Genomic DNA, 143,353 nt, shown 5'->3' on the forward strand with positions numbered 1-143,353 from the left:
TTTGGCTGGAAACGCCACTGGCCAGATTGGAGAGGTTCTGTCTGCGGGAACAGGTTGACTTTGTCAAACGGTTTGCCTGAGAGCGAGGTTTCCCAGGGAAATGTGCCAGCTCATCTTTCATGTCAAAAGGTCAGAAACCCACTTCCAGCGAATTTGGACATTTTGAGGTTTCACTCAGAAGTGGAATGAATTATTTTTATTAGAAGTGGGTTTTTCAAAGAGAGGGAATATCTCTCCTTAGACTAACTAGGAGACTAAGAAAAACAAATCCACTTTGGGGCTCAGCAGCCTTTCTTGGGGTCTGAAATGAGAGTGCACCATTTTCAGCTGCACACAGGTGGGAAACACTTGTTCTCCACTTACTGTCTCCATGTCAGCTGTTTAGGCAATTTGAGGAAAGAGCTATCAGCCTCTGGGGGACAAGGGGAAGAGAGATTAGTGAAGAGAGGGGGGCCAAAGAAATAGTGTGAGACAAAGAGAGGTACAGGTAGATGAAGATGTGTGTCTCTGTCAAATCCATAGTTTTTCTCTCCAATTTTAGTATACTTTTTTTTTTTTTGTATTTTTAATTATTCTTTTGATCTGCTATAGTTCTAGAACATTACTGGGCGTGGAAATCCTGGTCTGTAGCTCCTAATCTACACTGGGATTAGAAAGCAACAAGTCTGCTGCTCTGGGAGAAGGCAGGAAAATGCTGTCATAAGAACAGACAGTAGACAATATTTTTTTCTTCTTTTTCTAAAGGCCCAAGAAGCCAGTATGGACCCCACAAGAGGTGTTAAAGCAACTAGAACTGCCCTCAGTTTTATCCCAGCAGCAGTTTGCTTTTGGTCATTGTATTAAACTGAATTAGGTGGTACATGGAAATATCTTGACCCTAAATCTTCTCCATTCCCAGCCCTTTCATTACCTTCTGTGGGAGTTTGGTGTCAGGGCAAAGATGAATTTAGCTCTGTTGTAACATCACTTCAACAATTTCTGTGGTAAAGGGAAAAAGAACTGTTCATTTGGTTTAGTTCTGCTGCTGATGGTGCACAGAGGAAAAGGGCATTTGTATTTGAAAAGAATGGGAGCTGAATACCTGGCAAGAGCAGGAAAAGAAAAACCCTGTTTTCTGTCATGTGTTTGGGTCCCCAGGCAATTCTGGACTCTGAGCTCACTCCTGAATTCCAAGGAGTAGATGGGCTAATGTAGTCACCAGATCTCTGATTATTTTATTGAGAGAACTCATGAGAACAATCCATGGATTACAGACCTGTTCTTGGCATTTTTGCAGGTGTGTGGGCAGCTGAGGACAGGACAAAGGAGAAAGGAATAGTGCATGGTTGTGGAAGACCAGATCTCAAATAGCAGGGTCAGTCTGGGGAAGTTCAAAGGAGCTGCTTGGAATATTTTACATTATATACATTTCCCATGAGAAGTTCTTTTGACACTGAATGCTGAGGATGCCAGAAGCAGGGAAGAGGATGATTCACTGAGGCTGGTGCCTATTAAACACCAAGGTCTATAGGGCAGCCTTCTCAGCTAGTACTTTGAGGAACTCATTAATAGGAACTGGGAGGTCCCAACTGCAGGATGGTTAGCACCGTAACTTTCTTATATTATTTCCCCAGGCAATTTGCCAGTGACCATGGAAGAAGAGCCTGCTCAGCTGGGTGGACATTTGACAAAATGCTTAGGAATTCACTGGCTTGCCACTGACACCGGCAAATGGGGAAGCAAAATGACTGTCGGGGGTTATACTCAGCCAAGGGGACATTTTCTGCAGTGCTCTTTCAGAAACAAATTCATCAAAATGAGAACTAAAACACTGGGGAAATTCAAGCTGGACTCCTCCACTGCTGTCTGACCCTGATGAGCTCACAGTAGAGAGATTTCACTACTGAGAACAGGAGACAGTGAGTGACAGGTCTCACAAAGAGCAGTTTTAAATTCTCTCCTAGGGAGTAAATATCATGTTTACCAGAGCTGTCAGCACCCACTGCCCAGCTTTGCACACCTGCAGATGACTTCCTCCTGAATTTGATTCCTGTCCTTCTCTCTTTCTGTAGATGAGCAAGGTAGGAAGGGTGTAATTTATTGTATCTATTTATGTATTTATCTATTTATTTGGCATACTGCACGTAAATCAATTCCTCCTTTGCCGTCCTGGCAGGGTTTCAGGGAGGGAGCAGGAGGATGCGTGGGAGCGGAGGCTCCTGAATGGTTGCACACAACTCCCCGACTCTTTCCTGGCACGGAAAAACGGTTTCCCAGCACTGGGTTTCCATATTGCTCTGCTGGAAGAAACAGAGCCAGGCATGCTCTCTCTAGGCCTGATCTTATCTGCGATCGCTCCCATCGCTGCACTGCGCAGATACGGGACGGCTGTGGAGAGCCCGGCTTTGGCAGCCTTCAGCAAGATGCATGGGAGCCCTGATTTTCACATACCCTGCAGCACCTTTTGTCTCCTTCACATCTTTTTTCCTCCCTTTGATCCAAGAGAGACAGAGCTTCTGCCTTTATTCCCTTGCTAGGTTTCAGGCCCTGAAGGATTTATGATCATTGAGTCATGATCATACAGAATTTGATTCAAAGTCAGAGACCTCTTCTTCTGTCTGCCCTCTTCAAGAAATAAGTTTCCAACCTGAACCTGACCCAGGAGAGGAAAAATGATACAACCAGTATCAGGGCAGAATCTGAAATTGCCTGGCAGGGAAAAAGGTAATTTGTGTGAGAATAACATAATGGCATCTAAGCCCAACAGGCAATTACCCACCAGTGGTACTCATGGTGGACCAGAGCTAGAGTGTGGACTCAGAGTTGGATCAGAACTCACCTCTTCCTTCACTAAAGTGAAACCACTGATTATTCTATAGCTGGGCCCCCACTAGCAGCGAGCCTGTGTCAGTTTTGCAGTAGTGTTCAACCTGGGAAACATTTATCCAGAGCCATAAACTTAATTTTTGAGATCAAGCAATTAGGATGTGTCAGTTAAGAATGGATTTACCCTGCTCTCTTTTGTCTCTGCATGTCAAGAGGCAGGTGCCAGCAGCACCACCCAGGAAAGCCACTGGTCCAGGAGAGACAGAAGAGTGGAAAAAAGCTGGCTGGGATACATGTTCTTTGTGTATGTGCTCCTTTTGTGGTTCCCTTAATCCAGACTTTTTCTGTTCCTTCAGCAGTTTTCCTGCCATCCTCACACTCAAGCTTCATCACTGAGCCATTGGTTTGGTGGCCCAGAGAGGAATCCACAGGGCACACTCCAGCAGGGCTTTCTGATCAGCTGCAGGGAGCATGGCAGGATTTTCCCCACATCCTTTTATACAGTGCTTTAGAGCAGCCAAGCAGCAGAGCAGAGCTGTAGCATCCAGCAAGGCAGTGCTGGCTCAGCCAGGAAATCTCTGGTCTTTTCTGAATAAGGGTCTTGTGGCTTAGCTGAGGCAACGACAGGTTTCAGCCATGATCCTGCCCCTTCCTAGCAAACCTACCTTCTGAACAGCAAATTGGCAGATCTGCCAGGTTGGCTGGACCCCAGGCCTTCCTGGATCCCTTCCCTGACTTCTCATCATGCGTGTTTTAAATTACTGTTTAAATCAAAGATGTCAGTGATTCAGGCCAAAGGGCTTTGCTGAGAGGTAATCTCATACTTTTTTTCTGGCATCCTTCCTTGTGCTGATCCCAGCACTGAAGGCTTGGGGATCATGAAGGGGCTGGAGGGGCTGGCTCTCCATGCTGCAGAGAGCACACAGCCCACTTCTTTGGAGGACCAGAACATTTTTCTAACATTTCTTGCTATAGGAAGGACATGAGACAAACATTCCATGCCAGATATTTCCTGGATTTTGACACCTTGCAAGTTGTAGCTTTTAGGCTTGTTTGCTTGTTTTTTTGTTTGTTTGTTCTTCTCCAAAAGAGTTCCAGGGGCTTGGGTTCAGGGTGGGTGTATGCAAATGTGTGGATGCTGTATGGACTATGAGAGCAAATTTAGTTTTGCAGTATTTGGCTTCAGTGACCCAGCTGCTCTGCTGTCCTCTCCCTGGGAATGAGGTCACCTCCTGGTGCTGTGGCTGCACCCATGCCCCACCATCAGTCCCAGTGTGAGCTGAATGACACTTTCAAACTCACTGCAGACTAGAAGGAGCCTTTTAGAGCACTGCCCAGTTCCTCTAAACTTGGACTGTAGGACCTCAAAATGAGGGAGAAGGAATCTAATATCTGCTGCCAAACTCTGCAGGAGAGGGAAACTCCCTTCTAAGCACAGTGGATATTAATGTTTACTCCCTTCCCTATGACAGCATATCCCTCTTAGGGACACTACCTATACCACTGGTTATATCTGAATGGCCTCTCCTGTTATAGCCTCTCCTGTTCTGGAAGGTATTTCAGTAATTATCTGCAGTACTGAATTCCCTAGGTTGGACAGAAAGGGAAATGTTTCCTTCTCTGTCACCTTTAATTGCATTGCACCTCCCCTTCATTTCTCATCCACAGCAATGCTAATGGGATGCCTCTGGTGGGATGCTTGGCATAGTGGATTGGTATTGCATTCTGCTCCAGGTTCAAGCAGGGGCTAGCTGAGTATGATTTGGGGGAGGGGAGTGTAGAGTGTTAATCAAGCTGTACATTTGCCTTTAGTTTATGGATTAATTTAAAGTGTATAAATCAATACTTGCTCTGGCTCAGCTCTGCCCCATATTCAGCTTTGTCTAAGAAGTTTCCTATCAGGGCTTATTTCTGCTTTACCCTCCTCTCGAGTTCCTCCTCTTGCCTCTGCCTTATTGCATGTCTCTATCTCAGCCTCTTCAGTTCTGCTGGAATTTTGTTAGACTTAAGAGTCTTTTTTACAAAAGTCCAATAAAATATGATCACGGCTTTATAAAGTGCATGAACATGAAAAAGTCAAAGCTGTAAATGCCATGTCCATCTGAAAAAACTCAGCCCACAGACCAATACTCTCAGGCATGAGTGAAGCTCCTGGAGTTAGTCTGAGGGGCACAAACAACTTTTATTTCCACTCCTGGCAAAATCTTCAATCTCAGCATCTCAGTAGCAATCTCTGTATCCCTTCTGCAGGGAATGTTTCTCCCAACCCCCAACTTGGCTATAACACAGCACTCTTACTCTCCAGATTTCTATCCTCACCAGTCCCTGCCAGGGATTTGTGTCCAGATCAATCTTTTCTTGCACTTTTTTTTCTGTCCTAAGGCTTGAACAGCTGCATCTCATTCTGAGAAGCAGAAAAGTCCCCAGTGGGTGGGAAGGATGTCTCTTCATTGTGATCTAACTTACTGTTGTCTTTTGACACCTGATTGCTTCTCTTCCACTTTCTAAATGCTGAATCCCAATGGATCTAGCCCTGTACTGCCAGTCATGTCCTGTTCTTGCATTGTTTCACAGACTGTACAACAATGACCTAAAATTTATAATCCTGCATTAAAAAAAAATTAAAATAACTAATTAAATATAGATATGTCAGTATAGGTCTCAGTTGGTTCCTTAATACTTTTTCTATGAAAAAATAATATAAACATTGTCAAGCACTTGTCTCATACCTGTTTTCAGTGGTCAGCCTATGCTTTCTGTGACTTCCTAGGAACTTCCATGGTAATATTCTGGTTAATATCAACACCTCACTGGTTCTATGAGATTTCTGTGGATAGATACTGTCCAAGGTTTCTTCCAAGTCTGCTTTTTAATGACATCTACTCAGACATGCATCTGGGACATCAGCAATATTAAAAAACAATCTAGGATTCTCTCTTTCAGCTAGAAATGCAATGGGAGGGGATGTTTATGTCACAGGGATATCTGCCTTTCCTGAACTTCTAAATCAGTTACTCCCATCAAAAATTAAATCACAGCCACCCCCAGTCTCCAACAAAGATTTAGTAACAAAGAACTGTTAGACAGATGTAGTAATAGGACAAATCCTATTACTAAGGATTTATCTGTGTACCAAAACAGGCATTACCCATTATTCTCTGGAATCTATTAAAATTAAACGTTAGATCCAACTTGACATAACTTTTGCAGATTTCAAGTTTGGAGCCAGAGAGCTAAGAAAAACTAGAGCACAAAGCCCAAACACTGTCCAATTTGAGAGAAGGCTGGAAAGAGGTAGGAACCCACAGTCACACATGATTTTTAATCAATTTTTCCTAGGTAAGGACATATTCTCCTTTGTGAAGAAGACTCTGAGAGATGTGGGAGACCAATTCAAGTTTATCCACTATTTTTCTTATTTAGTCTACAATGCTTCTGAGATTAGGTAGTTGGGACTTTCTTCTTTCAAGAGCTAGGGTATCCATGCACACACCTAGATCTTACATGTAGAAGGGAAGAGCCTGGTTCCAGTTTTATGCTCAGAAGAAAGGCAGAGTACCAAACAAATTCAATGATGGTGAGAAAATGTTGTTTTTTATATCTGACACCTGACTGAAGCACACCAGGGGGATTTTGTTCCTTTACCAGGTCTTTGTCCTATCAGTGTTTCTCAGTTTCTTGGAATGGGCAATTCTGGTATTTGAGAGCAGTACACACTCCCCATTTAGTTCTCTTCATCTCTACTGGGTTGGCCCTTTAGTGCCAATGGGCAAAGGGATATGCTCCATTTCTGTTCCCCTGGGATATCCATTCTCCAAGAGAACAGACCTGGCCAAGAGAAAACTGTGGACACTCTGAGCAGGCCAGAGCTTTATTTCTGGGGTTCACTGCAACTCAGTCAGCTGCACTGTGAACTCTGTCTGGGAGGAGATCCCTGGAGAATGTCTTTATACATGGACAGAAACTGTAAATGTTTACAGTTTCTGTCTGACACCCTTTTTCCCGGATGACCAGGCACCTCCAGCTCCTCATGCATCAGTCTTTGGACCCTCTTCATATCTCTTTCCTGAATGAAAGAAGCAAACTAATAATCTATAACTTAAGAAACCACAGGTGATCATTAATGAAAGAGCAGAAATTAAATCTGTTTGAGGCAGGGGCAACTTCATGTAATGCAGGTCTAAGGGATGATCAGCTCCACAGTCCAGAGGTGACCTCAGAGCTTCTGCAACAACTTTCCTCCAAAATAAAAGACTTGAAAACTACACTATATTAGCAGGGGTTAGTCCTTATTTTAAGGTGCTTCCTCTCCCTTCAAAAACACAAACAACCCACACCTTCATAACTTGAAGAGTTGAGTTTGTGGAGGAGAAGTTCAGGTTTTATTTTGTCCCACCTCTATTTGAAGGGTTCAGCCATGGGTTAACCTCCATGCCCTGTAACATTTCAGAGCAATCAGGGAAGACAGACAGATGGAAACACCGGGGGATGGAGGGAAGCTGATTTATATGCAGCTGAAACACAGCCGTGGGGCTGCTGCCAAGCCATATAGATGTGGTGGCAACACAAACAGAGACACGCAGAACAGCCTGTGCAAATATAAACACTGCCACACGTGATGAGGGTTCACCAAGTTCATGCAAACACCAGGGAAGGAAAAGAAAAAAGATACTTAACTGGGGAGGCAAGTGTAAAGATTATGTCAGGCACAGGAGCTCTGTTAAACAAGAAAACAAAAAGAAAGTGCCTCTTTTCTTGTTCTAAAGAAAATCACGCTTAGATAATAGGAATTTGCAACAGATTTAAAGGACACAGGCTGTCTTCTTGTGTCATCAGGAGATATTCTTAACACTCCTGTCAATAAAAGTTGTTATCAGTGATCAGTTTTCCTCTCCTGTCTAGATCTGGTGGCCTGGTAGTTCTTTAAATCATATGTCTCAGATCGATCATTATGTTTGTTACTCTGTCACTTCAGGATTGTTTCCAAATGTTGGAGGCTCATTACCAAAAGCTGGCCTGGCACTTTCAGTGTCACTCCAGTGAACTGGCATTTCTTCTCCAGCTTTCCCACGTGAATCTACACCAAGCTCAGCAGAGAGTAGAAATCATCATCCTGCTACAAGGGGCCTGCATGGAAGAAATTTGTGGAGCTGAGTATAGTGCCTAGAGGTTATGAATTGCAGGGTAGAAACCACTAAAGTAATTATTGCTGACTGCTATCCTAGGACAGAAGGGACATGGAAACTAAATACTCAGCCATAGCTGAGGACGTCTCCTCCACCACCACGAATCCTCCTGGCCACACATGTAATAACAAACCGTGTTCTTGCTTTGGGCTATCGTGTTGCAGAGATGCCAGTGCAGCATTTTTTAGCAGCACCAAACTATAGAAAATATTGTATTCCAGATAATTTGTTTTCCAAGATAGTATGGCTTTCTTTCACAGAAAAAGCAAATCTTCTGCGCATACCCCCTCTTCTCATATCCCAATGTCCCTCTAACGCCTGCCTCTTTGCTGCCATCCTTTGGCAGCCTCCAGGTAGAAAAAGGGCAGAGAATCACAGACTGCCATCTGTGAAACCTTCAAATATCCCCATCAAAAGCTAAGCACTCAACAAACAAAGCTGTGGTGTCTTACCAAGGGCCCAAAGGGACACCGCAATTTCCTCTGGGCTGAGAGATTAGATGGTTAGAGTGCAGGACTGCAAGCCAGAGGGCTTCCATCCAAGCCCAGCCACTGACTCAAAGTCCATAACCACCTACAGGCCTTTGCCAAATACAGCTGTAAGCAGAAAGTTATATCCATGAGACTGATGAGACACAGTGTCCTCTTGTTTATTGCTGTCCATAATATTGACCTGAACAGACCACACTGGTTACTTGAAACTGGTTGAGATATCCTTGAACAAGGGGCCCTCCCATCACACCCATAGCTGCAGAGACACTCTTGGCTGTTGGCACCCTCTGTTCACCCACAGAAGTCAGCTCCAAGGATGCTGAGAATATTCCAGCGTTTTAGTGATCCTTGCCCTTTCCATGGAGTGAATCTCCTCTGGAAAAAAAAAAAAAGGGTCATGAGATTATTATGCTGAAATTCCACCTTTTTTTGTATCCTATAGATTCTTGTTTCAATGGAATGTTTATATCCATATGGGGTTAGTTGGATACTCACCATTTGCATTCTCTTTTCCAGATGGATGAGGCTGTGCTGGAATCTCTCATGTGCTAATCAACCCACCTGCAATAATATATAAACACACACTATTTCAAGATCTCGATCTATCATGGTGCTTTCCTTCAGACTCTTACTTTCTTGATAGTTCTTTCCCTTTTCTTTGGTGTCTTAATCTCTCCAAGCCTTTCCCAACAGTTGTTAGACACCGTTGTTAACTCATCTACAAGATGACTGTGCCTTTTGCTCTCCAGACAGATTGAGAAATGGAAATGAAGTGACTATTGCTTTTTGCATCATATTTTTGATAAGGAGATAGAGTGAACTCTAAAATATAGCAGCATGAAAGTCATTTTTCTTTTCAAAAATGCATCAAAATGTCTCCACATCTGTTTACATTCTCCAGTTCTACATCTCATCTCCATAGGGACTGAACAACTCTGTTTGGTCTCACATTGAAGTCTGGATATTTGTTCTGACTCCTTGTGAAGGCTGTACAACCCAAAGCACAGTCCTTTTGGATGCCTCCCTATTCCAGCAAGATCACATTTCACTTTTTTTTTTTTTTTTTTTTTTTTTTTGCATGTATTAAGTACTCTCCATAGTGTGAAGAAGGTTCAGTTGACAGCCCTGGAAATGGAGTTTCTCTGCTTGGATGTAGTAGATGCAATATATATGTATCACCACTCCACCCACTGGAAATGAGACTTCATCTTGAAACCTCAGCAAAAAGAAGAAGAAATTAAGTTCACTCTCCATGACCAAAAGTTAGCTCTTCTGCTGTTGCAATACATAAAAGTGGCAGTTTTGAAGAAAAGGCAGATCTGGGCAAGTCTTACTTACCCTCTTTGGATTAGATCACAGAATCATAGAATCATTTCAGTTAGAAAAGACTTTTAGATCCTTGCTAACTTCTGTGCAAAGATCCTTCTACCCCTTTGAGACAGGTGTACCTTGGGTGTTGCCAGCAGCCTGATGTCATGTAAACTGACCCACTATCAAAAAAACCAAAATGCTGCTGGTGACACCAGCTCAGAGCCAGATATTGATCTGCCGGGCTCTTCCAGTTTCTTTCCTCATCATTGCCTCCAAGTAGAAGGATCAAGAACACTAGTTGCACTCCTGATCTCTTAACAAGTCATCCCAAGATCCTGAAGTATCTCTTACTATCACCTATTCTACCTCTTCCATTAACAATCAGTCAAAAACTCACATTTCATCAACTTTCCTTGGTTCCAGACAGAAACCCTGTCAGCAATGAATCAGATTTACTTCCAAATTAGTCGCCAGCATCAACCTCAGCCCATGCAGTACTTTGAAGATCTGGAAGGCCAACATGAATCCACATTTCTCCTGGTTGCCTTATGCATACTGTTCAGTTCTTAAAATTCCCCAGCTCAGCTGGAATTCACAGCCAAGCCAAGACTGCCAGGGTGCACTGGGCACATGGGAGGGCCAGCAGTGAGCCTGGCAGCAACCATGGCCTCAAATAATTTAATTTTTTTTAAATAAATAAATTATGAAAGAGGATCAACTGCTGTATAAAGCTTTTTCACATTTTCAGCCATCTCCTTTCATATTTTGCTCCCACATACATTTAAGGAGTCCATGATGAAAATACAAATTGGTGGTGTTATCCTCCTTGAAATCTATCTTCAAAGCTTGCTTCTTTATGACATGGAAGGCAGTCTCAGCACTTGTTAGATCTCTGAAATCCTGATAGTTACATTTCACAGTTCTCACTGCTCAGTATCTCTATCTCATTTTTTCTGTCCCTTCTCTTTATAAGGGTTATTGTTTTGCTTATGAAGTTTATTGAATAGTCTAATGTTAACTTAGGAAAGAACTTCATGAATGCCAATTTGTATAAATAAACCCATCCATTTTAAACATGATGCACTTATTCTCTGTCTCACTTTCAAAGACAGAAGATCCATTCTGTGCAAAAGGTAAGGCTGGGAAATGTCTTTTAAGGAATAAGAAGGGCAGATCAGGCTGGGAAACAGCTACAAGTGATTCCCTCTTTCCTGGAAATGGCCTCTAAAAGGCACTAGTGTTACCACTGATGCTACAGTTCAATAAAAGGAGGCCTTTGCCCACATCACTTCTCTTTTTTTTTAAGAATTGTGTCTCACACATAAACTGTAGAACAAAATAAAAGCTGAAGGAGGACTCTGAGCTGTCCTAACTTCTGAAATCCATTGGATCTACTTCTCTCTCCCTCCCAGAATCATTGTTTCAGTAATCAGAAAAGAGTGAGGATGGCTGTGTGGTATTTACAGCTGTCAGTGATTTCACAAGCTGTTGTAAACATCCCTGCCACTTAAAGCATGTTGGGAAGCGTGTTGAGAATATATACTTTTTATATATATAATATATTATATATATATATATAAAGTGTCTTGAGAATATATTGACCGTATACTGTCATGGTCAGTGCCATTTTAATAGAAATGAAATTGTAGTTAAGACCCCATGGCTGACTGTGAGAGATTGGTTTCCATCATAAAAACTGAAATGCTTTATTGATAACATGTTTTATGAGCCTAGCTGTTAGCCTTGGGGGTGTCATCACACTGTAACCTTCCAGCTCTTTCCCTCTGGAATGAATTGAAGGCGGCTGGAGCACTAATTTATTACAAAGACAGGTGCTGCAGCAACAGGAAAGAAGGCAAGACAGCAAGAAAGCAAGGAAGAAAGGAAGAAAGAAAGCACAAGCAAAATGGAGAGACTGACAAACTTAACTACAAGACAGTATTTGCCTGGGCTGTAATTTGTTTACATGCCAGATGTCCACATGGTTCAGGCTGACAGCCTTGCAGAGGGTGGGAAGTCCAACACTGCCCAAAGCCAAAAAGAAGAAAATTTAAAAACATAAAACCAAAATTACTTTGCTGTTTATTTCCTTCACCAGTGAAAACTGTGTCCCTCCAGATCATAGCTGACCATCCCATGCACTAACACTTTCCCCTGCAAACATGTGATTGGAGTCCTCTTCTTTAGCCAGACCAGCTGAAAAAATGGATTTTAATGTAGTATGGTGAGGAAATTGTAAAATACACTTCTCTAATTAGTTTATGAGTTTGAGGGTGAAGGACTTGGGTGAAGAAATGTCATGATGTCACTTCTATGATATTTGAACAGGCTTATTTATATTCCTCACCTTAGATCTTTTCCTCTTGCACCCATCTTCCTTTCTTCACCTCTCACTCCCCCCCACCACCTCTGTTTCTTCCTTGCTTCTTGCCAAGTCCATCACATACCCGGGGTCAAACAGACAGTTCTGCAGATGGGTTGATGATACTGCAAAACACTCAGGGTGAGATGTTTCTGTCTGGCCTACAGATGGGAGACTCATAAACACTTGATACACCCAGTCCCCCATTACTGGTTTAACAGCTTTTCTACTGGAAAGCCAAGAGCTTCCCCAGGCAATGCAGGGAGTTGCCATATGTTCAGAATACTAATAATTCCTCTAAAAGCTCATGTGTTTTCAGGCTAACAGAAGAACTGAAATTCTTTTCTTCTTAGTATGTTTGCAGTCGTTGCAAAAGGATCCATCTGGATGGGCTCTTGTGTGGGTATTGGCAGGCCCTGTCAGTTGGATGTGTGTGAGTGTGAATGATGCTTTTTGTCTTAAGTCATAGAGATTGATTGCATTTAAAATATTCTTCATCAGGATCTTCTGTCCCTGATGATACCATGCCACAGCTCACCAGAGACACCACCACTTCATCTGCCTGATTCTGAACACTGTGTTTCTGAGAGGTGCATGTATCCCTGCAAACACCAAGTGGGAAAAAGAGGCCGTTCCATACCTCCAGAGTGCTACTCCATCCTGCACTGAGCAATGGACCTCTTTGAAACCAGAATGCCCTGGAGCAGGACATAATTAGGAGCTTCCTTTTTTTACTGTGAGATTCCAAGTTTGATCTTCAGGCATCCACATCTGTCGGAAAGTCGCAGGAGATTCTTCCTGTGTGAGGCCTAAAAGTGTTTGAGTATCCTAGCTGAAGAATCAGTCTTGAATTCCTTTGGCTAACCTGAAATGGAGATGGTCAAACAGTGACCAGGTGCCATGAGGAGCAGTGAACATGATAAAATACTCCTTTACCTGTCCTACTTTTTCATGAAGTGCTAGGAAGAGAACACCCTGCCTCTGTCTGATAGCACCCCAAGGACTGAGGGCTTAAGTGAAGACCACATCAGTCTGCGACAGTGAAGGATTCCAGTCTGCATTTAGTAGGAAAACGCTCATTAGCCTTGCTTGTCTGGCTGAGTTACTGAGAAAAGAAATTGCATTCTTCTTCCTGAATCCCTTTTGTGGTTTGAGATTGACAGAGCATCCTTCTTTCCACACCAGAAATACATAAGTAGTGTTGTTCTGTACCACCTCCTGTCCTAGCTACAGTCATATTTTTTGTATATTATATATGTAAATCCCTAAGGAAACTGTAAAAAGTTCAGCAGACCTTGGTGAAAGCAAACTGGCTTCTCATTGAGACAGAAATGAGGTGTGCTGAGAAAAGAACACCTCTAAAGGGAAATTCAGAGAGTTGTTCCCTGAGTCTTGTGCCAAATTCCCTTGTAACCTCAAGGTCTTGGTGTCCAACAGAGACTACATCACTCTTAGGAAGAGGCTAGAAAACATAACTGAAAGTGCTAAAATGCCATTGTGTACACAGCCTCTCTCCCTGACCTCAAACATAGTTTGAATCACCAGCTCTCAGAAGATGTATAACACAAACAAGAAAGATCTAGAGCTGAAACATAGAAGGATTTCCTCATAGAAAACACTTAGAAAAAAACCCTCTGATTTAGATCACTGTCAAATAAAGTAAAAGAAAGGAATATAAAACTATGACTGAAATGTACCTAATGCCCTCATCACACTCCTAGAATGAGGGATTTTCACCTCTTTCTGCAGCACATGTTTAGCTTGAAATATGCAAGCTGCTCTTGTCACATCTTCATGCGAACACCTTGGATTACTCATAAGGTTTAAATTTTGGCACCCTGCCTCAGTAAGTTCCTGAGTCAATTCCCCAGTGTGAAGAACTGCGAGAGGACAGGACTGCCCTGTTCAAGGCAGTGAGGCTCTGTGGAGAGCAAAGCAGCTGTTGTGATATCCAATCTCATCAACTCACTCATCCTACCTTCATTCTTAGAGCCATAGTTAGTTCAAAGCAGAGAGTGTTACTCCTCCAGCTGAATTCAATCCCTGTGACATTGGATCCAGTCCATGTATGCTGGGGATGCCTCTCTGTCCTTCCCTCAAGAGCCTTTTAGACAAAGAATAAAGTTCTCTCTAGCTGTGCTACATTAAGCAAACTAACAGCCCTCAGTTGCTCCAGACCCCACAGTGATCCCCATCACTGACATGAACATTTCCAGAGAAAATGAGGGTTTTATTCAGAAGAAACTGATATTTGCTGTAGAACTTATACAAAAGCCATTTGTGGTGAGATATTTGTATATTGAAGCTGCCTTTAAAAATTCTAGTTTCATAAAAGGCTTTGTCATCTCCAAAAAAAATACTGACACATTTACATTAAAACCAGAATTCTTGGAAAACTGTTTCGTCTTCTGTTAGCTGCAAATGAATGAAGAAAAAGTCCACATTGGTAATTCTTTTGTCAACAATACAGCACAAAGGCCTTGGTGTCTTCTGAAGTCTTTTCAAGTACTTACTGTTACTCACATGGTGGAAAACAACTTTTTTATCTTCTTTAATGGAGTACAGAAGAATATTTATGTAATGAATCAGATGGAGAAGGCTGAAAGGGCTCATTCTTATCTACACTGATGTTCATCCCACCAACTTTTGCCATTTGTAAATTAGATGCTTAAATTCAATACCTGTCTAGATTATTCTGTTCATGAAGAAAGGTAGACATTTTCAAGCAGGAATAGCCTCCATCTTTGGGACAGGCTGGGATATTCCTTAGAGGCACACATTTTTCCCCAGTGCCTAAACTGCGATCTATATAGAGTGCTATAGCAAATGCCTAAACACTAGACAGTTTAAATCTAGAGGAGATAAACCACATCTTGAGACTGCCCTCCAATATAACATTAACCAGACCACTCACTGGGTGACCTCCTTCATTTTATCCTGTTTTTTAATCTTCTGGGTCCTTTTCTCTCTGGTAAAGCTGTACCAGACACTTATGGGACAGCCGAGGGATTTTGCCAGCCTATCACTGTGTTGATAGATCTTGCTGTTTCAAGTCACCACAAGAGCAGTCTTCTCCCCTTTCTACATCTGTCCCTTTTGCACTCTGGTTGAGTTCTGGGGACTTTCCCATCCTGTGTCACTTCATCTGGTCACAAAACCACAACCCTGCCACAGCCTCGTTTGCCAAATATGTTGCATAAGGTTCAACTTTGTGGGTTTCCTCCAGAACAAGAATACAAAGATCTTCTGTGGCAGCAGAAACAATTTTCTCTCTCAGGGTGCACTAGACATGGGCTTTGGCCTCTTTATTTCCAAGTGAAAAGAGAGTTTAAACTTGAGCAGGATCCTGGAACAGGAGAAAGGTGCTCAGAAATGCCTGAAAGTACTAAAAGGAGATTATTTTAGCACTAAGTTCTGAGCTAAGAACCAGGGTATGCCTGGAGAGACTGCCAGCAGTCTCTTCTAGCTGCCACTCCAATAATATCCCAGATGAGGGGCTCCTGACCCTTGCTTGGTGCAGGTCACATTTGCCATCACCCAGCACCTAAAATCCCTGCTGTGTCCCCACTGTTCTCCCTGTACCTTTGGCAATCCCAGTGGTGCCTCTGCATGGCAGTGACAGGTCCAATAAATGAGCCAGGGTAACTTACTCATTTGTGTCTTGCTCCACACCTACTGTGAAGCAGGAGGCTCTGGATTAGACACAGCTGTCTGGACAATGGACACATCTAGTCTGGTGGGAGCAAACTACTAAAAAGGTACTGAGGCTGTGCAGTCACAGCATGCCATGTAGCCTGTAGCAGGAAACAGCCTTTAACTGTACACACTTAGCACATGAGGAACCAAGGGAGAGCATTTAGCTCTCATGGTTAGCTGTGTTCCCCCAGTGTGTTTAAGAAACAATGTTTTGTGGACAACATCTTGGCTTATCACTGAGCAACATTTCTCCCCCTCATTCTGTTAATGGCAACCAAGAGGGAAATATTCGGTATTCTCCATGAGCAATCATGGCAGTTCCAAGAAGGGCATACTTAAGGTCTGTGGCCTACCCCAGGCATTGTTCAGCTTAAGGCAGCTGCCAATGAGCTAGAAGATTGTGTGAGAACACTTGGCAGCTGGGCTGGGTCTGAACACATCTGGCCCAGCAACCTGGAGAAAGTAAGAACAGGATAAGTGAATATGCTGTTTCCCCCATGTTATCCAAACATGTTATCCTCTGCAAATTTATTAATCTCTAGGGAATTTCTTCTTCATTAACTCATCCAGAGTTCCCTGGAAGCTCATCTCCATCCGTGTCCATCTGACAGATCAACTACATGCCACAGGAGGAACTGCCTACTTTGTCTGATTCTGACATGGCCCTCCCAGCTCCATTTGGTGTGCACCTCACAGGTGCCTTCCTCTGTCCTCCTGCATCCTCATGGATAGCTCTGCATCCCCCTGCACCAGTACCACTCTCATATGGTACCTGTGACCAGTGAGCAGGGGCCTGTGCAGTGAAAGAGTTAAAGTTCAGCTCCTTGTCCATCCTGCTCCAGTGCTCCAGCCCCTCTTTTGCAGAGTTAATACTCCACACATGGTCTGTACCAGACAGGTATTTGAGACAAGATAGCGATCAGCTGACGCATTTGGAAGCCGCAAACTGGCCAGGAGTGCTGTTCCCTGAGCTCCCCTCCAGTGCACCAGGAGGAAAGGCACTGAGCAAACTGGCCAGGAGTGCTGTTCCCTGAGCTCCCCTCCAGTGCACCAGGAGGAAAGGCACTGAGCAAACTGGCCAGGAGTGCTGTTCCCTGAGCTCCCCTCCAGTGCACCAGGAGGAAAGGCACTGAGCAAACTGGCCAGGAGTGCTGTTCCCTGAGTCCCCTCCAGTGCACCAGGAGGAAAGGCACGGAGCGTGAAGGAAGGAGACGGCTCAGCATGTTGGAGCATGACGTCTGCTCCTGCTTCTCCTTGGCACCACTCAGGAGGAAGTAGGAAAGCTTTCTTCAGGCTTTCCTAAATCAAAAGTGTGTGAATAGCTGAGGCTAGGGAAGAACTTGTCCCCTGCCAACAAATACTTACATACACGATCGTTTCTTCCATCCATATCTCCTCGGGGCAACTGAGTTTCTGGTTGAGCCCAGTGCTGAGTCACTGAGGTATAAATTCAATGAATATAAAAACCTTCCTCTGTGACAGCAATCCAAGAAAGCACAAATGAGCAGAAGAGATGGAAAGAAATAAGAAAGCTAAGAATGTATCAGGGCTGACAGCCCCAGAGAAAGTCCTACAGAAGATATCTCAGCACCCTCTCTCTGCAACAGCTTCCCCAGCAGCTCAGAGCCATCCCTTTCCTGAAATATCCACAAAAACAAATCCAAAACATTAATACATGTTCCAGGGTGGTGCCAAGGAGCCCTCCTACTTATATCAGGAGACTGCAGAGAGCTTTGCACCTGGCAGGATGAGATCTTTCGGGTCTTGGAGGGGAGATCCCACTTTATGGCTGGAGGTGAATGACAGCCATCTGAGCCCTTGTCCCACGCTGTGAAGGGTGGTAGGGCTGCTGTCTGAGCTGCTCTGGCCAATTTTTACAATGGTACCATTATCCATCAGCCATCTGGCAGGCGTAGCCTTTATTTTTTCTGCATCCAGCCCTGTGTTGGCAGATGTTAGGTGGAAAGGAAGGTTGGCAGGGGGAGATTTGACATCTTGTCCCTTCTCCCCTTTGCTAACATTCCTTTGGCTTGTAAGTCTGATAAACCAGTGATGGGAGAAGATTGTTATTAGATAAGTTCTTTGCAAGGGCACAGTTTTTCATTTCTTTTAAGATTTCAATGGCAACATAAAGCACATTTCCCAGGAACCAGGAAGGAAAAGTCTGACTGGAAAAGCAACTAGGGAAAACCCTGGGTTTAGGATTTTTGTTCATTAGTAGGTAAGAAGGTCACATCCTCCAAAATATCCTTGAGGGTCACTGATGTTCTTGGTTATTAAAAAACCTCTCACAAGTGTCAAGGGCAATGCAGGGGGTGTAGTGCAGAGGGAGGGTGAAGGTCTTCAACAAGTTACTGTCACACAGGTTTCACAACCAGTGTGCTGACAGGGGCTAACCTGCTCCACAGACTCATTTCCTGGAAGACAAGAGTGCATCCTCCCCAAATATGGCTTGACTGCCTCAGCTGAAGATGCTGTTATTCATTACTTCAAGACCCAAAGCAGGGACTGAGGTCCCATTGTTCTCGGCACTGTATTAGCAGAACGAGGATGAGACGGGCTCTGGTAACCAAACCCAGCAGGAGAGGGGCTCCATCACACCCAGCCCCACCACTGGGTGGTCTCAGCAGAGCTTGTGCTCTTCTGGGGAGACTGGACTTGAGTGGCCCACATTTCTCTGAGTGGCTCAGTACTAAAACTGAAGACAGAAGTAAAAACCAGCAGGCAGAGGAGCTGCCCAAGGCACTTGCCTGCACCACAGAGCAGTGCTCCTCTCCAAACGGGCCCAGTGGCTTCTGCCAAGGGCAGACTCATCGAGAAACTTGTCCAAAGACAGCGTGTCTCACTCTCTGAGCTTAACGTGATGCCTTTTGGTCTCTGCAATTCCCCTAGCACCTCTCAAAGGCGAATGGATTTGATTTTGGCAGCTGTTCAGTGGGCCACATGTTCAGCTGATCTGGATGATGTGATTGTTTTTGGGAGGACTTTCCAGGAACATTAAAATTGCCTGGAGGATGTGTGTAGCTGGCTGGAGCAGGCTGGTCTGAAAGCAGGAACCCATCCAACTGTGACGAGTTACGGTCCCAGGTGCGGTCGGTTGGTCCTATCGCATCTTCAGCAGGGTGTGCCTCCACCTCCAGCCAGGACAGACACCCTGGACACACACGGCCCCTGGGAATGGCAGCTGAAAGGAGACACTCTGGCCCTGCAAGAGCTCTGTGAGTCCTGACTTTGCTCCACATTAACGAGTGAAAGAGAAGGAGCAGGGCTCGGCTTTCAGATGTGGGAAGGAAAGGCAGGCTGTGTCCCTGCTGGGCAAATGTCAGAGAGGTGGCACAGAGCTGCACATCCAGCACTCAAAAGAGCCCAGAGGAACAAAACATGAGGATTTTTTTTTGAGTTAGCTGATGGTGAGGAAAATAAAACATTGCTCTTTGGAGTGAGATGCAGGGCACTTTTCCAGCAGAAGGATTTTGAGCCTGAACCTCAGCCCAAGGATCTGTCATGAGTAATGGCTGGGTGTCACACTGGCTACCGGCAACCAGAGGCACTGAGACCCCTGGTCTGGCAGGAGCACATTCAGATCAGACTCTGCTCCTTGCAGCAGAGACTAAAGTGGATAATGCAACATAGAGATTTCCACTGTCATATTTATCTGATAACACACCAAAAATAGGTCTCCCTGTCAGGATATCTTTTTGTCCTCAAAAAAATAAAAAGTGGAAAGTACTACACTGGCTTCTCTAGACAGTATGGAAAAACAAATTTTAAAACCTTCACGTTTGACTTAGGAGATTTAAAATGACCAGCAAGTGGAGAATATCTAAGTAAGGACATCTGAGTAAAATGAACACAGTCCCAACCGCCTGATCCTTCATCTCACAGTCAAGTCCTTCCATCTGAAGATTTTTTCTCAGAAAGCTCCCTCCTGTCCATCTCTCAGCACCCACCTACAGAACTGTTCAACTGGCCACCTCACAGGAGAGGCACAGACAGACCTCTCAGTGGAGGGATACTGAGCTCACAGGAGGATACCTGTTAGTCTTTAGTAATGCAAACCTTCTCACACAAACACTCAACACTTCCTTGCAGCCTCGTCACATTTCTTCCTTATTTGTAATGGGCTTCAGCAAAACTCATTGTCCATCAAATCCATGTGTCCAAGATCATGTAGTAGGAATCCCGGAGTGTGTGTGTGTGTGTGTGTGAAAGCAATTGCATTTTGCTGCTGGATGTCTTAGCTAAAATGCAAATTAGCTGTCACTCTTCAGTAAATTATGTGGTACTAGGCTTTGCTCTGCTTCCCTTTTTTCCCTTGTGTTACAAATAAACACGAGGGAAGGATGGCCTCTCCTACACATCTAGAGATGCTGATAGCTCCGTCAGGCAGCAAGATTTGGCTGGGCCTTTCTGTTTATAATAGCTTACAAATCTTGCAGCTTAAAAACTACAAACCACATGAACATGCAGCTTAATCACTCAGCTCCACATGATTAAGGGAACCCAACAAACCTAAGCACAGCAGAGAAACCCAACAGGAAATGGACATCAGGTGGGACACAAAAAGAGAACTGACAGTCTGGGGGGAGCTGACCCCTCTACAGCTAGAAATCTATTCAAAACTGCCTCAGCTAGGATCCATAGCCCATTTCCTCAAAAGTCTTTGCTAGAGAGATGTCAACTCTCATCTTTCTTTGTTATCATGTGCTGGATTTAGCACCCCCAAGTCCAGGGGCACTTGAATCTCAAATACTATGTTCTTCTCTGATGGGTTGCCACAACTGCTACAAAGACTGCTTGCATCTTGCCCTGTGACCTTCTGATGAGTGGAAATAATGTTTTACTACCAGCAATTACAGCAAGAGAAAACGAATTACTCGTCACAAGTTTGAACTACAATAAAGCAGTTGATGCTGGGTCTCTTGAGACAATTAATACAGCTCAGCTTGGAGAACAACATGACTGTGAGAGCTCAAAACCAGCTGGAAGACTGCAAACAGACTAGCAAAATGGCAAAGTCAGCAGTTACTACCTTTTCCTGGCTAGTTGTGTATCTCATGCCAAAGAGAGGTGACAACCTGCGGTCACTTTACGGGCTTTAATCACAAACAGTGCTCTCAGCAAGAGAACCCAACATCCCACAGCTTCCCTGCTGCAGTCCCATAAAGCACCAACCCAGCACGGACAGCCTGCCAGCACCCCGGCTGCACTAAGTGGGTGTATCAAAAATCAGCTCCACACTGTTTCTGTGCACAACAGGACATTTGTTCCTAGGTTCAGTCACCTCTATAGCTTGATCCAGCCTTTGAAAAACATGTGAATGTGGTATTATCACTTGGGCTTGAGCACGACCTCAGGCATGAGGGAATCTGACTGCTGGAAGGAAGACCTGGAGCCAGCACCAAAATCAGTGAGTGCAAATGGCTGCAATAGGCCAAAACTCCAGAGAGACACTGGAAACAAAAAGTATCAAAATCTCGGGCTGTCTCATGAAAATCAGCCAGCAATTGTTGGGCAAAGCACCATTTTCCAAGGCTGCTGCTCCCTCTCTTTGGCCCTCTGTCTAAGTGTGACTAAGTGCTTGCTGAGGAGCTCTGCTCCTGGGGTCAAAACCTGAGATATAATGCAAGGCAGAAACATAACACACGGCACGACTGTCTACCAGGCACATCTGGATGCAGTGTAAACCTCACCTCTTTGTCATTTATTGCTCCCTCTGGGAAGTTCAGATCTGTGCAACAACAACAAAAACCAAAACAAAATTGTGATTAGTGATGTGGAAATGTTGCTGCAGGTTGAGACCCTGCAAAATGTGGACTGGTTTAGATAAAGCAGGTGAAATGCCCAACTCTCTCCAAAACAGAAGACCTCTTCAAGCATGTTTTCCTTCCTCCAGGGGAAGGAAAAGAGATGCAATGAACTGTGAGACTTTTCTCAATGGAGATTACCCCACCTGCTCCCTCCTGGATAAAACCCTGCAAGTTACTGTCTTCTATAGTTTCAATGGACTTCCCATTCTCCTCTCTCCCATCCTTGTCACCTGTGATGCAACAACTGTGACAGCTCCTCAGGTCTCAGCTTAGCAAATATTACATATCCCCACCAATACACCTTCTAAATTTCCCCACTGTGTCCTTTCCCAGCTGTTTTGCTGTACATGATGTCACTCACATGACACTGTCCACTCTCACCCTCCCATAAGCATCCCAAAAGTTTATCCTGCTGTGCTGCCATCACAGTAGGTTTCACAAGAAGCTGACACCAGGCTCTCCTCTCCTCAAGTGGCCCATATCTAGCAGATTATGTATAAGCACAGATGGCTCTGCACTGGCTGTTAATTAGGGATTGTTCCTTTTCATCTGGTCACTGGGGCTTGTCATGGGCAGGGGCTGCCTGACTCCTTCCTCTTTGATTTCAGAGGGTTTTGTAAAAAGTAACCAGGCAGAACTGATGGTGGATGAGGTTTTCAGGAATACCTCAATTTACATGGCCTGCAGGGTGATCTGTAGCTGTGCAAACACACCCATCACTCTTCAAGGATCTTGTCCTATTCACACCAGGCAGCAGGGCTAAGCAGAATGTACAGAAATGTGACCCAAGTCTCCAATCCCCAGGACAAGGATGGAAGTGGATTTAGAGTAGGGATGGCTATGTTCCTCCTACCAACTCACTGGCTCTGTCAAGTCCCTGAGTACAGCAAGTGAATAAGCTCAGCATGTGACACCAGCCAGAGCATAATTAGCCATTTTTATGACCCCCTTCTCAGAGGTACATAACATGCAGGCACCACCCTGCCCTGCTGGGGATGATGTACAGGAAAAGTTCAGCACAGAGCAGCTTATGCCTCCATATAGGCACTTTCTCCATCACTGCCTGCCTGTGGCTGTAGAGCATGGGCCAGAATGGTGCACACAGATCCCTTCTGGATGCCTTTGAACAGCCTTTCCAAGCCACTACAACTTCTGTCTCACTGCTCTGCTTCCCTCCTTCCCCCACTCAGCCTCTGTGGCTGAGCTAGCCTCGGCCACAGAGATGGGGCAAACAGCGGGCAGCAGGAAAACCTAAAGGACACCATCTAAATGGGCAGAATGCCAAGAGCGGACACTGCACTAGAAAAGCTTTCTCAGAAGTGTGGGGAGAGCAAAGAGAGTGCCCCAAAAGCCATCAGTGTCACAGTGATGGAGCAGTGCCTCCCACAGCAGTGGAGATGGGAGGAGGAGATGATTTCAAAGCAACATCACGCTCCAGCTCCACAGGAGGAACAGCTACAGGATGAGCAGTCTCCTCATGCACGTTAACCCTGTAGCAAAGAACAGGATTCACAAACTCCTCAGCACATCTGGTCACACTCTGTAATCTAGCAGGGCTCATCCCAGTCCCCCCATTCCCCTTGAGAACGTGGTCTGCCGGCAGCTTATGGGAGGGCTGAGCTGATGGTGTGATTCTTTCCTTAGCCTTTAAGGGGGAAAATAACCCTCAACTAGGACATCCAACACCTAATAAAAATTACCTTAAAGAAACTTCTGACAATATTCCTTAGACCTTACATTTTAGTTACATGTTTAGTTATTTCTGGTGGCAGGGGTAATTCCTGTGCAAGTGAGGCATTTTCCAATGTGGAAACACCTCTGTGAGGAGAGGAATGAACTGTCTGGTTGCAATATCTCACGCACATATTCCTTAGATGGCCATGACCAAGCCCCTGCCGACTTGGAATAAGTGAGACAAGCAAACAGACCTTTAACTGTGCTGTGGAATAGCATCTCAGCAGGCGAGTGCTCCTTTGCCCTTCCCGTGAGCATCCTGGCATCATCAGCATCCCTGGCATGCAGAAATTCTTCCTCATCAAGAACATGACCGCATTGTTTCAGTGGTTGCACAAATGCAGCAAGGAGATGGCCTCTGCCCCCAGAGAGTCTATAATCATGTGTAAAATGCTGGACAGGGAACACAGTTTGATTGAAAGAGAGTGTGAAGGAATAATAAGATAATACTGTAATATGTCCTTGGCCTGACTCCATTTCCTCAGTGAGTTACTCTCTCAACCCTGATGATGTGGTGTCTCATTTACAATTCTGGAAATGCAGGCCATATATATCCTTGTGACTAAAAGATCAAGGACCATACTCCAAAGTCTGCCTGGCACAAGTCAGTTCAGCTTGGCTTATAAATAAATTCTCTTCCCTCCTCCATCCTGTGGTAGTCACCTCCAGAATCCTTACGGGAATCAGACATGCTATTCCCCAGGCCAAGCTTCAGAAACAGAGGTATGAGCTGGCCAAGTAAAAAGGCATGTTTATCATGCCTAGTGTCTAAGACTAAGAAGTTGAAGCTAACACTTGTCTATGACTGTGGGGAAAGTCAGTGTTACAGACTAGGCTTTCCTGTCCAGGGACCACGCCAGGAGATAAAAAGAAGTGTTTTTTCAGGTTAGGATTAGTCCTTATTGTATACCTGTTAGGTTTTTTAGCACATCATTCAGAATTAGTTGTCACCTAAGGCTCAGCTTTGTGAGAGTGTGCAGGCACATACATAATAATGTCCTGTGCTGTGTGCACTTGTGAGTCTTGACGAGGTGTGAGGCGTGTTGGCTGCACATGCAAAGAGCCACCGTCACGCACAGGGGAAGCCTTTCCAACAAACATAAATGTTCTTTTTCAACCAGTGCATGGCTGGTGCTGCATACAGTGTCCTGGCAAAGATGACCAGTAGAAAATCACTGCAGTGTTCAGCAGAGGGCCTCTGGCACTGCGTGCTTGAGGAGGATCAAGCTGGCTCCCGTTGAGCCACAGACATTCAGCCACAGCTTCTGATCCTACACTCACTACCAAGCTGGAGAGAAGTTGATATCAAATCTTCACCAGTGGTGTCTTTGACCACTTTTGAGTTCCAGCTTGAAGTTAATCCACTGGAGGCCTTTATCGTCAGTTTCGTGGCTTGTAGTCTGAGGAACTTGGATCTGGGAGGCCCGGGTAGCCCAGAGTTCCTGTGAGTCACTACTCCTCTGAATTAGGAGGTAGCAATTATAATTAGCAACTTCCAGTTACATGATCACATTGCCCAGACGTGTCTTTACTGTGTGTGGCTGCAATGGCAGAAATGTCACGTTTGTTTGCTTGCGCTTCTGTCCTTCCCCTCTGCTGCCGTGGGGTGTCTGCAGTGAGAGCAGGGAAGGGGGTTTATTTTTTTTGGGTGATATTAAGTGAGTGGGGAACAATGAGACCAGAACTACAGATTTGACCTTGAGTGCTGGGAGAAAACATAACACACAGTCTGTATAAAGTTTCCTCTTGAAGAAAAATAATAATAATAATAAAAATCTTTTTGTTCCTCCACCAGAGAAGACTGTAAAAATTTGCTCCTGCAAAGCTGAAGTGGATTTCACAGCCAGAGCCAGGTCATTCAGAAACTGTTGCCAGGTCAAGTTTTCACTTTGAACATTTTCACAGTTAAAGGAGGATCCGGAGCGTGTGAGAAAACACAGCCCCAGATTTTCAACTTTAAACTGCTTGCTGCTTTAACTATAAGATGCAAGGAAGAGAGAAGGACTGGGGACACTGGAGTGGCAGGGCTTGGGTGATTTGTTTATCTAGAAAATTTGTGCATCTGCTCTTTTGAGTGAAGTTCTCATTGGCTTTTTTTTTCTTTACTCAATTTTCCAGCTGTGTAGCACAAAGCACGAGCAGGTCAACAGCTTTGCCGAAGATCATAGAGTGAGTCAGTGGCTCTGGAGAGATCAGAGCCAGGACCCCACTGTGTGCCAGCTCTTTGTGCTTCCCTCTGCTTTTAAAATTCATTTCAACCCCAGGTGCTAAAACAAGGTGAAACAGGACAAATTCCAGACTCTGACTTTGGCAGAAGCTTATGAAGGACACAGTGAAAATGCCACCACAATGCTGTGACACCAGACACCACAGACTGAATGGTGCACAGCCATATTTATGCTTAAGGGTATGGGCACTTCCATGTCCCCATGACTTTACAGTAGCTTTTCAACCCACTGGCCCATTTCAACTCAATCTGACAGCACTGCAGGGTGCTCCAAGACGCAACATTTCTACACTTTTCCTGAAAACTGGCAACCAGATAAAGAAGAGAGCTGGAGATTAACTACCAGCTATAGGAAAAAGTTACTCATTCACAGCATTGGCCACCAGCAAACCATCCCAGAAAGAGCAGGGAGGGTGCAGGGGGCATAAGCCAGAGGTTTGTGACTGCACTTGCACAAGGAAGCTAAAGAGGGCTGGGGCGCAAGCACTGGCATGGAACTGTGAGCACACTCCCCAGCACAGCTGTCACAGCATCTCCTAAGCCTTTGGATAGGGACCTCAGGCAAGAGACAGGCCCAGGCACAAGAGGGGTTACATCCTCATCTTCTGGGGTGGGGACACACACTCTGCAGTTCCATAGATATGATCTGTGACTTGGATCCTCCAGACTGACACTGAGTGTTCCTTCTTTTTCCTGACTGGACAATTAACCAATTAAAAGTCATCTCTGCCTTTTCCTCCAAATTACTATTTCTTTGTGCTCAGGTTAAACCTTTTAATTTCTGAAATGGATAGGGAAAAAATTTATTTAGAGAGCTGTTTTGAGGTATTTGGGGGAAAAAAAAAAAAAAGCCAAGCTTGACTATTTTGCCAGCAGTGGATCTCGATTTGTTATTGTAGGGTCACTCGAAAGTAATGGCTGGCAAGGGTGAAAGTAATTTGCAAGCCCAGAGCTGCGCTGATTAATTGTGGCCAAGCTGCGCAGCAATAGTAGGGTCTTTTATTGGGAGGTCACCAAAGGGTACAGGGCTGAACAGAACGGATCATTACTGGAGGGCTGCTGGTTAATAGGAACTATAGAGCTGTTTATGAACAGGGGGCTCGGCTGGTCTGAACAGGATATTCATGAAGACTGTGCTACAAAATGCTTCGTTGTTGTGGTCATGCGCCCTGGGCTGCTCACATTCGTGGGTGCACTTGTGTGGGCATGTTCGGTTTATTTAGAAAATAAGGGCATTGAAGCACTTGTTTTCTGAGGAGGAAAAAAAAAAAAGTACAGAGTAAGAATTACTCCAACTGTGCAAATATTGAAGAGAAAGAAAGGAGAATGTCTCATTGTCCTTTTTACAAGTCTTTAAATGACAAAGCAAAGATGTGAAACACTGGGCAGAGCTGTGCTTGCCATCGCCTGGGGTCCCCAGCACAGCAGAAGGCTGCTAAACCAATAATCTTGCTTTCCTGACCTTGCAGCCTTCTAACAAATCTTTTCTACTTTAGCAGAATTGGTTTCAGAGAACTAGGCTGTGTCATCTGGTACTCTGGTAATATCCCCATTTAACAGATGCAAGGCCAAATCCCGCTCATGCCTTCACTGGCAGAGTCCTATCACTTTTGGTGAGACTGCTCTGGCTGAGAGCAGACCATGACACTTTTCCCATTAATTTCATTCCTCCTTCCTACTGTGTCTGATTTTACGGTGCCCTGGAAACTGAGAAACCTGTATGTCCTCAGACATTTGATGTACAGGAAATGTACTCTCTTAACTAATCTTTTCCCTCAACAGAGAGGTTTTTTCGGGTGGTTTGTTTTGTTGAGGTTTTTTGGTAGATCTTGCCTTTCAGTGCTCATGGAAACTGATTATGGCAGAGAGGAAAAAGACTAGTGATTGTAATGCAGCAGCCACACATCATGCTTGGTTAAAACTGTTGCCAGGCAGCTCCAGGAACAGAATTCCCAAGTCCAAACTTTATCTAAGGCCACTCTCCAGCAACCTCTTCAGGCAGAAGTGGCCCTTCTGGTTCATCACCAGCTGGAACAGATGCAGGCATGACTGAGCCTAAGACATCCCGTGCAGGCTGCAGCTGTACCAGGGTGACTGCAGCCACCCGCTCCTGCCTGGGCCCTGGAAGCTGAGCAGCCATCAGCCAAAGGCTCACAAGCCTGCTGGAAAAGCTGTGGACTCCAAGGCACAAAAACCAGACTGTTTTAGAGGAACACTGCCAACACTGAAGAAGTCACCACTTGGTCAACTGACCCTGGAAAGGACAGGATTTCTCAACACCCACCAAAACTCTCTCTGACCTGGGAACATCTCAGATCTTCTACACCTAACTTCAACCATGAAATAGCTCCACAACTGCTTTCAAATGGACGGCCAACTTTTAAATGTATAAGGACTTTTAAACGTATAAGATGGGATGGAGTCTGCAAGGACAGGCTATTGCATTCATATTTTTCATTTCTTCACGACAAGGGTGGTAAGGCACTGGAACAGGTTGTCCAGAAAAGTGGTGGCTACCTCATCCCTGGAAGTGTTCAAGGCCAGGATGGGGCTTTGAGCAACCTGGTCTAGTGGAAGATATCCCTGCCCATGGCAGGAGGTTGGAATGAGATAACCTTTAATGCCTCTTTCAACCCCAACAATTTTACTGTGCTATGACTCTATGAGTGTCAGTAAAGTTGAGGGTGAGGTGATGGTCTTATACGACTCTGTGATCTCCAAAATCTTCCACCATTAGACTTGAAATATGTTTGGATTTTGGAAGGTTTCAGCAGAGAGTGTGGCATACAAGATCTGAAAATCTGGCCATGCTTTGGAAAGATGAGATTTTAAGAGGCAGACAACAAGGACATCAAGAAATAGATGGGAAATCAGGCAATGTGCTATTCACAGACTGGAAGACCTCAGAAAAGCATCAAGGATCTGGCAACAAGTAATGACTTCAAGCAGAGCTAGAGCACAGAGAATAGCTACAGGAGCCAGTCACCTGGGAAAGCTGCTACAGTAAAGTTTATGTTGGATCAGACTGTCCTCAGGGATTTCTGCAGGAAGATTGAAGAGGCTGCTGAAAACTCCGGAAAAAGAGTGCAAATGGGCCATAAAAATGAAGACACGTGGGAGGAATGATTTTTTTCCTTTGGCCGAAACTTACGCAGAAACTTTTGTTCACAGATAAAGTTCTTGTCCTGAGGAAAAATCCATCACTCTGGTATATGAATGCTGGCAGAGATGGCATCATTGCCAGAATGCTTGTTAACTGTGGTCCTTCCAAATGTGACCAAGAAAGGGTTCTCCAGCTTCCTTGTGTGACAGGAGAGGGAGATCCCTGATCCTCTTCCTAACTGTTGTAAATTGCCTGCTCTTCATGGCACTGTCCTCTGAGTCTACCCTGTCAAGCTGGTCTACATTTGACTTGAGTCCTCAACCACCTGTTGCCCATTTTGCACTCATTGGTTCAATCTCAGGTTCCCATCTGAAATGTGAAAATTAACTGCCCTAGAGGAAGGCAAATATCTTAAGGCATCATTTATACCAGACTTGCTTCAGACAGAGGGATGGTGACCAAAGGTCCATGGATCTCAGAGGAATGTGCAGCCCACAGCTATGGAGCAGCTCTCCCAGAATTTTCTTTTGTAAGAGGGCTGTGCTTTCTTGCCCTGTTGCCATCACTGTCCTCTTGCCAAAGAGCACAGAGTTGGCTGGCATTTCCCTGGGACCATTGCAAGAAGAGCCCTCAAAGACGCGATGTCACGTGTGCTGGAGCACGCCTTCGGTCTGAGCGAGTTCCTGTCAGCCTGATATGCAGGGGAAATGCTGAATTAATTCCTGATGCCAACACATGCATCCCAACGCAAAGATGTCACCCACTGGCACAAGTGTGTTGAGTCACAGCATTTCCCCAGGCTGCAAAAGCACAACACTCATATGCTCATATGCTGTTTACCAGCAAAGATCCATGAGGGTGCTGGCTCCTGCTGTGAGACCCATGTGCTTCACTCAACCTCACAGTGACTCTTCTGAGGAGTTAGCACCAATTCAAGGCATAAGTGGCCCTGACTTTCCCTCTCCCTCTCTCTTAGCCTACCTGTGCTTCTTAGCACAGCTGTGAAGAAAAATAGGAAGACTGCAGAGAAAGCTAACACATGCCCCAGGTTGTGAAACTTGGTTCACAGGAGGCTGTGGAGATTCCCTCCTCAAGAAAAGAAAAAGGGAGGAGTGCAGGGGGGAAAGAATAGAAATGATGGCTTGGACCAAGTTCAGGCCTTTGATGTGTGCTCTGAGTCTGGGAGCCCAAGAGATACTTGAACCTTGAAGGCCTCACTATTTCTGTGCTGGGCACAGACTCTGCTTTCCCTCAACTCCTTCCTGGATTGCTGCATCTGCTCTAATTTCAACTGTCTTTTTTAGGCATGTGCTCTAATACTACTTTTTATGCATCTAATTTAATACCACTTATTATTTCCTTTAACATTGGGTGAAACAATCCTTAGGGCCAGTCTCAAGCCCATGGACCAGTGTGTCCCACGGCTGTTCATCAGATGGTGGCAGGAACTCTTGCTGGGGTATCCATGAGCAATGCCAGACAGCAAGCAGGGCAGAAAAGGGAGTCGGGATGCTTACTAGGGAAAACAAGGGGAAAGGATGTGTTGCTCAAAGGGTGAAAATGCCTCCCCTCACCAAGGAGGTAAGGGAGTTAAGGGTGGCAGGCTGGCAGTGAGGCCCTTCAGCTTTTGCTCTGTGTACTTTTGCAATTACTGCACAAGTGAGAGAACAGGGGGACCACCGCTGCAAGCCATCTGTCAGGAGTGCCAGGGAGATCTGTCCCTGGCTCACAAACACCACCTGTGTCTCTCTGCTGTGATGGCCATGCCTGTCTATCTTAAGGGAGCCAGCAACTGGAAAGCAGAGGAGGAAGATGGAAAAGGGGAGGTAAAAAAGCTGCTGGTTCTGGATGAACGGATGGACAGAAAATTATTGCCTTTAGAATCCTGGGGGACAGGTAAATTTCAGGGGAAGCTATAATATACCATAAAATTAATATCTCTAGCTGAGGCTGTGATTTGACACAGGCAGGAGAGTTATGAATTTTAGTTCAAGAGTCAGTATTATTTTAGTTGACCCTTGAGGATCAGGATTCACAGGCAGGAGGCAAAGTGGATGTTGTATAAAAACGTTTCCCCACTAGTAAGAGGGTGTTTCTGTTCTTCACTGAGGGGCCTGTGTAATACACAGTTTTAGGAAGGGCATTTGGTAGAAGACATAAAATGTATCACATTACAGGTGAGAATATGTGGGATCCAAAGTTTTGATGTGTCTGAAGTAAGACGGCTCTGAAAACTAAGATAACTGGGTCAATGAAAAAATGTGTTTAATGCCTTTGAGGTTTTGCTTCTGATGAGTATTTGGGTCCTCACCCCTCTGGATAGGAGAGGGGGTGTCAAGCAGAAAATGTCAAGCAAAGGCAATGAGAGCAGAGAATAACCTCAGCTGCAGTGCAAGGGAGACGCTTGTCAGGGATTTCAGCACTGCAGGAGACTGGGGAGGACAATGGCCTCAGAAAGAGGCACCAGAAGAAGGAACTGGTTGGAGAAAAGCCAAGTGCCTTTTGACATCTCTGTTCTCTTCCCTAATTGCTAAACCCCTTTACATAAATAAATAAATATCCCCTGACACATGAGGAACAGTCTGACTTGTGAGAGCTACTCCAAATTGCTCTGTTTATCCACTAGATCCACCCGAGCAAGAGCATGCTCCCAGGAGATCAGAAGGAGACACAGCTCAGTCCAGAGCCACGAGAAAGCACCTCTTAATGCTTCTTTGCCTTGAGCAACAGCTTTAGACAATTACCCCCAGTCCTGCATTCTGCACCCCACCTCTGCTGTGCTCCAGACCATCAGGATTAACAAAACAAGGCACTGAAATTCAGCCTCAGAGGAGGTGGCAAATTGGCAAGCCAAGCTGGGACCTGCTTGTGGGAGCAAGCTCTGTCATTGAGGGAGTGAAGCCATCCACTCTCCCTGCACATGGTCCTCTCCATCACACTGAGGACAGAGGTGTCCCAGCAGCAGCTGCAAGTCACAAAGGATTTGTTGTAGAGAAAAAGCAAAGGCCAAAATACACACACAGGTTGTCCTGCAAGAGCTGATCCTCCTACTTGTCAGCAGTGTAACCGTCTGGAAAAGTATAATTATTATAAATGTAATTAATAGTGATCTGGGAAGATTATAACTTTCCCTATTCTTCTTTCTCCCTCCCCACCCCCCCTTCCAAACTTTCTGGTTGTGCTTATTTTGGCAACTCTAAAATAGTAATTTGATGCAAACTCTGGCCACAAATCCAATGGAGCTTGATAGGCTTTAAACGAGGGGAGGGGGGATAGGCAGGGGTGATGGCTTTAATAACTGTTCTTGGAGAAAGGCCATTGATGTGTTTCCATTACTCGGAAGAAAAAGAAAGCCAGAAAGAAAACAAGTGGTAGGACAGGCATTAGAAAATAACTATGAATAATTATAGAGCAGGGGTAAGGAGAAGTCCAGGGAATTACTTCAGGGATATAATCATGAGCCCACATCCAGGCCAGTTACTGGTGGCTGAGAAGAGGATGTATCCAAGCAGGGTTTGAGGGCCTCTCTGGTTTGGGACCATCTCCATCCAGTCTTGCATGAGCCCGCACACCCATCACAGAACCTGCTGTCCCCAGAGTCTCAGCAGGACCCTGAAATGCTTCATGCATTTCTGATCTTACAGTACTCTGCAGACCTTGAGGGATGAGGCTCCATGCATGTGTCTGGGATGGGACAGAGACAGGATATTTTCCTTGCCCATTGGGGAAACTGAGGCTCTAAGCTGCAGCCTAGATTAATTTGCTGAGGACCTTAATTGTCCTTTAAATAATACAACTGCTCACTATGGGTATTTAATGAAGGCAGCTGCACACAGGCATCCCACCAGCAAAAAGCTCTGCAGGAACTCAAGGTGTGATAGTCACAGGCAGGAGAGTTCTCCCTATTTAAAAGGACTATAAATGGTAACAGCCAGCACTTGCTACCCACAGATCCCAGAGTAGTTTGGATGTTTCTGGAAACTTCTGCAGCACCTCAGCAGAAGGGACAGGAGAATTTCTGAGAACTCTTCAGGCTATAGGGATTATGTTTCCTCATCCCTAGAAAGCCTCCTAACCATCCGTACCCACTCCTGTCAATGGTGCAGCCATGGTGTCAGCAGAAGATGCCATAAAGACAGACCTTGTGAAAAGCATGGAGAGAGCACAGACCAGGGGTCATCTGCAACTCCATCCCAACTGCTGGCCTCATACCCATCCATGAGACTCTCCATGATAATTACATGTCCCTGGACAGGGGTTTTGGTGTGTTCCTGGTGGTAACACTGATTCAGACAAGAACATTTTCAGGCACATGGCATCACAAAAAGAGATGAAAAGCCTATATCCATCTTGGCTCATGCACAGAGCAGAAGGGAATCCAGAGTGGTTGAAAGATGAAAAAAGAAAAAATGAAATCAGCAGGGCTCCAAGAGGGTATTTTCATGCCAGCTCCTCCGGCACTATGCAAAGGTTCAGGAATGAACGTGCACAGAGCAGGCTTGGAGGGAGGTCACAGTCAGGAGTCATCTCCTCGAGATAAAGTACTGCTCACTGCTGTTCATGGGGCCAGCAGCAGGTACATGACCACAGAGGCAAAGGACATCCCACCTCCACCCAACACACCCTGTAAGGGACTTCAAGATTCTCAGTCAACTCCAAACACATTTTCTACCTTGAATCATTATCCAAGTACTCAGAACATGTAAAACCTTACACAGGCAGAAAGAGTATCCTTCTTAGGACAACTCCTTCTTCTAGGAGATGTCCCTCTCCTGCCACAGCAACAATCTATTGTATTTCTGTGTCACCTATCACCATGGCACCCACGTGCACAGCAAGGTTTCTAGAGCACCTGAGTCTATGCTAGAGAGAGAAGGCAAGCCCCTGTATTTTATTTCACTACAAGGTAAATAATTAGCCAATACCTCCAGAAGACAGCAGGCTAGGGCATCTGTTCAAGTTTCCCAGAGACCATCTGAATTTATACTCTTTCTTTATTTACACTACTTTTTCTCCTGGTTATTGATGATGTTTCTCATTTGTTTTTATTAGATGCAGGTGTTTTCTGCACTTCAGCTGGGAGCACTTTCCCTTTTCAGCCAATTTCAGATCTACTTTGTGTCTCAGTCACCTTTTGACTGTGATACTGGAGAGGCAGAAAAAGAGAGAAGGAGATACTGAGTTTTGCTGCCTCAGCAGATGTGTGTTAAAGTGTTTTAGTGATTCAGCCAGTGTCTGCCTGAGGCCAAAGGAGAGGCATTGTCTGAATCTAAAACAATTAATAACAAAAAAACAATGTGGGCAGCATGAAGCGGGGGAAGGTGGAGGTGGAAAGCGAGTGAATCACATGGATATTTCCAGCTTGCAGAGCACCTTGACAAGATCTCCAGCCACTTACAAAGACAGTCCTTTAAGTTCATCCTGTCCCCTCTGAGACACAAAAGCCTCAGCAGTCCTGTTGCACAGATAAGGGAAATTGAAGCTTCTTTTGCAACTCATCCCCAGTCATGGAGCACCTCTCCCCAGAGCCAGACTGCACTTTTCCAATGCCCCAGGGAAGTAGGTACATATGTGGCACCATGGCCATGGCACACATGGCCAGTGGGGCAGGAGACTCACAGCCCCACTTGTTGCTGGGCCATGCACGGTGCTGCAAGGGGCACTGAACTGCTCACCCCACACCCAGGCCCTTGAGAGAGCCATCAGCAACACAATGACCTCTGCTCTGGCCAAAAGGTGCAAAAGGGAACCTGTGTTGTCTGTTCATGATGAAACATCTGTCTTTTCCCTGTTAGCAGAAGAAATTAATTTTGTCCGTTCTCAGGCAAGAGGAATTTGTCCCCTGAGCTATTTCTGCCTCTATCATTTAAACATCCAGTATAGCCTTTATGCTTCAGTCCTTGTGAAAGTCTCTGAGGAAGGACCCCCTGATGCCCAGGACCTGATGTCCCTCTCTTACTGAATCCCCCCACTTTGCACCCCAAGCTGGCCGGTGTGGGCCACTGGGAGGTGGAGGCACCCCAGTCACCCGTCACCACTGGAAATCTTGGCAGCTGAGCCCTGATAATGTGAAACAGAGCCAACACGGCCCCGCAGAACACCCAGGCGCTGATCTGGTGGGGGGAGACTCCATTTCTACATGCGGTTAAAAATTGATACCCCCATGAGGCATGTTAGAAAGCAAAACATTGATGCTGTCTTCACTGGAAGCATCGGTTGCTTTGTTTTTTTAATGACACAGAAAGCTGCCTGCAAAGAGATAATTTCATTCAGCCTAGCCCTTGCTGGATGTGGAAGGAAGTCCTTAGAGGTGACTCTCCAACGTATCCAGTATGCCACCTAGCCCTCGCTAGCTCTACTACATCCACTGCTGCGGGATGGGCTGCGGGATCCTGCTGGGAAGGGGCTCCCTGCACCGAGCCGCGAACACTTGTTGGGGTTATCATCGCAAGCAAGAAGGCACTGTCCAAGGGAAGAACAAATATCTTGGGAAGAAATCACATTTTACTTTTGACACACAACACAGTCTCCATGCAAAGTGAAATACTGTGCTGATATCTGCACCTCCTGCTGGTGTTCATCTCTCCTTTCCGCACTTCTGTCTCAGACTTGTCCCATCAGTTCTACTTCTGTTGCTTGTCGTTCTTCCCTCCAAGCTTTGCAGAAGTACTGGCTTTTTCTTTTTTTTCAGAATGATGCTTCAGGCTCCTGATTTCACAACTATTCTGTGTTTTTTAATGCTTGCTCATGAAAAAAAAAAAATATATATATACATTCTCCTCTATAAGCATTATTTTGCTAATGAGTTTCAGATCTAGAAAAATCAGACAGTGGTTCTGGAGGGAGAAGAAAAAAGTATCTTAGTTTTGTATGTCATTCAGCTCCTAATCTTTATTTTTTTATGTTCTTCAGTTCATTCAGCCTGAACTTCTTTTTTTATGTTCTAAGTGCTTCCAAAACACACAGATTAGCCCAAACTGATTAAAGTATGTGTTCCATCCTCTTTATCATACCCAGGAAAGTCAGTGCTTTTGCATATTACTGAGATTATCATAATGAAGTGTAACATATCTGATATGTTAAGAACTAACTGCTTTCCAAATAATTATTTCTCTTTTTGCAGCAGAGCTATATGTAACCCATGAGCCTATAGCAATGAAATACACTAGAAGACACTAACAGAAACGTTGGTTTCCTCTGAACGCTCTCTGTTCACTCCCTCGAAATAAGAGAGCATGTCTTATAAACATAAGACATGATTGTGATCTCCCCTGGAAGAGCACAAGCCAGGAGAAATGTGATCTTTGTTAGCTGCAGGCTCTCCTACAGCTCACAGCCAGCCATACGCTGCACACTGTCCTGTGGCTGTCTTATGTTGCCAGGGTAGTAGTGGGCGTTTTTTGGTGTCAGCAGAAGATGCCATAAAGACAGACCTTGTGAAAAGCATGGAGAGAGCACAGACCAGGGGTCATCTGCAACTCCATCCCAACTGCTGGCCTCAGTGGTTCAGTACAGGTGGCAGCCCTAAGATCCCCATAGCTGAGACGACTTTCATAAAATGGGGGGATACCTGCCAAGAGGGCACTTCTCATGGCTAAAATATTATCATCTTCTGCCTGAGGATACAACTCAGTTTCCAGGCAAGCTTTTGTGGATGAGTGTCCTCGCAGGACGGCACGGGAGTGAAATGAGGGTGGCTGCAAGACAACTTCACCTGACCTGGGTTTTGGCCCAAGAGAAATTTCCCGGGCAGCCCTAAGTTAGAGCAGCTTCCCCTGGGATCCCTCGCAGGATCTCTGCCCCGTGGCAATCCAGCCGTGCCCAAGCCTCCCATGCCAGGGCTTGCAGCTGGGCTTGATGGAGGCAGTTCTCTACATGCCTCACCATTTTGTGTCTCGCAGGTAGGAGTGGGAGTAAAACCTCTCCTCCACCCCTCACACACTCTCACTGTCTCTGCACCAGGTACTAATCAACGGGGCACTCTGTTTCTTACAGGGCAGATGGGAGAATGAGGAAAGCCACTTTTCTCCTGCCCTAAGCCCTCTCACAAAGTGTTTCCAGATCTCCAGGTGAGCAGTGCTCCCTTTCTGCCTGGTGGTATTTTCTGCAAAGCACCCATTCAGACCAGTGGCAGATTCTCATAAAAAACAGTGGCAGGATGCAATTAATATGCTGTAAAAGCCCTAAGTGTCAACTGGAGAAACCATTTTAAAGCACTTCAAGATAAAACCCCTGAGGAGTGCTTTTCTTACCTTAAAGGTGCCTTTTTTTCTTTTCTTTTTTTTTTTTCTTTTTCAGTTAACTGTGATCGAAGCAGAGATTCAGGTAGTAATAAATAAAACCTCTGGAAAAAAACTCTTGGTAGAAAGAAAAGCAAAAAACCACCCAACCAAGCTTAGCAATGTTGTTTTCTTTTTTGGAGGGCAAGGGGTAAGAACAGGAGGAATTTGATCTTTACTACTGAGTCTGCATGGGGTAGAAAGGCAGTAAAACAAGGAACACCTGAGAGGTGCAAAGAAAGCCTTAAGCTGGAAATTTTGGAGAAGAAGGAGTTAATGCTTTTAAGCAACCATCCGTCCTCTTACCATAGATAAGGGTGCATTCTAGTGGCAAAATCCATGCAATGCAGCTGCACAGATGACTGATCTAAAAAGAAACCTGGGCAATATGAAGCTTTGGAGGAGTGTGTGCCTGTGTGGAAGGGGGGTTGACTTGAATCGCACATAAACCTCACTCAGAATTAGCTGATCCCTTTGAATTTCCCATTGCCCTGGTAGACGCCCCCGTGCTTGAGCTTCTGAGCAGACTCCCACCCTTGGTTCTGCTCACCCCCTGCTCCAGGTGTAACCCCTGAGCACAGCTGCGGGGGCTGCACACCCCGGGTTTGGAGATTCCCTCTCCTACGCTTCCAGCTTCCTTGCTCCTCGAGATGAATGAGAACTGAGGGAGGCAAGTGAGAAGGACCAGGGCCGGGAGAACTGTAACCCTGAGGAATGCAGCGGTGGAACAAAAGACAACAAACCCCAAGCTGCCCAGGACAGGGGATGAGCACTGCAAAGCGCTTTTTTTTTTTTTTTCCCTTTCTTCTCCCTCCCCATTTTGTGCAGGGCAAGAGACAGAAGAATGAGCTAAAACGTGCAAATTGGACTTCACATGGCAAAATTCCTCTTCTTTTCTGGCATGCCCTAAGCAACAGCGAACTTTTCCAAAGAGGAATCTAACACAGTGCTTACAAGCAGCCCAGCCCTCCCTCTGCTCACTGTCCGGCCGTGTTAACCCTTGCTGTTTGGGGGTGTCAGGGGCGCACCCCGGCACACGGCAAAGCCTCGCTGCGGTTTTAAACCTCGCCCGGGGGCAGAGGGAACGCGAGAGGAGGGCTGGGCACCCTGCACACACAAAGGCTCCTTCCTGGGCCGGGGCGGGCGACAGTAGCTCCCTGGCAGGCACCCAGCCATCTCCTCCTGCTCACCTTTGGAGCGCACGGTGCTGCGCGGCTCCCAGCCCGCCGTGGGCTCCGCACCCACCAGCACAGCGCACAGCACCTACCATCAGCCCCTGCTAACCCAACCTCCCTCTTCCTCCCCAAACTCAGAGCCCTGACCTCTCCCATCCAGACTCCCTGCAGCCCAAGCTGCCCTGCAACCCAACGGCAACCACTTTGCTGCTTTTTTTTTTTTCTTAAACCGTGAAGATCTGAACTTCCCCCCCCCCCCCACCCCCCGCCTTCCAGTCCTCGGCTTCCCCTTCCCCCTCCTCCTCCCCTTGTCTCTCCTCATAATATTATCCTTGATCACTGCCCGGGGTTTGAAGCCCAGAAGTCAGGAGCTGCGCACCCCACCCCCACGGCCCGAGCGCGCACTGATAGGGCCCTCGCTGCTGGCACCTAGTCAAGCTGAGGTGTCATTGGGATCTCAAATTGCAGCGAGGGGCTGGCAGGCAGCCAGAGGCAGTCTATTTAAAAGACAGCCTGTTCTGCAGTATTCAGTCTCTTTAGAAACTTCTCCAGGGGAAAAGTGTTGGGAGATCTACAAAGTGGATTTTTTTTTCCTCTTTTTTTTTTCCTTTCCCCCTGATTTTTTACCGCTCCTCTGCCGACTTTGCAACAAAACACTCCAACTTTGCAGAAAACTTTTTTTTTTTTACTCTTTTGGTCTTTTTTTTTTCTTTGCAAATCTTGGAAGAGGAAAGCGGGAGAGTTGAACAGAGCCGATCGAAACACAACTTTGCTTCATACCAAGCTTCCCAGCAGCTCGCTGCGTCGGGAGAGACTTTTCCTCCTGCAGAAGAAGAGGGAGGGGAGGGGAGCTTTGCATCCCCTCTTCCTTCTCCTGCGTTTTCTTTTTTTTTTTTTTTTTTTCCTTCTCCTCTTGACTGCTTTGATGCATTATTAGCAGGACACTGGTTTTCAAGGAACTTTGCTCCCTTCCCAACCTGCCTCCTCCCAGCCCTTTGGGAAGAGTGTGTGTGTGCGCGTGAGTGAGCGACTGTGTGAAATCGCCGTCCCACCTCCCCAAACACCCCTGCTCCCCCACGCCTCCCCCCTGCAACCTGTAGGCTGTGCAACCCCTGCAGGCTTCGCTCCCTTTCCCCCCGTCCTTCCCTCCCTCTTTTTTGCGCTCCCGCGGATCGCGGTGCGAATTCCCCCTTTCGAGGCGAGAAAAAGCTGAAAGGATAAACGGGGGGGAGAAAAAAAAAAGACAAAAAAAGGAATTTTAGACGTCCCCCCTCTCCCAGCGCCAAAAGAAAAGCAGGAGGGTCTCGCACCCCAAGAATACCCCCCAGAGTGGGGCGCCTGCAAGCAGGGGCTGCGCTTTCCTTTTTGAATTTTATTTTTTAAAATTCTTTAATTTTTTCTTATAATTTTTTTTCCTTTTTTTTTTTCCTTTTTTTTTCTTTTGGCCCCCGAAGGGGCAAGCGGAAAGCCAGCGCCGCCCGCTCCCGGCAGCCCCCCGCGCCCCGTCCCGCAGCATCCCCGCCGCGATGCTGCTGCGGCTCCTGGTGCTGCTGGGCGCCTGCCCGGGGCTGTCGCGGTGCCTGGGCTCCTTCGTGCAGTGCGAGCCCTGCGACGCCAAGGCGCTGTCGCTCTGCCCGCCGTCGCCGCTGGGCTGCGAGCTGGTGAAGGAGCCGGGCTGCGGCTGCTGCCTCACCTGCGCCCTGCCCGCCGGGCAGCCCTGCGGCGTCTACACCGAGCGCTGCGCCCGCGGGCTGCGCTGCCTCCCGCGCCAGGGCGAGGAGAAGCCGCTGCACGCCCTGCTCCACGGCACCGCCGTCTGCCTCAGCGAGAAGAGCTACCGCGAGCAAGCCAAGGCCGGTGAGTGACCCCGATCCTCCATCCGCAGCTCTCCCGGATGCTTATCCGCCCTGCCGGCTCCTTTTCCATCTTTCCGCCTGCTTTTTCCACCCCACCGCCAGCTCCCGGCTGCGTTTTCCCTCGTTCCGGGTGCTCTTCCATGACCCTCCGCTTGCTTTTCCGTCTTTCCGGCTCCCTTTCCATCTTTCCGCTTGCTTTTCTGCTCCCTCCCACTGGCTGCTCTTCCCTGCCCCCGCCGCTGCTTTCCCATCCCGCCGGCTGCTTTTCCATCTTCCCAGGTGCTTTTCCATGCTCCCACTTACTTTGCCGCCTTCCCGGCTACTTTTCCATCTTTCCGCCCGGTTTTCCATCCCCCCCTCCCCCCCCTCCCCCGCCGTGTGCTTTTTCGCCTTCCCGGCTCCTCCATTCCCCTGCACCACCAGCAGCTGCTTTTCCATCTTTGTGGCTACTTTTCTGCCTTTCTGCCTGACTTTTCTCTTTCACACAATTACACACCCTGGCTGCTGTTCCATCTTTCTAGCTATTTCCCCATTCTCTCTCCTCCCCACCCCCTCCACGAACTTTTCCAAGCCCCCGGTTGCTTTTCCATCATTTCTGTCTGCTTCACCACCACCACCACTCCTCCCGCTGCTCTTTCACCCCTCCTATTGCTTTTCCACCTTTCCAGCTACTTTCACATCTTTCTAGATGTTCTTCCACCCACACCCACAGTTGCTTTTCCATCTTTGTGGGTACTTTGCCACCCCCCTAGCTGTTCTTCCATGCCCCCTGCCACTTTTCCCATCCTTCCTTCCATCTGTGCTCTGGTCAAACCTCCTGTTGCATCATCTCACAGCCCCCACCCTGCCTTCCATCACTGCCTCTTGATTGTCCCATCTCCAGTGGAAGGATTTTCTTTCCCCACTTCCCAGATGCACCCTTTTAGTCACAACTGCATCCCAGTCCTTCCCCAGTTGCATCCTTTGCATCTTTCCTGCATACCTGTCTTCAACCCTCTCTCTGACAACTTTCTATCACCATATCCTCCACCTTGCTCTGGGGCCCAAGCTGATCTCTGCAGATTGAAGTACAGAGGAGAGCAGGGCATCTCCTTTCAACCAGCAGCCCGTTCCCAAAGTCCTCAGCCACCCCCAGGTTTGTTGCTCTGCCTCACACTTCCTCCTTGGAATCACTACAGCCTGCTCTTTCTGTCTGCCAGCTGCTAGACATCTTTGTTGGGCAATGGCCTTTAAATCAGGGAGATGAAGAGAGCAGGTGCATTAGGGACAGGATATGCGTTTGCAGAAAATAATGCTGGTGTGGTTAATAATGGGCAAGAACAGGTTAAAAGCAACCATGAAGGTGAGCGTGGCAGCACCAGTGCAAGGCCAAGCTTCTGAAATGTTTGTACCTTGCACATGACAAAAGCATGAAAGAAAATGCTCCTTCATTTTGACACTCATTTCACTCCCATTTCTGGATCCTGTAGCTCATGTGAGGACAGATTCCCTGTATTCCTCCAAATACATCCGTATTTCTGCCACAGTGTGAAGGGAGGTAGGGAGGGTGTCTGCATGTCCAGGAGACCACTTGGCAAAAAAAAAAAACAAACCAGAAACCCTCACTTTTTCTGGTCCATGAAACGGTCATTTCTACTTGTCAGCAAGCGTCTGCTTATACCCATGCAACGGGAATCCGTTTTTCCTTTCTAGCACCTAATAAATTGTGATGCTTTTATTATTTTTCCCCTTTGCTGCTTGCAGGCAGTGGTTGCGTTGCTACGCACCATCCTTCAGAGCAAAACCAAATTCTGTGTGTAATAACTTCCCCCCTCCCTCGAATGACATCAGATGTCCAAACTCCCTTTAATCAGCTAGAAACAGCAAAGCTGAGCTTGGTTTTTTGAAGAGCAGCTGTAAGATAGGAGGGTTGGGAGCTGACCTGCACAGGGAGCAGAGGGTGAGGCCAGGAGCCACGTTCCTGCTGGGGAGCCCAGGAAGCTGGGCAGTAACCGCTGTCAGCAGAGATAGGCCAAGTATCCCGGAGTGCGTCATCCTGGTGTTTATTTACTCTGCACGTGTGTGTGCGTGGCCGGGGGCAGGCAGTGTGGCTGGGAAGGCAAAGCCATGCCGCTGAAACCCAGCGGGAGAGCAGCAAGGCCCATTCCCCGTGCCTGTGCTGAGGGTGCCCCAGTCAGGCACCTGAAGAAGCTTTGGCGCTCGGCTCCCAGCATGAATATCCTTCCGTTTCACCTGCCTCGCACTTCCCAAGGAAACTGGTCCTTTAGCAGGTGCTTTGTGTGAAAACTTTTAACCCTTGTAATTCCACTCCTTTTGATTTTCTTGGGATTCAACACCCATTGAATGAGCAAGGAGAGGGACAGGAAAGCGGTGGCAGGTTTGTCGTGCAAACCAACCCTGTGGCACTACCTGCACTTCCAGTTTGGACTCCCCAAGTGCCGCAGGGGCCTCTTTTCGACAGGCTTTGTTTGCAGACAGCAGATGAGCCTGCATTGGAAAGGCTGCTGCAAGAAGCCACAGGAGACCAGAAGGCTCCTCTTGAGATTTATGCAATTGCAAATAGAAATAAAAAATAAATCAGGAATTCCTGAGGATGGGAGAGGGGAAAAAAAAAGTCACTTGGCATTCGACTGGTAGTGTGTGAGAACAAAGTATATTTTCATAGGCATGTTTCTAAGCAACAGGGCAAGAAAAGAAATTAAGTTTGACTTGAACTTTCTGGCCTCTGCCAGTTTGGCCAGCAGCACAGGGACCGTGCACTGGGAAAGCTGGCCTGGCCCTCCCATCTATCAATGACCAAAATTGGCCCTGAGCTGCGAACTGCTGAGAAAAAATCAGCACTCTGCAAAATAAACTATGTGACAGTGGTGAGGACTAGATCAAACTACATTTCTATCTATTTCTGCCCTCGTGCTGGCCAAGTTTAAAATTGCAGATGCTTTCCTCCTTATGGACAAGGTAGAAATGCATTGAGCAGCACTGCAAGAGCCAGAGCCTGGGAGGCCAGGCTTAGCTCTCCTGTAGAGCAGATGTCTTGCCTGGGGACATGATGCTTGCAGGTAGCATGCCTCAGTTTCTTCATATGTATGCTGGGCAGTGGTACTGAGGAATGCCAGAGGTAATGAGCAGAATGTCCTCCTGGTTTGTTCAGAAGTCTGAAATGAAAGCAAGTGTGGGATTAAAGAGCCTTAGTAGGACTTGTTTTAAGTAGATGGATATTTAGGTATTGACAGGATGGTCCCTGTAGTCCTTCCTCCCACAACAGTCAGACACTGTCCTTTACTTAAAGCCAAACATCACGTCTGCAATTGACTGTTCCTGGTAAAAAAAACATGAATGAGCTTCATTTATGGCACAGGCTGCAGGATTCTGGGTTTTCTCTGTTTTGTTTAGGTTTCCTTTGAAATATACCATGTCTTTCCATTTTTCTCCCCTGTGCTCCTGCCAGACTTCCTCCTGCTGAGACAGCAAGGTCAGGCTGAGCACCAGGGAGCGGAGGGCACAGATTGGAGCCTGCTGCCCTAAAAACGCTCATGGAAAAACAAAGGTTGTCAAATATTTCCTTCTCTCTCATTCCTGCCCTCTTTCTAGAAAGCGAGCAAGACTTGGCAAGTTTCCTTATGAAACCGTGAGCCAACGATAACCAGGAGGGGAAAGGGGAGGGTTTGCAGAATTAGCCCTAAGAAAATCATCTTTGCAGCGTCAGCTGAAAGGTGGAGGAGGAGGAGTGCTGCCGAGCACAGATTTCCTGCAGCAGCTTGTGTTTGGTGCTGTCCTTTGTTGCTCCCCAGCACATTTTCCCCCACCCCATTCCCCCTTCCCATACTCGCCTGCTCCGCATTTGGGGATGCGGGGCTTCAGGGGTGAGCAGAGGGGATGTGGGGAGGCAGGTGGGCAGCTCCATGCCGAGCTCCGGGGTGAGGGTGAGGGCAGGGGTCATGGGAGCAGGGATGCGCTGGCTTGTGCACATGTCACTGCGGGAGGGACCCGGCTGGTGCGAGCCGCACGTCCATTGTGCAAAGCAGCTCCGAGCTGTCAAGGTGAAAGCTAGTATCAACAGGCCTGCCAAACCTCAGACAACAAACAGGAAAATCTCCATTTTTTCTTTTGATCTGGAGTTTCAATAACAATATATTTAAAAAAAAAATAGACGGAGAGTGAAATCCATCAGGTGCCAGCAAGAGAGCTGGGTTTCTGCGGTGTGTGTGTGTACGGGGGAGGAAGGGATAGGGTGGTTCAAACAGGAAAGGAGGGGCCTTGGCTGGAAGGATTTTTCGGCAGCCTGGTTTCTAAGGAAGGAGAGAGAATATTAAATAGTTGATCCAAATGAAATTCCTGCCGAGTGCCAGCAGAGATCACCGGAGAAAAGACGTGGCTCTGTGCGTGCGTGCGTGCGTGCATGAGTGATAGAGCTGGCCCCGAGCTTCCACACAGCCCTGGACCCGCTCCAGGTGAGTGCAGGGAGCCCCTCCAGAGCTTGCACCACCACAGCGGAGAGCAGGGGCTGCTCTCAAACGGGGGCCTCTGCAAACTTGAGGGATGCTGGAGGAGGCCATTGTGCCTCCTTGTGTCACACTTAAGCAGCAGCAGCAGCAGCATCCTGAGCCCAGATGATCGTCGCGGCTTTGGCACGTCAGTGACTTGAGCACAGTCATGTGCGACTGGAAGCCTTTGCTTCACTGCGGGGTGTCCCCTCCGGCTGGACAAAAGGGGGCAGGAAAGACTGGGTAGCTTCTGTGCCAGCTTCAGGACATCCCCCAGGGTCTCCTGTGTCTTAGTTGGTCACACGTGTCGGGGCAGAGGGGGAGGAAGAGGAGGAGAGGCGGCACCCGGCGCTGCCGCACACGGAGCGCGGTGCTCTGCTTCCTCCTAACGACGGCTGGAAGCGCTGCTCGCCCGGGCCCGGGAGCCGCAGATGCAGCAGCAGCAGCGCTTCCCTAAACTCTTCATGCAGACTGAAAATCCTGGGAGCAGCCTGGGAAGGGTGGCGGGAACCTCATCCCCTCCGGGGCTTGCCGTCCTCCTCTCAGCTGGGTGAGCCGCTAAGAACAGTTTCAGCTCGTTTCCCTGTGCTAACTCACAGGACAGATAAAAGCGCCCATGGCACAGCAAACCCTGCCCCCTTTTAATTTTTTTTTTTTGTTGGTTTTTTTTTTTTGTTTTGACCCAAGCACTTAGTAGTGCAAATTCAAGGCCAGACGTTAAGTGGAGAATTTGTCTGGAGCACACCTGCCCCTCGATGTGGGCTGCAGAGCAGCAGTATTAATATGCACAGGGAAGATATGCGTGTGAGCATATGCACACACGTACCCGTGTTCACACGCCCACACACGCCTGCATAAACATTTAATGTGTGCAAGCACACACACGGAGCATTCTTGTCTCTGGAGGCAGAATGGTTTCCAGGCAGCACACACAAACCTCTCTTAGATGCAGGGGTTCTGGTTATGACTGGCACATCATATTTTGCCATGAAGATCAGATACTGGCATACAGATCAGCCTATCCTCTCCTCCCACTGAGGGCTCAGAAATGAGATGCACCAGGTGAGCATATCAAACAATGGGAGGTGAGGAAGGAGATAGATGCAAGATCTGTCCTCCTCTCAGCCAGCTGTGTGGATCCAAACTCACCCCCTCTGTTTGGAGGTGGCTTGTGTTTTCTGGCTAGACTAAGATAAGACACTGAGAGATTTCTTGAGGGCAAATTTTCCCATGTCAAACAAGCAAATTCTTCCCAGCGAAGGTGTGAATTTTTGCCTTGCAAATGACAACCAGTCCACCTGCCAGGGCAGTGGTCGCTGGTGTCATAGGTGGAAGGAGATGGCGCCAGGGGCACTGAAGTCTCTGTGATCCTGCAAACTTCTGCATGCCAGGGAGCAACAACTGGCATTCAGGAAAGTGTGAAAGAAGAACTGAATTGGGAAAAAATGGCACATTTGCTGAAATGCAGCAACTGAGGGCAGGAGAAACAGCCTCCAGCACTGAGCAGAGGAAGCTACAGGACCCAAAGACATGATGCATGCAGAGGTCAGAGATGATCCAAAGATCATCTTTAGCCTGTGTGAACTCACTGGCAGTCAGCCTGATAACCACCTAGTTGTTTATAAGGAGGCTTTTTACAGGGAAAAAGTAGATACTGTCTGTTTATCATCAGGACTGGAATAGCCAAAAGTCTGAGGAGGCTCTGCTGGTGAGAAGGAGAGGGATACCTGACTCCCCATGCTGGAATCCCCTAAGACCTGGCCCACTGGGTCCAGTGAGCATGAGCCTCCACACTGGGTCTCCCCAGGGTGATACACAGGGCAAGGACAGGGAGTGGGGGAACAGCTGTGCCAGCATTCCTGGATCCTGGGGCTGCCCATTTAAGATCACTGGGTACAGTTCATGATTCATGCCTCAGGTCATCCTGGAAGGGTCCCATCATATCTGGTGACATCCCCCATCCCCTTACCATTCAACCCCCACAAGACACTGTGTTCCTTCAGCTGTGTAGCCAAGGCAACTCTCAGCAAGATGTTGTTTTTGAGGTGGCTCTTTGATGCTAGTGATCTGAGAGGACCCCTTAGTGTTCATGTCAATCCACTGCTTGAAGTTCATCTCAGCAGGAGCCAGCATAATGTGTTTGCAGAAATTTGGGGCTCTTGGTGATTTGCTGTGAGCAAATTTGCTCTCAAGGAATCCATTTCTCAGCATGTTTTGGTAAGTCTTCTGTCTGATGTTTCCAGGACATGTGTGAGAGAGACACTCTGGTCAACAGATTAAACTTTGAGAAGGCATATTAAATATATTTAGGCATATTTATATTTAGGCATACTTATCCTTGTGAAGTCAGTGGGCATTTCTTGTTTGCATGTGCACAAGGCCTTGCTCTCACTATTGTCCTTATTCTCCAGACCCCTCTGATATTCCCAGCATTTTTCATTGTACCTCCACCTCGGTGGTACTGTCTCTTCTATGCAGAATGTGGGAATGAGGGGTCAGTATCTCCCCCAGAAAACTGGCACACTGTTCCCTGTTAGCCTGGCAGACCTTGATCCTGGAGGATGCTGAGCACCTTTCCTCTAGGGCCAAAGAATCAAAGGCTTTTGGACACCTCTCCCCTCGGTGGGAACCAGCTGCCTCAGTCCTCGAAGGACTGTGGGGCCAGAGCAAAGGCTGTTGGCTCTGGTAGGGCTGGAGAGCTCTTGGCAGCTTTGAGCCTGGAGGGGTGTTGTTGCAGTTTGGTTTGTTTGCTTGTTGGATGGACACAGCTGGCTTGATGATGGAGATAATTGTTATGTTGATGGAGATGAGTTGTCTGGTTGCTATTTAAGGGCAAGAAAGATATCCTGACAGATACTTAGGGAAATGATTGCCTAGCTAAACAGAAGAAGGAATGTTTCTTAAAGGTAACTTTGGGGGCAAAGTTGGCTAATATTCATAATTCTTTTTTGTAGAAAAACAGTAGAAATATTTTATTTTTCTAAATACAGATGGGATTCATCAGAGGACAATTAAATCAACAGAGTAATTTATTATTCATGCTTAAGAAATCAGATGTTATGTGTTAGACTAATGATGAAAATCTGTAATTAAATAAGCCAGTGAAAACTATGGAACCTGGCTTTCACTTCCTAATTTAAAGAACATGCTGGAAAAGAAGAAAAGTTTTACTAGGAAAGAATTGCAGAAGAATTGTCTTATGCCTGTCCTATAGCTGTCCAGCAGTCACTTATGCTGCTGCCACAACTACATGTCTTAAGATATTATTACATTTCTTAAGGTATTATTACATGTCGTAAGATATTTTATCTAAATACAAAGTCACATACAGTCATACTCTTACTTGTGTGTCCTTCTTTCCTGATGAAATAGTAGCTGTGGGTGAAATTTTACTGCATCATTTCATAACTATTTCAGTGGCCAGTTATTTGATTTTGTAAAAGCAGCAGTGGCCTGAGGTTGCAGGAGAAACAACAAAGTGCAACAAGGATTTTACCATTCCAGAAAGGCTCTAGGTCTGTGACAAGGGGTGGTCAGTTGTCTTTCATGGAATTTCAGACCCCAAAATGAAGGTCTGTACCCTTTTGTCCATCAAGATGCCCACGGGGATTTTTTAGCATTCAGAAGCATCTTTGCATTGTGTTGGACCAAAAGAAATTGCTAATGTATGCAGCGGTACAGGGTGGAAAATGGCTAAGAGAGGCAAGAGTCACCCATTAGGATCAAGCTTGGGCAAATTTCTCCTTATCAATATTGTCTGAGTGTGAATGTCAAGCTTCTGGTACTTTTTTGTGGTCCTACTTAGGTGGACTGAGAGATTAAATAACATCCAGGCCTACTGCAGGCAAAGGCTTTCTGAGAGAGGGAGCCATTAAGAAAGGAGTCCTGAGGGCAGAGGTTGGAAATTTCATCCCTCAGAGGTGGTAATAGTCAGGATGGACGGTACATGTGATGATGTGTCATCTGGTGCTGACACAGAGATGAGCAATGGATGATCTCACACAGCTTTTCCATCTGGTTTAAGGCAAAACTGTGAAAGTGAGGCTGAAGGCCTAGAAGTTAATCCAGGCTAGGCTGGAACTCGCAATCACAGCTGCGCACCTGAAATACTTTTGGTGTTGTAACAGTTCTTGTCCAACACCTCACACAGGTGCATCTCCACGCTCCACCTTGATGGGCCTTTTCCTGTCTCTTTGTGGTGAGCAAGGGACAAGCATCCTGGCAGCACCTGCTTTTAAGTCCAGATTTCTTTATGTCTCATGTATATTGGTACCACTCTTCACCTGAGTTTTAAAGATAACCCCCACGGAGTCCAGGAGGGCAAATTACTTATTCCTTCTCCCTGGTTACACTTCCTCCACTGCTGATGCTGAGCTACCTGCATCCAAAAAGTCCCCCTGCCTCCTTGTTTTTCATGCAATAATGACAGCTGATGGACACATCACACCTCCTTCATTTCTGTGGGCACAGGAAGATATTTTCCACGTCATCTCAGGTGGTCAGATGATCAAACAACTTCTTGTTTTCATTCAGAAAACCTTAAAGCATGTGTGTTCTCATCTTTTTGTCACAAATAAGCCCTCTGGAGAAACTGCTGGTAAACAATTCAGTGATGCCTTGCAGGAGGTAAACCAGATTTTTCTCACCCTTAGTTAGGCAGAGACTGTCATGCAGTCTCCTCTGAGTTTTGCTTTTTTAATCTTTCCTGCTCTTAGTTTCTTGGCAGCTTGGTATGGGTTTTGCCTCCTTTATTGCAACCAATGAAATCTGCTGCTCGGGTGGATTTATTGGAAAAGATGCGAGACTAAGAAAGTCTGAATTACTTCATCCTTTCCAGGAAGGAAGAATATGTCTTGGTCACTCTGATATTGAAAGATGATTTATTTTGATTTCTGTGGGTCATAAATCAGCTCTCAGCTTCTTCTGCAGTTTCAACATATGGAATGGTGAACATCTGCAGTCTCCAGATGATGTGAAGGAAATACGTTTTATCTTCCTATCATCAGTGCATCAGCAACAGGAGCTTCTTGATATAAATCTAGTCCTGCAATACTTCCTTCCCCTCCACTTGCCAGTTCAGTTCTCTGGAAGATAACTTTGTTCAGGAAATGTCAGGCTGATATAAACAGCTATCTAGCAACAGAGTGTCTGCAATTTTGCAAGATGGTGCACATCAGCATCGTTTAATTGAAATGGATGGACGTTTGCTCATCATCTTACTGGAGGGTGAAACTCTGGAAAGTTTCCCAATTCTTTTATTGGTTAGACATTTTGGGCTCTCTCTTGGACAGAAATCATCGTCATGAGAACCCAGAGTCTCTGGCTATGCTGCCTGTTGACTCAGACCATCACCAGGTCTTGGTGTGTCTTGGATGTGCATTGCAAACTCCCACACCTGCATGGAGAACTGATTGTAAACAGATTTGGGAAGTCCTTGGAAAGAGACAAAGACAACACCTGTTCAGCCACAGTCTTTATTGTTACATCTCAAGGCAGCATCAGTCTAGCCCACCAGCTGGTGCCCAGCTTGGCTCTTCCAGCCCAGCATGGGTGCTTGGAGACTGCTGAACTAACAGCTAGCAATGTGTAGGGAAGGAGCTTCCATCATGAAGCTCCCCATATCCAAACCTGCTTTTCTCCTTGCTCTACAGAGTTACTCTCAGAGAGTTTTATTTGTGACTGCAGTAAAGAAGGGCAGCTCAGGAAAGTACCATGTGCACATAGCAACACAGATCCTTCCTTAAGCTTCCAGTTCCCATAGCTGTACCTCTCCCACCTCCGTGGCATTTGCTGGCACTGCGAAGTCATGCTGACCCAGAGATCCACTCCTACAGATAGCTCCTGCACTTCCAGAGCAGACCAAAACATGAGCTGGTTCCCTTGAGAGCTCCTTTCCCACATGCTGAGCTGCATTTCTCCCCCATCCGGCTCTGTATGAGGACACAGAGGTCATCAGGATGATGATCTTCCTTTCCCATGAATCCTGTGTGAACCTGGGGGCAGCCCAAGCACCTGATATTCACGCTCTGCAGGTGAGCCCTGGCTGATACAGCAGAATCTGTATCCACAGGTTTCTGCTGAGGAGACATTAATCACCTGAGAAAGAGCTGGTCTTCCAGGCTAGTTCAGCAAAGCCCAAACAATTACTTTAAAAAAAATTTAAAATGTCATGGAATAGCACATCCCTCTGCCATCAGTGCTTGTTCTCTGAGGCTCTTCCGGTATTCTTGAGCAGTTCCCAAGCATCCTCCTGGCTCTTGGCTTAGGGAAATGAAGATAAGTCCTAGCCTTCCAAGCCAACTCTCTGAAGCTTTTCCATCTCTTCTCTGAGTTTGGCCTTACTGATCCATATCCTTCCCTTAAACGGTGTCTCAGTGGAACAAGGCAGTGAGGTTTCATCAACTTCCACCATGTTGTTACAGGGGTATAGGATACTGGAATACCCTGGGGCCCCTCTTCCAAAAGCTTGTGTGGCTTTTGAGCCATGGACTGATTGGATTCTGATCATCTGTCTTTGGTAGGTGACTGGGTGTGGTGGGGCAGAGTGGGTGTTTCTGGGAGCACTTCAGAGTGCTTTGACTGCTAAATACTTCCTTCCACACTCTGCAAATCACAAAAGTGTTTTGCTGCCTTTGGCAGGTATTGAAGTTTCTAATTCAGGCATGAAATAGGGTCTGTGTTTTCTTACTACTGCTCCTGTATCTGTAAAACAGCATGGCCCATGGGAACTACATCACAGGCTTCAAGGGGACCAAGACTGAAGAGGTGGTGGAGTTACCTTTCTTAACTTCAGACCTTTGGAGGCCTAAGTGTGATCACTGGAGTCACAGTAGGGGAGACTGGACTTTAGTTCCACCCTAAAATCGTAACCCAAGCCAGATGATGGGGCTGGTCACAATTTGGAGGGTGCAGCATCTCTGCAATGACTTACACATGGAGTTTGGCCATTCAGAACACCTCAGTGTTAGCATTTGGGTGTTATGTGACATAGATTTAAGTGTCCGTTGCACGTTGCTGAGACTTGTGAGAGGTGGGGTGGCAGTCCCAGCAGAGCTGCTGTTATTCTGTCCTTCTTGGTGTGTGGTGTCTCATTTGAGACTCTCATCACCTGCAAGCATTACCAGCACGCTCCCTCGCCAGTCCCTGCCAGACAGACTGCACCGGCTTGATGCCAAGACCCCACCAAAGCACAAAAGTTCGTTCAAAGTCCAAGGCACATTGCAGCTGGCTCTCCAGCAGACAACACCCTGGGCTAGTGAAGGAGCTGGCTGGAGCCTCCATCCTCAGCCCTGGCTGCTCTGGCTCCAGTGGGTGCCAGATGGCCTCGGGCTGGGCTGCCTGAGCTCACTGCCTGACCTCAGCTGGGCGGTGGTCTCAGCAGTGACCCCAGCACAGGCACAGCGCCTGGGCCGCTCACTGACCACCCCAGCAGGGCTGGGGGCCGTCACCACCACACTGGGGGCTGTGCCTGCGACGGGAATGTCAGCGAGCTGTTCTTCATTAGGCGGGTGAGAGCTCCTGGGCTTCTGCCTGGGCTGAGTCTGGTGGCCTCTGGGGAGCTCAGGAATGCTTTTGCTCAGTTGTACTCTCCAGCTGCCAAAGGGTGCAAGATGAGATGACTCTCCTCTCTTTGCATCTCTTCCCTGCCTGCATTATCCCTTCCCTGCCTGCATCTTGAGAATGCAAACACAGTGGCTGTCTCTGTGTGCTGACCAGGAAGGAGGAATTTTTATTTTCCCATCATGGCCACAGGTGCAAGTCCAGGTCAGGGATGAATTTGCCTGCCAGTACCAGGAAGTTTTGATGTAGGTCAAGCATGTCCCCTCCTCCGGAGTGGGCAACAAATGGGGAGGGCAGCTGGGGAAAATACTCAGGGTTTTTTCCAGCCAGGTACCTAAGAATGGAATTCCTGTATAAGCCCCATATGCAATGAGCATCTCTGAACAGGGATGGCTGAGTTTGGGGCAGAGGAAGGACTGGACAAATTCTCAGAGTCTCCACAAGTGACATTTTTGTTGTTCCTGTGCTGAGGAACAGCATTTTTGTTGTTCCTGTGCTGAGGTTTAACTGAGATCCCCATTAAGTCTTTCTTCAACACCTTCCTGCTTAAGTGGTGTATTATGTTAGTGCCTATGCTGTAAATAATAATGATCATGATAATAATCAAGAGGGCTGTTTAGCAGAGTTGTGCTGTGGTTGTGCATGTACTGCTTCAGTGCATGTGGCTTTTGGGGATGGTGTTGAACAGGACAGCAAGTCCTCTAGCAGTGGGCTGTGGCTGTAACGAGCACGGTTCATTAAGAGCAGCAGTCAATAGATCCTTTCTGCCAGAAACCAATGAAAATGTGTTACAAAAATTTGAGCCTCCCAGCCATTTGGAAAAAGTTTTGTGTTCCACTCTGTAATGTCAGCAGGCAGAGATGCACTGTTCCCACACACTCTGCTCCCCCATGTGAGCGCACCCACCACCTTATGGGTCACATGGGTCCAAAGCATCTGAAGCCAGGAGCACCAGGCTGGGTTTTGATGCGGGGCAGAATGATGTGTAGTCTGCTCTGGGTGGTATCTCTTAAGGACAGCAGGCAGCCAGACAGGAGCAATTTGTGGCTTCCCAGAAACAGTGCCTGGTATTTTGCTACTCCCCTTCCCTTCTGCAGGGAATGGTTGGAAATTATTCCTGTTAGGGAGTTTCCACTGGCTAGCCTGGCATGGGGAGAAGACACTGTGCCTCAGCCCAGGGCATAGGACATCCCATGCTCTGCTGTGGGTATTTTCTACGTCCCAGGGCTCATCAACAGCACAGTCATTTTGGCCTGGCTTGGGTCAAGAGCCTTTCCAGATGCTTGCCCGTCTTTCCCTGGGCAAGAGTGGATCAGACCATACATGAAGCCATGGAGTGGCTCTGAGCTGAGTTCAGTCTCCTGCCTTGGCTGTAGGGTCAACATCCCTTTGAGGTGGCTTCAGTCCATGTATCACCTCCAAGCTAGCCAAGCATCCTTGGCTTGGCTAGCGATGTCATTCTTTTGTGTCATTTTTCTGTGCCAGTAAGCTTGGGACCTCTAGTGAGAGGTGGTCCCCTCCTGTGTTGTGGGGAGAAGGAATGGAGCTATGCAAGCCACCCACCTTCTGTTTCCCACTGTCCCTCATCTGGGGACACCATGAGTAGGGCCTGCCTGGCCATGCCCTAAGCCCACAGAGGTGCAGCGTGCTTTGCCCATGCCCTGTGTCCCCAGACAGGCAGCTGTGCCTCTGCAGGTGCCACCAGGCTGGCAGGCAGATGGGAGTAGGCGGGAAGGGGCTGTGTGGCAGGCCAGAACCTGACAGTGAGGGAGGAGGGAACTCCAGCCTGAACTCCTTCCTGAGTCTTCCACACGAGTTGGGCTCATTTGGTGAAACTGGGCGTTGATCCTGCCAGCATCTCCTCAGGCATGGAGGCACAGCGGTGCCAAATGCTGCCTGCCATGAGCCAGCCTGGGGGCAGACAGAGGGTAATGAATGAGCTGGTGGGTGAGGATGGGCAGGTGGGTGCAGGAGCTCTGGGGATGCTGATGTGAGTGTCTGGTCTGGCAGCAGTGGCCAGCTGCAGGTTAAGGTGGATGGTCCAGCCAGGAAGAAGGAGAGGAGCTGCATGGGTACTGCATGCCCCAGCTCTGCCTTTCCCTCTCCTCTTGGCACTGGGAGGGCCCTTTACCAGCTGCCCAGAGCTTCTCAGGAGTTTCTGTGAGAGTCCTCTGCCCTTCAATTTGCCAAAATTGGCTTGTTAGAAGTAGGGGTTGCATCAGCCTTCTTGTTGAAGGAAATTAGGCTATAAAAAACATAAGAGGATGGAGGAAAGGGATCCCTTCAAGGCATCCATGGAGTTATCACTGGGATATAAAAACCCAAACTAGACACCACTGCTGAGTCACAGATGAAGGAGTCCCATCACTTCTAATCCTTGTTGTATGACATCCCAAGCATATGTTCCTACTTGAGGGGGAGCACATGCATGCCAGGGAGAGTGAAGGGGGTCAGTTCCAGGTGCTTTTCCAGCCCTGCAGAAGGCACCAGACTTGGGTTGGGATCTGGGCAGCTTTTAGTGCACATCAGTTATCTCCAGGAGCACAGGGCTCCTGTGAATCCCATCTATCCTTGCTGAAAGGGCTCCACACTAGTCCCCAGCTCACTCTGGCTTGCCGGCAGCTTGCCGGGAGAGGAGGGATAAGGTGCTTGCAAGAGGGTAAAGCTGCTGACCATGTGAGCAGTCTGAGCTGCTGCAGACACCCATTGCATGCTGAGTGCTGGGGACTGGACACCCTGTACTGTTTTTCAGACTGAATCCTCACTGCCTTGTATCCTTTATTTGTTAGGATTGCCCTAAGAAGCTGTGCCTCAGTTATTTGTTATTGCGGAGGTAATGAGTTGTGCCTCTCCTGTGTTACTGGGGGTTTGCCAGCACCAATGTGAAACTTCCCTTTATTACTGTAGGGCAGCCCAGGGAGGTACTCTGGCAGCACCTTCTCCAGCCCTGGATGTGGGTGCCAGAGGGGATTCCTGGGACAGAACACTGCGTGTTTCACTGCTATGAGAAGGGCTTAGTCACTGCAGATGCCTCTGTTCTTCTTTCAGACCTTGAGTTGCCAGAATATCTTTTGAGGCAAAGGATGTACTTCACCTGCACCTTGTATTGTTTCACTCTCTGGGGAGTAATTTCCAGTTTACTCATTTCTTCTCTATCCCTTGTCCGTCATCCTTTTAGAGTCGAGGAGCCCTGATCTGTGCAGGCAGTTGAGTCCTGCAACAAGGAATAAAACCCCAAGCATATAAGCATCATGGGGTAAAATGGCAAAATTATCCCATCCTGGGGAGCCACATGAGTCCTGGGGATGGTACAGGGGATTTTTTATGTTGCTCTTGGCAGTTAGGAGGGTGTAGAGTTGGGGATGCTCATCCAGTGCTGTTCTTGTGGAAACAAAAAAACAAAGGGCCACTTTAATAAATAAGTGGCCATGAGAAACTTTCAGATTTTTGCTGAGAGAGTGCAAGGTCCCCTTGGCAAGGAGGAATAGGAGACTTCTATCTGTGGTTGGCTTGGGCACCCAGTGACACTCGGTCACCTCCAAACCCCTCAGCTGAGGTGTGTGTGACAGTCTGGCACTGCCATCTGCCACTAAGCATCTCGTCTGTCCCCCCCACTGGGCATCCTCAGACATCCCTGGGCAGCAGTGGCATCCACTTCACCTTTGTCCCTCCTGGTGCTGCATCTGGGCTCCACAGGGAGCAGTCAGTCTGCAGAAAGAATCCTGCTTGCCTTGTTGGGGGCGTATATCTGCTTTTATTTTAATCCTGAGCCTTTTTCCCTCCTGTAGGAGGGGGTGATCTGGGTTCACTGGCATAGAAATTGCAAGAGATGCTGTTCAGGGACAGATTTCAGCTACTCTGATGCTTTCCTTCTGCTGCAGTGAGTTTCCTCACGGTCACTTGCTGGTCCCAGCACGGACTTGTCATCAACAACACCAGACAGCTGGGGACCCGGGGGTCAGGAAACCAGGAACCTCAGGACCTTTAAACTGTATTCAAATTTAGTCAAGAAATAACCCTTTTTCACTCTGGTGGTTGTACTAAATGTCACAAGTCATCTAAGTTTAGACTGTCGCCAGCTTGCTCCTATATATAACTGCTCAGGGCTCCTGACTGCATCTTGCCAGCAGAGGTTGTGCTGGGGGGTCTACAGGAAGGTGGGTGCCATGGACAGAACCTAAACATGTTCCCCTTTTGCTATCAGTACCATCAATGTCAGTCAGGCAGCATTACTTGGCAGTGTTACCCTTGGCTTTGCTGGCTGCTGGATGTGTGTCAGCAGATGGGAGCTGGTTTGATCCCATGAGTGGGGCTGCAAGCTGAGGACCCTGGAGATCCAGCATTTGTCAGCCGCATCTTTGGTATCACTGCTGAAATGTCTGCCCAGCCACGTGGTGGCTGTGCTGTGTGATTGACCTTGGCCTTGGAATTGTCTCATCTTCAAGCATTCCTGGCTTGTGCTCTTGCCTTCTTAAGGCAGGGTGAAGTATGAACGCGTCACTTAATCCTCTCAGCATGGATAAACAGAGGCTTCTCTGTCTCATTTATGTGTCACCTAGCCCTGGAGGTAGGATGACCCTCATACTGGTCTTTTTCCACAAAAAAACAATGATGGCCCTTGTATGTAGAAATGCATCCTAGACCTCTGACTCCTCCTAGACAGCTTCCTGTCCCGAGCTCAGAGGTCACACCAAAACCTTGTGAAGTCCCACACAGTGGGATAAAGGCAGGGCTGTAGGCAGCAGATGAGAAAGGGATTCCTTCAGTTATTTGTTCTCATCCTGCCTGGTCCAAAGCTCTTTCTGAGGTTGGGCAGGAGGGTCTCTGTACAAAAGCAAGCCCAATTCATCTCACAGAGACATGACAGTTTGGTACCCCATTCCTTGCAGAACGGGAGTCCCGGGAGCATGAGGAGCCGACCACATCGGAGATGACAGAGGAGACCTACCCGCCCAAGGCCTACCGGCCCAAGCACGGGCGCCTCTCTGAGCTCAAGGCTGAAGCCCTGAAGAAGGACCGCCGGAAGAAGCTGACCCTGGCAAAGTTTGTGGGCATGGCTGAGAACACGGCTCACCCTCGTGTGGTTATCCCCGAGCTCCGGCAGGAGTTTGAGCTGGTGGGTGCCTTCACCTTCCCTCCGTGAGGCTCCCATGGGAAGGTGACTGTGGAGGGCTTTTACCCCTAGGAAATGGGTCCTAGTTGTGGGGGGACCTGGGGGCTTTTGTTGTGTGAGGTGCTCCCCTTCTCACATTTATCTCCCTGCGCGCAGGGCCCGTGCCGCAGGCACATGGAGGCGTCCCTGCAGGAGCTGAAGAGTAGCCAGCGGATGGTCCCCCGTGCTGTCCACCTCCCCAACTGTGACCGCAAGGGCTTCTACAAGAGGAAGCAGGTAAGATGTTCCCCACTCAGGAAGGCTTTTCTCTGCCACTGCCCTGGGTGGGAAGGATGGAGGTTTTTCCTTTGCTGGGTTAGTCTGGGTGTTGCTGCAAGCATCTCCAGACACATTTGGTGGTGGGTGGCCTTGCTGATGGTTCCAAGTGCCATCTGGCTTGAAGCAAGCATCCTGAAGGAGCTGGTCAGGGAGGGGGAAAAGTCAGAGAGCCCTGGGCTGGGGGAGTGCTGAAAGCAGAGACCAGGAGATGGGGATTGCATTGCTGGTGTGAAAGGGCCGAGGCCTGGTCCCCAGGGAGGGAGCTACACAGCGTCTGGTGGCTCATTTCTGATCTCTGCCCTTGGGTGTCTCCCTAGTGCAAGCCCTCCCGGGGCCGGAAGCGTGGGTTGTGTTGGTGTGTGGACAAGTATGGCATGAAGCTGCCGGGGACTGACTTCCTGAGCGGAGACCTGCAGTGCCACGCGTTCGACAGCAGCAATGTGGAGTGAAGCCACATCCCCTCCCTCCGCCCCATCACTATCTATCCAGACTCCCTTCCACCCTCCCCTCCGCACCTCCCCACGCCCCGGGACTCCGATTCCTTTCATCTCATGTAAGACGAAAAAAGAAAGGAAAAGAAAAAAGAGAAAGGAAGAAAAATGAAAAAAACAGAAAGGGAGAGAAGGAAAGAAAGAAAGGAGAGAAGTAAGGAAAGGAAAAGTAAAAAGAGAGAAAAGAAAGAAAAAAGAGAAAAGAAAAAGGAAAATTAAAAAAGAGAAGAAAAGAGAAAAAAAGAGAAAAGAAAGAAGAGAAAAGGAAAAAAGAGAAGAGAGAAAAATAAACCCTGAAGAAACTGAGGACTCGGAATCTACAACAGCCTTTTGACAACAAGGACTCAGCAAGGAAAGGATAGAGCCAGAGACAAACCAGCCATGGCCACTCTGCCATCCTGCACCTCTCCCCAACGCTGCCTGCACCCCTCTGCCACAAGCAGAGGTCACCCTGATGTAGGAAGCTCTCCAAGTTGCTGATTCTCCAGTACGGGTTTTGGGCAGGTTCATTTTTATTTTTATATTTTTTTCATGTTAGCTAGTTGATTTTTGAAGGGTCTTGAGAGAAAATCTTGTGGCCACCAGTGTTCCCCTTGCAGTCCTCCAGAGTGTCCTCCCCATGTTGCTGGGACTCACTTGAGTTGATTTCCATCTCAAATGACTGCCCCCAATCTAGGCAGATTTCAGCAAGGGAGGAGACATGGGACTGTTCACTTTGTGTCTGGAGATAAGCTGGGGAGGGAAACACAGATCCTGCAACAGCACAAATACCCCCAGAAAGTATCTGTGGACTTCAAAAAAAATTATCACAGAAGGAAATACAGTCTCCCCTGTCCAGTTCATCTTGATTGGAAGGTCAGAAATTTTCTTGGACAAGCAGGACTGGCCTTTGTCCATCCAGGTGTGAAAGTGTTCGTCACCTGCATGCATTTGTGTGTGCATTGATGTGGCTTTCCCTCCTTGCAACGCTTCACCTTGAATTCTGGAGGTTTCAATGTAATATGCAATTGGGAGATATGCTGCCCCTCCCAAAAACAAATAATGACCTGCTGGATTAAGCACAGAAGCAGAGTTATGGAGGAGCATCGGTGCCTGTGGAATCACGGCCTCATCAACTCTGAGGACTGCATCACTGTTCAGACTGAAGTATCCCTACATGGAGACAGGGGAATCAGGGCCAAAACTCTTCACCACCCTTTGCCACCACAAAGACGACCAACTATGGAGATTTTTTTTTTTTTTTTTTTTTTTTTACACAGCCGAAAATATGGTTTGCTCCAGGGGGGGAAAACCCCCAAACCTCCAGTTTGTTTCATCTTGGTTTTTTGTTAAGGCCGGTTTATAGCTTTCCCCGTGGGTAGGAAAACACCATCCTTTTGCATTGAGGATACTGCTCATGTTGCCACGGCTGGTTCCCATGACCCTGCAGTAAGATCCTGTGATGGGCCCTTGCCTTTAACCTGGGGCCCAGCTCCTTGTTGAGTGACAGCAGCCACTGCACCATGGAGACCCACTGCCTTGGGCATGCTGGGACAGCCCTCGGCTGCCTTCCTAACTCATTTCTTGTTTTTAACATTTGCATTTGATTTTGGGACTCTCGCCTCTTGCTTATCCCTGACAAGGGTCTCCACGATGTTGGTGCTGGGAGGAGATCCTGCAGTGAATGGAAGGAAAGAAAGGAAAGGGAGCTGTGGGGTCTGGGTGCTGTGGTGGGGAAACACACCCGCTGGGAACCACATCCTACTGCCACGGCTGGAGGTGGCAGCCAGCACTGGCCAAAGGACACAGCAGATCTCAGGTGGAAGGTTCCTGAACCCCCATATCCCTTTCAGCTTCCTGGACCTGGGCAAAGAAAAATGGAGGTCCACAGCACCACTGGAGCCCCACCAGTGGGGATGGGACAAGGGGGTTCTGGTGAAGGCTTCTTGCCATCACAGGTTGGGAGCCCTCACAGCCTCTTGTGAGATGACATTACTCCCCTAAGCATCCCGTGGGCTCCCCACCAGGACGTTACCCTGATGGAGGGCAGGACTGGACACCTGTGGTTATTTCCCTCCAAATGACAGTGGGAGTGAGTTTTGCCTATGGACTTCCACGGAGATGCAGCAGAACACATTTTGTCCTGAGGACAAAGCACCTTCCCATGTTGAAAAGAAGGAAGTGTGCTACCAGTGTAGATGTGCCCCCAAAAAAGCCTGTTGGAATGGGGTAATTCCATGTTGTTGGAAGGGAGCATGGTGGGGGCTGAGAGAGGGACCCCTCCAGGCTCTGCAGGGCTGATGGAGCAGGGTTGGTTTAACCAGAGTGGTGGATTAATGCTGGGGTGCAAGTGGAGTGAAGAATGGGGTGAAGACAGCAGGAGGAGCTTGTGCTAACCCCAAGGGCCACTGGACACCATTGTTGACACTGTCCGCTTGCTGATCCCTGTGCAAACCCTCCTGACTGTCATAGGCCAGTACCACCTTTCCCAGGACCCTTCCTTCCTTCTCTCTTCCTCTTTCTTGCTTTTTTTTTTATTTCTTTGGTTTTTTTGTTTAATTTCCCAAAACTTGAAAGCCTTCGGCTGCAGAGAAAGGAGACGTGCCCCTGGGGTGGGATGGGAAGGGCATCAGACCCCCATGGACCTTGCATTTTGGCCAGGATGCTTTTTGCAGGGTGAGGGTCAGCTCACAGGGCCCCACAGTGGTGTCACAAAGAGGCCACCATAGACACTGGGAAGGGACACGGGGCGATGCTGCGTCCTCTCCCTACCAAGCAAGTCTATGTGGCCCTGGGAGCCCAGAGTACCAAAATCCATCCCACACAGCCTCCCTCACCCCTGCACACGCCATGCTGGGATGGCATTGCCTGTCCTGTCCCCACAAACCTGGGGGAAAGGATGATGGACATTTGGGGTGCACCACCCTCACCCCCCAGATCACCTCGGCTCCCCGGACGGGGCACCAGGTGACCCCCCCAGCTGCCCACTCCCTTAAGGATCTCCAGCAGGACGAGGCTGTTTACAGGCTGCACTAATATTTAGGACCGGGGTTGGAGCCTGGGTTGGGCTGGGATTGAGAGTGACTTCAGGAGGGCTTGGTCACCCTCCGGGGTGGCAGTGATGAGGTGCTCCCATTCTCAGCACCCAGCAGCACCCTCTGCATTTAGGATGAGAGAACCAGAAGGGGCAGATTTGGAAGCTGGGGAGGGTTGAGGCACACCAGGAGATGCTGGCAATTTGTGCATCGGGGGGCCTTGAGGCTCCGGGGTCTCTGGCTACGGTATTTGTGCTGAGCCCACGTTGGTATCTAGGATGCGAGCTGGGAAGGAAGGAGAGGACAAGGATGGCTCAGGACAGCCCTTCCACCACATCTGCCCAGGGAACGGCGCTCAGTGGCTGGGCTACCCCTTGTCTGTACTGCAGTGGACCTCGAAAACCACTAGTACAAGAGCATTTTGCACTATTTCTCCGCTCTCTCCCCCCTTCCCCTTTTCTCCGCCTTCCCCATGAAAATTCTTTGCTGTTGGTTTAGTTTTCTTTTTTTTTTGTTTTGTTTTGTTTTGTTGTCATTGTTGATTTTTTTTCCCCCCAAATGGAGCATTGTATATTTAAAGAACTGTCAGTTCACCTCGCTTCCAGACCGCTGTCCTGGCCCTGGCTAGGATCCCTGCCTGCTGTGGCCCCCTCCCCAGCCCCACCAGCCACCGCCACTGCCACCGGGACAGACGTCACCACGCACGTTACCCACCGTTGTAACACAGTTGTTAAAACACACCAGATTCCGAGTTTCCTGCCTGGTTTTTATCTTTAAGCAATACTCACTACACATTTTACGGTAGCTTTTTATAGCTTTACATACATACGGTAGCTCTGTTGTTTTGTTTTGGTTTTGTTGTTTTGTTTTTTTTTTTTTTCCAGTAAACAAGAAATACTCATAATCTTACTGGTGGGAAAAAAAAAAAGCAGTTTGTGAAAAACTGACAATGGAAGAAGAGCTTAATGCTCTGTTTAGCATTTTGTACTTAAAAAAAAAATCTCACATTTTATTAAAAAGTGAAGATTGCTGTATACTATTTATTCAACTTATAATTTATGTTACTCTTTGATCTTTGTCTTTTCTCATGACAAAGCATTTATTTAATAAAGTTATGCATTCAGTTAGCTCGTGCCTGACCCTCGTGGAGCATCTGTGTGCCAGGGCCTGCCAGTGAGCTGCTCCAGCCCCGAGCATCCCATGGCCGCCTGTGTTGGGTCTCTTGGGGGGCTCAGCCAGCTCCACAAGGGTGCTCAGGGAGGTACAGGGCATGGGGTAAAATGGTGGCAATGCTTCAGGGGAGCTTTTGATACTAGAACAATCTGCTAGGTGACTAGTAAAAATTGCAAGCTTAACTTTACAGCTTCCTGCAAGCAGAGCTACAATTTTTTATCTTTTGGGGTTTTTTTAGAATTTTCTTTGCATGGATGTGGCAGTGGGGCACAGCACACATATTCAACCAGTTTACCAAGGCAAAGTACCTAGCAACCAGTGACGTTAAGCCCCTAAATGCTGTCTCAAACTGAGCTCCACAGCTTGGGAGCAGACGTGCTCTTTGAGTCTCAGAACTCTTGGGGCCGCTGGAAGATTTGCCCCAGTGTCCCAGCGGCAGGAACATCCCTGGAGCTGCTCAGCCCAGCCAGGCCGTGTTCTCAAACACTCTGCGGTAGCTCTTGGTGGCTCATCCCGCTGCCCTCCCCGGTGCTGGATCTGACCCTGCCCCACCGCCCAGGCAGCCATCACCCTTCATTCTCCCACTCCCCACGAATTCCTTCCTCCTGTGCCCTTCTTCCCTTCCATTCACCTGCCAGCCCCCCGCCGTGCGCCCAGAGCGGGGCGGGAGGCGAAATCATCCCCTTTGCCCCTGCACTGAGGACCGTGGGCTGCCAGGGCTGCACTAACAATGCATCCCGCAGCCATCTTGCAGCACATGGAGCTGGCACAGCCACCCTGTCCCTGACGGACACCCTGTCCCCGATGGACACCCCGTCCCCCCGGACACCCCACACGGCCGGGCCCGACCCCCTCAGGCAGCACCGGGGGCCGGAGCCGCGCGGCGCCGCAGCCGCCACCAGGCGGCGCCACGCCCCACCCGCGTTACCCTCAGGGCCCGGCCGGCCGGGCCGCGCTGCTGCCGCTTGCAGCCGCAGAGGCCCTGAAATGGAGCTTTCCGTGCAAAAAGTTATCGCTGCCTTCAACTACGGGCTGATAAATCACATCCCTAAGGACAGGTGGAGCTGTATGCACGCGTATAAGTAGCTACAGCTATGCAACATACAGTTTTACGCTAAGGATGTTCTTTATATTAAATATCATTGTTTATATTGTACTATTGTACAAGGTTTTATACTGAAAATACTAGTTAGAAATTCTTCGCTGTGAGGATGATGAGGCACTGGAACAGGTTGGGCAGAGAAGTTGTGGATACCCCAGCCGTGGGAGTGAGTGTTCAAGGCCAGGTTGGCTGGGGCCTGGAGCAGCCTGGTCTAGTGGAAGGTGTCACACACAGCTCGTGTTTGTTCCCGTCCAGCCCCTGAACGGGAGGGTGGCCCCAGGCACTGCTAGGCTCTGGGCACCTTTGTCACCTCCAGCCCTCTTTGGGCAGCACCTGGCTTGGAGCACCCCTGTGTCCTACCCTGCTACTCAACATTCCCCCCATGGCATCACCTGAGCCACCTCCAGCTCACCTAAGAGGCACTGAACAGGACAGTAATTTTGATACTTTTCCCATGTTCTTCAGTCTACATCCCACCCCTCATCATGTCAGTCCTCTTTCCCCTCCCCTGCAGCCCCCTGCACTCACTGCCTCCTGCCCCCATTGAGTTTCCTGGTGCTCCTCAGCACTGGCAAGCCCCTCAGCATGTGTAAGTCTGAAACTCATGGCAGGGGGTAGAAGAAAACAGAAGGGGAAGAAGCCCAGTGGTGCTGCCTCCCTTTGGGGAGTCCAAAGGGAAAACAACAGTCAGCTGGATGCAGGATGTTAGAGACAGCAAAGAGCCTCTCTCAATTTTAATTGAATGTAGTGTGGGAGATTTTTTTAATTTATTTTTTATTATTATTTGCCTCTCTGCGATGCCCAAACACCAAGCTCTGCTGTCACACTCCCTTTGGCATCACTTTTCACCTTGGGAGAAGGTGCAGGACCTCTCTCCACAGCTGCATGAGTGGAGGAGTTCTGGTAACACACAGAGCCTGTACCTCCCTGCACTTCCCAACAGATTCACAAGGAACCATGTGTATAGCAGGAATATAGCCAGGCAAAGGAGGAGTGACATCAGCTCCTCACTGCTCACATAACCAGGGCCAGTAACAATGAAAAGCTCAGCTCCTGTTACTGCCTGTTGGCCATGGCCAAAGGATGAACAGGGACAAATCTGCATGCGATGCATCAGGCAAAGAAAGGCCCTGTGAGCAGTGTGGAGGAGAAAGACAACAGCTTTCTGGTATTCTATTTAATTTATTTCAACTTTATGTAGCTTGGCTTTCTTAAAAGGGAAGAAGGCAAACAAATAAGAAAACTTCCCTATTCCTAAACAAAACAAAGTACAAACTGCAGATGAGAGCCAGCATGTGCAAGTTTTATATGAAAAAGCAGAACACCCTCAGATGTTAACAGAAAACAGCATCATTTTTACAGTCACTTGGTTTTGCACAGAGGTGTGTTTTCTTCTTTCATTTGCTCCCATTCATACACATCCATATATGCCCATCCCCAACTTTCCAAAGGGGGTTCTGCCCCAGTCTCCTCCACTGCCATGTCCAAACCCTTGCAAAGGCACAAGGGTCCTAATTTAACAAAGCCCACCTGTGCCCTTCACACTTTAGATCTGAAATGTGGGTCCAAGAAACAACAAACAAAAACCATTTAAGAAAAGCCCAAGACATTTACTCCAGGGAGAGGGTTTTTGCGATTGCTCTATCAAGGACATCCATATTAAAAAAAAAAAAAAAAAAGAAAAAAAGAAAAAAAGGAAGAAAATAATAAAAATCTCCTTGCTTAGGCAATAGGGAAGTTATTTATTCTCAGCATCAGTGTGTTCTGTACAGAAAGAAATCAACAGGTGAATTAACAGCAGAGACACATCTCTCCCCAGTATCCCCAGTATGTCCAGCACAAAACCTTTCAGAGCACCTGGAATCACTTTGATTTCATCTATACAAATGTGTGTGAGTGTGTGTGTGTCTGTGTGTGTTTGTATGTGTGTGTGTGTGAGTGAGGGTCTTTACAAAGCAAGATATATATTGTAATTTACTTACAAAAAGAAAAAGTTATGTGCTGAATAACAGATGCTCACTTCAGTCCCAAGCAAAACTGGAGGGAGAAGGGCAGCTGCTTGGGAACGCAGGTTTTAGATGTTTTGTTTTTTCCTATCTAGAAATAAAGAAAAAATGAATGACAGAAAGAGAGACATTCCCTGGCTTGTTATCCTAAATCTACAAACGCATCCTTCCACCCAGCCTCGGCAAGTTCATTTTAGCTCCCTCGGCATAAGCTGATCCTAAGAAATACTGTGCAAAAGCCCTTCAAATCCCTTGGAAAAACAAGCATTTAGCTTTGCTATCACCCAAAGGCCCCATGCTCCCACACCAGTGGCTGAAGCTGGGCCCCTGTGGAGTTGTCTGTGCCCCAGCACAAGCAAAGGAAGCACCCAAGAGTGTTGTTAGGGGACAAGGTGGCACTTGTCTCATCTTCAGCCCTTTCCCTCACTGCTGCTTCCTTGGGTAACACATCCCAACTATGGTGATATGTTCAAGCTGGGAATCCAGGGTCTTTCTTCCTTTCCTCCCTCCCACACCACATCCCATGCCAGGACTGTTGGCTGGGCTGGGGCACAAGAGACTGACTGGCAGGACACAAGAGGCAGGTGACAGTATTTACAGTCTTTGGTCTTGGGGAAGAGAGAAAAAGAGGGGAAAAGGCTGGGCTCTTTCGTTTTTTTACCCTCTCCCACTCATAGCAAGGGGTTTTTTCCCCAGGGAGGGGTCAGGGAGCACATGGCACTCTGTGCTGGAGGGTGCAGAAAGATGCCACAAAGCAGCAGGGAGGGCAGGGCTGCAGGGCGAGGAGCAAAAAAGACCAGTTCTCTGGTTTATGTTGGGTGAAAGACTAAGAAAGCAGTCCCTTCTTGCAAACCCCCCACCAACTTCCCCTCCCCTTATCCCTCCCCTCCCCAGGAACCAGGCAGCTGAGGAAGGAGGGCAGCACCCAGTCTCTTCCAGAGCCTAAAGAGACATGCTGAAACCCATTTAAAATCCAGCACTGGGCCCACAGTGAGCCACCTCCAGCCAGCAAGATCACATCTGTCTACTGGCTCCGCAGGGCGTGCGCTCCCCGGTCCTCCTGCTCATGGGCTGTGTAGAAGAGGTGGCACTCGGGGTCCCCACGGATGGTGGGTGCACCCTGGATCACCTTCCCATGGATGGGGTCCACGCACCAGCACTCGCCACGCTGCCCATTCACCGACATCTTGCACTGCATGGAGAGGGACAGGACACGTGTCAGAGTCAAGAGAAGGACACAACAAACCACTTCCCAGGTCACCAGTCCAAAGCTCTAGCACTGGCAGAGCTGGCGTTTCTCTGGTGATCTGGCACTAGTTTAGATTCAGGCAAAATCCACGGGATGCTGTACTCAAACCCCCCAGGGCCTGTGCTGCACCAGCAGTGTTACTCCAGCAGTCCAGGGTGAGGGCTGAACCTCTTTCCCCAGGGGCTGTGCCAGGGACCAAGAAGCCAATTCTAATGAACCAGAAGGACAAGTGTTCCTGAAATGCATCACCCTTTGCCAACTGTGGATGAAAGCATCCAAAGAGACAAAGATAACTTGGGAAAGAGGGATGAGACAGACTGACAGAGGAGCTGTATAAGATTCTTCTCACCTGCAAGACTGTTTGTTTTGGTTTGTTTTTTTTTTTTTAATTTAATTAAATTAAAATTCTGATGAAGGGGTAGAAGTAAAAGGCCTAGCCATGAAAACAGCATGGGTCCCCTCCAAAGGCTCAGCTATAAGGAATCCTCATATCCAGGTACTATTCATAGATAACTTCAGTCAACCATGCACCAGCTGTTGTTCCTGCTTGGTTTTCCCATCAGTTTTTTCCTGTTCCTCAGCCACTGACACCTGGTGGTTTTGCATGAATGAAACCAGAAAGTCAGAATTAAGACACACAAGCTTTCTCAGTTCTTGTGGGTCCCATAAATACACCTTCAGAAGCATGCTGCACTCCAACCCTCACCCTGCCTGGAAGGAATCCCTCCTGGAGCTGAGGGAACAGCCTTGACTTGTGGAGGAAAACCAGTACACTAGAAACCCTCCTGACTCCCAGAAGTGCCTTCTGGTTTGTCTGCAAGACTGGTCAGTATTCAGTCCCTCTCTGCTTTTCTCCTGCAGCAAGGCCCAGACAGAACAAGATGTGGCTCAAAGTTCAAGAAAATAGACCTGGACAGATAAGCAGCTCTTGTGGGGAAAACTAAACTGATTCTCCATCTCTGGATTGCCCAGAGTCATGTGTGGATGTGGATTTCATCTCCACTTGCAAACTAGTGGCTGCAGATGTACAGGGGTGTAACTAAACCTGTCCATGCCATGTGCAGCGTTTTCTATTTACCCCACACCTCATATCACGCACAGGGTATCAGCCCAGCCCTGAACTATGCATGTTCTGTGTCTGCACATGGTGGGGCAGACAGTGAGCCAAGGGCTGCTGCTGGAAGCACAGACAGCCCCAGAGCCCCCACTCTCCCCTCTTACCTGTTTGAGATTGTACAAGCCATGCTTGTCACAGTTGGGGATGTGAAGGGAGTAGAGGTGCTCCAGGGGCCCTCGCTCATCTGGCAGCCGCATAGTGGAGATGCGTTCCAGGACCTGATCCAGCTCCTGCTGACAAGGGGTCTGAAAACAGCCCAGAAAACAGAAAAAAAATGTATTATCAGGACAATGGTACCATTCAGCATCAACACTGTGGACAATGGTAACACCAGTAGGGATGAACATATGTGCATCCCTAAATACACAGGTTTGCCCCTAGGTCCTGCTCCAGAGTTCACCTCCAGGCATCCAAAATCAGAGTTGTGCATAGACATGCAAGTCTCCCATGTACCTGACATGGCCAAGAGCCAACATAATACCAGGTCCCAAGTCGTGGATACAGAGGAGAAACCTCAGAGAGGCTACCATGGCTCCCACTGGTGGTGGCAAGTGAAGCAGGGCTAGTCTGGACAGATCAGGAGGGTTTCCATAAGCATAGCTCAGAGCACACACCTGTGCTGCAGTTTTGGCCCAGAAGTACAACTCAAAAGCATGTGAGACTCCATGAGAGTGGAGAGGAAGACCTGGGAATGGGAGTACCCCAAGCCAGCCTCTGGAGGCATCCTGCTTGCTCCACAGCTCCCAGACAGGGCTTCCACCCAAGGCAGTGTGGTTGAAATATTTCTGATGTGAGGCAAACTAAGTCCACACCTTTCTGCTTTTGCAGTGGGTGAGGGTTTTTTTTTGCAAAGAAGCAGCAGTAGTGTGTGAGCTTTCAAAGCTGATGGTGCCTGCTTTTTATTTTGAACTTCTGTTTTGCCAAGTCTTTGGAAGGCATGAGGACTCTTTTAAAGCTCCTTTCTGTCCCTGTGCTCCCCACATATTAATATTCTGTATGTTTACAGGGATGTATATCGTGGATCCTTTGGGGTGGGTTTCAATCTCCATCCCCATTCCCATCCCATCTAGTTGCCTTGATCAAGCTTCCCACTAGAGGGAAGCCACGGCCAAGAACTGGATAACAGACAGGGACAGGCAAGTAGACAGGGAGGTCTTAGAGCACCCTCCCTGCTACGGGACAGCCACACAGGTCATCCTCGGGGCTTGTGGCCTCCTTTAACCTGAACTGGGGCTGCCCTGCAGCAGGCAGATATCCCTGCTTCTGGCCCCTCAACTCCCCTTTGGCCATGCCTGATTAGGAAAAAAAGGTGTGAGAAAGCCAGTCCATGGGCAAAAGGCATGCCTGTACTCCTGCAGAGGTGAGTGTTGAGCCAGCAGAAGCCCCCCTTCCAGAGGTGAAGCTGCAATGAAAATAATGCTTCCTGACCAGCATATCGAAGTTCATCAGATGGTGTGTTCAGCCCCAGCATCAGGCCAAAAATGTTTGCTTCTCCCCGCTTTTTTCCTTCAATTAATTTTTTCTGTTTTTAAGACAGTTTATTGCAGATTTCACTTAGGATTTGCATTCAGCATTTCCCAGTGAGCCCACAGCCGCCCCCCTTAGCTCCCCACAGCCCTGCCCTCTCACCCTGCCCGTCGACAGCCGTGACTTTTTGGAGTCCTCGTGGTTGTGATGGGCCTTGCTGACTTTGCCCATCTGCCGCTGCTGCTCGTTCACCTTCTCCCTCATCACTGCCAGCTCCTTCATGCCCGTCTTCATGGGCTTCCTCCCTCCAGCTCCACTCAGGAGCCCCATGGTGCCATCCACATGGTTCTCAGCGAGAATGCTCTCAGAGCGGTCATCACCATTATCTGCAGGAGACGGGGCAGACAAGGAAAGTGTCCAGTTCAGTCAGGCGCTGCCTCACATGTTCATCCTGCCCTGGATCATTTTCAGACGTGGCTGGTTACCAAGCCATAAAATCTTTGCATGCAAAAATTTTAAATTGCATTATCCCTTTCATCTGGAAGGTGAGAATAGATTCTTTCATTCTGGAGCTATTACCACTCTAAAAGACAGTTTAGAGAGCAGGGGAAATCGCTGCTGGAGAAGTTCTTTCTGGCTTTTCTGTGACCTTCTAAATTACTTCCCAAGAATGCAATTTTCCCATCAGAAGTCCAGTTGGATCAGAGATGCCAAGTGTACTTCAGCTCCAACACTTAAAACCACAGTGATTAGTAACAATACCTTGAGTCCATCTGTCATCCCCCAGAGTATCTCCAGGAATACTTACTCAACATTCATGTGCTAAAATAAATTCTCAGCTCTGCTTTCAAAAATACCTCACCTCTGTACCGAGGCCATGTGGCCACCCTAACATCCTCTGGAGATCCTGCCATTTCAGAGATCAACATCCTTGCCATACCATCTTTCCCATTGTCTCTCATATACTGTGTTGCTCATTTAGCTTCTACCTACTACTGCATTTGCTGACAGTGGAACAGTCACAACTCTGCCACTGCTGAACACCACAAGATCCCAGCTAGTTCAGCCATTTCAATCTGGGAAATGGGAAATTGGGGATTTCTGGACTTTTTCCATCTCCTCTGCTCTGTGCTTTATGCATTTTCCCAATTCACCAGGAATTTGTGAGAGCAAACCTTGCCACATCAGGACATGATGGTCACAATACTGCAGCCACCAGTCTCTTTGGACTTTGCAGTGGCAACGAGGAGAGATCTCAATTCCTCCTGTTTGCTTCAAACACCTAGGAGGTGGCAGCTGATCACTCCTTTTTGCCTGCTCTGATCTGGCTGAGAAAGCACAATCTAACACTATAGTTAAATATAATATTGAAGCTGAGCCTGAATTAAGCTGGGACTTGAAGCAAGACCTCCAGAGGTCCCTTCCAGCCCAAATTAGGATTGAACCCACATATGCACATCACTTCCCAGTGCAATAACCCAGGCCAGGCTTTTTATGTCTCTGCATGTATCTCTGTACACAAAATCTCTCCAGCAGCTCCATAGGTACTATACCAGGGGACAGACCAGGCTGTTCTGGTGATGGTGACAAACAGGAAGTGTCTTTCAGTATTGCCAAGGAAGAACTGTAGCACCCAAATTCCCAGCATCAGAACTCTCTCTGGCCCCTCCAATTTCAGCTTTCCAGCATTATGGAACTCAGGCACTTATCTAGATGTAAAGAAATCATATCAAACTGTGCATGATGCAGGGCAAGCAATGCTTTAGCTCACATAACAGTGCTTAATTTATAGATCTCTCCTGCTTCTCAGAGGACCAAGCATACAGAGCATTTACAGATGTTAACAGTTCCTTTTTTCAGAATCTGCATGATGTTGTTTAGCCCTACTGTCATGACAGAGTGAAAAATTATAATAGAAAGCGTTTTATTTCTACCACAGCTTTCTAAGCTCTTTTCAGGTATTACAACTCCAAGCTCACAAAGAAGAAACTGCAAGAAGAGTTTCATCTGAATTCACTCAGCAAACATGCAGCTGCCTGATGACAGGATGGCCCAGGTGGGCTGGATCAAGGAGCCATCCAGCCCAGCATGCCATTCATGAGAGACCATCAGCAGCTGCTTGGGAGCAGAAGGACCATTCCCAGTCTGTGCTGCAGACCAGCAGTAAGAGCACTTTTATGGCTGAAGACTGCATCTGATCCACAGGATTGAAAAGTCACCAAAAGACTCAGCCCTCAGTGGATTTGTCCAGTATCTTTTTGAACTTCTTCATGATTTCCAGAAATACTAAATGCATTTGGTCTGCAGGTTTCTAGCTGCTTAGGTAGCAACTGAAAAGCAAACATGGGGCAAAACCAATCTGGCAAAGCCCCTTACTTTCCTCAGTTCTGGTTCCAGATGAGAATTGAGACCAGGTTTGATAGCCAGATGGGCAAGCTCAAAGTCTAGGCTGCTGTCTGGTGATTGCCATCTGGCCATCATCCTAGGAGTCAGACAAGCAGTATTTTGAGCAGGAATATTCTGTTTATACGCCAGTCTCCCCATTAATTAGAAACACATAGTGAGAAGAGAGAAGGCCATGAGGCCGCCTTTAGAGAGAATCAACTAAAAAAGCACCATGAAGAGATGGGCAAGGTTGGAGAGGCAAGGCTGGCTTAGGAGAGTTTTAGCCTTTTGACCTCTTTTGTGCTCCTCTCCTTGGTGCCCCCCACGTTGTCAACAACAGCAGAACAAAGGCAGCAGCAGGGCAGATTCTCAAACACACTGCAGTCCTCTGCTTCATTCAGAAAAAGATGGTACAAACTAACAGAAAAGCAGCAAACTGGAAGTGATGTCTTCCCCCATCCATTCTCACTCCTTCTTGCCTCCAACTAAAATATATAGACATCTGCCCAAATAAGCACTGTGCTAGTAAATGCAGGCAAGCTGGTAAGCCTCTTGTCGGCTGATTCATTCACAAAACCTGCTTCTGATAATATTTTTGTTCATTTTTCTCACTTTCCAATGCTAACAAGTATCAGCCCAAAGAAAACCACTGATGGGAGTGGAGTGTGCAAGTCAATGTGCGTGAACACACCCAGGGACAGGAGAAATTGGTCTTGGCTCCCAAGACACCATCACAGGAGCAAGACTGGATCAGCAGCCAGGAAGGTCTAGCTGCTGTTGACTGTAAGCTCTCCTCTCTAAGGCCAAGTCAGCTACGGTGAGCCATGCCTTTGACCCTGCTGCCAAGCTGGATTGGTCCACCTGGGGCTGATGGCAGAGCCCCATTGCAGCTTTTCCCTCTCCCAAAACTGTGCTGCTCTTAAGAGAAACTATCCTGACTTGGAGCTTCCAGAGGTGGCTTCATCACAGGAGAAGGGAGATGAGACAGAAGAGTTTGGCCCCATGTGCAGAGCACCAGCATTTCTTTCAGGACAAGCTGCATGCACAAGAGTGGGCTGAGCATCAGGTGTGATGGACCACATTTGAAAGAGCAAAAGGACTGGGGAGCAACAAGAAGAGTGGAGATAAAGACTCGAGGTCAGGACAGCACAGAGCATGACACAAGCTAAATAACCCCTCTTACAACCAGATAAAGTTTTTTAATGTTACCCAAAAACTGCAAGTCATGCTTGTTTATTACAATCCATGAACTAATGAAGGCACCTACTGCCCCTACTAGCACGGGATGGGCAGGTATGTAATAGCCTCAAGACACAGAGCCCTAATCTGTCTGTCATCCTGACCAACGCCCTTTTGCTGACCAATTTCAATTCACACTAAATATATCTGTAAGGGAGTGGTGCCAAACTCCAAAACAATTGTTTTATAGTTCTTTCTTAGGGCATGTGGAAAACATCTCCTGTGTTATTTCAGATCAAAAGGTAGAGAGCTTTGTGCAGGGTGGGACAAATGTGGCAGGAATCTAAGTAGATAGCTGAAGTTCTCCTGAATGCTGATGCAGAGTCCATGAAACACCTCTTTACTTGCCAAGAAAACGATTTCTTTATGGCCTTTTTCAAGGAAAATTCCCATTTGCTTCAATGGGGCGAGGACTTGGCTGAGGAAAAAGCCTGTTCAAATGGCCATCAGTTGACGTCTGTAGAGAGCTGCACCGTCTCGCCAACATTCTCAAAAGCAACTACCAATTTCCAGTGCTAAAATTTTCGGGAATCTGGTTTGAGACCTCTAGGCACCTTTGCCGAGACAGCTGAGAAACAGAGGGGCTGAAAAACAACCTGTCACTTCCAGAGCTATGAGAAAAAAATGTACCACACAAAAAAAGGCAGCTGCCTCAGGTTAAAAATATATTTTTATCCCTTTGAAGAGCCCTGAAGCGTATCTGGGCAGCAGAACAGGATGGAGCCAGTAGCACTCACTTAGCACAGGAGAGCCAGGCTCTATCACGGGGAGCACACACCATGCCAAGGACCGCAGCCGCCCTCGCCAGTGCCGCTCCTGCTCTCTCTGCACTTGCTTTCCTTCATCAACAGCTTGCCCAGCGGGTTTCACGTGCATTTGCTTATCTGCCCAGGGTGTTTGTACAGTGTTTAAATGCTGATTAAGGTCCCAGACCCACAGAAAGTTTCACCCAAGTAGCCTTCAACACCCTGCCTGAAACCCCACTATCTGGGGGTCCCAGCTGTGTCCTGGGCTGGACAGGGCTTACATCTCCCTCCCACAGCAATCACAGCCTCCATTGGCCAGCACTTTCCTTCTGGAGATCTCTAAGGGCTTTGCAGTTCATTAATTACCCTGAAGACAGAAAGGTGTTCATCCTGAATTGCACATGGGTTAAAGAAAAACAAACAAAAAAAAAAAGGCACAGAAATATTTGAGAGTGCTGCCCAAAGTCATGCATGAAATATATGGGCAAATCCAGAAGCTCAAGTCCTGGCCTGGCACTGCACCATGTACAAGAGTGAGCACACTTGGGGCTGCAGGAATGCAGCATCCATGAAGAGATTTTTCACCCTGAGCAAGTGTAATCTGTCTTATCTAGGTTTGGGAGGTATTTTGCATCTTTTAGCTTTTTGTGTCTGCAAGTTCTATCATTTCAACATAATTTAAATGCCTTATTGCTTGCCACACTTTTTATTTTAAAGAGCAGAGCTGCCTGACCCAGGCTGCCAAGAAGCCAGTGCTTGTCCTGTGCAGCCTGAGAGCAGACAGAGCCTTTAAGCCTGACCTTTCATATGCACAACAGCCCCACTGGAAGAATTACTTGTGGGAAGGTAGGTAAGGAGCAGACAAACCCCAACCACAGCCCCAGTGACCTCTGCCTCATCAATCTGCAAAGTACTTCAAGAAGAGCCCTGGGCAAAGGTGCAACAGCTCTGGTGTGTGTGTTATGACTTGGAACTGAGAAACCTCAGAAAAACTTTGCCAACAAGGATTATACTGGCACTGCGATTTCCTCACAGCAGGAGCTGCCAAGAACAAAGCCCACACCTACGCCCAGGACCTCTGGCCCACACCCTACCCCCAAAAAGGACCCAGGGTTTGCTGATTAGCACTGCCAACCTGTAAAGCACTGAGCCGTGGCACAGCATCCATCCACACTCAGCTGGCAGCAGAGGGAAAATGTGGGAGCACCAGTTCATGGTCTGGCCCCATCATCATCACGTCAGTCTGGATGCAGCTGTCCAGAGGCAGATGAAACCAAAGCACCCACTCAAGTTTCACTCTTCACTTTGCACAAAAGTGCATCTGGAAATGCCACAGAGAGAGCATAAGCAATGGGCTGTGTAGGAGAGGGAGAAATGGGAGAAGGGCACACATCAGAGAAGCAGCATCACCTGCCCTGGAACAGCACCTCTCACAGAGGGCAACCATGGATGCTCAGGAGAGGGGCAGAAAAGACAATTACAAAGTAATTTTTGCTCTGCTCTCCTCCTGGCCATCAGCAGCTCAGAAACCAAAGCTATTTCATCTAGACTAGGTTTAACAGCCATTGACAGACCTAAGAGGGAAAAGCTGTGCATGACCCCTTCTGGATTCAAGTACAGGGACACCCCCATATTGCTTGCTGTCCCCTCTCCTCAGCCAGCAGCCTGTTCTGCTTAGCCTCATCCAGTTCTGCACAGGGAACATGTCATGTTTAAGCTGTTGATTTGGTTTCGAAGGACTTACAAGTCCAGAGGTGTCTGTGCCACCCAGCTTTGCAAGGACTGGCCTGAAGATCAGCATCCCAGTCTCTCAGAAACACAGGCTACCATCATGGGACACGATCACTTCAGAGCATCTCTCCATCTGCTGAAGAGCTCCCCGGGACTCTCTGCCTGCCTGCACTCCCAGGGTTATTTCATCACACCAACTTGCTCAGTATCAGTGAGGAATTGCACACCACAGCCAGAAAATTCCCACATTAGTCTCCAAGAGCTTGCTTTACCTCTGTGATAAGCTGTCCACAAAGCACTCTCACATCTCCTGGGGCCAAAAGCCCTGAGGGCTCTGCAAACACCTTTTTTTTTTTTGCCATGAGATCTTTTCAGCCCATCTCTACTAGCAGGGAGGGCAGGACTGGGGAGGGAACAGGGAACGGCATGTTCTGGCCAGGGGTTGCTTAGCAAGCTCGTCTCCCTACCCTGAGCAGCTGGCACTGAGGGGTGATCCAAGGGGCACCCAGTGCTTTCCTTTGACTCTGGCATCCTACAGGAAATGCTTTATGCTCCTCCAAAGTGCCAGGGACACTGACTCCAAGCAGCACAGCTTTCAGCAGCTTGCTTTGCTCTCTTTTCTCTGCCTTTTCCTGGTGGCTGGAGAGCTCAACTTTCCTTCTTCCATCCACCTAGGTCCAGAGCCAGAGGAAAACCTCTTACCACTGCACAGTGTCCCATAGCACACCTGTGCACGTCTGCACACAAAGCCCTCCAGGACCACAGAACAAGCAATGCTGACATGAAGCCGATGTCAGATGAGGACAGAAGAGGGACCAAGGTGTCCCTTCCCCCAGGCTTTACTTCAAACAGTCTTTTTTTTTTTTTCTTTTTTTTAACCATGTTTGTAGACTGGTTTCCCAAGGATACAGGACTTGTGCAATTACACAGCCTACCTCTGTGTTTCTGCATGTATGTTTGTATGACTGCCTGTCTCCCTATTAGTTCTCCTCCCCCTCCACCTCTCAATATATCTACAAACACGTCATCAAATGCCAACTGCATCTCAAACAGGAACACAATTCACAAAAATAGTAAGTTTCCACCATTTCATGGAAATGTGCAACCAGGCTCAAGAGAGACAAGGAGGGTTTGTTTTGTTAGTTTTCTTTGCAAATTATTTGACTGAAGGGCTGTGTAGCACATTATCAGTCCACTCTGTGCAGACCCAGCAAAGCACAAATCACCACTGGGGAAGGTCTGCTCCAGCCCTCCTCCTGCCAGCAGTGAGCCTGCACGTATTATTTGCAACATCCTGCTCTCTCCCGCACCAGCTGTTCACTGTGTGCCAAGAATGGTGAGAATCCTGTTCAGGACCCTCAAAAATGCAGGAGAATGCTTCAAGTCCCTTCATTTACCAAGCTTCCACTTACAGTCCTGCTTTTCTTTCACAGCTTCTCCCGAGAGTGGAGCTGCTGTGCATCCCAGTGCACACCTACAGCAGAGACACTGTGGACTTAGCCAAAAGCTGAGGCTGAGGAGCCAGAGGGTCTCATCTCATGGCTGATGACAGTGTTTTTGTGCAGGTACTTAACATGTGTGAAGGCAGCGTGCTCAGGGGAAAGACCTTTAACGCATTTGGAAGGTTTTGCTGAGTGAGGCTCTCCAAGCTCCCTGCCACCATAAAAGCATTCCCCCTTGTTAGTGAACCGTATCTCAGCCTTTTCAACACAGTTCTACAATTAGCCCTCTGCAAAGCCCCAACCTTCCCAGCAGAACCAAATGAATTAACTTGAAAACACTTCCCAGCTTAAATTAATTGCACTGCAGCTTCCCAATTTGACATTGACCCTGTCTGTAAAAGCCTCAGAGTAGTTACTATTTAGTCATTAGGGGCTTCTGCCTGAATGAAAGAAGCCATTAATCCTACCAGACCAAGTCTCTGCTCTCCTTCCCTGCTGGCTCACATGCATCTGTGTGGTCTTCAGGCACCCCAAAAAGCCTGAACCAATTTCTAGTATAAGATCAGCACCTAAATCCTTGGTTCCTATGAATTTCCAGATGAAAAGTGAATCACAAAACTACCTTATTAATTTCCTGTAGGTTTAACTGCTGTGTTTGAATTACCTGTATTTCCTCAATGGAAACATGGGCTCATCTCTAACCCTGAGTCCAAATCTGTCAGGGGTTTTGCACACCACAGTCTGGAGTATGCAAGCACAGGAGAGTTTTCCTCACCACAGCCTCCATGAGTGTGCCTGCATGTTCATTACTATCTAGATGATGTCTGTTTGGCATTGGGCTGCTGCACCTCTCTTTCCTGCAGGAGAGCCAGATGCTGCCAGAATGACAGGAGCTGTGAATCTCAACAAGGCTGATTCCCAGGCATACGCTCTGCAGCCAGCCAGGAAGGACTGATGAAGGACTTATGATCTGATGGGCACAATCACAAACAAGAAACTCTTAAAAATCACACTAAATGTTTCTGCTTCCATCACATATTTTGGGAAAAACTATAGTATATAGGACTTTTTCAGACTATTGTCCTATGTTTAATTTATTACCTTTATAGGTGCAGGCAGCAACAAGCAAACACCATGCTAGCAAGAGACAGACTGCCAAAGATCAGTTTGAACCTGCAGAAAGATGGACTACTAGAGGAAGTACTGACATCTGTCCATGTCTCTTGGATAGGGTGCTTTAGCCAAATATAAGACATCTTGCTTCAAGGAGAGGTGGCTGAAGGAAATTTTGTGGGTTCTTTCATATAAGAAGCTAAGGGAGATAGTCTCTGAAAATGCCCTCTGCCTGTTCTGGCTCCTCAAGGATTGACAAAAGCTCACCAAAAAGATGTCCTCTGGCTCTGGAAGCCCAACTGCAATTCACTGATTTGTGAGTAACCATTTTGTGCCTGTTCACAACCCCCATCAGGATCAGTGGCTGGTGGGGAAGTGGCTCTGGACACAGCATGAGCAGAGGAGCCTCTGGCAGAGTACTGCACCATCTGGGAAGGCTGTGTGCAGCACAGCCAGAAGTCTGACCTTGGACCCTCAAGAAAGCTGGAAAATTCCTCAAAACTAGGAATAAAACCCCAATCAAACAAAAAACAACCCACAAATAAAGCAAGAAAACACTTAAAAAACAAAAAGGTACTTCATCCTGCCTGTGAGAGCCATCTCTCACCTATCTCTGGTATTCCTCTGCTCCCTTCTCAGCCACATTGGCTTCTCCAGTTATTATGCATACAAATGGAATGAACTTCAGTCATTTGTATTGCTAGTTTTTAAATAACATCTCACTTTCCAAAGTCAATTTTCCAGACAGCAGCTGAGGCTCCCCTCACCACCCACCCAAATCTGATTGCACATTTCCTAAAAGTCTGCCTTTTTCAAAACACACTATTATTACTGTATTTTCTCCCAAACTTCTCAGAAACTCTGCCAGAGCCCAACAGCCAATACCATCAGTGTCACCTTAAGGTCTGCTGGACCCACTGTCCCCATGCAGTCCCTGAGCCATGCACCAGCCCTTAAAGCCAACCCTGTTTGCTTTTTCCCCAGAAACCTGCCTGTTTCCCAGGCACAAAGCACAGGTGCCTCCAAGTAAAACCAGAGCACTGAACTGTAGGTAGAAGAGGGAGTATCTGCTGCAATTTAGTTGAGCCTTTTTTGCCCACGAGCATCTCCCAGCGGCCTCCAGCACTCACAGTCATTATCTTCCCTCCTCCTCATGAGGGCTATTACTTAGTTGCTATATCCCACATTTAAGCCACAAGTTGAGCTGTTCTCAGATTGTGTTTTTTTCTCATTTGACATCCAAGCTAAGCAACACCACAATTGTTTCAGGTTATGTCAAAACACTTTGGCCATCTGTTCTTGGGGCAGTATTTCACTCAGTTTTGCAGTCACTTTGCTCAATTTCTTTAACCCTTGTTTTACCCTTCTCCCAGCTGGAGGCAGAGCTGAATTTGAACCCTTGTGTTCAAGTACTCCATAAGAAAGGACTGAACCAGGTCTTGCATGTGTATTTGTTATGCACATTTACTATTTATCTTAGTATGTGCATTTACTGAAACAAGGCAACTACTGCTAAGGATAAAGTCTTCACTGATACAGCACTGCTACTGAAATAACAATGAATGCACAGTCAAGTAATGCAAAGCACCTTTAGTCAAGTAATGGAAGTCACCTCAGTGACTTCAATCTCCAGAGCCTACAGCTCAGGCCACTTGGCCTTCAGAAGGGGAAGATTCCTCCCCACAGGTGTGAGGGAAGCAGTGCCAGACAGCCTGCTCCTTCACTCTGATGATATTGCTTTAGTCTCTTGCCTTTTTTCTGTAAAGGGCTGGATCTCATTTTGTTTGAAAAAGACTCTCTATTTTGGGCCACCCATGAAGCTGCCCAAATTCAAACCTCGGGAGTTTGTAGACTCCTGCTGAGCAAAAGGCAGGAAGAGAGAGTCATAAAACCGTGGTAGAGGAAGGAAGAAAAGACAGGGGAACATCAGTAGCTGCATTCCCAAGGAGGATGGAGGCATTGCAAAGCTTAAGAAACAGACTACCACAGAACACTGTGACTGAGACAAACATGATAACCCAGCTGAACCACTGGAACAGAAGCTGGGATGCACATCAGTCAGCTTTTCATTTAAATCCAGAAAGCATTTTGTGTACAGCCTGCCAGCACACTCAGCACCAAGCACCCTGGTGTGTTCGCTTTACACCTGATCTGTACAGCATCCCTTTCTTGGCCAGACAATTTGGATACTACTTAAAGCCTTGGAAGAGATCCAGGCATGTGGCAAAGAGCACTTGAAAAGTGGGATCTGATGATACACTGTGTGGGATGGCCCCCAAATTAGAGAAAACCACTCCTGCCTTTGTAAACAATCCAAACAGTGAAACACTGAGCTTCTGCAAGGAAGAGCAGGGAATCCCCCAGCTTCAAGAAGGACTGGTGTTCCCATGGAATTCACCCCAAAATGCCAAACACCATAAGCTGGCTTGTAGCATATGGATGTTTACATCCCAACTCCAAACCAGCCCTGAACGTGATGCACACCTGACATGGGTCAGCCTCCCCAGCCACAGCCTAGACAGCTGCTCTGCAGCAAGTACAGCTCACACTGCACTCTGCTCAGTTTGTACAGCATGCAACAGGTTTTACCTGGCCTTTATCCGTGGTATTTTGGAACCCCCAAATTTTCAAAGCAAAATGCAGCAGTCACTTAAGGGCATGTAAGTCCCCAAGCACAGGCTCTGGGGAAGGAGCTCACCAAGGGGGGCACTAAACCATCCCAGGAGCCCGAAGGTGGGAGGCTGCCAGTAGGAAGATTGCCCAGAGTGCTGTAACTCGCTCTGCTCTCACACAGACCACCACAACTGGAAAGCACTGTAACCACAGCCAGCCCAGAGGAAAGGGGGCAGGAGCCAAGGGGACAGGGGGGAACAGTCCCCAGCAGATACATACCCCCTTTCACCAGTCCTTAGAACAAAAGCACTGCTCCATTATTCCCCATCAGGAAGCAACGGGCACCAACCTCCAGCACACTTGGTCCATAAAGCTCCACTTCATTGGAGCCACTGTTGCCACATCTGTTAGTGTTTTAAAGCACATACATCTGGCTTAATTGAGCACTTGACTTTATTGCTGCTTTATCTCCATTTTCTGAACAGGCCTTGGGGAGAGAGCTTTGTGTGGCTGAAGTTTGCTTCTTTCTTCATTCTTCCTTTTTAAATTTTTTTCCCACTGAATTCCCACCTGAAGCAGGAACAAAAGCTACTGTGACAGCTGCTCACAATCTCTGGGGCTGCTTTTAGGAAAGTCTCCTCTCTAGACAATAAACCCCATGCTAAATATTCTGGTTTATGTGCTTCAAAGCTGCAGACTTATACTTCACCAATTCTCCCTTCCCATTGTTTTCCCAGCAAAAAATCAGAATTAGTGGTAGAAGGTGGTGTAGTACATGTCAGGAAGAAAGAAAAAGGATCTTGCTGCCCCTGCTGTCTCTGAAACTTTGCCTCTGCCAAGTTACAACAAACAGGAAAAGCAGAATCAAAACACAGCCCCCATGTACCCCTCCAACCACCCAGTGCAGGCTGTGCTGGTGCCAGCTACCACTCACAAACAATCACACTGCGAGACTCCTCTGGCACATCCTTCCAGGTGGCCTGAACAACAGAAGAGCCCAGCTCAGGAAGCCTGCATTTGATGCATGCAGTGCTTGAATCCCTTCCAGAAAGTACAAGGGTCCTTCATGCCCCTAGACTGAGGTTACCTGAAATGCCCTTTGCCAGCTCCTATATGCCTGTTTCCCTGTGAAACCAGAAGCCAGGCACACAGTAGCTGGGAATACAGAGGAGGACTGGCTGTAAAGTTAGCTGTTTTCCCACTAAGCCACCCCAAGTGCTTTGCAGTCACTGGGAGAACAGTTTTGGTGCCTCTTGGGGCAAGGAGTTGGGGCACCTTCACTGGTCAGTGGCATCCTCACAAGGGCCCATGCCCAGCATCCTTCCACAGCTTTCAGGCCATGGTGTGGGATGGGCACCATCCCAGACAGTATTTCTATCCCTGCAGACAGAGCCTGAGACTGCTTAGCTGGCTGCCTGTCATGGGGCACCAAATGCACACAAATACATTATGCTGCTTATTACTAACACAGAATGCAACCCACACAAGCAGCCTAGGAGCTCTATACCTGCTGAAATCAGGACTATTGCAGCTTCAGGGTAAGTGGCTGAAGTGATGTTTCATCACACCACCACGCATCATGGCTGTGATGCAGCAATCCCCACAATCTGTTTCAGGCACTCAGAAGGAAGCTCCTCAGTTACACCACCACTTGCTTTTTGTGCCCAGCAGACATGCTCCCCACCCCCACCAGCCATCTCCCAAGTGTCCTGCCCTGACCTCAGCTCCTTGTTCTCCTGCCTGCCACATACAAGAGAATCCTCTTCAGCCAGTGTCACACCTTGTGACCTCTGTGCCTTTCAACCTTTCCAATAGAAGCAGGCATCAATGTCCTGCCTGACCCCCTCCAATGAGAATAAGATATTCAAAGCACTGTCAGCTCTCCCAGTGCTGTGTTCCAGTTTGATTTCATGCTGCAGTGCTGAGTCCAGCCATCCTTTATCCCCGCTGCCTGGTATCTTTTCTCCAATGTCTAAACACAAAAGCCACCCTTGAAGCGAGCAAAAAGCAAGGCATACTAGCAGCAGCTGAATGAGCTCCCCTGCTCCTTCCTGTCCCAGTCCAACAAGACTTCAAACCCAGGAAAAGAAACATCTGAATAGTGAAGTGAAAGAGAGTCAAAATGTAATTAAACTCTCCACTTCCTATCCCAAACTGGCAATGGATGTTCCTGTGTGTTTGATGATTACTCAGGCACTCTTGTTTCACTAGAGAGGAAAACAGACCTGTCTTTAACAAAACAAACTTCTGGATTCCTTGGGAGGAAGGCAGTGAGCAAATTACAGTCTCCAAACCTCTCCCTGCCCTGCTCTCTTCTGCCAGCACAGCTCATAAGCACAAAGCAGAGACAACTTTCCTATGAAAAAATCCCTCTTTAGGCTTTACAGCTGAACCCAGCTGGACTCTACCTGTGGGAACACCAGTTCAAGTTATCCTCCAAAGGACACCCCATCTTCTATAGTTGGGCAAGGCAGAGAATTTAGGTACTGCTGTACAACCCACACTGACACCCCCTTCAACCACAACAGAGAGAGGACAGTGGAGCAGCAGATGGCTTCTGCAGCATTGCTTCCCAGGAAACAGGGAGCAGTCAGGGAATGAGCTGCTCCTCTGTGACCAGCAGCTGACATCAGGAGGACTGTAATGATTGATCATCTCCTCTGCTTCTGGAAACCAGTGACACAGGGACTTTCCAAGCCAGAGGCTGCACATGGATCATCACATTTCTTAGCCAGCCAAACATCTATCAATTTCTGTACTTCTTTTTAGATGCCATTTATACATCAAGGCCATTTCCAACTTCTTACAGAAGCGACCTTCATAGTTCAGCTCTGTGCCCTGCTTGATCTTTTCATGGAATGCCAAATGAAACTGAAAAATAGTGATCTTCTTGTTCCTGCTTCATAGCTTTCCCTCAGCCCACAGGAACAAGTCAGCAGAAAGACCTAAACACCACAGTGCCAGCCTTTATACTCTGTTGAGACAGGCTTTGAAGACCCCTTAGCCAAGGGGTGACCTTCAGAATGCTAAGTGCACCTGCTGTGTGCCATGCGTGCCTCCAAAATCAACCACAGCCCTGGTGAGGGGCTGGGAGCCAGAACACCTCTTCTTTAAAAAAGAAAGAAAAATGCCCAGCCTTTTCACAACTACAGAAGGCCTTGGCATGAGCTAAGGGCACAGGAACAAAGCCAAAGCACATGGAAAACAGCAGCAGCAGTTCTTACTGCTGCCTAAGTGGAGAGCTGGGACACCACCCTAGAGCAAGGAACTCACTGCAAGCTCCTGAAGAGCTGCACAGAGTGCCCTGACACAGAGACCCCGCCAGTGCCACCCCCAGTGCTGCCCCAAGGGCCCCGGCCCATCTCCAGCCCATCAGCACTCGCTCCTGTCACACAGTGAAACATGTTGGCTGAGGACCAATGAAAGCACCTTCTAATGGGATTTTTCAGGTTTCAAGGATATCAGTGTCTGGCACAGGCTAAAGTAATTAAGACAACTTCCAAGAGACAATCTGGCATTGATTAACCAGATATTTACCACTGAACATTACAAGTTCCCACTCAAACTCTGCACCAGAACACTTGCTATTTCCTAATTGTTTTCTCCCTTGCCCCATTCCAGTGTCTCACAAAGCCCAGCTGTGGCCTCTCACACCCCTCCCTCAGCCTCACCATGCTTTGCCTTGCTAAATAAACTATGACGGTGTCAGCCAGACTAAAGCTGAAAGGCTTCCTGAGGGTTAAAGGGAAAAGCAAGTTGCTCTTGGCAAACAGATAAATCCAGTTTTCACTGAACAGGTCTCAAGATGGACAGCCACAGCCACATGTGCTTGCAATCATCATATTTACATTTGAGTCTTCCTACTGAATACCAGTAGGAAGAATACCAGAGTAAGAAAAGCCTTGGGTTGATCTCATTTCTACCAGCTTCATTTGGCTGATCCCTACACAGCCAGAGATCTCTTCATCATCAAGTTCCTCCAGACCAAAGAGATCCCTAATGCCACAAGAGCTGAGTTAACACCTCATTTCACTACTCCCTCCTACATCCCGTAGAAAGCATGCCTGGAGGAGCCACAAACAGGTAATGCTGGAGGGAGGGGTTACTGGTGGCATTTAACACCTCACAGGAGGGGTAATGCAAATTTTGCATTCAAAGACAGGATTGTTACAGGACCACAGAAGGTAGAATGGGCATGTCCAGTTTCAGGGCACTTTCACACTCTCTCCATGTGTAATACCACCAGCTGCTGTCATCCCTTCTTTAAAAGGGAATTAGGAAGGCCTTCCATTCCCATTGAGCTCCAGAGGAACAAAATACACCAAGCCTCTGCAGTATGTGAGTCCTTCCCTGCAAAGCTGTATCATCTCTGCTTCACAACCCTGCACAGCAGCATGGAAAGTGCATGGAAAGACAAAAAATCGGTGGGCAGGACTTTGCCTCTTTTGAGATCTGCAGAATACTTTGTAAACTGATGGGGCAACATAAATATTTATTATTAAGGAGGTGTAAGAGAAGAGGAGAACGGAAACTTATGAATAATGAAAAGCAAAAGTGAATAAAACCTGTGGAGATAATTCCACACAAGCATCTTTCTTGTACCTAAAATAGATAATGGAGCGCCACAGAAGAAAGTAGGGCAGATTAGTCAGATAAGATACTAGAAAGGAAGAGGGCAACCAGGGAAAATTTGACTACACCTATAGTTAAATCTAGGAAGACCAAAAGAACTCTTATAAATATGCAGCTTTTACTGAGATGAAAATTACTGGATTAGAGAAACATGGAAAATCCAAATAATTAGTCACTGGTATAGTTTACAAAAGGGTTGTGATAGTGTATCATGTTATGAGTGATTTTAAAGTCAAGACCAAATGTTTTTTGTAGTGTTCTAATCAAAACAGTGGGTCACATACCAAAAATCTGTGGTCTGAACTGGACCAGGAAGCAGGCTTGAGAATGGGACAGTGTCCTTCTGGCTGTAGAGGTGTGAAAAATTAACCTGGGAGCATCAGAGATGGATGCCCTGAGAGATGACCTGTACTGTGTGGAATGATCCCTAAACCAAGAACCTCCACCAAAGAAAAGGGCAGTGCTCAGATCACACCTACTGCAGTGGAGCTGGGATGGACGTCTCCAGATGATGATTCCTTACAAAAGTGGCTTCAATCAGTTGCCACCATTCACAAGATCAGCCTGAATCCTTAAATTGGACAGAAAATGGAGAAGCACCCATACAATGAAACAGCCCCCAAAAAAAGACAAAGGAACAAACCCTTAATAGAGCATCAGCTGGTGGAAAATGTGAGAAGTCATCAGAGAAGTCATCCAGACAAATTAACTTGGAAAACGGCAGAAGGCTGATGAATATTTTGTATCAAAACAGCCTTGAGCCTCCCCAGGATGTTCCCAGAATGAAACTGTACAATGAGCCATAAATAGTCTGGAGTGCATCTTGCTCCTTTGCCCCAAAGGCAGCATGGCCACGCTGGGGGGAGCTTGGAAGTGGAGAGAAGCAAATGCTTAAAATCTAACCCTCACTGAGTCACAGGAATAAATCAGTCTAGAAAGGCTCACTGTAGGCTGGGGAAGAGCCTTCTGGAGGCCTTAAAGGCATGTGACACTTCTCAGTTTCTCCCCTACCAGCTTTTGTTTCATTTGTAATTAAAGTATCAGAGCTGCCAGCTATCCTCTTCCCTGTTTCTGTCAGGGCTGTTGGCCTCAGACAACAACATACCTGATATCTCCTCTTGAGCAACCGACTCTCTATCTCTGTTCCCAACTTTACCACATTATCTGGTCATTGGCATTGAATAAAGGCTTTGTTTTAAAGCCTTCCCCCTGCTTACCCGTTGCAAATACTCACTTTCTAATCACTTGCTCCATTTCTCAAATCCCCTTTCATTTAAAGTGTAAGGTCACAAAGTACAGATTTCCTCATTTCAGCTCCCCCCAAAGCTGGAGTAGTTTGGCTTGGCTGCAGAGTAAACTCTAGAGCCTAAAGAAAACAAACACATATGACACTTCTGCTACTCTGAAATGCTGAGCAATAAAATCTCAGTAAATAAACAAATAGATGGAAACCCTCTTTAGCTTAGTGAATGTCATGCCACTTGCTTTGCCACAATGTAAAATAAAATCAATTTTTAAAACAGGCAGACTAGGGACCCTCGCCTAAAAAACAGTATTAAACAACAGCAAAACGATCTCTCCATTCCCTTTGAAAATTCAGTACAGTAAAACATTTTGTGAAACAGGAATACTTCAGCCTCAATCCAACTGTACTGTGAATGAAACCCCAAACTCTTCTGAGCACAGTTTTATTTTGAATTTGGTCTTGATCATCATTTGGTCACACTGATCTTTAACAATCACTCTCCCATGACAAAACCTGCCTTCAGCCAAGCAGAAGGAGCATTAGCATGGCAGGGTCTGCACTGTGTCTTGTGTATTGATAAAACCTGCTCAGCTCATGAAGAGAACTAAAACATTTTCAAAAATTCTTCTTTTAAGGAAAAAAATCCTTCCTGAGATTAGTGCAAGGGCCTCCTGAACCACTGGACATGAGACTTGCCATGAGCCACATCACAGCAACCTCCTTGGGAGCAGAGAAGTACCTGCCCTGCCCTTGAGCTATCAGATGCCATTATTTTCTAGGCAGGATATTATTAGGGCTGAGTTATGGCATGACATCCTCATGCCAACACTATTTTCTTGCTCACAGTGCTTTTTCCCCTCCCTGTCTTTGTTTTCCTCCTGTAACTCGTCACAGCAGCCAAGTCCTCCCCGTGGCACAAGCTCCCACTCCCCTGGAGCTCTTCCCTGCACCTGTGCCTGCCTACATCCATTTTTCAGGCTCATGACTGCTGCTGAGGACTGGCCAGCTGCTTTCCAGGGGGCTAAAGCTTCCCTCCCCGTGGGACACTTCTCTGCGGATACAGGGTGAGTCTGGGTGGTTTCATCAAAGCAGGATGGAAGTCCCCTTTCCCCCTGGAATCAATTAACACATGCAGGTTTTAGCTGTCCACTGGCAGGTTACACTAGAAGAAGTCCCATTCATCAAAGTCTTCAGTCTGGTCTTTCACTGCCCATCCCAGCACTCTGTTCTATTCAGTTCTATCTCACTCCTGACTCTCTCAACCATCTACATCATTAATCCTAAAGAGTTTTTCTGGGCTTTCTCTCTTCATAGCAATGAGCCTAACAGTGCAACCACATGTATTCAACATCTTCACACCTACAGTTTCCACCAGGGGTGGTGCTCCTACCCTCGGACTAATTTCAATCAATTTGATTTTTTGACTTTCAGTTCTTACCCTCAGTTTCCAAGATTTCCATGTCCTCATCCCCTCCAAGTGTATTTAACAACAAAGCAAAATTTGGTTAATACTGGATCCATACCTACATCATCTGTGATCTTCCAGTTGGTCCTTGCTGCACAGCAGCTTCAAGTCTGATTTTATTTATGTAGCTGAGAAACCTGTTGCTATTTGTTTTAATTCCTTTTGCCAGACCTAACACAGCATGACTTCTGGCAATTCTCATTTTATCCCTACCCTTCCTGACCTCTAAGACATTGCTTTTTTGCCAATTAGTCTTTTTTTCCATTCCTTACAGACTCTGTTTAATCCCAGCTATCCTTTTTAAGGTGGCTATTCACCAGCTTTCAGCAAGGAGCCCTTTCCTGCCCTGTTTTCCTCCTCTGCCTAGGACCCCTGGTCCAGATAGTTTCTGCACCTCTGAATTAGAGGCTCTGTATCCTCTGCATTCTGCATTCACCATTCTCTGCCCAGATGACTTCACTCACTGGGTTTTTTCATTTTTCAAAGTTTGCCCTTTCAAAGACAAGTATCCTAGTTCCAGATCTACTTTTGTTTAGGTTTCTATTTAATTTAAAAGGAATCCATTTTATGAGCACTAGGTTCGAGATTCCTCTGTACAATCAGGCTCTCTTAACATCAACACTAGTTACCAAAACAAAACCTAAAATAGCACCTCCATTTGCTGGTGCTCTATTTAATGAAAAAGTCTGGGCTACCACATCCAGGCATATCTATGTTTTACCTTATTAATAAAACATGTTTGTTAATGTGTATTCCTAGACATTAAGATACATTCCTAAGTTCCCACAGAAATATTATTTTGGAAACTTTTATCTTTCCAATAACATTACAGAGACATTTATCCACACAATCACTGCCACCCCATAGAATGCCCTTCATTTTCTTAATTTTCCTAATTTTCATTTTTAATTCCACCTTCCCCACAAAGGTTGCCTTTCTCATCTCTACAGTGCTATAGCAAGGACAGCATCACTACCAGTCCAAATAGGCTACATGCCAGTGCTTCTGGTATCACCAATTCTGGGTCCTTGACTTCTGATCACAGCCACCCAGACCTTCCTCATTTCTGAGGATACTATAAAAGAAAACAAAACACACCATCACAGAAAAACACCACCACAAAACCCTGTCACTGCAGAACATTTAAGTCTGCTAATTGTGGCCTCATCTTTGGTCTGTTTGAGATGGGAGTCAGTAGTGTTGGCTCAACATGAGGGACTGTGAATGGACTTGTCATGGATGTCACAGGGCCTGGCACATTTCTTCATCAAAACCAATGTTAGCCAAAAAAAGGGGAAATGCAAATGAAAGAGGATGAATTAGACTAAAACAAAAATGGATTCTGGTAGACTAAGAAAGTTTCAGTGCCCATTCTGTTACTGACTGTGGGACCAAAGAGTTTTGTTTTCAGTACTTTCTTTGTTCCTGATCCCACTCCAATTTTTGTGTGCTCTGCTTCACAGTGAAGTCCTTGAAAGCAACTAATGTGGCCCTGGCCATAATCTGCTTAAGGTAATTTATGGTGGTACAATACAGCTGACTTCAGGGAAGTCAATCCTGACACCAGGAAGGTCCCATAAACAGTCTCAGAGCCAAGTTCGTGAACTACGATTCAAGAGAATTGGATTTGAGCCCTCCTACCCTGCTTCTTGATCCTTAAGAGACCTTGAGGAATTAATTGTATCACTCTATCCAGCAGTACACATCTATAAAAAAGGGACCATAAAAATCCCATCCTTGACAGAATGACTGTTAGCATCAAGCCAGCAGATAGAAAAAATCCTTGTAACTATGGCAAGGACAGCCACATAGCTAAAATGAATAGATAATTTAGGTGCAAGTCCCTTACTCTGAAACTGACTGTGCTTTTAGTGCCACATAAATAATTCCCCTTTATTTTGTCATGCTATTATCACTGAACATACAGGTTAAAGTAAAAAGGGGCAGGGGATTGGGGGAAACTTTGATTCCTTTCTCTCTTCAGCTCTGCAAAGGCTGGAGGCGTTCAGCAAAATCCAAAAAAAGGATTGTGGTAATTACCTCACCTGCCTTGCTCCAAAAATTGCCTCTTCACAAAAAACGTCATGCACTGCAGCTGCCCAAACTAAAACAAGCCCAGATAATAATCCTGAGCTGTGCATTTGACCTGTTTTTTTTTTTCCTCACGCTATATAGATTAAGCAAAACTGACCCTATGCAGAAACCCAGGAGATACAGGCAACTGCCTCTGAATACTCACCCTAACATACCCCCACTCTGCACCACACAGCAGGGTGGGTGGGGGAAAGACAGATGCTCCCCCACTGCACCAAACACAACTGACCTCACTCTTACCTTCTTACCTGCTGAAAAATTCCTATTGTTGCTTACCAGGTGATTACCAAGCCTGGCAGAGGTTGGACACTCCTCAAACTTGGAAATTTCAGGAAAGATTTGGGTGCATCTTTTTTCCTTCCTCCCTCATATAACAAGAATCAGCAATTTTGCAGAAGTGATTTGCATTTTCTCAACCCAATCATTTTTCATATCAAAGAGGTGTACGTGCCAAAACACATGTGAGCCTAGGCATGTAAGAGGCAACAGCAGTCTGCAACTTGCCCTTGAAAAACATCAGGCAGTAATAAGCTATTCATTCAGAGTGCTGCTCCCAGGCAGTGAACAGCTTCAGAAGGGCTAAGATTTGGTCCTGAAGGAACTGGGACCCTGGGAGCAAAGGTCAGACTCCTAGAAGTGATAAATCTAGCTCTGCACCTGAGCCACTTGATCAAATGCTTTTGTTACAACTTAAAATCAGTGTGTTGACCCAAGGTCCCTCCAGGACAACAGAGTCCCAGTATACAATTTGCTCAACAGGCTAATTTAGAGATAATCTCGTCTCCTAAAGACTTTTTCATCAAAGAACAACACTCAGGCTCCAAGGGAAAGGATGAGCATCCCTAATCTCACTGCTTCATGACTGGATTAGGTAATATGGATCTTCAGGTCCAGAAGCTGAAGCTGAGCTCCCTCAAATCCACCTGCTCCTGCTGAACAGAACATCCCGAGGCCAGGCTGATTCAAAGACTGCAATAAGCAGCCACATGATGAAGTCCTCCAGCCCTGAGCCTTTGCTCTCCATAAATTCATCACAGTTTATAAATTCTCTGAAATCAACACTGCACCATCACAATGCTTAGCCCTTGTTTGCTCCACAGTGAATAACATAACTCCAGTGTTGGGCAACTTGACTTGCAAAAATCCAGACTGTCTGCTCCTCCCACCCTAAGGAATGCTCTTGCCTGCTCTCCATTGTATGGGCTGGATGGCCATGGGTTTGGAAGAAGGACAAAGCAAAACAAAGGGACAATAACAGCAGTTTAAGACAGCAGCCTGGTCTCTCACATTGCCATGTCACCTCAGCTGGTTATAATCTCCTCCACAAAATGAAATAACAAGCAAATGACTAATGACTGGAAGATGAGTGTGCCTTGCTGAGGCAACACAGCAGGGCAAAGGACCCTTGCCAAGAGCAGTGAGAATCTTATTTCAGTGCTTCCATGAATACAGCTGCCATTTACCTATCTCCCCAGATCCCAGCATGCCTTCGGAACGCTACTGCGATGAAAAGGAAAAATCCTGTCCTCCTCTTCCATCAATTAATGCCCCCAGATCACCTCAGCTGCTATGAACCCATTTTCCCTTAATGAGCTAGGCCAGCCTGATCCTCATCCCCCACAGCTGTTCACAAGCACCTATTCGAGATCTCTCAAGCACCCAGAGAAAGCAGCATGAACAGGATCAGCCAGGAAATCCCCAGATGGCCCAAGGGGAGGGAAAAAAGGCTGCATGATGCAACCCTGTACTGAAGTAAACCTGCTCTAACCAGTTCCCATGCAGAGTAGTTTCTTCCCAGGGCAAATGAATTTCTTCCCAAGACAGCTGTTTGTTCATGTGCAGATGTCCAGAGGCAGCTGCCTCCTTGCCTCGTCTCCACCACTTATGCCACATCATCACTTATATTTCACTCCTTGCTTTGAGCAACAGCAGCTCTTGTTGCAGGTAGGGACACACTTCCCCCTCTTTGTTTCCCCATCTCAGACCAAGCCTTCATTGTATCTTCTGAGAGCAGTATTAACTTCTGACAGACCCTGATCTTCCTTACACTCTGATGGAAAAAAGCAGTAGTTCAAACCCATTCCACCATCAAAATTCTCACATGGAACCTCTGGGGACTGCACTTTCTGTGGCAGCTTAATCTGAACTTGAGAGTTGTGTTGCGCTGCATTATCAAGAAACACTTGGAGGAAGGGAACTGTGCTCAGGGAGCTGGGGAAGGAATCAGGAAAGTCTGACAGACATCAACCTGCCATCAGCAAGGGTGTAAGCAACAGCTTTCAGGAGGTTGCAAACAATAGGAAAGGCTTGACAAGCCAGAAAGGAACAATTGCATTAAAATGTCGAGATTTTGACCAAAATACTCTGAACTGGGGGAGGATGAAGCCAGCTTTAACATCTCTTCTGCCCAAAATGACAATGGACTGGAGGATTCTCCAGGGAGCAGAACAAGGAGGTTGCCTGTTCAGGGGACTGGCATGGATGAATTCTTTCCATTTGGCTTTCCAACATCAAATTTGTAGTATTTTAAGTTCAAAAATTAGAAGCCTCTCTGCCAATTTTCATTAAATGAGTAACAAATAGTTTGAATGGCTTCAAAGATTATTATACCAGGCATGAGATGACTGAAACATGGGAAATGTCACCACTTATGTTTAAAAAAACACACTGAAAAAAATCACCCATAGGACATGACTCCCACAGTCAGTCTAGAGAGACTGACAAGTGACTACACATTTGCTCACCACCAAATCTTGTCCAGCCTAGCATGGAAATACCCAGAGACACAGTTGGGCTGGAAAACCTACTGGTGCCACACAGCATCTGTGTGCCACTGCAGCTGGACAAGGCAGAGGAAGAAAAAGCACTTGGCACATCCTAATGATGGTGCAGGACTAGCCAGTAAGTCTTCAGTGATTGCCTCTCTTCCAAGAGACCTAAAACCCACAGGAAACATCAATCACAAGGTTCCCCTTCCAGTGTCCCCTGCTTTATCTCCTCACACTCGCTGCAGAGTGTGTGACCTTCACGAGGGGAGCACAGACAATGCTCATCCCAGAATAAGATCCAGGGAGGGACAGAATACAGACATCTCTGCAAAGGAGCCTCAGCAACTCTCATCTCCCAGATCTTGAAACAGTGACTAATTAGAAACATCTTTAAATCCCCAGCTGGGGAGGTGACTGAAAAGAGACAAAACATAAGGATGATGATGATATGTGCAAGTGCTGTTACTTGTTATCGATTCAAAATGTTGACAGCATCTCTTAGCAAGCACGCACCAGTGAATAGCTTACATGCACTAATTCTCTCTTAAAAAGCATGTGTTTAACCCTCATCAGAGACAACACTTCTCCATTCCACATGAAACCTCAGAAATTGCCAAAATGATTTAAAGCCCTAGCAAACAAGAGCTCTTGGAAGTGATAATCAACCCCCTCTTGCCCACACGTGACTCTCAAGGTCTGTTTCTCATGCTCTACAGTTTCCAGATGGGACCCATCAACAAGCTATCAATTGCCCCTTACATGCAGATGAACAGGTAATTAGTTAAATGACCTAATTAATATTAATACACTTGAGTGATCTAACTAACAAAGATTGATGTTTAAGGAGTTCTATGTACCTTTCCTGAGAGTGTGCTTCTGAGTACATTGCTGGTTCTCTGATGTCTAATACTGGCTGAGTTTCTGCTTCAACCCCTAAGGAGACATGAACAAGGTACAGTCCTACCACCCAGCAACTATTTCCATAAAAGCCATAGGAAACCAGTATCTTAGAGCTCAATCCCTCAACTGAATTTTCCGGTTCAAAAGTTTTCAGGGTAGCCATAGAGACAAAGATAATCCACACGTGCCCACACACAGGCTCGTTTGGAAGAAAGCCAGGCTCAAAATGGGACAGCCAGTGCATTGCTTTAAAGCAAGAAAGAGAAGTCTTTACTGAGTGCAAGAGCCAAACAAGGACCATGTTTGCACTTTATTGCCCAGATGCCCTCTCAACAGAGTTAATATGGCATGGCACACTGTAGAGGCATTAAAGGGGAAAGACCTGAACTTTGACTCTACAGCGAGCACTTGAGATGCTCTGGAAGCATGAAGTATGCATTCATATGATGGGGATTAAAAAAAAGAAAAAAGGTAAGATTTGGAAGTTTTAAGGGGTAGGGGAGAGACAAAGAACGGGCGCAGTGAACTCAGCCTCGTAAAACACATGCACGCACTCGCCTGCACCAAGCGGGGACGTGGAGCGCTGCGGTGCCAGGTCCTGGAGCAGCGCAGGGGATCCTGCCCGCCCCATCCCCGGGGCTCGGGCGGTGCCACAAACGAGCAGGGACAGACTCGTTCCGGAGCAGCCCGCAGGGAAGCACACAGCCAGTTGCTCACCTCTCAAAGCCTGCGGGCAAGGCTTGCTCAGCGCCTGCCCCCAGCTGCTGCACCAGGGGAGCCAGGGGACGCGGCCCCTGAGTGCTCAGTGCAGCATCCACAGCAGCCCCACACACAGGAATGGGGGGTTCTGCTCCAGACACCATCCAGGCCTGGAGCTGTTCCCCCATCTCCATGACTCCAGCACATCACACATGGAGGAAACCCAGGGAGAGGGCTGGATCAAGCAGGAGAAATGAAGTTTGAATTCACTTAAAGTAATTTTAGGACCCATACAAAATACAGCAGGCCCAGGGGACCCTTCTGGCTGGCTGGACCAGCCTCACCACAAGCTGAGGAATTCAGAGGTACCTTCTGCAGCAAAGAACTCCTTCCAGCTCCAGGGTCTGCCAGTAGCAACATTTGCCCCTGTGCCCCATGACCCAGGAGACCATTGAACCAGTTAGTAATTCAAATATTCCACAAGTTTTCTGCTCTGTCCAGGTTGGGCCAGCTTTCAAGGAACACTGTCAAGGCAGATATATCCCCAAAACATTCCCACCACACATATCACACCCCCAACCTGAACCCTTCAAAATGTGAGAGAGGGAGAGGAAAAGAAAAAAGCTGTGTCAGGATGGAGGACACAGCATGAAGGGTGCAAGCACAGGCACATCAACAGCTCCTGGGAAAGAGGAGGGGGCTGAAACACAGCCCAGACCGGCTGCTAGCAGCTGGGATTTAACACTTGTTGCAGCAAGAGAAATTAGTAACAGAAATCAGACAGAGAAGGATGGGGGTGTCAGTTTCAACACAGGGCTGCACCAAGGGAGAGCAGCAAAAGTGGTCTTTAGGGAAGTGTTGGTTTGGTCTATTTTGTTTTATATTTTTTTGTGAATAGATCTTCATATTCCTGATCACAGGCCCAGGAGTGTTTACCCTCCCTTAGATCTTCTTAATTCATCTTGGTGCATCTCCAAAGCATGAACACCCTGGAAACATGAACAACAAGTGAATTTTTATTATTTTCTCTGCTGGAGCTCTTAGGGATTTGAAAGAAAATGCCTTTGTTAATGGCAACAGCTAGCTTTATCAGCTGTAATTCCTATCGCTGATCCAAACAGAATATTATGAATGGGAGGAGTAAAATGAAAATCCACATCCCACAAACATTTGCCTCACTAAATGTGCTGGCGCTGCTCAGGCATCTCCCACTGCATGGCTCCTTCAGCAAAAGATCACCCCACTGACCCATTCTCCCCTGGGGAGAGGGGAATGTGTGACAGTGAATGTGAAACCTCAGGAGCCACACTCACCATTTTTGCAGGACAACCCCATCCCCATAGTCCTGTTGCAGATCCTCTGCAAACACCAGGCTCTGCAGGGAGAGTGAGTGGACAGGAGGAGCCTTCCCTGCCATCCCACCTGAGTGCACATGCATGAATTCCCTGACCTGAGAGCAGCAGTTGGTGCAAGATTGCTCCCTACTCTTATCTCAAACCACAAGCCTTTATTTCTATTTTCTCTCCCCTGTCCAGCTGAGGAGAGGAGCCATGGAGCACCTGGCATCCAGCCAGGACCAACCCACCACAGATGTGCAGCACACACAGGCTCCTCTTTAAAATTTAACTGGTGCCAGCAGCAGCTCATGTTCCTGTTGCAGGTGGCAGAGCTCCCTACATTCAGGATGAGCAGTCAACACCTCCATCCCACATCTGAAATTGTTTGAGAAAAATGAAACATTAGCTCAGCTACCACCCATCTGAGCAGATACTCAGGAAGTGAAGGCTCTGAGATTTTCCCCCATACCTGTGCACTTCAGTCACACTTCAGGTTGGGACTGCAGAGGATCACACAGTCCTCCGCTTCCAAGATTTCTTCCTGCAAGAATGTGAACCACTTGACTTTCCCACACAGATGAAGGGAGGAAAGCCAAGACACCAAGCAACCACAGGCTCTCAGAAAAGAATTCATGACGAAAAATGATGGCTTTTCCTCTCAGAAGGTGTGACCTTAAACTGGGAAGAATCTAGGACCTCACTGTGTACTGCAACCCCTCACTCCCTGGCAGGCTGCTGGATCAGGACTGCACCTACACATTAGAACTCTTGCTAAAGCACGTCAGTCAGTGAAGAGACTCAGCAGGAACCTAGTTAGGCTGGTGGACAAAAGGGAGGAGGCAGAGAAAAACTGTGACAAATTGAAAATTCATCGTGAATTGCATAACTGCATGAATAATTCCTTTCAAGCCAAAAGAGATTCCTGCAGAAGAGGTAGCTTGCTGCAGGTCCCTCAGCTCCATTTAATGAAAGCACTCCCAGAGAGATGGGTGGTTTGGGTATTTGGTTTTTTTGGCGGGGTTTTTTGGTTTGTTTTAACAAAAATAAAACCACACCCAAAACCAAACTCAATTGCAAGATGCAGCTGATCTTCTATCAGCAGAGAAGAGCTGATGGAACCAACCAAACAGGTGACACTGATAGGTTTCCCCACCCCGGCAGGACAAGAATTTGCTCAAAATGGCAAAGATTCTCATTCTCTTTTGCTAGAGACAATTTTTCATTCATGAAAACAATAGAAGAGATGATTGTAGTGGGGGAGGAAGGAAGATATGAAAAACATTTTCTCTAAGCCACTGATGATGCCTCAGGTTTTAGCTTTTATGTTTTTCAGATTCTCTACTGCTTTAGTGTGTAGTTCTGAGCTTCATAATAGGGGATGGTAAGTTCTGGGGAGACAAAACAATTCCTTCTCTAGCTGAGGACCAAGGACAACTGATCCAAATCTGAGGCCAAAGAGCATAAACAACAGCAGAATGAAGTGAGAAAAACAAGAAAAATGGGACTTCATAACCTAAAGCTATAATTGGACCATTAACTGCAATATGCAAATGAACCAGAATTTACACAAGTGAGAGACACCATGACTGGTTGTCCATTTTGTGACCATTTTGGTTCATCTTGGGTGTAGCCCTGGCTGGGCTCTTGTACTGCCTAAGGTGTATCCATTGAGGCCTTCTAATAAATACCTACTTTATTCTGTAACTCTGTCTAGCGTCTGTTCTAGGTCAACTTTCACAAGGCATCACTGAGACTTATGAAAGCATCAGGAAAGAGGAATTGGTGAAAAAAAGAAAGGGATTGGAAAAAAAGTTCCAACAGTAAGATATACTTAAGTTACTGAGTTTCATTCCCAGAAGGAGGGAAACCCCACATCTAAAATTACAGGATTCAAATCTAGAACAACCCAGCTCAGGAAGGGTCCCATCCCCTGCCATCTCCCAACTGCCATGAAAGGGTTAGGCTTTTTCCATATGCCAAACAGAATTCTGCAATAATGTCTTCTGGCCCTTCTTGTAACAAGCAATAGGACAAGAGGAAATACCCTTAAGCTGTAGCAGGGGAGGTTTAGATTGGATATCAGGGAAAATTTCTTCATAGAAAGGGTTACCAAACATTGGAATAGACTGCCCAGGGAAGTGGCGGTGTCGCCACTGAAGGTATTTTAAAGATATGGAACTTAGGGACATGGTTCAGTGGAGAACTTGGCAGTTCTGGGTTTATAGTTGAACTCAATGGCCTTTTCCAGCCTAAATGATTCCATGATTCTGATGCATAAAGAGCACCATTTCCCAAAGACAGCCAAGCAGCTCAGGAGCAGTATTGCCAAAGAGTGCATCTTTGCCCTTAAGCACCCACACAGACGTCCTGATGTCTACTATTCCAGCTGGACCCATCCTGCAGCCTTCCTCTCCAAGTGGACACTAAGAGGGCTTTTCCTCCTCTATCTGGTCATTTATTTTTACCAAACTTTGAAGATGAAAATCATTGGTCAGACCTCTGCACCACCCCACCAGTAGGGAGTTGGTCAATGGATCCAAAAACTAGTGGGAAAGAGAAAACCTTTACAGAAAGCTGACTAAAATCCATTCGGTCCTGTGGGATCTTTAGGAGCCAAGCCCACTGGCTTTGGAGCTCCCTCCTTGAATTCCACACATTTTACACTATTTGCCTAAAACCAGATCCCCAACTCTCTGCCAAGCCCTTCTAATCCATCAGTTTTGAGGCCAGGACTGCAGCCCACTCCACAAGTTCCTCCTTTCTTCTGTGCAGCCCCAGCTTCTCCTCCTCTTCCCTGAACACCACTCCCACAACTGCTTATTACCCATTTTTCTCCTTCACCTCAGTTGCCCTCTTCCCTCTTCTTGATTCCCACATCATGAGCTCTAACTCCCTACCTAGCCAATCTCAGGTCCCATTTTTTTCAGCAGAGCCTATGTATCTACCCTACCCATGGGCTCCAGGACCAGCAGGAAGACCAGAGAAAATGACAGGGTGGCAGGTTAGTTTGTAGGCTGATGTTTGTTGGGAGAGTGGGAGAGCACTGATCCCTTTTTCCCTGTTTGGGGATAGGGATGTGTGAAAGGGGTTCAGGATTACCTCCTTCTCCAGCCCCTCTATTGGCATAAGCACATTGGCAGCTCAGTGCTTCACACCCACATTCACACCCAGTGCTCTGAGCACCCACATTCCTACCAGGAGATGTTGCTCCACATGCCCTCAACCCCAGCCCACTCCAGACAATGCTCACGTGGCAGAGCCAAGCCTCTGCATCCTCCTGTCCAGCTGGGCTGGGGTGTGAGCAGTGAATCCCACGGCTGGCCCCCAGCTGGGGAGCAGCTGTGCTGCACAAGTGCTGACTCAGGCGTGAGCAACACCAGCACAAGGGCATCGCCTGCCCTTGGCATCCAGGGCCAGACAGCCGGCAGCCTCAGCCCAGAACACGCTCTGCCCTGCTGAATCACACACCAACCCCGGCAAGTCCTTTCAAGACCCATCAGTCACCAGAGGGGAAAAAAAATTACATGCACACAAAGTAATTAGCGGTGTAACCCTCTCCCCTCCCTCTGTGCAGGCTTAATGCTTCCTTTGTCCAGGCATGTTTGCCTTGCTAAGTCATGCTTCAGGACAACTTTCTTGACAGAAAACAAAGGTTAATTAATATTAAAAAAAAAAAAGAAACAAAAAACCACACAGAAGCCCCCTCATTAAAATGGCCACCCTCTCAGCACAGCTCTCTACTCACTCTGGTCCTTCTTGGAAACAGAGCATTGACCCATGGCAATGACCCCTGCAAAAAAGCCAAACTGCATACAATCACCTCAGGGCTGTCTCCAGTGATGGAGGGGTGGGAAACCAGCCAGCAGAGCAGATCAGAGACACAGCAACGTTCAAACCTGACGGCTGTAATCCACCTCACTCACAGAAATCCCAGCCCCACTGACCATTTGCCTCCAGCTAATTCAAAACCTTCTCCTGGCAGCTCGGTGGCAACACATCCTGTGACCTGCTGTAGCTCTGCTACCCCCTGCACCAGCAGCTCTGAGGAGTACATTACAGAGGAAGGGACACCAACTCCACAGATACAGAGACAGGTACTCTGCTCCCATCTCTCCTCACCTAAACAGCTGAAACCACAGTGAAGTCACTTCCAATTTACCACCCACATTATCAAATGCTTCACCTCCATGGTGGAAGTCCCTCTTTACAGCACACACATGAGAAAAGCAGGTAGAAGTCTGCTTCAAACCTGCACTCTCCAAGTGTAAAAATATCTCTGCCACATACTCCTCCAGTTCACCTCGGACACACATAAGCACTTCTGATCCAGTTGGCTCAAGAGAGGTGGTGAAAGCACACATGCACACGCATGCTCACCAGCCAGCTCATTAAATCTAATTAGACAGTCTTCCACAGGGAATTTTGAAATTCATATCCAGCAATTACTGTGTCCTGTTCTTTCCTCAACCCTCTGGATGAGTGAGCATGATTATTCACCACATGAAAAATAAAAATTAATATGAAACTTCAGAGAGTTGCCATATGTGCACATTATCAGAGGTGCACTGTAATTTAATCTGTGTTCCTGCTTAGAGACAAATATGGTGGCAGCAACACAACAAAAGAACACTCAAGCCTCAGCTTTGGATCCAAATGTCTCCAAGAAACTGACAATATGGAACCATAAGTTTTCCCCAGTAACTGCATAAAAAAATTGTCCTGCTGACATTCTGGTGTGTAACATGTGAAGCCACAAATGCCCAAGACCACCAGCAATCATGCAGATAATGAAACCTAAGTGCAAAGGGACTGATCCTTGATGGAGTCAAGGAAAATTAAACAGTCACTTCCATGTATGTCCAGAAGAGGAAAACTGTAGTTTAGGAATAGGAAAATTTGTAGTCCTTCTCTCCAAAACCCTGCACAGGACCAACCTCACCAGCAGCAACAGTTGCAGCCTGACCATGCTCAAGGAGCAGCTTTACTTGATGCCACAGAGCCATCAGCCTAGGGAGCCAGCACAGCCCTTCTGCCATGGTGCAATGGGATCATCCCATGCAGCCGCATCCATGCACACAGATATTTCAGTGCATACAGGGGGTACAAGTGGCTCTGTGTCTGTCTGGGCATGCAAACTGGTAATTTCATGTCAGCCACTAAAGATAGAACACAGATGTGACAGCACAAAAGCCACCAAAACTCTGTTCAACAAAGAAGCTGCCATAATCTTTCCCAGATATACTTTGGGTCAAATCCAGCTGCAGGCAAGGATTATGGAAAGGCTCCCACTGGCCTTCTGGGAGCTGCATAGGATCTTCATGTAGATGCACTTGCACAGGGCACAGCTAGTTCAGTGCATGGTTGGCACTGTTCAGTGAGTTTGCAAGCTCAGCTAGTGAAGCCAAAGGATTTGCAATTTCCATAAAGCAAGTTTTTTCACCCTTGCTCTTTCAGGTCTTAAAGACACACACAGAAAGGAAAAAAAAAAGCCAACAAACAAAAATCCAACCACAACACTAACGAAAAAAAAAATACACAATAAAACCCTCCTACCTTAAAGCAGAAAAAATTATGGAATACAGTATTATGGATACAACCATCATTTATATGGATGAACTATGAATATTCATAGCATTTGCCTTTCTTTTCCTTGCTGATTAAGTATCTAATTAGATTCCTACTGTTGACAGAATTGCAAATCCTAAAACCTACAGGACTTCAAGTATCCACCTAAGGTTAGTGCACACAGCTACCCAGACCAAGCTGCTTTGATTTCATGATTATTCTAATAGCAGAATTTTGTCAAGAGAAACTACAGCTTCAATTTTAAAAAACATAAGAAATTAACTGTGAACCACAGTACAACGAGTTAGCGAATAGCTGTCAAAACCAGAAAAAAAATAAAAACCATCCAAAAAAACCACACCCAAAACATTTTCACCAGTAAGATCCTTCAGAAAATCAAGATTCCTGCAAATTCATACAGCCAATAAGTGACAGAAGGAAAACTGTACTAAAAAAAAAAAATCCAAAAAACAAACAGTTTTCCAGAAGTTTGGTGACTTTACATTAGATGACTTTTTGTTGCTCACAATCAGAAACAACAGTAACACGCTTCCAACTTTTTTCCATTTTGGTCTGAAAATTGGGAATTAGAGTAAAGACTTTTATTAAAAGGAGAACCTATAAAAATTGAGACACAATGCAACTAAATGCTTAGCTGTATTACAAAACTGGCTTTGCTCCATAAAAGTGTTGTTTCAGCAAGAAAAATAAAAGATAATAAGACATTTATTCTGGCTACTGAAAAATACAGATGTTAGTCCTAGATCATATCCTGTTACAAACAAAAGCTAAGGGAGGGGAAAAAACTTTTAAAAAGTATTGGAGTCACAACAGCTTTTTCACAGAGACAGAGAGAAGCAACTTGAATATAAATAAGTGTCCAAAATAGGTCAGCACTCTTTTCTTGGCCACTGAAGTCTGATACTTTTCACTTGAGGTTATCCTGGCCGGTGGTGGCACACACACTGCAGGCACAGAGGCTGAGGCCAGACACGGCCCCGCAGTGAGCGCTGCCCGAGCACTGCCAGGCACCACCAGTGCCCACGCGCTCTGTGACAGTACCTGCATTCCTCCAAGTGGAGTTGTTTCCAACCTGCCCTCACTCCCCTCCAGGAGTGAGGAAATGCTCTGTCTGCACAGTTTTGATCCCATCAAGCAAGAGGTGTGATAAGAGACTGTGTTTTCCACGGCCCCTATGGAGACGCGCCAGCTCCACGCATTCAGCCCTGAGCATCCCAGGCACTGCCTGGCAGGAAGCTGCTCTCTGGGACAGGAGAGGATTGGGCCCTGCACCACTCATCTGTGGTGTATGGGCAAAGCCACTGGCTTCCCACCAAAGGTTACAGTCCCTTAAGCCAATGCAGAAAGCAGTTTTAGACCCCAAAAATCACCCTATGAGGTGCAGAGCATGCACCTCAGCTGCTCTGCCACTGCTTCCATGGGGAAGCTGCTAGGAGCATCAGGCTGCAGAAGAGCCACAGGTTCTCCCTCCCTCTTTAAGGGAAAAAAAACGAACAAGTTATTTCTACAGCACTGAGAGGCAAGGCTGCCAGTCCAGCCTCGGCAGCATTCCTGTCTAGCTCGGCTTGTTTACCACCAATAAAAAGCCCATTAGTTGCACAATGCGCCTGTTTAAAATAACTCAAAAAAAAAAAATCATCACTGGCAAATTAGTAAGACATTAGGACATGCAGACACCTCAGCATGCTGTTATGGAAACCACAGAGGAGTCAGACTTCCCTCAGGAGCTTTTCCCAAGGAAGACAATTCCTAAGATTTCTCTCCCTTTGAGTGGGCCCATCTAACTCTGAAGGGCTCAGAACTAAAATGCAGCAGTCACCCAGTCAACTGACCCAGGGTTTCCAACCAAGTGACTTCCAGAGAAAGTAAATTTACCAGGCTCACATGCTGCTGGTTTGCACTAAGGAGAGCACAAGGTCCCCCCTCACACAGGGGCAGCCAGCAGAGAAGGCTGCAGTGGCCTGAGGCATCCCCATAACACCCCCCATCAGGGTCTGATGCAGCAGCAGCAGCAACAGCTGCTGACTCAGCACACTCCCCTCCCCAGCCATCAAGAACCCTGATTCAAAAGCATTGCTCATGTAAAGGCAAAAGGAGGCATGGGGTGAATCACAGGCTGCCCTCCCCTTTAAGGACTGGTCACATAACTGCTAAATAAAAACTAACCAGCTCCCAGCCCAGTCCCTGACCATTCTGCAACACAAACACAAAATGTCACACACACCACTGCTCTCCAGCTAAGCCCACAGCAGCACAGCTCAGACCCTGCAGGCAGGGCTCTCGGTGCCTCTTCTCACCACTGCCTCCAAATTAGTGCAATTCAGGGGTCACTCCAAAGCTAACCCCAGGGCTCAGGCAGAGCAAAGAGTGGAGGCCTGCCTGGCTTCTCACACGCCTCCTCAAGCACCCAAAACCCAGGACACAAGGGTAGAGCAAGTTCAGGAAGGTAATGCCGTGTGGCGTTTTAGGCAGAAGAGCTGAGGATTTTTACAGTACTGTCCCTCTCAGCAAACTCCTCTAGATGCTGAGCAACCCCAGGAACTGCTTTAAACTCAAGAGTAATACTGCTTTTCCTCTAGAGTCCAGCCAATATACAAGGAGGCTGCCCCAGGGGAAATAGCCCAAATCCACAGCATCACCACCAAGCTCACCATTAACTGGCTAAGGAAAATCTGAAGACTCCACTTTGCAAGGATGCAACTTGATTGCCAGTCTCACCACAAAACATTGGGGAGTCTGTAACTTCTCTGCAATTTCTGCCTTTCCTCCATGTCAGCACCTGTGTGAGCCCAATCATCCCTCTCCCCAGCCCCTCAAGAAGAAGCTCCTTTGGGAGCGTGCCAAGCAGAGTTATGTGTCAGGGACACTGCATTTGTGAAACAGGATAAGGATTCCCTTCTGCTCACAAGGGGATAAGAGGGGATTTCAAGAACAGCTGCAAATATCCAAAGTGGTGATTTAACTTTTCACAATAGAAAACTTTCTCTTCCCATGCCCACAAAAAGAGATAATGTATTCTTCAGATAATGCATTCAATCCTCCAGATTTGTATGAATGAAAATGGGGTCACACAAGCAGGTAAATAAGCACTGAGCTAAAGCCTGGGTGAAAGTATAATCTCTAGATCTAAGCGACAAAAACATCCATCACCACAGAGGTTCCCCACTATCTCCATTACCTTGCTGACAAACAATTCTGCTACAGAGCCCTGAACACCAAAAAGTCCCAGGGAAGACCCAAATGCCACATCAGAAACACACCCCATCTCCAGACTAGATAGAGGACAACAGCTCACTGACTTACATCCAGGAGAAGAGCTCCTCTCAGCTCAGGAAGGAGAAACTAACAACCAAATCCCCTCCCACCTGACATATAAATTCAATTAGGACTTGATGAACACAACAGAGGAGTAAGAGCTACAACTAAATTAGTACCCTGTGTTTTGGCTGGGATCATAAAGATGCTCAGTGATTAACTGTGATCACCTCCATCTGGAAATGGATGGGAACCACTCCCCTTTCAAGGTCTCTGTTTCTGAAACCTGCATTAAGATTTTAAAGCTGCCCTCAGGAACAGTTTTCCTACTGCCAACAAGCCCCTTCCACAATGGCTAAACCAGTAACACCAGCAAGGTTACAGTAAGAAAGAGCTTAACCTATTGAGGTTCCTACCTCATATGTTTTTTAACAAATAACAAAGGAGGGTGCTTAAAAACCAACACCACAATGGCCAGTGACCCACTCTGCTCTTCCCAACTGCATCTAATGCATCCTGAACAGTTTTGGGGGAGAGAGCAGGAGAGGTGACTCCACTCCAGCAGATCTCACACCAGATAAGAGTACCACAATTGTCAGTGCCCTGGTGCTGCCAGGCAGCATGCCAGCACAAACAGCATGCAGGTGCTCCAGCTGCTTCGACAGCATCACAACCACATCCTTGGGGTGGATCCATGCCCTGCCAGCCGAGGCACACTCGAGCATCTCTGGAGATCATGGCCATGGAAACTGAGCTTCAGTTCACCCTTGTTAGGCAGGTTTGGGGTGCAGGGCCAGCACAGGGGACGTGGGTGAGGGTGCAGTCCCCAAGAGTCTGCAATAAAGGAGATCTGTGTGGCTGTCGAGTGTGAGGTCTCCTGGGAACAGCCCTTTTACTGGGCTCCAGATGCTGTGGAGTGATTGCTTATATGAAGGCGGGGGAGGCCTCTTTACTGTTTCTCATTTCCTCTTTTTTTTGCTTCCCCCCCCCATTTCCTGGTTTTGTTCAGAAGCACAAGAGAGTCATTCATCATTTTTCTTCCAGCACAAGGAGCGCTCTCACCTCCCCCTCACCCCTAAATCCCTCCCCACCAGGAAAGGGCACGCGTTCTCCAGCCAAAAAGGCTCGCAGCAGGGAAGGCAAAGCTCCCCAGCTCCTGCAAGCAGCTCCAGCACAAAGGCCCACATTCTCAGCTGGGTTTGGTGGGTGCCAGCCCCCAAAGGGGGAAGGCCAGAACTCAGCAGCAGCAGAAATGCTAAGTCAGAGAACGAATATCAGCAGAGGAGGAGAGCGATTTGCACCGGCTGGAATTATGATGCAAAGCAGGGAGGAATTACATGCTGAGATGACAGACAGCACCTCAGGTAATTGGAGAAAAAGAGCCAAGACATAAAGGTCCACATATGTCTCAGCCCACATGCCATAATGGTCACTAAATTCACTGAAACCTGGGAAAGCCTTCCTTGTGGACTTGGCTCCCCCACTCTCTGGAAAGTGGATGGGCATTGGTCCAAGTACAGTCCAGGCACGGGATTGGCACCACTATACAAGCCACCAGCCTCAGGTTTGGGATGGGCTTCCAGCAAAGCCCTCCTCAGTTTGCAGGAGGGGATAAACGGGATGGCTGTAGATGCAGACATTTAACCCATCCAGAGGGTCGACACTACCCCCAGGAAAACTTCATTGGAGGGCTCTGCTCCTAAGTTCACTTTGGTTCTCAGTCACACTGCTCTTTCCACAGCTTCCTGATGGCTTCTCCTTGCCCTACCTTGGAGACAGTGCCAGGATAAAGACATCTCTGTACAGCTATAACTAAGAGGATCTCTCTTTGAATGCCTTTAAGAAAGAGAGCGAGTAGGAAAACCCCAAATTCTTGCACACATTTTTATAAAGGAACTGTGCATTTTCATGACAAGCAGGACAGTGCAAACACCTGGGGTCTGTTTGGAGCTGTTTAGTTTGGCTGATGACCTGGAAAAAAAAAGGAACTAAAACTGGACATACAGAAGACATTCCAGGTTTTGGTTTTGTTTGGGTTTAATCACAGCGGTAACAGCAATCAAGTCAAAAAGGCTGGCTTATGGTCAAACCAAAGGCTTCTTTTTGGTCCTTTTAGAAGGAAAAGAAATAGAAGATTGTGGTCAGTTCTGAGGCCAGTTGGGTGGAGGGAGCCTGTGTGCCAGCAGCTCCACCAAGGAGGTATGTTTATGGCCCAATTTCAGCAAGAACTGGAGGAGCAATGACAACATAAGCCACCAAGAGTCTGGCCATTTGGGACCAAAGTCTTCCACACCCACTGAACCAGAGATCCTGCTGGCTCCTGCAGTTGCTGCTCAGGAGGTTCATCAGGCCCAGAGGGATCACTGTGCTCATACAGGCTCTCCCCTAAACACCACCAGCTGCTTTTGCCACCTGAAATGTCAGAGTTTTGCAAAAGCCATGTGTTACAGTGTGGGAGCCCAGACAACCTGGGTTCACCTCTCAGGCACAGGAAGAGTTTGGGATGACTTTTCACACATCCTTGGGTCACTGGTGGCATGTTCTTTACCAGTGCTTTTGAGAGTGTGGATGTTCATTCCCTTTTCTTTCTTTAAAGATGCTCAAGTGGTGAACTTCTTTAGCTGCTGGTCTCCCTAAATATCTCTGCAAGCTTGTTTTGAAGTTCCTTTGTGTTCCCAAGGAGAAATGTCAATATTGCAAAGTTACCAGAATGAAACCTTAGTTTTACCTTTTGTTTTCTTTCAAATGGTTTGGCAGCCAGACCAAAAGGATCAGTCCCAAGCAGGAACCAACACGTGGCTTCCATCATACTCCAAACCCAGAGTGTCACCTGCACAGCTCCCAGACATGCTTGTGCAGAGCTCTGCCCGACCCTCCCAACCTGGCAGGAGTGCTCCTTCACGGCTCTTCTCGCTGGATCAATGAATGGCAGGTTTCAGCAGGTCTTCACTGAGCCAGACAGGTCACAATAATCCTGCTAGCACCCTGCTGAAAATATGTGAAGTAAATATGAGACCAAGCCTGGGGAGAGAAGATGAGGCTGGCAGAAACGCAGCAAGAACACAAGAGGAAGAAAGAAAGCACAGCACCTCAAAACAGGAAAATAATAAACTTGTTGACCAAAAAAAAATGCAATGGGAAAAAACTACAGGGCTCTAGAGAAAAAAAAAAGAAAAAGCAGCAAAGGAAAAAGGCATGAGAGACTGGGATGAGCATGCTGGCCTGAACGCACATGGTCAGCACGGGTGTAATGATGCATATTTTCTTCTTGGCACTAAGGGGATCCCAGAGGGCCCACAAAAGACTTTTGCAAGTCAAAGGACCAAGCTCTTGACTACTCCCAGGTGGAGCAGCTGCTGAGTCATTCCTTACCCATCAGGCTCTCATCCCACAAAAGTCCATACTTCTGCTATTGCAAAGAGTATTAAAAGAAATTTTTTAAAATCGCAGGGAATTTTGCACCGGAGCCTTTTCTGTGTTTTCCCCTCCCTAGCATTTTCAAACTGGGCAACACGTGGCACCATCATCATTTCTGTAGTGCTCATCACTGGAGCAACTAGCAAGCTGTTCAGTCTAAGGAACTTAGTCTCCTAAGGTGCATTACTGAATCTTCCAGGACCAAAGGATAAGCACGCCCAAGAACAACACACTCGGCTGTACCTGCCTCAGTTTCCTTGACTCCCAGGTGGAGCTCTTACTGTGCAGCAGAGGCTAAACAGCCAGTCTGTGCCTGGGGGCTGCAGAACCACAGTCGGGGAGGAATGAGATTAATTACATGAATAACAAAAAGCCGGATGCCAGCCACCAGCCCCCACCCCACACAGCTCAGCGGGATGCAGAAGGGAAGCAAGCAGCTCAAAACCCAGAAGAGCTCCCAAATGAGGCCAGTCTTATCCTATTCCAGCTACAGACATGCATCTTGGCCTTCACAAGGGCCAAGAAAAGCCCTGCACATTTTCTTTAGAAAGGAGCACAACAGTGAAAAGCCCCCAGTAGGAGAGTTTTCCTTTCAGTCTGACCTGGACCGTCCTGTGCATCCGCCACGAGGGCACAGCCACCGGGAGCCAGCTCGCCCGCTCGGAGAGGAGAAAAGGGAAGTTAATTTTTGCAGCCAAAAGAAAATAGGGAATTCTTTTCAGATGGCAGGAATATAACCGTGACATTTAGTCACTTGCTATTTCTGCTTCCCGGCTATGTCTCTCCGCAGGAAAGCCCCTGGACAGAAGCACCCTCCAGGCAGCACTGCAACATGTGTGTCCTCAAATTCTGGTGTCTAATCCCATTCCTGTGGCCCCCGCTTCAGGTCCTTGGGAAACAGGGGCAGTTTTGAGGAGATTCAGTCTCGCTCACCCTGTGCCTTGGCTGGCTTAAACAGATGCATGTGTTTGTGTGGGAAAAGGGCAAACCTGCAATTCTGGCCCAGGGTCTGACCCCAGCTGAGAACAGCATAACTCCACTCTCTCCAGGACATGTCAGCCAGGACAGGATGGCAGCACTGCCCTGCACTGGCCCCTGCACTGGGCTCAGATCACAGGGGAACCAACACCACCTCTCCAGCTCTGAAATGCAGCATTAACTCTGTCACGATGGAGAAATCACATTTGCTCCGGGTTAAGCTGTGATTATGGGTGACCCTTTCCAAAGGCTTTGCAGCACGCCCAGCCTAACTCCACCACAGGAGCAGTCTGATCTGCACTGTCCTAGTCCCTGCCAGGCTCTGGCTACGTGTCCTTCAGGCATAGTGCATGCTTCCCCAGCTGGAGAAAGGAGAGCATCCCAGCTGGGGTGACTCCAGTACAGGGCAGGCTGCACACCTTGCACAAGGTACTGCTGTCAGGCAGTCAGCCCAGCTCAGGTCACGATTTCAGGGATTTCCAAAGCTCAGCCCAGTGTGCCGGCTGCTCACAGAGATACCTTTGTTACTGTCTGACTGCACCAATTCCAGCCTTGCATTGCAGGCTCCTTCTGCCTCACAACCTGAAGCCCAATCCATCCACAGCTATTTCTTGGGCAAAACTTTGGTAACTTCCCTCATCTGATGGGAGTCCACTGCTTCAGCAGCAGAGTTGCAAAATCTTAATGCAGGCTGCACACTGGTTGTCAGGATGTGGTTTGCATGGCAGTGGGCAGCCTGTAGGTGGGGTGTAAACATTCCCACAGGAGCATTCACACACTCAACACTGAACTTGATATCCATCTTAAACATGATGATGATGGAAGACAAGCAAGATGCATCACTTAACTGCCAAAAATTCCATTTCATCACAGGATGCCATGGAGGGAATGTGCATTCAGTTGACTATCCACACACAGGAGGGGAAAAGCAAAAGAGAAGAACTGGAAAAAAAATGCACATCAAAACACACACTCAGTTAAATATTTATGGGGGTCACTGCATTTCAATTACAAGCAGTTTTTTAGGTCAGCTGAGACATTTTAGTTCTGCTAGGGCAGATCAGCTCTAGGGGACAGGATACTGCTGACAGTGACAAGCCAGAGGCTCAACCCTCTTAGCACACCCGGTAGCTAAGGATAAAAACAGATTTGGGCAGGGCTGTTCTTCCACTGGGCACAGCCCAAGAGATGGGACCTCCCTTCTTGCCACAGCTGAAGCCTCAAGACACAGGACTGATGTACACAGACATCACTGTGGGTTTGTCTGCCCTGCTAGAAGTCAGGGCAGCTCACCAAATAATGAAGACACCTCTGTGAGCAGCCAGCAGACCAGGCTGTGCTTTGGAAATCCCTGAAATCGTGGGCTGAGCAGTATCAGCAGCATGATGGGTTTCCATAGCACTGTTCCCACCTCTCAAGGCTCCCTCTAAACTCTTTTCATAAATCCCCAATTTGTGCATCGCAGGCTGTCACCCAAGGCCAGATTATGAATGTGACAGACATTTAGCCAGGTTTACCTACTGCCCTGTCAATCTGCACTGCCCAAGCACCTTCAGTGCAGTCTGAATTGACAAAGGTCAGTTTCAGCATGTGCAGGAGCAGCCTAATGGCCAGGAGTAAGGTAACAAATCCTTGAAACCAGCGTGATAAATAGCATAAGCAGAAAAATGAAGGAAAGCAGTGACTGAAAATTACAACAAACATTATTAGAACAACAGAAGCTTTCCACTCATCTGAGATTAGAAGAAATTATGTCTGCATTTGCATTTTTTACTCTTTGTACAGGGCACATTTTGTTAATGCTGGAAATTCTGTGTTTCAGTCCTTGTTAGCTCATTTGGCAATAGTCCAGGATAAGGGTCACAATTCTCAAGAGGGCTGATGAGAAACCATACCACTCTGTGCCATGGGACCTGCAGGAACTTTACCACCTCACTGGTCAGCCTTCTCATGTTGAACTCACTTCATCCAAAAAACACAAGTCAAGCCTGGGTCACAAAGGTGGGGCTGAGCAGAAAGGAGGGGTCAGCCTCAAAATGAGTCCGTCCAACCACAGTATCTGAAGCAATGCTCATAAAGCAAACACTGGAATGACCAGCAAGCAGTACACCTGCCCTTACCAGCAGGGCAAATCTCAAGACAACATCAGCACTTCTAAAAAGGGATTAAAATAAAAGCACACTGAGTCCACGCACAACATTTCTTTAAAAACCATGTGAGAGGTGGTAAATTTCTGCAGGCTGACCCACCACAAACGTAAGCAAGGGAAAATTATTGGCTCTGGGTTCCCAAAATATTTACTCAGTCTAACATTACTCTGATTACACTCAATCAAACATTTCCAAAGTCCCATGCCACCACAACTCAAGTGCAGAGCACCCTTTCACAAAGGTACTTCCAAGCACTTCACTGCCATAAAAGCCAACAGTGTCCTTGCAAGGTAGGAAACCCATTCTAATGGGGAGAGGAGGCTGAAGTGCACAGACTTCACTGTGTAACATACAAGGGTCAGATCTGAACACTGCATCAAACTGAAACTGTGTAAGTAATTACAAAGCCTAGATGAACAGCCTAAAGTGAGCAGGGAATAAGAGGATGAGAGAAGACTGAGTCGTGGAGCAGGCGGGGGTGTTTAAGTGGCTGCAATTGATCTAAAACTCAGGTTTAGATCTCATCTGGCCAAAAGCCACAGCTGGGGAAGCACATCTGGTGGAGGATGTCAGTATACTCTGTGTGTATCCTCACAAAGGCTTGGAATACCAGTTCTTATTTTTAGTACTATTTCCATTTCTTCATGTAATGAGTTCAGTGTTTCAGGCAGCCCTGGAGGAGCAGGAAGGACAAGTCCTGTAATAAAACTAATTAATTCGTGTGGAATTTCTAGCCACTATTGTGAAAGTGGACAAATTCCTCACTTCTGAAAAGCTGCCCAAGTGGCCATTAATCTGGCTGTGGTCACAAGCAGGATTCCTGTGGCCTCCTGCAACACCCAACCAGCCCCCGGGACAGAGCCTGCAGAAACCAAAGTGGATGTTGTGATTTCCTCACACCGACTCCCACAGCCCGAGTTTTACTAGACAAGACAGTTGCTTCAGAGGGCTTCATGCCAAATTCCTCCCCATGCCCACAGACCAACCATGCCTCAGTTATGTACAGAGAGATCTAGACCTTCCTAGACCTCCAAAGTCAGCCCAAAACAGGCATTTTGGCTTTATTCAAAGCTCAGTAGACCAGTTGCTTTCCACATGCCCAGTCTTGGCCATGCTCTCAGCAACAGGTGCTCTGAAAGGAACAGGGCACCAGGTTTGTCCTGAAGACATCTGAAGTTGTGTTCCCACCACCCAGCTGGGTATGAAGGAAGTTGAGGTTTACAGGTCCCATCTGCAGGCAGTAGGAAGCTGGGCTCCTCTGCAGAGAAAGAATCTAATCAACCAAAATTTCTCAAAAATGCACAAGAATTAATGGAATCTGAAAGCGTGGAGTGACAGGGGTATGGCAAGGAAAAAAAGGAGAGAATACACTGATTTTAATAACTAAAATCAACAACAACAAAATGACTCAGAATTCCCACAGTGAGCTGGCCTGTAAGAAGGCAACATTTTGCTCTAGTCTCACTTTTCTCTCCCAGTCCCAGAGTGCTCTTTAAATTCAGTGATGTATTGGTGGGTTAGCCTCTAATTAGTACCTGTACTGCTGACCCAGCATCCTGTCCCAGGAATGGCAATATTCCCTAAACACCACTAGAAAACCAGATCTTCTGCTCCAAATGATCTCTGTAATAGTCTGTAAAAACCTGGATTTCTGCCTAAGCAAAACCCTACCCAAACCACCCCTGCAGAAGCCATAGAAGCTGTCCCCTATTCATTATGGCCAAAAGAAGAGGAACCCTACCAGTCAGCAACTCACCAGTCACCTCAGACTGAGCAGCAAGCACTCTTGAAGAAATGGATGTCAGATGCTCACCCTTTTCTAGTTAGAAAACAGCAAGGAGAAAACAAGAAGGAAGGCTTCCATCTCCTCACCAAGCCAAGAGAAATTCATCAGCTTGGACTAAGCCTTCTACAACTAGCCAGGAGAGCTGAGACCAGACTTCTGGCTGAAGCCTGACCAGCAACATCATACCAGGAAATCTCACTGCAGTCTGGAGCAAAAATACTGGGCAAAGCTTTATGAATTTTCATTATATTACAGGACATGTAATCCCACACATGTTGTTATGCAAGTGAGTGCAGTGCACTGTGTGTCAATGTTGTAGACATCCTACAGAAGGACAAGCTGCAAGGAGGCACAAAGACACCTCTCTAAAATTGCCTCCAGCCAGTAAGGTGTTGAAAATATTATAAATTTCAAGGGCAGAGCATTAGAAATACCCTCATCCCACCTGAGCTGATTTATCTGCAGAAAACAGAAAAAGCAGGGATTTCAACACAGTCCAATTCCCACCAGTGCTTTGTGTCACTCTCAATTACAGTCCAGAATGAAATACCAAGAAATCATTCCTTGCAGCCGGCAGAATTAATGGGATCTTTGACTACAGAGAGCACCGGGCAGTGAACTTGTTCCCCTCACCAGCCAAGAGGCACAGTGCAGCTTTCTTCAGAATAAAAGCTGCAATGTCAGAGGACAGTTCAAGGCTTATAAAAATGACCTGATGTCTCCCAGAATTTCAGTCCATAACAAAGGCATGTAATTCCTGATCCTTTCCTTTCTTAAACAATTTATTTCTACCATAAGCTGATGCAACAAGAGCCTTCATCTTTCTCACTAAATGACGTCTGGCAAAGCGCTGAGCAGAAATCAATCAATAATGCAATTACAAAGAGCAGTCAAATGCTGGGCTGCAGCGAAGCTCTGATAACTGTTCACTAACCCTTTTTTCCTCAGCCTTTACCTAGGACAGCCATCACATCACGTGTTCCTGTAATTAGGTGTCAACTCAACGTTTAATGAGGTTACGCTTGGCCAGTTTGTGAATGAGAAACACCTTCCAGCTTGCTGGCAGTGACTGCTGAAAGTAGGCAGAGATGTTTCAGTCAGACTTGATCTACTGAAGATAATTTGTCTTTGTAGAAAGAATAATAAGACTAGATTTGAAATCTGATAAATTGGCAGAAAACTCATCCTTCCAGAAAAGTGAAGATTTGGTTGGGTAAATTTCTTATCATGGATCTGTGGGTCCAAACAAAAACCAAAACCTGTATGACAGAGCATGAGAAATGTTCATGGGGAATAAAATGGCACACGGCTGCCACGACATCAGCTCAGCAGAATGATCTGCACAATATGTTAGAACCACTAGCAAGGATTTTTCCTTCTCTCCCAAGTCCACAGCAGGGCCATGCAGCATGATCAGCCTCCCAGTCCCACAGCACACTCAGCACCCATGGGGCACCACGTTGTTGCATGCATGTACTACAGCTCCCTCCCACGGGAAGACACTAATGCAGGCCTCAGGACTAACCTGCCCCTTCTGGCAGACACAAGCAGTCAGAGAGAACAAATTGGAAAGCACAATGTGTTCAGGATGTGCTGCTAAAGGACACCCTCATAGGGACACTGATTCTGGCAGCACCTCCCCAGGGGAGAGCCAGGATGAAGATGGGTGGAAGTGAGAGTGGAAGTGCAAGCAATTGCAATGGATTTGCATCTCTCTAGTACAGAAAGGGTCTGCTAAGCAGATACTTAATCACAGTTACATATCTCACCCCAATTTAAGGAAAGAAAACAGGAATTCTCATGCCTGAAAACTCAATACACCACCAAGCTCAGCCTTCCTCCTGTAACAGAAATGCTTTATACAGCATCTTTACATTCTACCTTGGCCTTCCTCTTACTCTGTCTGCTTAGAGCAAAAGATCCTCCCTGAAGGAGTCCCAGCAGGAAAGGCAGATGTCACCATGTTCAGAAAGCTTAGAATTGTCCAATCCAAATAGAAATTTAAAAAATCCACCAAGGAAACTACTGTTTCTCCTAGCTCCATAGCTCAGAACACATGACCAGGAAAAGCAGGTACAGGAATGCTGCTGGCTGCTGGGATGAAACCCAGCCTTCACAGATCCAGCTGAGTTTGTGGATAACAGCGACAGCTGCCCATCGGGCAGATAAATTAGACCCAGATGATACTGCAGCCAGGTCTAGTACAGAGCCATACACAAAGACACCTCTCACATTCCAGTTTTCACTGTTTTGCCTCCTGAATTGTTTATCTCAGCTCAATTCCTGGATGTGGATAAAACAAACGACATGGACTTTCTCACAGACGGGGCTTCTTGCTGTTCCCTTGACAAATACCATACTCAGTGAGTATAAGCCTGAAATCCAGAGGAAAGGAAACAACTGCAAAGGGCAAGAAGGAAACAGATCATTTGCCAAGGGACAGCAAGAAAACACATTTCTGCTTTGGGTCAGAGCCTTGAAATCTTCCCAGGCTTCCCTCTCCCTCCAAACCACCATTTTCACACCAGCAGCACTCTCACCACGGCAAACTCCAGTGGGACTGTGGAAGGGGGTAGCATTATTTTCAATAAGCTGCTTCACAAAGCTGTTATTTATTGTCTTAATACTTAAAAGATGACCAGGTTAGCTCTTGACCAGACACAGCTGCCACAGATGAACGTGAAGACCTCGTCCACCTACTGGCAAAGCCCCAGAGGCAATGAGGACAGATGAACTGTGTGGTTTTCTCATTCACCTATAATCCCTACAGCTGTTACTAATTGCATTTGACTTTTAATAATTTCTTCCAAGGCAAGGAGCTGTGCAGATGTTCAGCTTATCCTGGGCAGAGCTGCTGCAGTGACTATGGACATATTAACACACTCGTGTGGATCTGGGTCTGGTAGTCAGCTTCCCTGGAGTGTGGCAATGCCCAAGGTTGCAGAAGCCAGGCTGCAAGCCTGAGTGCTGCACTCATAACTAACCTCCCTCTTGCTCATGTGCTTCCAGCACAGGATGAGGGGGACAATCACAGCCTGGCTCTCCTCTGCTCCTCACCCATGTCTTAGCAATGCAGTACTTTTAGGACATCCACTGCTGCACTGGACCCACCAACTTGACTGACAGGGTCAGAAGTTGTGGGGGCAGAAGTACAGATACACACATGCACATGCAGATCATGACGGATGCTTCATTTCCTTATAAAAGCAAGAGAAAAGCAGAAGTCTTCCTGGCAATTCAGTAGAAATGAAAAATGCATTCATAGCATTACTGGCATGGTTTTCAAGTTGCTGTTAAAATTCCAGTTACATTATGCTACCTCCAACCTCAGACTCTTCTGTGTTTTCAAGCAATACATTAAACTGTCTTTTAGCAGCTGCCTGCCAAGGGGAAATGAAGGTTTTGACATCTGACCTGTAAGGAAGGATGTGTGGCATTTGGAGCTACCCAAATAAGGATTTTAGTTGGACGCTAAAACAAGCTGTGTTTTTAACAGTTAACTATTTTGACACTGTTTTTGTGTCAGGGGAGTTCAAAGTGGAGACTCTAGTCAGGTGAGTGAGGCAACTCCAGACCTTTAAGTTCAAGTTTGCTTGCAGCCACATTCTTTTCACAGCTCTCTTTCCCTTTGGAAAGGTTACTTTGCACTGGCATGGACTGAAAAAACACATTAGTTTTAATAAGTAAGTGAGATTCCAAAGCAGGACTCATTAGCTAGGAGTGGGTTCTGAGACATACCCCACTAAATTAGTACAAGTATCCCAACAACAAAGTAATACTACAAACACAATTGAACTGAATTGGCAAAGGGAAAAAAAAATTCTTTCAACTGGTCAGCTTTGAACAGTGGATCAAGAAACATTTTTTTCAGAGTGGAACAAGTTTTTTCCTAGGATCTTGTCTCCATTAGGAGAAAATATGTTCTTCAACTATTCTCATTGCTTGGGCAAGACAATCTAGGGCATTTGCTGACATCATTGAGATTTGCCCTGCTCCACCTCTTAGCATAAGTTCCCACCTGGAAACAGCACTTGGCATCCTGCTGGGCACCCTGCTGCACCTTGAGCCAGTTCAGGTCATTGACCTGACACTTGTTTTTTAGGGCTAGCTTGCAGCAGGACTATCTCCTGAACCAGCCTGCTCTGACATAAGGTGAGAGGTGAACCAGCAGAAGGAAGGGCACAGGACATGGGAGCTGAGAGTTGGACAACACCACACAAGGCCCTGATTCCAGTTCATCATGGCTAAAACAGAAGGCAGGATCTCCACCCTCTGGCTGAGATTGGAGGGTTTGAAAGACCCCAGTGCTACCTAAAATGCCTCTCAAATCACACTGTGTCTACAAGACCCATATGGCCACCTTAGGCCTGTTCTGAATAGAAGGCGGCTGCAGGGACTAAGATATTTTCTGCCAGAACACAGACTAACACAATGAAAAGACAGTCCTCACTCTGCTCCCTGTGTCCTGGAGGACCTTGGGAAATTCATTTAATCCATCTGCAAAACACTGTGATAATCTTGCTGAGGTGCTGAGAGAATAAATACAATCAAGACCAGCTCTGCACACACAGTAACAACTGTCCCCAGGTCAGGTGGTTCCAGTCAGAAGTACAGGAATTTGTTACCGTGACCTGAAACAAACTGCAATGGAACCAGGTCCAGAGGCACCAAAACTACCTAAAAGGCCCTGATCCCTGTAGATGCTGAGTCTCCACCTCACTCCCACCACTGATGGGCATTGATGCACTCGCCTCCCTGGGGAGGGTAACAGTTCTCAGACTGATTTCCACAGACTGCTGCTCTTTTGTTCCAACATCTCCAAAATACCCAAAGCCTCTTGTGCAATGAACAACATCCCTTGCTCCTTAGCTACATGGTGGTTTATGTTACTTTCCGCCTACAACCATTTCAGGATTGGCTTTACAGACCTTAGTGGAAGACTAAACAATGCTGGAGCCATAGCAGGAGAATTTGCAGAGTTTTATTCCTTGTTTCATTTCAGCAATCCTTCTGCCTCTCATCAGGGACAAAAAAACTTGCCAAACTCTTAATTTAGGAATAGCACGAGCTCTGCATTCCAGTCCTGAACCAGCCAAAGGAGCCTTTTCAAGCTGGAAAGGGGGAAAAGAGTAAATACCTTTAAGAACATTTTAAAAGGAAAAAAAAAAGGCACCACAAAACCAACCACACCAAAAAACCCTCAACACCTGCTTTTCGCAGGCAAAAACTTGCTCTTGGGGCACTCTTGAAACTGGCTTAACATCAGCATTTGAAAGCAAATTCCAGTCCCTGCTCTTTTGGGTGCCAGAGTGCTTTCCCTGTCACTGCTTAAAAGCAAACTCAGCTCCCTCATATATGTTTAGCAAGCAAGTGCAGATGGGATCAAAGATGACAGTCTAAAGGGAAGAGCATCAAGTGAAGCTGGCAGATTCGGATTTTGTTTTTGTTGTAGTTTTGGTTGGGATTTTTTTTCCTAATGGCTACAATAACCTGTTAAAAGTTTTGTAATCTGAAGAGCACAAACCCTTTTCTGGATGTCCAAGCTCCTCTGCCAAGACATGCTCAACTGTGAATATTCCAGCTGCATGTTTCACATCATGCTGGCTAAGGATGTGCCAGTATTTTTATTATTCACCCCCTATGGATATTGCAGAGCACCACATACATTATAAGGTTCTTACAGTGTGCTATTTATGTGTGTGTGTATTATCCACAGAGATACAATCAAATAAATCACACCCATTGTAAAGCAATAAAGATATTCCAATCAGGCAAAATGCTGACTGAAGTTAATTCTGAATTAAAGTCTGTAAAAGAAAAAAAAGAAGCACTAACTCAGAAAATTACCTCTCAGCCCATCACTGCAATGCCCTCCACCCACCCCAGCTTTTTGTAAAAGCATAAGCCTGGAAGTCAGTGCCAAATTCCTTAAATCTAAATGCCCTTGCCTTCTTCTGGAGAGTCTAAAATTCATTCCCTTGACACTTATAATCTGTCAAGGAAGATTTCGCATTAACATTGTTCTCCAGAGTCCTGGCTCTCCACAGCTGGGCAAGGGAGCAAGGACAGGAGAGGGGACAGGAGTGGGGACAGCAGCCGTCACAGCCTGGCTGTGCAAAGCAGCAGCTTGAAACGTGCAAAGTTCTCCATGCTGCTCTTTTTCCTTTACTCCGCTCTCTCCATCTCTCCTCCTGGAGCGGAGCAGCATGCACAGGTACCCTGAGGAGCATGCACAGGTACCTGGCTGCATTCCCATCCCCACAGAAGGGAAGCCAAGAGGTACAGCCCGGTCCAGAGCACTTTTAAATCAAGCCTCAAGAGGGAAGGGACGGAGTTCAAAGTCGTGCTGCTGAACTAGTTATGCAAACAGGGTCAAGAACCAAAGTTACAGCCAGGGGAGCAAAACCAGCAAGGAGGCAGAAGTCAAGGAGGGGTGATTACAAAGGAGAAAGTGCTAGTGTTAATTTCCAGAGCTGAATTGTCAATTCTCAACATCCCACGGAAAAGGAAAGAGCTTGCAGTCGATTGCACGGGAAAGGAGGCATTAATAAAACCCAGCGCTGCTGCACCGGCAACCCGAAGAGCGCTCCCTCCCACGGCAATCACAGCAACAGGTCAGGAGCCTGTTGGTGTCCCTGTCCCCGGGGCTGTGCCCCCGGGAGGCATTCCTCTTGTCCCTGCACCCAGGTCCCGGAGTAGCGGGGCCTGAGGGGAGCAGGACCCTCACGGGAGCTGGCAGAGATCACCTCATCTCCAAGGTGGACTCTGCTGGAAGGGTGGCCATAGGGAACAGGTTCCTCACATAGCAGGGCCCCCGCGGTCCCTCAGCTTCCCCCTTCCCACCAGGCAGCACATGGTCCTCCCACACCACCTCTCTCCTTATCTTTGGGGCATCCATCACCCTTCAGGGTGGTTTTACTCCTCCACCAAACACAAATCTGAACGTTCACTTCTCTCTGCTCCCCAAAGGACACCCCCCCCCTCCATCCCTCAGCTGCATCTCCCCAAAGTTCAGCCTTATCTGCTCCCATGGTGGGTTTTTTCCTCTAAAAGACCCCAACCTCCAGCCTGCCCCCTGGAGCAGTCCCTGCATTCCCCCCAGCCCCCCACCTCGTTACATTCCACCCCTGGGGTTCTTGCCCCATACCAAGGAAACCTCTCTAACCCCCGAAGTAACTGCAACCCCAAACACCCCATTATGCCCCCCTCAGGGATGCTCTCATGCTTTGTCCCCCCTCCAACGCCCCTTTCATTCCCTCCTTCTTTGTGCTTCCCTGGACTTACTCTCGCTCCTCTCCCGCAGGGATCCCTCATGTCTGCCCTCCCGCGGGGTCGCTCTGCCCCGGGATCACCCCCCTGATTGCCCTTTAGGATTCCTTTGTCCCCTGGACGTTCCTCCACCCCCTGGACTCCTCCACCTGTGCTGCCCCGGCGCTGCCCCGGCACACGTTCCCGAGTGCGCGGTGTCCAGCGCCCACCTGTCCCCAGCTCCCGGTGCCCGGTGAGCGATGCACGGTGCACTGTCCCCAGTGCCCGAAGCCCAGACGGCGGTGCCCAGTCCCAGGTCCCCGGGGCGCAGTGCCCGCTCCCTGGCGCGCCGCGCAGAGCGCTCGGTGCCCCGTCCCCGGTGCGCGGCTCTCGGCGCGCCGTGCCGGACCCGCGGAGGCCGGGGCCGGGCGCTGCTCACCTGCGGGGCGCTCGGCGCTGGCGCCGTACTCGGCCGTGTCGCGGCGGCGGGCGCAGGTGCCCTGTCCCTGCACCAGGGCTTGCAGGGGCAGCTCGGCGCCGGGGTCGGGGTAGCAGCGCAAGCCGGCGGCGCAGCGCGGCGTGTAGACACCGCACGCCTCGGCCTCCAGGCGGGCGCACACCGGGCAGCAGCCGCAACCCGGCTCCCGCACCAGCTCGGGGCAGGGCGGGCGGGCGGCCGGGGGGCAGGCGGCCAGGCGCTCCGCCGTGCAGGGCGGGCAGCGGAACAGCACCTCGGGCAGCGCCGGCCCCGCCAGCGCCAGCGCCGCCGCCGCCGCCGCCAGCAGCAGCCGCGGCCAGGCGGCCCGCGCCGCGCCGCGCCCGACCCCGCCGAGCGCCATGGCGGGACTGACGGGCGGCGGGGCCGGCAGGTGGACGCGCCGCTCGGCCCCCCGGCGGGGCGGCGCGGGGCGGAGAGGAGAGGAGCGGAGCGGAGCGGAACCAGGCGGCGTGGCACGGCCCGGCGGGGCACGGCACGGCCCGGCGAGGCACAGCACCGTACAGCACAGGACGATACAGCACAGCACGGCTCGGCTCGGCTCGGCGCGGTGTCGGGCTGAGAGGAGCTGAGCGGAGCTGAGCGGGGCCGGGCGCGCCGCGCCGCCGCTGGGTCCTAGAGCCGCCCCCGCGCCCGCCCCCGTTCCCCTGCGGGGGTCGGGGCTGTCCCTCCCGGTGGGGAGCGGCGATCAGACCCAGAGTGGGCTGGGGCCAGCCGCACACGGGATTGGGGATGACCCAGAGAGGAACTAGGGAGCCTGACCGACACGGGGCGAGGGCCTACTGTAGTGGGAGACACATCCCTCTGGGGATGGGGGTCTGCCCGCTGAATACGGCGGGGCTAAACACGAAGGGAACCAAGACCCGCCTCACAGAGACACCTGGAACAGGGAGGGATGGAGATCCCACCCCACCAGCGGGCTAGGGTCGTGCCTCACAGCAACACCCAGTGCTCGGAGAGGGGGAACTGGGTGAGCTCCACACCCCCAAAAGCGAGGGGAGCTGGGGGGTTAAGCAAGGGCCCACTCTCACCCTGCTGCCACAGGAGTGCCAGGCCTGGCACAAGCAGCCTCATTTCAGTCCAGGTGCCACCGTGGGCATGGGGGCCAACACCTGGACTCAGGGACAGTCCCAACACACAGTTGCTCACCGAATGTTGGTCCTGGGAGCCACCGTGCCTCCGTGGGAACAGGACCCTGCAGTTGGGAGAGACCTCTTGGAGACCCAGCGCTCCATGCCCATAGGGATGCCCCATGTCTTCAGCCTGGCTGCCCACAGGGTATTTTGCCTCCTGATCAAATTGCAGCTGACTCAGCACCTCCCATGTGGCACTGCCTCACGAGGGTAACCAAAAGTGGGGTACAACCAGAGGCACAAAAACAGAGGTCTATGAGCTTTGAGGGTTTTGGCATGAAATGCCCATTTTAAACCCTATCACACTCCTTTTCCTGCTGCCCAACTGCCACAGGCTACACAGAGGATTTTAACTACAAGGGGTATTACACAGAGGTGACATTTTTTTTCTGTAATAAAAAAATAGTAGCAACAAAGTCAAGGGAATGCAACTGAGCTAATGAAGCTGGAAAACTCAGTTAATATCTTTGTGGGGTGTATGGTTAAAGTCAGGCACTGAGGCAGCCTGAGTTCCCTCAGCCACGGGAAAAATGACAGCTTTGGAGCATTTAAAATTTGCTGGTGTAATTTTTTGTTGTTCTGGTCTTATTTTTTTTTCAAATTAAGAAAAAAGCAGAATGCTGCTGTTGACAACTCGCACAACACAACTTTTGGCACAGGATTACTCGCAGCTCTGGAGTTATACAACAACATGTTTGTTTGTGAGATTGATGACTGCAGGGTTGGTTGATGGACTGCAGCGTTCAGTGTGCTCTGTGAAATCTGTGATACATCCTGGAACTGAGTATGCAGTCCCGTTCCAGTCCCTGGGTCTTTCCAAACAATAACTCAGGTTTTACAAGAGTTTAATCAAGCATGGTCAATTTCTCTGTCTGCCCATCATGCTGCAGATACCTTGCCATAGAGGAGCTGCCCACTCGCTTTAGTTTTTAAAGCACACCATTGCTTGTTTGCACCTTGCTTAAGCTGGGCACTGATGTTAACCAGCTCCATTTCCCTTTGGAAAGTATCCAGTTGGTTTTGGGGTCCCTGTGGCAGCAGCACTTACTGCTCTGAGTGCAGGGGACTCTGAAATTCCAAGCCAACGAACATGTTCCCCTGAAATTACAAGCAAATGATGGAGAGCTTTTCTATTCTACTTCAAGTTACAAAACATCTTTTTATATTACAGAACCCAAATTTTAGCCTGGGTGACTTGAGAAAGTCTCTTCCAGAAGACAAAAAGAAAAATAAATGCAGTGAAAAAGCCCAGCACAAGATTTGCAATTGTTACTCCCACAAATCTCGAAGTGGGAAAATGGGATGCACAGCCCTGCATACCAGCAGCCCTTCAAAAGCCTCCCTTTTAAACAGATTTCCCAGCAGATGTTCAATAGAAAATGGAGCAAATTATTTTCACTGCACACTTACAACTTCTTGGGGATAGCGGGAAGGAGGCTCTCGGTACCTTTTTTATGATCTGCTGTTGACTTCACTAATGACTCACATTTGGTTCCAATGAGATATTTTCATATGACTAATGAATCTATATTTGGAGGCGTAAGAGGGTTTGGCTAATTATCTGTTGCAGTCAGTTAAATATTCCAAGTATTCAAAGTAGGTTTTCTTCCAGTGGTAAATGTTATGCCCTCGCTGTCTGTCTTCTGGTGCTTTAAAAGAGCCCAGAACTTTGACTCGCACCAAGCTGACATCTGGGTTTCTGCATGTGTAAGCACAAGAGATGGCCTGAACTTAATTATACGGCAAACCAATCCTGTGTTTTTTAGGTGGCCAATAGGTCATTGCCCAAGGGACAATTTAAACCCGATTTTTCAACACGCACTTGATGCTTGCAGCGGCCCATTTTGCTGGGGGCATTTACTGGGGTGCCATTAATAACTCCTGGCAGGGGCAAATTCTTTCTAAGCGCCGTTGTGTAGGCTGCTTGTGCACAAATCATTTTTCCACAGGGAGGGCTCGAAATCTGATGAGAGAAGGGAAGGTGGAGAGGAGGGGGAGGGAAGGGGCTCGGCTGGCTCAGCTGCCTGAATTGCAGAAGGACATTAAACATAATGATCCTGTAGGGAAAGAAACCGTACTTAGCTCAGATGTGGGAACGAGCCAGGATTTCCTGTTCATATGCCTCTTTAGTAGGTGCTCGGGCTGTTCTCCTTTTATCACCGTCATTTTCTTTGTCTGCCACTAAAGCAATAACACCGGTGCAGATACAATGGATCAGATGTTCCCCCTGCCCCTGCTGCTGCAGCCCTGGGCTAGGAGACCTCTCTGTGCTGCTCTCCAACTCCAGCAGAACAATAAAGAAGATTTTACAGCTGTTATGGGGATGGGGGAGGCGGGGAGGCAGAGGGAAACAGCTTGAGTGCCCGTGGCCAGCTATAATTTCTCCAGTGGGTCTTTGCTGACAGTTTTAGGATTAACAAGTGAGCTCTGTTCCCAAGCATTTACCCCTCTGGATAAGCTGGCCTGTTTGTTCTCAAGGGTTTATTTTACCCTACAAAATATGGCATTGCCGAACAGATGTAGGCTTGTTCCTAGAAAGGCAAGTTATAGCTGAAGCTGCATCTCACACAGGCTTTAGCCCTTGGAATTGTTTGGAAATGCTACAGTATTCCTCTGACCCTTTTCAGGGCAGTTTTTTCCCACAGACGTGCTGGTTGATTCTTTTATGGCTCTGTCCTTTGTCAGGGATGAATTAGGAAAAATAAACTCACAAACAAAAAGTGGAGGCCCAGCACGGAGATCCTCTTGCTACCAATGATTAAGAAGTATTTTACAGCTCTGAGTGCGTGGGGGGAGAAAACAAAGTGCCCTTCTGCCTTTTTCTTTCCCTCATTTTTTTCTTCATGGGTAATGGGGCATGGGGGAGGGGGGAAAGAAAAAAAAAAGTCAAGAAGATTAAAACAGTGTTTTAATTATTTTTAAAGTCCTCTATTTCAGTAGACTGACACAAAGTGCTTTATGGTAGGTGCTGGAGAAAGTCTCCTGAGTCCCAGAGCTGGCATGGTGAGAGGCAGGTGACGACAAAGGGGAGGCTGTGAGGAGAAAGGTTGGGATTGATGTATTTGCACCTCCACTTTCTGTTTGTGAGTTTATTTTTCCTAGTTCATCCTTGACAAAGGACAGAGCCATAAAAGAATGTTGTCTTCTCCCAGGAGATTCAGTGAAGCTCGGCCATGAGTAAAAGGTACTGGGAGGTAGGAATTGCCTTTGTCTCACAGTGAACCACATCAGAGTGGAACAACATCCCCATTCCTTCATCCCCATTCCTCCCAGGGGGTGCCAGGGGAACATGACCAAGGCCCGAGTCGTAGCAGGGGCAGAAGGAGCTCTGCCCTGCCCTCTGCCCCTGCAGGGGGGACCTTTACTCCCCCTCAAAAGGAACACTAATCCAGGCTGCTGGATCCAGTCATGGAATTGGCTCTCTGTCCCTCTCTCCACACTCCCCAGGACTGTAGGTCCCAATGCTCCAGCCTCATGCTGCCTTGTTCTGCCCTCAGCCACCCCAGTTCAGTAGCTTTGCTCATTGAATTGGGGTGGTGCCAGTGAGCTCAGCAGGGCCCTGCAGGGAGGAGGGAGGCAGTGGCAAGACCCTCTTGTTCCATCCTGCCCACAGTTGCTGCCCAAGGCAATCACACAGTAAACAGCAAGCTTTCAAGGAAATAAAGGAATGACCCAGAAATGAGTTCCCAGCATCACATCTTCTCCCCCAAAACTCATCAGCATGTTTCACACTTCCATCAGCACTTGTTCTCTGGAGCCTGCTTGGCTCCTGTGCAAGGGTTTCAGGTGCCCCACAAGCTCCTGCAGCTCTGATGCACACCCATAGCTCTGCTGCTCCACAGGTCACACTCAGAGGTAGGTCTGGGCCTGCCTGATGCCCCAGGCACCCCTCTCCATCCTTATACTGTTTTCCCCAGGTGCATCAGCACAGCCAGGGTTCAGATGTCAGCAGAAGGGTCAATTATAGGCCACTTTATTTACATTCACCCTATCTGAAATGTTTTTAGAGCAGCCCTAAATGCATTATCTTTGAGCCTGATCCAGTAATTATGAATGCTTAGGAATGGTCCAGGCTAGTTTGTTTAGGTTTTTCCAGTGCTGATTAGAGATTAGCAGAGCTGAAACCACCCATTAGCTGGAAGGCATAAAGCAATGGTGATTCTCATGCTAAGGGGCCAGGTGCTCAGTACTTACCCATGTCCCAGGCACCACTGCTCTCCTGCAGGGGTGCAGGGCAGAGGGGCAGGGTGTCACAAGTTTGTCTGGTCTGCAGTTGCCACACAGAGCAGAGGCTTGTGCACTTGGACACCCCAGTAGTCACTCCTCACTCATCCCTAAGCTTCCCTCAAAGATGCCTTCATTAGTTGCTGGTGTTTAAAACACTTTGAAACCAAGCAGCTGACCAGGAGGAGGTAAGGAAAAAAGGTTCAATATTGACCAAGGCAGATCAGGCACAGTGGCTTGGCTTATAGGGATGATAAAACAAAAGCAGAGAGGATTTATGTGGAGACTGTCCTCAATTTCTGCAGGTACCAGGGCTAATTGCTCTTGGAAGAGGATGTGGCAAGGAGATGTAGCTGAGGGAGGGGAAGGAAGAGCCAAGGTGGCAGTGCATCTTTGCAGAGTATTCCTTCTTTAAACAAATCTGTTTGAAGTGGGCCTTGGGTGGCTAAAGGACCTAGTACTGTACACATCTTCTTTATTACAGTTTCCCAGTGGCACTTCTCAGGGTATCAGCAGAAAGTGACTTGTTTACAAAGATCTAGATTCTCAGTGGTATTACAGACATCACAAAATTTCAGCTGTAACTTAGAGGGAATGGGGACTAGTACTGTTCATATTTGGTGACTAACAGCCCTTACCTGAGGACCTGTTCTTTTGGCCTCAGAGACCTTCCCTCTCCAGACCACTCCACCATGATTTCCCTTCAGTAGTAGGAATACTCCCAAAGACTCACCTGCCTGGGTGTAAGAGCTGCCACAATCCATACACCTACCGAGTCTTCCAATGATCCATGGTTTCCATGGGGATTTAGGTCCCAAGATAAAAGTTAGATTAAAAATCCCTTTGTTTCAGTGAGTCCAGATGCTAAAGGGTCCAGCTTCTTGGAGAGGGCTGGGACAGCCTCCCAGCCCCTGGAATAGCAAATGGACAGTATCCCCCTGACAGATATAAGAACCCAAAGATCCTTTTGACATTTGCATTGACAGACTTCCCATCAGTGCCTGGTACCCCTTGAGCAGGGCAGTGGGATGAAAGCATTTCAAAGCACACATAGATGCTTAAGAATTTTGTTGGCAGCATCAGCCAACATTTCCACTTGCTTTGTATTTGCTGTTGGAAAAGTAATAACAGCTTTGGATAACCTACTCAGGAGAGAAAACAGCTCTTTTCTAGGCACCATGCTGGGATACTGCTTTGAGTAACAACATTGCATGCAGGAATGGAGTGGAAAGGGGCTGCAGCCCCAGGGAGAGCAGGGATTGCTTACATGAGTCCACAGAAAGTGCTTGGATGGAACAGGATGAAGGAAAGGAAAGTGTAGTGTGACTACATATTAAGAAAGGACTCCAGCTGCTGGTCTCTAGCTGCCTATGTCAAAGCCTCCTTGGGGAAGTAACTTTATTCGTCTCATGGGACAAATAAAACAAGTACTGGAAGAAACACAGGGAACAGTCGTGTTTTGGCTGGGGCAAGACAGGCCATTCAGATCTTGACTCAGAGCACAGAGCTCTCCTAGGGCAAGAGAAGTGTTTGAAGGTATGCTGACATTTATGTCTAGCACAAAGGAAACCCCAGCACTAAAAGTCCCCTGGCTGTTGAAGAACAGGAGCTACTCCAGGACTAGGGAACACACAGGACTGCAGTGCCTTTAACCTCCTATCAACTTCTTAAACAAGAATTTCTCCAGTCCCATTTCCCTGGCCCTGGGCCTACACCTCTCCTGACTCATTTCTGGATATGTGGCCAAGGCAGAAGAAGATAGAGCCAAGAACAGCAGGGACAGAGCATCTTGCAGGAACAGGTCCTCATCCTACAGCTCTCCAGGACCTAGATAAACTCTATCCCACCTTTGACCCTGCTCAGTAGCAGAAACACTTGTAGAGGGCCTTGGGGCAACACCAACTCTGCCCTTCTGCGTCCAGACAGAACCCCTTGCCCTCTTCAGCAACAGCATAGGAGAAAGACTGAGGAACCAGCCCTGTAGAAAAGTGTCCAGGGGCCAGCAGAAAAGCACAGGGCCTCAACTCACAGTATTTAATCATGTGCTTTAAAGCACACTACCTGTCAAGACAGGTGTGGGAGGGGATGATCTGGGTGATCTCATCCCAGGGTAGCACAATGAGCCCTCCTGCACTGGTGCAGCCCTGCTGAGACAGCCAGGCAGCCTGAGACACTCGTACAGCAGTGAGTCTTTTCATTTCTTCAGTATGTTTACATGTACCAGCCTAAGAACACAAGCACTGACATGCAGCCCACAAGCAAGACCCCTTCTGCAACATTCTCTCCAAGCATCACTGCTGGTTTCTGGCTTGCTTCTCTGGACCCTCGCTGTGACAGAGGAGGAGCTGCACTAACAAACTCTTCACTTTCTTGCTGATGTGGACACCCTGCCAAAGAAAAGGCATGACTAAAGTAAGAAGGTTGGGCCACCACTGCCCAAGGCTGTATATTCCTTCCATCCCAAGAAAAAGTCCCCTAGTAACCTCACAAACCTATACCTCCAGGAATCCCCCACCTAAAGCAAACAGATGCTGTGCAGAGCACACTGTTCAGCTAGAGACATACAGAGTTTCCCTTCAGAGCTGCAAAAGGTTGCTCAGCATCTGTTCTGATCCAGTTTTGAGTAACTTCAGCCACTCTGGGTTAAACCACTCTCCTGAAATTATTCTGGGCTAAACCACTCTCCTGAAACTTCTCTCTCTGAAATTATTTTCTTTTTATTGAGACAGAACTTCCCTCACAGCAGCTTGTCCCTGTTGTTTCTTGTCCATTTGTGGTGCCTCTCTGAGGAAGAGACCTGCTCCATCCTCTCTGAACCCTCCCTCTGGAGTGTCAAATACAGCAATTGGCTCTTGCCCTCTCTTCTCCATGTTGAACAAACACAGCCCACAGCCTCTCTTCATCACTTGCCATCACATGCTAGTAATTAACCAGACCTTTTATTAAAGATTCTTGTATCTCATTCAGCAGTAGAGCATGATTTTAGGTTTATAGCTCTGTGTCTAGTTCCAAGAATATTTTACTGGCCTGATGTACAAAGATGCTTAAGCCTTAAAATGAAATAATCTCTGCTGCAGAGCAAAGCTTGCTTATTAACCCTTCACACAAAATCATTACAGCTAAAATCTCAACACATGAGCACCAGTGTAGCTCAGTGGAAGGGCAAGGGGCTTTTAGGAAGATAGCAGGAGGGATCCAGATCACGGGTTTGCCTGGACATCCGAGCTGCATGAGCCAAGCTCTATCATGTTGCTTTGAAAGCAAGCAGACATTAAAGCTGAGGACGCTCCCACTCAAATAAACTAAATTTGGATTTTAAACACAGCCCCACTCTGCAAAGCAGCTCTATAAAAATGTCATTGTGGGACATCCTGTTTATTGTCTCTCACAGATTCCAGATGAAACCCACCCCACCAGAGAGAGCTGTTTTCTAATGAGCTTTCTGCAAGCACAGGTTCTCCTCCCTCACCCACAAGCTCTAAAACAGAGGGTCCAAATCTGCCTCCCCCCAAACCCTATGCAATACCCTGGCTTTTGGGATATCCACCCAGCCAGAGCCTGACCCATTTTCTGGATCCATGCTGTATCCATCCTTCTTCTGCATCCAGCTCTCCCTCCTGTCACTCTATCCCAGTGGGCACTGCTGGTGTGGCTGCAGGGAGGAACAGGGAGCAGTCAGGAGCAAGCACACCCTTGCCTAAGGCAATAAACCAGTTACTCACTCTTTTACCTACCAGAACAGGTGTGAGTAGAGTAAAGCCTACTTAACTTCGTTACTGGGATTTTCCAGAAGAACCTAAGAGAACAAGGAGCCTGTGCACTACAAGCATTCAAGAGAAATGAGTATATGATTTCCTTCAGCATTTTTAACTCTCACAGCAAGTACAGCCCAGTGCTGACCTTTTACAGGAAGCAAATGCACAGCAACTGGTGTTGGTTTCCCGCAGTGCCTTTTGAGAGTTGAACCACATTTTAATTCCCTTTGATGATGCACACACACTGACTTGTGCTGAGAAAAAAGAGAGAGCATCCCAAAATAAAGGACAGGAATATCTGCTTCTCTTCAAACTTGCTTTGTTTATTTTTTAATTTGCTGATTAAATCTTAAATCTTACCCTCAGCCAGGTGTAAGGGTGAACAGTGCACATTCTCAGAAAGGAGAGGACTTGATTAGAAAGATTCTGTCCTGCAGCACATGGGACTGTGAAGCTGCCAGCTGGAACAGTAACAGGTAACAATGTGAATGTCTGGATGTACTATAGCTGTAAAGGAGCAGCAGGAGCCATTTGAGTCATGTTTGTGCACACGTTGGACAGAACTGCTCCTTGCTTTTAGCAGGCTGGGGAAACAACAGCTTCTCTAGGGAATCAGCTTTCAAGACCCCAGGGCCTGTGATCCAAAATGGACCCAAAAAAGAGGAAGATGTCTTCCGAAACTGCAGGAAATAAACACAGGAAACAAAAAAAAAAGCATTAAAAAATACTTCCTGTATCCAGTCAGGCTGAAAAATAGCTAAAAGTTTTGAGTAGAACATCATGCCACTACCTATCAGGACACCAGTGTAGAAAGAAATAAAATATGGTGTTACTGGCCAGGAGAAATGGAAAGATGCAGGCAGGTGAAGAGGGCTGGATAATGTGATTTTGTCTGCTGAGAGCCCAGAACAATCCCAAGAGATTTTCCCTGAGCAGGGAGCATTGCAGGGGGGATTGCAGGGACGGGATTGCTGTCTTAGCTCGCTTGCCCTCTGCCGGATACCAGGAGCTCCTGGGTAGAGTCAGCTCTTTACAGTCCAGTGCTGCCTTTCTGCAGGGCTGCATGCACTGGGAATGCAATGGGACTGGGCAGGAAAAAGCTGAAGAGAGAGCTAGAAACTGCAGTGGATACAGAAATTAATGGAGGGCAAGTAAAAAAAAAAAAATCACAGAAGGATAACTCTTGCCACTTGTGTTTCTTTTGAATTGCCCAATGTCTCAATGACACAAGGTTTTTCTAGCTCAGGTTCTCAAGATTTGTGCAGCTGTCTCCCTGAAGGACATTACCACTGCTTTCTAGTGCTGCATCAATATTCCTAGAAGAGGTAGTCAGGAGGGTACTTCCATCCTTCTGTCCAAGCAGGACTACCCTGCCCCATGGAGAGAAGATGGGGGCACATGGTGTTATAAAAAGATGTCAAGCTTTCAAACTCCTCCAGCCACTGAGCCAATACAGAAACAACCCCAGCCCAATGGCTTTTGTGGGCCAGCCTGACCCAGCAGAGCATAAACACAAAAGATCTCCTAGGAAATAGCTGTTGCATCTCTTGATTTCATGGAACAGGTCAGGGCAGGTAGCTGCATGGAAGCCAGCCAGGATTCCTGTATACCCACACCACCAGCAGCCTGCACATGAGCTCCCACAAGGTTTAAGTCATGGTCTGTGGGAAAATGTCAGCCTCTCTACACAAACTATTTATGTCCAAAAAATCAACGCCAGTGATAAGCACCTGGAGAGGTTTGAGAGCAAGCTCTCACTGAGATATTGCCTGCATCTTCCCGGTCAGGTGGAGTCTTTCTTAAGACACCTTGAAGATCCCCCACTGCTGAGAATTCACTGGAAAACCCACTCTGGTGTGGCAGAGACAGGACTTAACCATGTGGCTTCCTATACTCAACACTGCTGCTTGTAAAATTACCACATTGCCCTCTATACCCACTTTTCTCCCACAAAAGCAAGTAGATGCTTCCACTCCAGCATGACAGTAACCTCTCACATGAAGACAGGGGGTGTGACTTCATGAATGTTGACACTGTGCCAATAAACACAGTCATTACTCAAAGAAGGGCAGAAGCACAGTGAACAGTATGAAGTGTTTGGTAAACCAGTTCACCACATTGGTCTGAACTGGGAAGAACTGTGAGAGATCAGCCTGCCAAATCCTCTGCTGGAGTCCTTCCAAATTACCCGAGCCAGCCAGGAGAGCCCTGGCTGGGAAGCTGATGGGATGGGGTGTTTGCAGGCAGCTGGACTTCACTGTGTCTAGACTGACTTGGGGGTGGGGGGGTTGTGCTCTGTGACTCACACACGCACCTGGCAGCATGGCAGTGGCCTCCACTCTGCCCAGCAGCTGGGCTGGAGGAAGTTGTGTGTGTGATCCCAAGGAGAACCACTCTAGAGCTGGGCCTGGGTGCTGCAGTGCTCTGGCTGGGCACCAGGCAGTCTGGCTGCAACTCCCTGGCTGGAGCACACAAACCTGTTCCATCACTGCTCCAGTGCCTAACCCATGGGATCACAGGGGACATGACTCTTCTACCTGAGCTTGTCCCCAGAATGGGACTCTTCTGCTAGCCACATTACTCACACACCCACACATGTCCCACATAAGGTCTGGAGATCTGCAGCCAAGATCCAAGCTCACATGCTCTGGATCATCAGAGACACTGCTCCAGGACACCCAGAATCCTTTGGCAGGTCCCTTGAACATGAGGTCAGAGCTTTGGGTGTCTGCTTTCAAACTCACTCTGGAACTGGCAGCATGAATGTCACAGTGAGCTTGTGGCTGCCACAGGCAAATGTGAGCCCAGGGAGACTCACAGAGCTTACTTCTCACTGGGACAGTAAAGCCACCACCCCCTGGAATGACAGTGAACTGTCCCCAGAAGAGAACAGTTGTGCTGCTGTAACTGCACTGAGTACTCCAGTAAGCTTAGCTAAAGTCACTCACATGTCACATCACGTCCCACCCCTGACCCACATAGCTCTGTGGGTACGAGTCTGTACCAGTGCTCTGGCCAGAAAAATTAGACATAACAAATATATTTTTAAAGAAAGGGGGTGGAACATTTTTCAGGCCTAGGGGGTAGAGGGTATTGGCCTGAACTGCAGGAGAAAGTTCAAGGTCAAATCCTTCTGCATGCAAACCAGCTCCTCCAGAAATGCTTTGCAGCACTTCCAAGTATCAGCCCCTATTCTAACATCATCCATACAAGCACCTCTCTGCTTTAGGCACACTCTTATTTCTGAAAAATGTCAGGCTGTAAATCAGTTCTGCTCCTAGCTGGTAAAGTCCTCCAGGTAAGGGCAATGTCCAGATAATACATGAAAACCATGTGACAGAAAGCCAGGTGATGCTGCCAGGTGATGCTGCCAGGTGATGCAGATGCATCAGTTCATGCTTCTCATTCAGGAGCTAAATGGAAGGTTTGGCCCTCATAGTTCTTGTTCTCACCTCTCTTCCAACACTGGGACAGACAGGTGGACAAGCAACTCATGACTGAAAGACCCTGGACCACTCTCAAGGGACACCTGTCCAAAACCCCTTTCCCAACACAGATTGCCCAAAGCCTTAATATAAGTAGTAAATGTTCCAGCCAGCCAAAGGGCTACTTTGTGGATTGACCTTCACTTCAGTCACATGAGCTAAAACCAGACTGAAGTCCTGTCTTGGGCCTCACTGCCAACAGATGAACTTTTATGAGCTGGTTTTCTTGTTTTGTTTTGGGTTTTTTAAAGTATTTCACTCTTCTCATTGGAAGAGGCAAGTGGTTGACTGTAGGGAAGGAAGTGATGAAGGCCACCCCACTCACAACGTTTGTTGATCTCACTCATCTCTCCCAGCCTCCACCGCAGCAGAAACTGCACAGGTTAGATTTGCAAAACAAAATTATCTCTTCAAATATACTGACAACTCAGCAATTTGGTGAGCAGTATTTCCTGCAATTAAACCTCCTCTTGTAGGTATGATTCCTCCCCTGAAGATATGTCCTTGTGTACTGCAGATTAATCTCTGTCCCATGCACATGGTATTCCTTCATTTTTATTATAGCAAATTCTTTTTAGGAAAAATACTGTATAAGGAAATTAACTGTGCTACACATGCTAAAAAATGCATCTTGTATGGCTCAAAGCAATCAGCATGGTCACTTTTCTACTCTGCCCATTTTCAGTTCCTTGCCACCCTTGAAAATGATTGAAGTTGTATGATCGAGGTGCAGCAATTTTGCCTTGAGGTCTTTACCTCTTCTTTAATTCACTTAAATCCTCCACAGAACATTTTTCCAATACCCATGACTTCAAAGCACTCTTGTTAAGTGCATCCTTTATAGTGTTCCTCACCACACAGGTGTCCCATGGACTTCACAAGGATTTTGGGGAGCACTTGGCAGCACCTCTGCAGGGTTTAGCAGAGCCGCACAGCTGGAGGGGCAGCTCTGGCCATCTCACAGGAAAAAGCCATCAGCACAGCAGTGTGCCAAAAATTCATGCTTCAGTTCCAAGCAAGAAAATCCCATAACAGAAACAGTGCCATAAACATCTGTGCTCTTGCCTTGGACAGGTGAAATGGGCTTCTAATTGGCCTCTCCCTGAAAATGGTCCAGGGGCAGCAGTCCTGGGGATTGTGCAGTACGGATGGAGCAGTGGTTGTGTTCCTCAAAGTGCTCCCATCCAGGCAGTCCTGCTCCTATGTGCTCACCAGTTGAGCTTGCAATGAGCCACCTTCAGGCCTCCTAGATCAGCCAGGGTCACCCTATCTCCACTGAGGTCTGTCAGCCCAGGTCTCTCTTGGAGGAAATCTGATGGGCTGAGCCATTTGTCCTCCAGGCTGCCCACAGAGACTTACCTGGGGCTGTCTAGAGCACAGGGAACAGATCCTTCCCATGATGGCTCACCTTGTCCTGCAGACACAGATCTCCTTTTGCTGGGGCCTGGTGATTAGAGAACTGCTCCCAGTGCCAGCTTCTCCTTTGTTTCCTGGCTGTATGCTGGGACACGCTGGCTTCGTGTTCAGATTTTTCAAATATTTTGCATTGTGGTTTTCCATGCAGTGCTCAAGATATTTTGCAAAAGGCACCTTATAAATTGACTCAATAAATACACATAAAACACCATGTTTAATCCTTCCTTTCACATTCTTCTCTTCATTATTAAAATGTCCCAAACCTACCGACTCCTTCCCCACCCTGTGTTTAGGCCAGCCCAGTCCAACTTAAAATACTTTTGGCTTCCACAGGAAGACTGGAAAATGACTATTTTGTTTCAAGAAAGCTTGTTTTGGACTAAAATCAGACCTTGTTAATGGTCAAAGCAAAGAATGGCTGTACGGACTCTCACATCAGGTGCACAAAATAATCACAGCATTGGCGGTGTTTTCATGCCAAGGGACGTGCCAGTGCCATACAGCAATGCCTCTTCCCAGCAACCCTTCCTCATTGGGGCACTCTGAATGGGAAACGATACATACAAAAGAAAAACTTCTGAAGGACGGAGAGGCTAAAGGACACACAGACACAGGGTGAGCAGTGTGGAGACCGCCTTGGGGACAGTCAGGGCCTGCCACACCTTTGGAAGCATCAAAAAGGTGCCTGACTGCAGTGCATGAGTCCTAAAAAGTGGGTTCATCCACTCCAAAAAACAGGTGAGATGGGCATTGGTTTAGAATTTACTTTAGAGGAAGATCCATCAAACCTGCTTTTGTTTCCTCATTTCTGTGATGTTTGAACTTTATCCAGGACCACGGATGTTCAGCCATCCAACTCTCTGCTTTTATCAGCCTCCAGGTACCATTTTCTCCTTGCCACCCAGCTCTGCTCAGCACCCATGGTTCAAGCACCAAGGACCGAGGTTCTCCATGCATTAAAAAATGAATGGGCTGAGGAAACAAGAAGTGTTGAAGGTCAGATTGTGATGGTGGCACTTTATCCTGCACTGACCAGTGCTCTGCACCTCAGAGATTTTCTTCAGTGACCGAAAGATGGAGAGCTAAGTATCAGAAGAGCATTTTGTATATCATGGGTAGTATCTGAGCATTCAGGACTTCCCCTGTCACCAGGGGACAGAATCTCATCTGAAAATGCGCGAACTAAGCTTTGCTACCTGCAGCACAGCCACAGGGCACAGTGGGGGACTCACACCACCCATAGGGGCAGGAGGGCACCCTCACCTAACAGGGCACAAGTCCCAGAGGATGATATCCATGCTCTTTAACAACACTGCAAATAAGGTCTCATCAGGTCACAGGTCTCTCAGAACAGCTGAGAGACCACACTAGCCCAGATTTTGTCCTGGAGCCCTAACCCTGTGGTTTAACTTTCTTAAGAGATTTCTCTAAGGATCACAATGTTCTGGACGAAAGACCTTTGGGACCTCTTGGGTAAATGTGGGCATTTTTTGTATTCATTACCAGCCTCTGGCTGCATTAATACCTTAGCTATTTCATCACAGGCCTCTCATGCCTGTTAATATGTCTTTTGGACTCATTTCAGCCCACAAGCCTTCCAGTTCCACAGTTCTGCTGTACAGCCTTGCCCTTTTTCAGAAGAAGCTGAGCGCTGTGGTCTGGAGGTTAAGGCCCTGGAGACTTGTGCATGGGACAGCTGGCTTCCGTGCCTCGCTTGCTGCAGCCTTTTACCCTTTCCATCCCTCTGAGCCCAATGGAGGAATTGTGGTGTTTGCAGGAGTGGGAATTACCTGAGCACATCCATCTGCATCCAATGTTCTCGCTTCTTCATGGATAACCCCAAAACATCATGGTAGCAGTGAGGCCAGGCAGAACGTGGCTCAGCCAGCCATATCCAATACTTGTAGAGCTTTAGTGCAACACCTGAATAAAAGAGAGATCAGGCTGTTTTGTTTGATAAATGAAGGGACGGACTCATCTTTTGACACAACTCTATTTAAAGATGGCCACAGGCCCAAATGGAGCTTTGTCTTCAACATCTAAAAGGGAAAGTCCTTTTCACAGTATTTTTCTGGACTTTTCTTTGCAGAAATATCTTGGCCCAGGAGGTCCACCCAGGAAGAACCTGTGTGTAGAGCCAGAGACAGTAAACCCAAACCCATGCACTTAATGAAAACCAAGCCTTGAGGAGTGGCATGATGATGACCTTCAGTGCCTTCTGTGGGAGGAAGATGCACAGAGCAGCCAAGAACCTGCTCCCTGTCCAGTACAGTCCCTGCTCCATGAGCTCCTGGTGGTTTCCCTGCCCATCTCTCAGGACAGATGGAGATGATGCATGGAGGTTTTGTTCCTCTTCAAGGCTTTTAACAGTATTTTAATGAACAATTAGCAAAGCTGTTTGGGAAGAAAGATTGTTAAAATGTTGCTTTTTGCTGCTAAAAGTTGTCATTAACCTTGACCTCTTTTTAAAATGTTTCTCAGGTTTAACATGAAGAAATAAAACCTACAAGGTTTACAGCAAAGGCCCATAAATTTGATTTAAAAGAAAATAACCTCAGAGTTGGGTTATTTGGTCAGTTTCCCATGAAAAATCTATGGGAAAAGTCCTCAGAGAGAGATGTACCCTGTTGAAATACTTAGTTTCACAAAAAAGGACTGGTTTTCATAATAGGAAAACAATTTATGTAAGAAAATAAGAAACATATCTGATGAGAGAGTTCATATGGGTTTGGCTCAATAGGAGCTACTGGATCTGGTATTCTTATATTCTTACCCTGTCACACTCTTTCTGAAACTGTCAGTAAAGGTTTTTGAATCCTATAACCAGGTAACTAAACAAGATTGACATGTCTTTGCTCTTGCCATTACAGGCACAGATTCGTTGTTTTTCTTGAAGGCCTTCATTTGCAGTATTCAACAATTTAACAATTGCCCTGTGCTTTCTGCTCATTAATTACATCAATGAAAGGAATGTATTTGATTTGATGTAGATTATATCCATCTACGTCAAAAAACATCATGAGTGACACTTTCTAACATGAACAATGTATTCAGCAATAAGAGGAATGTCACAGTCCTTTCCAGGATGACAATAAACTGATAGATCTTGGAGTTTTTAAAGCAGAGATAAGGTAAATTAATTCAGATTGTTCCTCCCAGTGCCAAGTCTGAAGCTGATGCCTTGCCAAATCTACTATAGAAGTGCAAATTGGTGAGGAAAAGCAATGAGAGATATGAACTTGTCACTTGTTTTCCTGTTGCTTCAGACAGTATTTCAAACCACCTACTCCAAAACAGCTTCCTCTGTGGCACACACATCCTACCCACAGAGAAATCCTTGAAGGAAGTCTTCCAACATGGTCCACCCAAGCACTCCTTTTCTCCTCAGCTTCCACCAAGGAACAAGTACAGGTCCCTCCTGAGAGTGAGCTGCAGGTGATGACTTCAAGGACCTTACCTATGGGTATTAGCCCAAGGAGGGAGGAACTAGAAAGGATGTGGAGGTGCCTGGAGGCCCAATGAAACCTCTCACAAGGCCAGAGGGGCAGATAAACTGACTTACTATCCAAAATGTACAGCACCCCTGCCCTCACTTTTCAGGAAAGGACCAGAGGTAGCACTAGGCAGACAATGTCTGCTTCAAAAAAACTATCTGACCATGCTTTTACCTATCAGCAAGCTCACAGGATACCCCTATCTGCTTGCCTTTCTTCCCATAAATGTTGTTGTTCAGGTCCAATCACAGCAAATAGTTTCACAGTGGTGGCTCTGGAAACTTAATCCATTTTTGCCTAGAGGAGAAGTCATCCAGTTGAGCCAGCAGAAGTTTCAGTGCAGCCAGGAATAGAGAAAGAGGAACCTGTCTTCTACCAGTGCCCTCTGCAGACACATTTGTTGGGCTGAGTTTTGAAGCTGGGGCTGAAGTACATGGGAAAGAAAATGACTGAGGACAAAAGATGGAGGGGGAAGAGAGATTCCTTATGAGATCTACTCTTACAGTCCTGGAAAATTCTGGCTCTGGAACTGTTGAGAAGACTGGATCACCAGTGTCCCCTTCATCTTACCTGAGCCACTGCTCAGCCAGCTGCAGTGGACCACTTGAGATGCCCAAGACAATCAGTCCATTAAAAATAAATGGTCATCTGCATTTTGGTGAGAGACTCTGATTCAGCACCAGGCTCCTGAACAATGCAGCTTGCATTGTCCAGGTATTGCTCTCCCTCTGCCTAACCCATAAGCTCAGAAACCAGCCAGAAGAGACTAGAACAATCACTCAGTCTGAACTCTTACACAAAACAGACCACAGAGCCCGCCCCAGTAATTCCTGCATGAATACACTGCAGTCCTCTGGAGCCACTGGGAATACAGGGATGGAAACAATAGCTTCGAAAGAACAAATCAAACTTATAAAACAAAACAAAAAAGGGGGGGGTGGGAGCAATAAAAGTCACGATGAGTCAAGGAGGTAATTATGTGTGATAGCAGGGTTCCTTTGGCTGGGGACCAGCAAGAGACGCTGTCTGCATCCAACCCCTGGGATGAGCATGACAGAGCAGTTTGTGCTGCAGAGAATTAAGTCTCCAGACAGGAGAAAGGCAGCCATCCGAGACTGGGCCAGGCCTAACTCAGACATGCACAAGTCATTAAGCTAATGTCTCTTAGCTAATTGCACACACAGAGACATATCCTGCAAGGAAAACAGCCTGAGAAACAGCCTCACGGAATGGGCATTAAACAAGCACATTAACCAGGGAACAGTAATCCTTCCTCGGTGCCAGCAGGGTGTGAGGCATTTCTCATCCACAGGACCACAGCCATGCCGGCATGCTCAGCCCACAGGAATCCCACAGAAGCAAGAAACTGCAAGAAGCTACAAGCCCCCCATCACTGCTTTGTGTACAAAGGCTCAGGGCAAGGAGGAAGAGATGTGGCTGACGATATGTGTGTGCTGTTAAACACACCTCCCAGGAAGGGACTGTGAGCCCCAGGTTCAGATTTAGTAATGAAATCATGAAATGTGAGCAGCAGAAGGAGCCCAAGACTTCTGGGTATTTGCAGCCCTGCCTGTTTGCTCAGTGATTCAACACAGCATTACTGGGCTTCTTAGAAAAGGGCCATGAGTCATCTACACCATTGGTTCCTTCCCTCTCCAGAAAGCCCCCAAACCAAGAGGGTGAGCATGGGAGAGCAACAGTTTTCTGAATGGAACCAGTTGGCCTCCCAGATTCCCCCATCCTTTCTCATGCCAGTTATCTGTGAGCCTCAATATCCTCCAAGCACAAGTGGAGCATGCATAGCCTGATGCCCTCAGATGTCAGTGCTTGAGAGTGAAGAGCTGATAGTTTTTAAAGTCAAAAACAGAAGAGACATCAGAAAGACATTCTGCTTTCTCTCCTTCAAACACTGACAGCTCTCCCCAAGCCACTTCTGACAAATGCTTGCCGAATCTCCAGCTTGGAACTTCCAGATGTGACATTACTATCACCTCATTTCATCACTGTGTGGCCATCCTTATTGCAGGGATATTGTTCCTATCACAGAATTTTAGAATTTTATTGCTGGAAAGGACCTCTGGAAGTCTCTGCTCCAACCCTAACTCAAAGCAAGGCCAACCAGATCTGCTTGGCCAGAAGACATCCAACCAACACTTAACCCGCTGCTGGAGTTTCAGTCATCACTTCTTGTCAGGTCTGCAGTGAATACAGAGAACCAATGAGGCCATTTCACCTAACAGCAAAATATCTTGTGTATTTAAAACCAAATGTTTTCAAAAAGGCTCTCCTTCTTCAGATCCTTTAGCCTTTCCTCATAGGTCATGTGTTTAGACTGATGATCTTTTATGCCTACTTCCCACAAATAATTGCCAGACTCCAGCCACACAGATCCTGGAGCTGCCAACCTCATGAAGACCACTATGACTGTAGCTGGGAAGAGTCAGATGCCTCCATGGCTTCCTCCATGGAGAAGTGAAACAGAAGAAAGGCTGGCAAAGCAGAAACAGCTTATCAGATGCTCTGAATACCAGCCTTCCCTTGGCTCCCTTCTCCTCACATCTCTGACAACCTCAAGCATGAAGATGTGTGAAAACTCCACGTGCTCAGTTCAGCTGTTGTACTTCTTGCTGTGCCAACATTCCATGCTCCAACTCTTTCCCAGTGCTAACATCATAAAAGAGTGGAAAACCGTACTCACGAGACCATACTGTTACTGTTATCTAACTGGACCATGCTAAAAAACTCTCCCCCCAGAGGAGAGCCCTTTAGTGTCATGAACAGGCCGAACAGAGGCCAACTGCTGACCAGCAAACTGGGAGGAGAGACACTCCTGGCAAGATGTGCTCCTCAGGATCCACAAAAACTAGGACCAGGTTTCCCTTGGCTGTAAGCCCACTCTTGGGTATCCCCTGCTCTGCAAATTCCTTTGTGGCATCACCTCCATCCTCTTCCCAGTCCTGTCCTGGGAGGTGTGCTTCACCATCCCTCCTTGCCTGTCCCTATCCCCCAGAGCACTTGTTACTTTCCCAACCATGAGAAAAACCCTCACTGGATTTCTCTTCAACCTGCCCTGTGTACTCCCCACATCCTCCCCCTCCCCAAACACGTGCATTTTAGGGCCAAGAAATTCCTCTGAAACAGGAGGTGCTTGAGGACAACAGGACTTTGAAAAGAAAGGGCCTTGCCATGTTGACTAGAGGTGCCTGCCAGCCAACAGCCCAGCCCCTGAACACACAAGGAATTTTGACCTCACATAGTGAAATTTCCTAGAACTTTAAACCTTTGTTGTTGTTGCTGTTGTTGTTGTTGTTGTTGTGTCATTGTCATCCTCTCTCTGGCTCCCTCTTGCTTTTCAATTTTCCACTTGGCAACTGCGTTGAAATGATGCAAGGGAGCAGCCGCTGCTAAACTGCAAATTATTAATTAGCTGCCAAGGAGTCTGTGCATGACTGCACGCAGGGCAAGGGGGGCTCTGTCCTACATTACAAAACCAACTGACTGGCTTGGCGCTGCTTTTCTGCCCAGAGATATAATTTAGTGGTGAGTCTCCATTTGTTCCAGAACTGATTCCTAAAAGAGGAGGCACTTGCACGGTCTGCTGAGGGGGAGAGGGGGAGGATAAAACCAAAACAACACCCCACCCTTGGTGACCAAGAACTGATCCTTTAGCTGTTGAAACTCTTTCCAAAGAACCTCAGTTGCTGTTAGAACAAATACTAATTGTTCTCAGCTAAGGGCTGGCTATATATAGCCTGAACAGGCCATTCTGCTGTGAAATATCAATCTGATAAAACTGGGAACGACTTCAGGTGCTCAGGACTACTCAGGTCTCTAAGTTTTCCTAAGACTTATTGCCACCCCAGTAGGAGCAGACACCCCTCTGCTGAGACAGCATGTCTGGCCACATGTGCCCTCCTGAACTGCTGCAACACAACTGAGAGTAGGTTTGCACAAGCTGTGGCTGAAGGCGCTGAGGTTTTCGGTGCTGTACATACACTTTGCCCTAGACACGTCTCTGCTCACAGAACCTCATAGTTTAAATACTGAAGACCAACAAACATCCCAGGGGGGATCTGCTCCAATGGGTAATTGCCCTTATTGTTAAAAATTAACAACAAAACAATAATCGTAGACAGCTGGGCCTTTCGTGACTTTTATAGCAACATTCCCACAGCTCCACAAGAGACATTGTTTGGGATTCACAAATAAATTTTCACCCCAAATCAGGATGGATCTTTAGTCAACTGTTTCAAATACCTTCCCAAGAGGGAATGGTCATATCCCGTGTCGCTCACCATGGCATATCTTCCTGGCACACACATCTCTGGCAGCAGGGCTGGGGGGCTTCAATGCTTGTAGGAGCCAATCTCCAAACAATTCTTGTACCCCCAGATCCACTGCATCCCTCATTTTCTTTGTGTTTTAACTCACAGCATTTCCTGGCCTTGACATTGACAGAGACGTGTGAGCCTTTGGTCACCCCCTTCTTCTAAAAGATCACCTGGTGGCAGATGGCCCAAGGCAAAGGGAGGCTCAAGGGGAAGCCTAAGCATATAAAAAGCTGCAGCCAGTTCATTTTCAAGGAGGCAGGCAGGGGTGACCAGGAGATGGACTTATACTGAGTAGAGAAACAACCCCAGCTCCTGCAAGCCAGGCTGATACCTAGGAGAAGACTGATGGGAAGGATGGGGGGAGGCTGGTCAGCTGTGATGATCTGCATCCTACAAAGCCAAAAAAGCATCCTTGGCTTGGAATGCTCCAAGTCCCAAACCTGAAGTGGTCTTGTGACTGTTATTTGAAGGCAGACCTCAGCTGCACCCTGCTTGTCTCAGGCTTGGGTGTCTCCTTCTTCTACCACTCATAACAATTTGTATTTCTGTGTGCCAGGAAGTGCTAACCAAGACTGAGGGTGCAGGCTTGCAAAGCCTCCTGCAGCTCCCCGAGATGCTGTGGCTGATGTCTGACAGTCCACAGCCTGACATGAAACCACAGCAGGGTGATGCAAACCATCACATAGACCCTGTCAGGATCAGCAGGAACAGCCAGTGCTCAATTCCTGCCCTGAGAATCAGAAACTTGGTAGTCCAGACCAGGAAACATCCCTGGGGAATCTGCTCCACTGATTAATCAACATCCCACTTAAAAATTAATAACAAAATAATAATAGTAGGCAGCTGTGCTTTTCCTGCCTTTTATAGTAACATTCCCACAGCACAATGAGGGACATTGTTTTGGGTTCACAAACAGCTTCTGGGACATTTACACATCTTTATCTTTTTTTCCATGGCTTACCTCTCACCTGCTGGACCAGCCTGCAATACATCTGTCTGGCAGAAAAGTACATGGGTTTGCATGGCAAGGTTTTGATAGCAGGAGTGGCTTCTGTGATAA

The 143,353-nt window shown here is 47.5% G+C and overlaps 2 protein-coding genes and 1 long non-coding RNA gene across 4 annotated transcripts; 1 reads left to right on the plus strand and 2 right to left on the minus strand.

The window, feature by feature from the left end:
- Positions 1–8,641: 8,641 nt before the first annotated feature.
- LOC129122479 (uncharacterized) lies at positions 8,642–40,385 on the minus strand. The gene is made up of 3 exons (XR_013183087.1): positions 40,339–40,385; positions 8,978–9,043; positions 8,642–8,857 (listed from the first exon to the last, which is right to left on the minus strand). It is a non-coding gene; the product is annotated as an uncharacterized LOC129122479 (long non-coding RNA).
- IGFBP5 (insulin like growth factor binding protein 5) lies at positions 38,694–62,142 on the plus strand. The gene is made up of 4 exons (XM_054636372.2): positions 38,694–40,036; positions 56,969–57,195; positions 57,349–57,468; positions 57,828–62,142. Exons 1-4 carry the CDS (start codon positions 39,706–39,708, stop codon positions 57,957–57,959), a joined length of 810 nt encoding a protein of 269 aa, XP_054492347.1. The 5' UTR covers positions 38,694–39,705; the 3' UTR covers positions 57,960–62,142.
- Positions 62,143–64,572: 2,430 nt separating this feature from the next.
- IGFBP2 (insulin like growth factor binding protein 2) lies at positions 64,573–121,136 on the minus strand. Of its 2 annotated transcripts, none has more exons than XM_054636483.2 (4): positions 120,399–121,136; positions 69,292–69,515; positions 67,767–67,907; positions 64,573–66,488 (listed from the first exon to the last, which is right to left on the minus strand). In XM_054636483.2, the coding sequence occupies exons 1-4, from the start codon at positions 120,796–120,798 to the stop codon at positions 66,321–66,323; spliced, it is 933 nt and encodes a 310-aa protein (XP_054492458.2). In that variant the 5' UTR covers positions 120,799–121,136; the 3' UTR covers positions 64,573–66,320. The 2 variants fall into 2 exon arrangements, with proteins under 2 accessions (XP_054492458.2, XP_077037701.1); XM_077181586.1 differs by lacking the exon at positions 120,399–121,136 and adding an exon at positions 107,109–107,246.
- Positions 121,137–143,353: the final 22,217 nt, after the last annotated feature.

Source organism: Agelaius phoeniceus, chromosome 7 (assembly GCF_051311805.1).
Source record: "Agelaius phoeniceus isolate bAgePho1 chromosome 7, bAgePho1.hap1, whole genome shotgun sequence".
NCBI lineage: Eukaryota > Metazoa > Chordata > Aves > Passeriformes > Icteridae > Agelaius > Agelaius phoeniceus.

Bases quoted from the DNA above. Each gene is read 5' to 3' on its own strand.
- IGFBP5 (XM_054636372.2), top strand. From the start codon at position 39,706: ATGCTGCTGCGGCTCCTGGTGCTGCTGGGCGCCTGCCCGGGGCTGTCG. The intron at 40,037-56,968 runs GTGAGTGACCCC...CATTCCTTGCAG, and splicing joins CCGCGAGCAAGCCAAGGCCG to AACGGGAGTCCCGGGAGCAT. The intron at 57,469-57,827 runs GTAAGATGTTCC...GTGTCTCCCTAG, and splicing joins GCTTCTACAAGAGGAAGCAG to TGCAAGCCCTCCCGGGGCCG.
- IGFBP2 (XM_054636483.2), bottom strand. From the start codon at position 120,798: ATGGCGCTCGGCGGGGTCGGGCGCGGCGCGGCGCGGGCCGCCTGGCCG. The intron at 69,516-120,398 runs GTGAGCAGCGCC...CGTCTCCTGCAG, and splicing joins CAGCGCCGAGCGCCCCGCAG to ATAATGGTGATGACCGCTCT. The intron at 66,489-67,766 runs GTAAGAGGGGAG...CTCTCCATGCAG, and splicing joins GCTTGTACAATCTCAAACAG to TGCAAGATGTCGGTGAATGG.